Below are 141366 nucleotides of genomic sequence, written 5' to 3'. Positions count from 1 at the left end.
GCACTGGCCTTGGGGTGGTGGGGAGGGGGGATTGAAGGCCCCCAGGGATGCTGGGAGAGGACCACCACAGGACCGGAGGGGTCTGGTCCTTCGCCTCAACCACTCGTTCACAAGTGCCCGCCGCAGCAGGACGCACGGTGCCCAGGACAGGGAAGCCACCCGAGTGTCCTTTGATGGGAGACTGGACAGAGAAGACGCGAGAATATATACACATTCAAAGGAATACAACTCAGCGATCAGATGAGACGCGGCCATTGGCAACGACAGGACGAATCGGGAACCTCAGGCTGAGTGAACTGAGTCAGAAGGGAGCGTCGAGGGCCACGCGACGTCACTCACCTGTGGGGTACGAAACAGACGCAACAGAGGAACACGCAAGACAGACAGACAACCCAAAATCCCCGCAGACACAGACAACAGTGCGGTGGTGAGCAGATGGGAAACGGGGGTGCAGGGAGGCAGCAAAGGGTAAGGGGGTCAAATATTTGGTGGCAGAAAGAGACTTGACTGTGGGGGTGACACACTGTGCAATACACAGATGAGGAATGACAGAATCGTACCCTTGAAACATACATAATCTTGTTAGCCGATGTCGCTCCCATAGTTTAGTGAAACTTTTAAAAAGAAAGGGCGGAGTCGGGAGCCGTGAGCGACACTGCAGGTCTCGCCCGAGGGCTGGATGCTGGCTCTGAGCCCTCTGGGTGGACGAGAGGGGCGCCTTTCTGAGCCAGGGGCCGGGCACCATGGGAGCCTCCTCGTGCTTGGTGGGGAGCATTGCCGGAGGGTGAGCTGGGAGGGGTTGTTACACTCGGGGCCCAGGCAGGTTTTCGTGGGCACCCCTGACTCCGCGTCCTCCTTTGCTTAGGACCCCTCACTCTCTGGACGCAAAGGGCCTGGTCTGTCTGTCCCAGCTGGAGGGGCGCGGGCAGCGAGGGGGCAGCCCAGATGCTGGACTGATTCACGGTGTGTGCAAGCAGCTCGAGGCTTGTTGGGTGACATCGGGCAGAGACACGTCCAGAACTGGGGTCCATTCCAGAAGTGCTGGGAGGGGGAGGTGGGGGGGTCGTGCCTCATTTGCATTCCAGGCTGGTGGGCCTGCAGCAAAGCACAGATTGCGGTGCTGACCCCCGCTCGCCCCCAGCATCGGGACCCCAGGAACATTATCCGCCACAGGACTAAGGAACCAAGTAACTGAGCCACTTCCAGTCCCCTTCTAGAGCAGTTGCTCTGTGCCAGGCACTGGGCTGTGTTCCAGCTGTAAACATGGAACATGTAAAACATGTTTGCTTCTTCCAAAGAGCCACGGACATTCCGGATCGGCCCAGAGAGACCGCATCCAGAACACAGCGGCAGAAAGACGTCTGACGACAGGCTTTGAGAGAGGGACACGGAGGGGGTACCGAGGGGAAGGAGACAGGAAGAGCAACCGAGGCCAAGGGGAGAGCACACCAGAATCCAGCCAGCAAACCTGGAGCGTGGTGGCAGAACTTGATGGCAGTAGGAAGAGGGAGTAGAGGACAGGCACCTAAACCTCAGCTGAGGCTGGGGCCACGTGGCTGGACGGGGCTGGAGGCAAGGCCGAACCCCTGGGGCCCCGGGCATCCTGGTCCCTGTGCCGCCATTGGTGCCCGGTAACTCCCTGCCTTCCCTCCGTGACCCCTCTGGCTCCCGCCACCCCTGAGCAGGGACCCTGCCCCCACGGAAGGAGGGAGTCTGCTTGGTTCAACCTCTTCATCCTGTCTCCCAGGTGTCAGGGCCACCTGCTTCTTGACCCTTCCCGCTCCTTCCCTGGACTCCCCGGAGCAGAGGGCCGGAGCTGGCCAGGGTGGGGGTGGGGAGGAGGCTGCCCTTGGCGGGGAGCCGGGGAGACCTCGTAGCAGCCCCGGCAACGCTGGCGCTGGAGTAAAGACACCCGGGCAGCGTGTCACTCGTGATGTGCAGTCACCCCACAGTGAAACCAGCCGTGAGGGGAAGTTCCTGGCGATGCAAGTTCCCGAGCCACCACGCTGGGAACGAAGGAAAGTGACACTGAGCAGAATGTGAAGTCCTAGTGTGTGCGGCACTGGTCACTGCCACCAGAAGTGCCCTCTGACCATGGTGAGACCCAGGAGGGACAAAACCAAAGGGACCATGCCTCTTTAAAGAAAAAAATGCTCGGTGCCCCAGACTGGACTTCCTGGGGACCCATGATGACCTTTGACATCGTGTCGCCACCAGTCCGTCACCCCAGAGTTCCAGAACCTTCCACAGCACTGGCTCGCCCGACAACCCCGCCGCCCCAGGCCCATTTCATGTCACTCTGACAGAACTCCCACCGGTGAATCCGATTGAGGGGTGTTTGGGGGTAAAGTGATCTCCAGGGTCACAGGGTCACCCGTTTTAGCTTGGTGACCTTGGCAGGTTCTGTGTTCCAAAGATGGCCCCAACAATGTCTGTCATTTAATGTGATCTGTGGTGTGACCTCATCACATTCTGCCGAGAGGAGGGACTGAGTCCCCTGCCCGAGGTCGGGCCGGCCTGAGTGACAGCTTGCATGAGAGGAGGTCGGGAAACAGTGCTGTGGAAGGATCAGGCGGCTCCGAAAGACGTGCCGCTTCCACCTGGGGCTCTCGGGGGGCTCCCTCTTGGCAGGGCCCCATCACCCCTAGCCTGCAGGCTACGAGGGTGGGGCCAGGCACCCCCCAGCCAGCTCCCAGGACACAGCTGCAGTGGGCACCCCTGGGACGGCCAGGGAGTGTGGTGGGCCTGCCGGTGGCCGCAGCCCCAGCTGGTATCTGACCATCGCTCCAGGAGACCCAGTGAGAGCCACCCAGCGGAGCCCTGTCAACCCACGGAGCCATGAGAGGGAGTAATACACCGTTTCAACCACCAGGCCCGGAGAGGGCTTGCTGCGGAGGAACAGACAACGGGAACCATGACCGGGGACAAAGTATCCAGCCACACACTACGAGAAATAGACATTTACTGAAGAAGATACAAGATACAAGAAACATTGTACACAGGATAATGACATCTCAGTCCCCTTCAAAATAGGACCTCACCCAGTTCTCCCAATTGCCATCAGCTGCCCCGTTGTATTCTCCTGAATCTCATCAATGGTCTGAGTCTCTTCCCTTTCAAAGGCGATTTTAGTTTCATGAAAAGCCAGAAGTCACAGGGCGCCAAATCTGGGCTGTAGGGGGGCTGAGTCACCTGGGTGATTTGATGTTTCTCCAAAAATTCTGCATGAGACGTGATGTCTGAGTGGACACATTGTTGCATTGAAGCTGCCAGTCACCAGCTGCCCAGAGCTGCGGCCTTCTGAGTCATCCGAATAGTTTCCGTGGAGGAATATTCCAGCTTAACACAAAGTTGGATGCAGATTCGTTGCTCTACTTGCCCCCACTGACCAGTACAGTGAAGTCGTCATTGTTCACACATGCGCATTCCAGTCCACACTCCTTGGCTGCCAGGTTACATCGATGTGGTACAAACCATTCTCGTTATATTAACAATGGCTGGGCTTGCTCTGGACAGACCTTGCATATGCTTTAAATATTTTATTTTAATTTAAAACCTATAAAAATTAAAGTAGACAGTATTTTGATGTGATCTTTGGCTCTGACTGGAACTTTGAGTCACTTTTCTGCATAAACCACACCGGGGACGGTTTCTCTACATGGGACCACGTGGTCTTCTGTAAAGTCAGGTTGGTCCGTAAGGATACCCAGCAAGATACTGGAGTGCAGAATCCTTCTAGATTTCACTCTTCCTTCCCAGCCTTTACGATACTCTAACAGCTCATCCCTGAATTCCATATACACTTTAAAGCAATTCTCTTGTTTGTCTTTCTAAAGATTCACCCAAGATTGAGTAGAAACACTGTTTTCGTGCTCGTGTTTCATTTGCTTATTGTAACTCAGCACATATAAACTGCTTGATTACTATAATGAGTACGCCAAAGAGAAACAGATTCGGGAACAAATAAACTCCATCGGTCAAATTTAATTAGAAAAACTGAACAACACAGATATTAAGCCCACAACCCGTCCCAACACTAGAGAAAATGTACTGTTCTCCAGTCCCCCTAAAACACCAACAGAACGTGGGTCCTGTCCGAGACCGAAAGCAGCCAGGATAAATCCCTTACAGAATACCGCTGGGAATCAGGAAATTAAACAATATTTTCTTAATAAAGATTGGATTTAACGATAAGCATCCTTAAAATAATGAAATATTTAGAACTGAATAATAATGAAATCCCTGTGGGTTAACATTTTTGAGAAACGGAGACATCGATACCAGCAGGAAAATGTATAAACACATTTATTGGGAAACAGGAAAACTTGCAAACAAACAAGTTAAGCCTTCGACCTGGAAAGTGAAAAAAGACGTCAGACGGAACGCAGATCAGAGAGGGTAGGATAAGTATAAAGTCAGAAATCAGTAAAGAAGACAATGCCAGAAACAGGAGAATAAAAACAGAGAAAGTTGACAACAAGTAGTTGGTTTTATAAAAAGAAACTTCCAGCAAGACTAACTAAAAGACAGAAAATGCAAATAAACAATATATATAAGGAAAAGATGGGAAATCACAGATTTTAAAATAAGAGGATATTATGAACAGCTACATTCTAAAAAATATTTTAAAGCTAGGTACAATAAATACATTTCAGGAGAAATACAGAATATAAAAATAGGCACAAGAAGAAATGAGAAATTTGACTCGAACGACAAAAATGTAAAAACTTGAAATTGAAATGCAGGACCAGCCCCTCTCAGAAGTCAGCCCCAGACGCAGCTTGACAGCTCACACTCTTTCAGGGAACAGGCAACTTCCACCTTATCTACACTATTTTAGAAAACGGACACCTGTTAAACACATGTTACTATGTTCAGTAGCTTTTATTCCAAAATTAGATAAGGCAGGACAAGAAAAGATACTTATAGTCCCAGTCTACTTCTGAACACTCGTGACGAAGTCCCAAATGATACATTGTTAACCTGAACATCCCTCACATTGTAGTCTGGTCGAGTGACATTGGTCGGAACAGTGTAAGGGGGACTCAATATCGGAAAAATCTAAGAAAGTAATTGGCCACATTGTTAATTCAATGAGACAGCCGGGAGGATTATGTCAGTGAAGTCAGAAAACTCTTATAAAATTCAACTTATTTACGGTCAGTCTTAGTAGCCCGGGGAATACGGAGAGCTCCACAGTGCACCGCAGACTTCTTACTTCGTGGGAACGTGTTAGGCATGCGAGCTTTACAGCACAATCCAGAATAAAGGTGCCCGCTGCTGTAGAGAGAGACACTGGTGACACGTGAGACAATTACAAAATAAGATACTTACAAAAGTAAGAGAGGTGAGAGTGGAAGGGATGCTACCCCCCTGCCCTGTCGCGGATGCCACGAGGTGTGGAGAAATTTGCATCTTCCCAAAGATCTGTCTGTTCATTTGCAGAAAACTGTGAAAGAACTTAAAATTGCAAGACCACATACAAAAATCACAAGATAGGTATAAAGATCAAGTTTCAAGCATGGGACTGGTGGAGGTAAAATGATTGGTTTGGGGGTGAAAAGTCCGGAAATAAGCAAACTAAGTTTTTCTTCCAGTCCTTGCTGCAATGGATTCAGGAAAAGCAAGCTCGCAGTTGTAATAGCCTGCTGGTCACCACCAGGGGGCAGTGTGGTACTGCAAATAAAGGAGAGTATGTTACAGAGTAGGGTAGCGGCTGTGAGTCCAAGTGCACTTTTTGCTGGTTTGGCTAAGAATGTAGAGAAGGAATAACTTTAAGACTAAGTGAATGGCCTTTCATGCTTAATTCGCATACCATAAGATAAGAATTATGAGGAGTCAATAAAATCTGTTCTGCTCCTTTAAGAAAAAACACACTGTAATCTGGGGGCAGAAATGTATTGACATGAACTTCACCTGTGTTGCCTCTTCCTGATTTCCAGCTGACATCAGTTACAACTTTGATCAAGGCTGATTGAATGGGCATGCGTCGAACAGCAGTGACTGAGGGTTTTGTAAGTTAATTCACACAATTCAGAACGGGCTAAGCACTGGTCTGTAAGTAAACAAGGGTGAGGCCCCGCAGCCCCAGCCGCTAAAGGCTGAGATGGCTGGTGTTAGAGGAGGTTGTAACACGGCGCAGCCAAGGTGGGGGGGGGGCGGCGAATAGGGATTTGTAATGGGGTCCAGAACTCAGGGTGTCCAGGAAATATTAGAAAAATATATATAGGATGTCCTCACCCCCACAAGCCTGAGCTGGGGGAAGGGACACATGGAGCAGAGCCATTCAGAGCTGTTTTGTACAGCAACAGCCGTGCAGCTAACCTCTGGCATGGTCATTTAACATATCTATAACCTTTAACTGGTTTCATGGATATGTAAAATAGCTGTGGCATGCTTTGAGCCAGGGACATGCAAGTGACTTCCACCCAAGATGTAGCTGGGAAGAAACTCCCCCTGGTTGCAGCGCCTGAGTGAGAGCTTGGAGAAGACTGGCTCCACACCATGGGGCCACACCTGCCCGGACTTACTATGGCAGCCCAGTAAAGCTGGAAGAACACGGGAATGCTGGCAGGTGTAACTGACTGTAGGAGGAGTCGGAAATGGGGCTGCAGAGGAAGATTGGCGCTGGGTTTTAAACCCAGGCACAGCAGTCATACCTGGGAGAGGACCACGTGGTTTTGGGGGAGAAGAGAGAGAGAACCAGGAGGCTTTGGAAGAGTGGGGACCCCGTGGCGGCAACTCAGCTGATGGTGCCAGGAGCCTGAACCACGGACTTCTACTTCTTTTCCTGAGATAGGGTACCCAGACTGGGCAGAGGGAGAAGGAAGGACTGTGTGCATCTGTGGGTATTCTAAAGGACTTTAAGTATTTTAATGAAGACATTAAGTCATTACTCTTGAGTCTGTATAACTCTTTAAATAAATAATCCCTTTCCTTTTCACCAGTCTCTGGCATTGAGAGATGTCTTTCCTCTGGCAGGGGGCAAGGTGAACCTAGTAGGTAGGGGGTCCCCCAGAGAGAGAAAGGGGGGTCCTTTCCATAATAGTATATTGTTCACCACTCGCCCCCCGGGTCTGTTCTGTAACAAGGTCACAGGACGGAGATGGGGAAGGCAAGTGTTTGGGGCAGACTCAGTCTGCAGCCCAGGCTGATGGCCGGGGAAGGCAGAGACCGACCCAGTGTTGAGAGCCACAGACAGGGAGGGAGGCTGAGGCCGAGAGCCCGGGCAGGACCCAGCCCCAGAGGGGCCGCTGCACTGTGTGTAGCAGGCCTGGAGGTGGGTCTGAAGTGTGGATGGCCTTGGGCACAGGCCGGGGATGGAGGCAGTGACCTTGGGCAGGAGTGTGGGTGGGAGACCGCAGGTCCAGGCCCAGTCAGCACTTTCTCGTGCTCACAACTGGTTAAGTCAAGGCAAGCCTCACATAAAGCAAGTTTCAAAACTGGACACGCCGTGATGGGCTATCCAGCAGATTTCCTCTACCTCATGGGACCCAGTGTATCTCAGAGCCCCCAGGGCCCCTCTTCCCACCCGCAGCGACACAGAGGACCTCTGATGTGGCTCTCAGAGAACCGGGCAGGACACAGATGCGTACACCACAGCGATCCTTCACAAATGCCCCCCTTCCTGCCCTCGCCTCCCCGCTGTGAACCTCCAGGTGCCTGTCACAGCCACTCCCCCCACCGTGGGCCTTTTCTGCTTTTCCCGCGCTCCCCTGTCCTTCGGCTCCCAGTGCATTTCCCTGCCGGCTTCTCCGCTCCAGAACCACTGCCAGGTCCTCCCCAGTCCATGAGATCTGGGCTCCGACCCCTGCACAATTTGTTTCGTGTGGTCCTCCCAGGTGATGGGATACCGAGTGCATGAGGCCTTACCCCCTCGACCAGATGCTGCAACCAGACCACGCAGGGCTGACACAGCGGTGCAGCGCCTGGAGCAGGTGCGGCGGCCCTGCTCCCTTCACAGCCGGGCCCCCCACACCCGCCCAGGTTTTTGGCACAGATGCCGCCCCTTCCCGATGGCTCAGGGGACCTTCCCACAGGAGCTTCTAACCTCGTAATGCTACCGGTCCCTGATGGCTCCCAGGGCCCAGGGGTAACATGGGACACATAATTTTTAAAAGGATGAACGGACATTTCTACCGACAGGTGGAGGGTCCCTACCACAGGACGGTGGCGTGGGGACAATTTGGAATTCACTCGGCTCGCCAGCTTTGGAATAACTGTGTGCCCTCCTCAGGGGTGTCTTTGTTCAAGTTTGGGGATGGCCCCTCTCATTTGGAATGCGATTTTATTCATCTTTTCTATTCCATTGTCTGTACTTTACACACCTAGTGTGTAAACACCTAGAACAGCGATTTTCAACCTTTGTCATCTCCCGGCACACGAACTAATCGCTGAAATTCTGTGGCACACAATAAATACATGTTTTTGCAATCTGACAATAAAATAGGTATAACTTTGATCCAGTCACACTGGATGGTTACTGCTGTGTTGGCTGTTGTCACTTTTTAATTTGGCAGTCTCAGGGAAAAGAGGTCAGCGCCCCTGACTACACAGTCAGGTGTCACATGTTTTAAAAATTCTCGTGGTGACTGGTTGAAAATTGCTGACCTGGAAAAATGCTGTGTGGACGGCTTTTCCTGCCGTGTAAACGAGGTGGCGGAAGCAAGGGCTGGACAAAGCCTAAGGTCGCCTGGAACCCGACCCCAGCGAGGACCCCAACAGGCGGGGCTGGGTGGGGTGTTCACTCTGCCCAGGTAGCTCTGAGTGAGGGAGCCAGAGAAGGGCCAGTGGGGACACCGAGCGCCCCAGGAGCCTCCTCACCTCCTGCCACATCTCAACCTGCAGTGGGGCCAGCGGATGGCCCAGGAGGGTGCTGGGCCCACCCCTCCCCCTCCCGATCAGCTCCCTGCCCAGTAAGAGGGACCAGGTTGCTGCCTTGCCAATGGCCAACTCCAGCGGGGATGTCTGCATTTCATATCACCCAGGGCCTGGCCATGCAAACAGAGGGGGTGTGGGAATGAACTGTGCAAAACGAAGAACAAGGGACATCACTCACGTACACGTTCCTCAGTCCCGAGTCCAGAGAGGGGACGCTCCCCCAAGTTCTGATGTCACCTGCAACAGGAGAGCCCACCTTGTTGTGGCATCGGTGCCGCCATGAGAAGGTGCCTTTCGGGTGAGGAGTAGAGGGCAACGAGGAGGGCCCAGCTGGGGGCAGGCTTGGGGGTGGAGGCACAGCAGACTGCTGCTGGGAAGGGGGAGGGGACTGAGACTGTGAGGCAGTTATGTTACGGAAGTGGCTCACACGGTTGTGAGGGCTCCGAGTCGGAACCTCTCAGGACAGGTGGCCGCCTGCATTTCCCAGCAAGAGCTGATGTTGTAGCTGAGTCTGCAGGAGGCTGGAGGCAGAGTTCCTTCCTGCCTGGGCAAGGTCGGTTTTCATGCTTAAGGCCTTCCACTGATTGGACGAGGCCCACCCACGCCACGGGGGGCGATCTGCTTTCCTCAGGGTTTACTGACTGACGAGCACCTTCGTTCCATCTAGCAAACACCTCGCAGCAACACCCAGAATGGCCTTTACCAAACCGCCGGACACCGTAGTTCAGCCCAGCTGACCCATAAAATTGAGCATCGTGCCAAGCAAACCACTTTCAATTTTACATGTAATGGGTCACATAGTCTCTGAATTTTCACACTGTGCAAATTGGGAGGAAGTGAGGGGAACATTTGAGGAAGCCCCGGAAGGGTTGCTGCAGTTGCAGGCGAGCTGGTCCCGGCTGCGGCCTGCTGGCAGGAGCCTCTGATTTCTGCTGCAGGAGCGCCTCAGGGAGCCGTGTGCACCCATAAGAACTCTGCCACCTCCAGGGAATGAAAGCACAGTCTGGGTTTTATTTCGATCACAAACCCCTGCGGGCAGCGAGGCTGAAATGCCCTCATCAGGAAGCTGGGAGAGAGACTCATGGGGGCCACCCTGGAAGCAGCACAAAGCGTTCCAGTCCCTGAGCGCTCACTCCGGGCTCTGTGTCCAAGAAATGCCTGGTCTGCAAGGCCTGGGTACCCTTCCTGCTTGTCCCTCTCCCGCGGGCTCGGGTCCTTCCCCGGGCGTGAGGACCGCCTGTGGAGGGCACTCTGGTGACTGGTGCGACTTTCCCACTCACCGACACAGTGGCCACCAGGTAGGAAGGAGAGCTCCAGGGACCAACGTAAAACCCTACCACTGCACACCTGTGGAATGGCGGAACTCCGACAACCCCAGTGCAGACGAGGGCACGAACCCCTGGGGACGTGCGTTGGTGGCTGCTGGGAGCCCAGCCCGGCGCAGCTGCGTGGGAGGACAGTTCGGCGGCTTCCTGCCCAAACGAACAAACCTGTACCATCTGCCTCGGCGATCATGCTGGTTGGTGCGTACTCCGAGGGGCTGAAAGCTCGTGTGTGCAAACCTGCACGTGGGCGTCCACGGCAGCTTTGTCCGTGATCGCCCTGACTCGGGTGCCACCAGGCTGTCCCGCAGTAGGTCGTGGACAAATGCCCTGTGGCCCGTCCAGACAGGGGCTATTGTTCAGCCCTGAAAAGTAATGAGACACCGAACCATGAGCAGACCCAGAGGAACCTGAGAGGCACCTCTGACTCTGAGTGGAAGAAGCCCGTCTGGAGTCCGGAAGGCTGCACCCTTTGAGGCTCCAATTACGTGACACCCTGGGAAAGGGGGCTGTGGAGACAGTCAAAGCCTCAGTGGGGGGGGGAGGGCCATGGTCCCCTGCCGTCGGCGCTCTGCCCCCAACACCACCGTGGGCCTCACAAAACCGCCTTTCGATGAATGAAAGAGTGGACAGGTGTGTGAAGTAGCAGCGTGTAGTTTCGTTTTAACCGTGGTAAAATAGATACAATGTAAGATTTACCAACTCGACTGCATTCAAGTGTGCAGTTTGGTGGCATTAAGTACATTCAGCGCCACCACCACCCACGTCCAGGACACTTGTCATCTCACCAAACTGAAACTCTGTCCCCAGCAGCCACCATTCTACTTCCTGTCTCCGTGTACTTGACCCCGCTAGGGGCCCACCTCCCAGAAGAGGGGCCAGAGAGTATCTTTCTATCCTGGCTCAGTGCACTTAGCATGATGTCTTCAAGGTCCCCCTGTGGTAGCTTCCTTTAGAATTTTTGTTCTTTTTAAGGCTGAATAATATTCCATCGTACGGCGGTACCGCATTTGTTTATCTGTTTATTCCCTGATGAACACTTGGGTTGCTTCCACCCTTGCCCGTTGCGAGTAAACACCTGTTTGTGACTGCTCTCAATTCTTTCGGGGGGCATACATCCAGAGGCGAAATTGCTGGACCACATGCTAATTCTATTTTTAATTTCTTGAGAAACGGTCGCACGGCTCACTGCAGGGGGCAAGTGACTGGAAACTAAAAGCATCGCAGGAAGGGGGCTCCTCGGCACAGCTAGACCCGGAGAGTCCTTCGGGGTGGGGCCAAGTCCCCGTCTTTGCTACCCGTGGAGTGTGAGGTGCGACTGATGTCAGCGCCAACTATGGTTTCTGATTTCTGCTCAGGGACGAGGAGGAAGCTCCCCGGAAGCTGGCGTGGGACTCGGAATCCAGCAGCAAATCACGCGGCACCTCCTCGTCGCTGCCCAGCCAGGACCCTCTCCCAGGGCACTGCCCTCGCTGAACCGCTCTCCTCCTGAAGCGGTCAGCCCCGGCGAAAGGCTGGCCAGCCTTCCTGCCCTCCTGAGCAAAGTACGCAGAGCTGTGGCTAGAGATGACTGCGAGTGGGTGACATATCCCAGACTCCTGCGTTTGCCGTGCTGAGCGCCTGGGTGGTCTGCGGGTAGGCTATGCTGTCTAAGTAATTAAATAACGTCATACGTACTTTACAAGTTACATATTATCCGTAAATGTTTGTGTTGGTTTCATCAAAAACACCAATGGTGTTGTAATAATCAATATTTCCATACGATGTGCATTTTACTGAGAGTAATGACAAATTAGACAACCTTTCTGGAGTCATTAGGATTCTTAGATCATTTTTTAATGTTTCTTTTTAAAGAAACTTCGATCTGCTAAAGCTGTGGCAACTGGAATTGTGGATAAAAGTCTTAAAATGAAACTGAGATTCAGAAATGTGCCAGGAATTTACATTTCATTCATACATGGTACTAGGGCTGTATAAACTAGGTTATCATTGTAACATAAAATAACACAAAATGTCAGAATTTTATCATACAAATTACCACTTGCGTGATTTCCACCACCCCTTAAAGCAACATGAAGATTCACAGAGAAACAGAAAGAATCGGTTTCAGCTTCACATGTTGTATCAAGAGCTACGTGTACACAGATTAAAAGAGAAACAATGTTTCAATGCTGGGAAATGTTCCTCCATCACCATGTTCCAGTGCTCGGCTCTCCCAGAACTTCGGGAGCCCCTGACAGGAACAGACGGTAAGGCAGTGGACGCAGAGAACCCCTGGGTGAGAGCCCCGCATCCGTGCTGCCCGTGAGAACAACTGGACAAGTGCCTTTTCTCTCTCTTGACCACTCACAGCGCCAGGACCATCTCTCACAGGTGCCACTGACACCCTAGGAACCCTCACAGCTTTAGGATAAAGTCACCTTCGGCCTCAAGGGCCAAGACCTGTGAGAGTGTGCCCCTGTGCCTTGGTCGGCGTTCTTTGGGAAAGCAGGGCTTTAGGGTCACTCTGCGCCAGAGCTGAATGCCAGACAGGGGCCTGGTGCTCATTTATATGTGTATTGGGGAGAGTGTTTCTAATCACCACGGCCCGCTGGCCCCCTTGCCGGGACCAAAGCCAGGATCCCTGAGCAACGTGGCTCAGAACCAGGTGGGGGAGGGGCTTGGTGCAGAGAACAAGGAGAGACGTGGCCACCACTGCCTGCAGGTGGCGCTGTTGCTCCAGCTGGAGATGGGCTCCTGTTCCAGCTGCCTGGGTCCCAGTCCCGGGAGGTCGCTCTCCAGCCCAGAGGTGGACACCACGGATGCAGCGTTGTTAGTGAGGCCAGAGGAGGCCTCACTATTGCACCATCCAAATTTTGAACTAGTTTAAATCCCTGCTGGACTTCCCCGCCAAGAGGCTGCCCTGTGCCAGTGAAACTTCCAGCAGCCTTTTGTAGGAGGCCAAGCCTACCCGGTTCACTTCTGTGCGGGGCCAGATGGGGACCTGCCAGAGCTCACCAGGGTCGTTGCGCTGCCCGTGCAGATCTCTCCTGGGGCCCCTGAAGGATTTGCGAAGACAGGACTCTGTTAGTCAGGGCTGCCTGGGACGCTAGGGCTGGATGGGGGTTCCTGGGCAGATGGTCCAAGGAAGGCCTGCCCCAGATGGGCCCTCAGGTGTGTGAAAGAGCCCAGGCAGGGACCAGGGTCCGCAGGGCCCCCCACGGAGAGAAGGCAGTAGAGAGGACAGGAATGCGGACTCCCCTAGGCCTCAGGGCAGGAGTCTTCGGAGGCCTCCCTCAGCCCTGCCAGTGCACCCCGTTATCACCACAGCCCACTTTCTGCGTGAGCTCACCGAGTGACAAGAATCCTCAGGACTTGGTCAACCAGCCCAGGTGGAATCCTCGCTGTCCTTTTGCCAATGCCCGCAGCTGGAGGCACCACGAGCAGGGCTGCCTGGCCGGGGCTCTCCTCCCCCCTCTGAAGAGCAGCAACGCCTTTGTGTCTCTCCGCAGAGCCTCCTGTCCTTCCCGTGGAGAGCACTCCCCACGGGACAGCGCCCCGGCGCCCAGCCCGACCTCCGTAACCTGCTCAGCAGGACACGGCAGCAGGTGCTGCAGAGTCGCAGGGGCTTCCAGCCCCTGCCGAAACTCCGGCACCCGCACAGGGTGAGTGCTTAGTGCACGTTCGCTGAGTGACTGAGCAACCTGACCGGGCAGACAGGATGCTGTTGTTACCCACCTGTTTCATAGACGGGAAAAGGGTCAGGTAGCTTGTCCAAGGCCGCTCACTCGTTAGGAGCCAAGGCCAGGAGGTGGGTGCACAGGTGTGTAAAGGCACTCATACCTGTGTGAGGACAGGGTTCTCCCAAGGCCGTCGGCCTAGCTGGAGTGCTGGGTGAGACCGGAGGACAGAGGACAAGGCGGGGATGTGGGAAAGGCCACACAGTTTGTTCTTGAAAGTGAACCAGAGGAGCCGACGGCTGGAGGGGCTCCAGCAGGAGGGAATGTTTGCGCCGACCCGTTTTATAATCGAGGAGACAGACTGGGGCTCACTGACTCGTGGTTCAGAACTGGAAGGAAGCTGAGGGAGCTGCTCTTCCTCGCCTGACAGGGTCTGAAGCTGGCCCCTGTGGCGGGGCGGCCCGTCAGCAAAGGGCGGGCCAGAATCAAGCCGCCTGACTCTCAGCTCAGCGCGCTCCCTTCTGCGTGATGCACGGAGGTTTCCCAAGTTTTCAATCCCGCGCCAGCGACCCTCTGCTCTAATGGAGGCATAGCATCCTTCTTACGAACTCTTACGAAGATAAATTACGCTGCCTTGCTGATACAATCTGTAGTAGTTTTCTCTTGTCGTGGGGCAAACTGGCACACGGCGACTGGAAACAACACACTATCTCGTGGCTTCCGTGGAGTTAGATGGGTTCTCGGCGCAGGGTGAACTGAGGGCGTTGCGTAGGGGCTGCGGTTCCCACCAAAGGCTCACGGTTCTGGCTTCAATGCCTGGTTGGCTGGCTCTAGCACCAGGTGGCGGAAGCCCTGAGGCCCTGTTTTCTTATCTTGCTGGCCGTCAGCCAGGGGTTACTGTCAGCTCCCGGAGTCCACCCAGAGTCCTAGCCATGTGGCCCTCTTCCGACACCACCTGGCAGCTCACCTCTCAGCTGTGAGCTTATGTGGGGCCAGTCAGCTGCCACCGAGCTGTGGAGTCTTAGATAAGGTCACACGTCACGGGAGTGATGGTCCGGTGACCTGGTCACACAATGTAACCCCTCCCTAAGGGCAGACATCCATCCATCCCCAGTCACGCGTGCTCTCTGGGAGGGGGTTACGCATGGTGTCTACACTGGGGGCTGGAGCCTTGGGGCCCCGGGGGGCTCTGCTCCCGCACTGCACTGCGGTTCTTTCCAGCTGGATTCTCACATGGCTCCTGAGAGAAACTTGCAGGCCCCCCTCTGTGAAGATCTCCCAGTCACCCTCAGATCCTCCCCACTCGCTAATTTGCAGTTTTTCACGCAGATATGGAGCAGACCCCACTTTGAACCTGGTGAGGCTGAATGTATTTACTCTCGTTGGAAACGGTATGTCTGGAATGTGATTGTGTTATATCACGTCCATCCCCCCGCTGCGGGCAGGCAGAGATGTCCCCCCAGGCTGACCAAGCTCTTGGTCCCGGCCCCGCCCCCGTTGGTCTGAGCCCCTCCCTCTCCTTGCCTGTGGGGCCCCTCCCCCCAGGGTTGATCTCAGCCCCCTCACTGGTAGGGGCCCGCCCGAGCAGGGGGAAGATGGATAGAATCAAAGAGCTTCTGAAAACTTCTTTGTCCACTTTGATGTTTTAGAAACACCGTGATTAAAGAACACAAAGTCCTTTTGTTTCTGGAGCCTTAATTAATGAAGAACCACGAGGCCGACAGGATTAAATCACCAGATTCCCATCCAGGGAGCAGGTGCTCGGGCCACCTATTTATTTATTCAGCACATGTGGCCATTTGTGGCTTGGTTCCATTACCCCCCTTACAAAGAGGGAAATCCGCATTCGAGAGAAGGAAGGACAAGTCTGTCTGTCTGTCCCAGCTCCATCGGGAGTGGCCTTGCTGCTTGCCGCCTGCCCCCCATCCCAGGGTTCTCTCTGCCCCTCGGGGTGCTTCAGCCGCACAGGAAACTTGTCATAGCAACCCCTCCACCCCTGAAAAAAAGCAGGTTACAATGACCGCAATCTACTGGGTCTGTGCGTCCACGGAGAAGCCGTATTTCCCCGTCACAGAAACACGGCCTTGTGCTGAAAGGTCGTTGTACCATAAACCATCTCCAGATTATCGTGTTTGAATAACAAGTGATGATTTTAGAACGTTTAAGGGGTTGTGGGGGAGGAAACTCCTATAAATCCATAAGAGAATGATCTTTACTTGCCTACATCTGGATTTATGGTAAAATAAGACTGAATCTCAGGCTATTTGGGGATTTGGCATTCCGGTTAATTTAATTTTCTGGCTTCATAAAAGCCAGGCTGAATATTGGTTTCAGCTCTTGTTGGACATCTTCTAAAATGCGGTGGTTGGAAGACATAGAGGATCCCCTCTTGAAAGAGAAAATGTGGTTCATTCCATCGGCCCAATGAGTTTGTTGGGCTGAAGAGAAGGTGCTCTGAGGACTTCAGTGATAGAGACGTTTGGGGTGCCTGCCCAGCTCGAGTGCCCCGGTAGACGGTCACTCTCTGGTGAGCTCTGGCTGTGCTGTGTGAAATGACCCTGCCCTTTGGCCATGTGGCGAGGGCGCCAGCCCAGGAGACCCGGTCAGAACCCGGGGAATTCGGGACAAGAACCAATAGTGCGAGGTCCGCTTCTCCCAGGGGCTGGCGCTGTAGCACATGAGCTTGGGAGCTGGGTTCCGTGTGGACTAAGGAAGAGAGAAAGCCTGTCCACTACGGAAAAAGATTGAAATAAAGATGAAAGATGGGGTGTGTCCACCTGGTTTCCCGGCAGCGCTTCCTGAGGCTTACCTGCATTTCTGCCCTTGGCTTCAGTGGTCTCCCTAACAGCCTTGGAGAAAATCGCCCACCTCCACGAAAGCTGGCTGCAGCTGCGTGATGTCACTTGCACTCCGAAGAAATACACGCTTCCAGTTCCTGAAGACATCTCGCTGACTGCAGTCCCCCAGTCTGGCCCTCCAGGAAGACCTCTTTACGCACTTTCCCCGAAAGTGGCACCACGCATAACCGGGGCACAGAGTCACAGCCAGGAAAATGGGACTGATGCTCACAGACAGAGAGACGGCCACGTGAAGACAGGTGGGGAGACTGGCGAGACGGGGCCACAGGCCCACACGGGAGCACCTGAGGCTGGAGGAGGCTGGAGGGGCCCTCCCCTAGAGCCTGCAGAGGGAGCCCAGCCCCCCCACAGCTCAGCTTCAGGTGTGCCCTCCGCAGTGTGAGGGACAAACACCTGCTGCCTCCGTCACCTGGTTTGTGGTGGTCGGTTCCCGAAGTCCTGGCAGACCAACACTAACCCAACTCAGGTTTGGTCGTGGGTGAGGTGCACTCGTCTGCGGCTTTGTGTGATATGGTCCCATGCATAGATTCATGGGGCCACCGTTCCCGTAAACACTCAGGTTCCAGCACGAGGGTCCCCCGTGCCACCCTTTTCCAGCTGCAGCTGCTTACTTCCTCCCCCCGCCCTCATCCCAGGGATGGCTCACCCACGCCAGCTCCACGAACAGAACCTCATGACACACCGCCTTCCAGACGGGCTCCCGCAGTCAGCCCGGCCCCTCTGGCTCCTCCCCGGCTGCCACAGTTGCCTGAGGCTGGCCCCTCTGTATCACTGGGTGGGGCTTCATGATACAAACGGGCCACGGGTCCTTAGCCATTCACCTGTGAGGGGCATTTGGCTCGTCCCCAGGCTGGGACTACTATAAATAATTCTACAGTGACCACTTCTGTAGTATTTTGTGTGGACGTAGCTTCTATTTCCCTGGGATAAACGCCCAGGAGAGCAATTGCTGGGCGTACACACGGTAAGCCTGTTGCTTAGCTTTGTAGGAACTGCCCACACTTTCCCCCAGAGTGGTAGTTGTGCTTACACCCCCTCGGCCGTGTGCGAGGGGCTGGTTCTCCTCACCCCCATCGGCATTTGGTGATGTCATTGTTAGGGGGTTTTAGCCATTCGGACAGGCGGGCAGTTTCCTGTCTTGTGGCTTTAATTCGGCCAATGGTGTTGGACATCTCTTCCTGCGCTTATTTGCCACGAAAGGCGTGTCTAGCGGTCCTCACCTACCCCGACATCCTTCTTGCTCTGACCTGGTGCGTGTGGTTGATCCGGTTTCTGTTGCTTAATTAAAACCCCTTCCCCAATGTCACTTCAAGCTGCCACTTGACATGTTCCCTCGCTCTCCAGCCACCCGTGTTGAGGGGACCCCCCAAGCTTTCTGCCTCCGTGGCTAGTGATGTCCAGGGTGTGGATTTGACCAGCTCGACTCCCCGTGTTTAGGGAATGAGGTGGGAGCCCAAGTTCTGGCTGCAGACTGACCCGCTAGTTCCTATCACCATTTCCCATCAATATAACTGTTCTATCAACGCTGGCCTAGACCTTCTGAAATGAAAACTCGAGCCTTTGGAGGGACAGCTAGCGATTTTCCGTCTTTCCTTACTGCCAGGCGTGGGCCGCCGCCAATCCCTCCTAGCGTCTCACTCGGATGCGGCAGCCCGTGAGCAGGGAGAGCCGTGTGGGCTGAGCGAGGACGGGCACAGAGGCAGAGACGGGGGGGGGGGGGGGGGGGGGGGGCGGGGAGCAGCCGACGTGTTACCTGGCACATGTTATATGCGAGATCGAGGGTTCTCGCTCTAGGAACCGAAAGACTCTGACTCTTAAGAGATTTATAGATGGTTTATTGGCCAAGCAAAGCTTTTACCTGCGCAGGGGCGGACTCCCCCAAAGTGACCGGAGTCACGGTGCTCCGTAGAGCTGCAAATGAGAGCCGCGCCAAACGCTCACAGGCTAGCTCTTTTATACAGTGAGAAGCAAGCAAGCAAGTTACAAAAGCAGGTGTTGCTGTTATCTCTGCATAGCTCTGAGCTCTGGAGGAGTTTTGCTCTGGGTTCAGGAGGAACTATCTGTCTGTCTCCTGTTGATAAGCTTATTTCAGATGACGATTTGTTTCTCTTCCTTATCCATTCTAGTGACCTTCAAGAGGTTTTCTGCTTAGCAATGCTTATAATTGTCTAGCCCTTTTTCCTAGCTCTCAACATTCCCCCATTTCCTTGTCGGCACTTATGAGTCAAATCCTTGAATCATACTAATGACGATGGGGCTACAAGTTAAACAGGAGTATAATTAATAAAGGCCTACTAATAGAGGAAATCAGGGTAGTCAGCTATGGGGACATCTTACAGATTCCTGTGTACTACGTTGGTTTTTCTAGCTTTTCTTGTTCTTTCAGTCTCTTGGTTAAGACCTTAATACTATCTCTAATTATCCCTGAATGATTAGCATAAAAGCAACAAGTTTCTTCTAATGCTGCGCATAATTCTTCTTTCCTTAAGAACAATAAATCTAATGCTCTCCGATTTTGCAGAGCTACCTCTGCCAATGAGTCTACCTATCTTTCTAAATAAGCTACTTGATCTTGCAGCAGGGATATGTCCTTAGAGAAAGTCTGCAAAAGCTGCCTTAACTCTAATTCTCCCTGAATGAGGGCTGCAGCACTGAGTGCGGTGGACCCTAAGATCCTCACAGTGGCTACTATGGGTACAAGGGGAGCTCTCTTCTCCCTAGTCCTGGAGGGGAGAACAAAATCTGGGTTTCCTGCATAGAGATACACTTGGGGAATTATGTACCCAGTTATATAAAACTCTGGATAAGAAATTGGTGGTAAATAATGGTACACCTTGAGTTCTGGACCCCATTACAAATCCCCCCTTGGGGCTCTCCTCTTGGCTGCACCCTGCTTCAATCCTTCCTTTTAGATATATAACCCCTTTATAATTATATAAAGGACAATGGACGAAGGTCTCATCTTCTTGTAACTGCTTCCGGCTGGACATGGACGTTGTCCTACCTAACCTTGGGTCAGGGGTGCCTTGAAAGGGGTGCAGCACGGAGGTAGTCCTTTCCTGTAAGGGGAAGGACCTTATTTAATCCAAGTCAGTTGGTTGTCACTGTGAAGTTGCAGGCTCGGTGTCCAAAGGTTGGCATTACTGGACAATTGGCATCCTCATCGTATTCTGGAGGCAACAGATTTGGCAAGAGAGTTGGAAGGCACAATTAAATCCTGCATTACTTACTGTGCTAATTTTAACCCTCCGCCGGCCATAGTGAGTTCATTGTAGCCCGGCTTCCTTCTAAGCTCATAACAGGAAACCTGGTGATTATTTTGCTGTAACAGCACTAATTTTTCTGCAAGCCTGGCCTCAACATTCCCCCCTTTTTCGTGGACGATGGGTCAAACCCTTGACCAGTCGGTCTGGGGTAACTTAATGTATGGTTGGGACAACACCATAAGCTTTACAGTATCAATTCTGTCCCTAATGAAACTAAGAAGCTTGTTTATAATAACTGGCCCTATGGTGAGAAGCAATATAAGGAGCAGAAGGGGACCAGTTATTGCTGACACCAGGGTGGTTAACCATGGGGAGGATTGGAATAGGGAAGCAAACCAATTAGTGCTGTCAGATACTTGCTCTCTCTCCCTGAGTCTTGTTGTGAGAGTCTTTATACTTTCTCTTATGACTCCTGAATGGTTGGCATATAAACAACAGTCTTCTCCAAGTGCTACGCAGAGTCCTCCCTGCTGGAGGAAGAGCAGGTCAAGCCCTCTTCTATTTTGAAGGGCAACCTCTGCTAAAGAATCTACTTGTTTCTCAAGGTATGCTACCTGATCCTGAAGGAGGGATATATCTTTAGAAAATTCTTGAGAGAGTTTTCTCAGGCTAGAATCCCCATGAATTAGTGCTCCTGCCCCCATAGCCGCCGATCCTACTATTCCTATGGTGGCTATTATGGGGATGAGTAAGGGCGCCCTTTTCACCCGCCTGGGTCCTTTCCCGGTGCTTCTCAGCAGGAAATCAGGATCCCCTCCATACAGGTACACTTGGGGAATGATGAAAGCACTAACACAGAACTCTGGGGTTGTAGGCATTATACACTTGGAGATGCCTGCAGTACAAATAAACCATGTTCCCTCTGCTGCTTGAATGACTGAAGGCGTTTGACCATCTGCAGCTGTGGGCAGAATCTCCTGGGTTAGACAATAATTTCCATAATTGCTAGTGGTCAGATTAAACCCAGCCAGGAGGTAACATGTGCCCTTCCCGTGGAACTGTTCTAGGGTGAGAGTGCTATCTGTAAAACAACTACTGGAGGCTGAGGTTACATGGATTTCTGCTGGGGTATTAGACCCCCCTTTAGTAGTATTGGCGCCTATGCCTACATAATAAGGGGCCCTCGGATTCAAACAGAGCCAACAAGATTCAGTAGTCTCAGGTTGGCTACTGTTGAGGAAAAGAAAAACCTTATCAAGCAGATTTAAAGCAGATTCCCCTTGATGGTGAATCTCATTTAAAAGGGGATTCTGGGTGTGGAAGGGAGCCCGGGTGGCATCTTCCTTGTCTACGGGTGAGCCAGCTGGTGGGATTTTGCTAAAATCTGTGGATTCATTGGGTTGTTTCGTGACCTTAGGCTCGGGTGGACCTGGTGTCTCCCAGATGGGCCTAGAAACTCTAGATGGCAGTCCATTCCCCTTGCCCCGGAGAAGAGGCCTCCCTTTCGTTGGGAGCTTTCTTATAGTGAAGAAGGTCCCCGGGTCTGACCCCGACACATATAACCTAACTCCCCAAGTGCGCCCCTTTGTCCACTCTGAGTCTTGAGCAGTGTGCACGATGATGGTGGTTGGATTACAGTTATTCTCAGCACACTGGTTAGATCTCCCTTTCCTCGGATAAGATCCAGTCCTGCGCACGCTGATGTGCTTGTCTGCACCCCCTCCGGGCGTCCATTCCCCTTTAGTAACTAAGGTTTCACAACCCCAATTTCTGCAGTAATAATCTCCAAAGTTTCCACATCTCTTATTGCTTTTTCCAGGTGGCTCGGGGCATCCATATGCCTCCGTCAGAATCAGTTGCTTGTTGAGGAATTCCTCCTCATTTCTGACTAAAGGTTCAAAAGGGGCTCCTCCACTCACCTTCCCCGCACCACTATAAAGGTTTGTGGACCCTATTACCCGTGATATTGGGGAATCACGTAAGTTCTCCCCAAATAGTTTGGAGAAGTCAGTGGTTAGGGTGATAGATGTTGATCCCTTGGGGTTCCAGCTAGTGTTAGTAGCTAACACAGTTCCATCTGCAGTCCTTATCAGTACCCACTCCTGAAACTCCTGACCCCTGCTCAATCCAGCACAAAACAGAAATAGTCCTACTTTTTGGAGAATTTCAATTGGAGGGGTTTTTCCGGGTCTCGTAGGACATGCCATGTCTTTTGGTCTTCTTCAGGGTCCCGGGCTGGCTTGGTGTGGGAGAGGTGAATCCAGTATGGCTTCTCAGCCACCCGTACCGCCGACGGGGTGCTTAATAGTACCTGGAAAGGTCCTAGCCACCTAGGTTCAAGATTTCCTTGTCGGTGATTCAGGACCCACACCCACTGGCCTGGCTCCAAGGGTTTGGCTGGACTCTTCCCTTCTGGCTGCGGCAGTCTCTGCAACGCGCGAACTTCTTCTCTCACCTGCTGCAGTGCCTGCAAGGACTTGAGGAAATTATGATTAGATACCTCTATCTCTTCCGTGGTCAGTTTTGGAACTAGAGGCACAGGTTGGCCAAACATTATTTCATATGGGGCCCATGATTTAACATAGGGGGTACACCTTGCCCGGAAGAGGGCGTACGGGAGTAGCTCAACCCAGTTCTCGCCGGTCTCTTCCTTTAGTTTAATCAGGGTTTCTTTCAAAGTTCTATTCATCCTCTCTACCTGTCCTGAACTTTGGGGCCTATATATGCAATGGAGTTTCCAATTAATCCCCAGCCTTGACGCTAACTCTTGGGAGATCTTAGACACAAAAGCGGGCCCATTGTCCGATCCTAGTGCTAGTGGGATTCCATATCTGGGTATTATTTCCCTTAGTAGGATCTTGCAAACTGTGGAAGCAGTTTCCCCCCGAGTGGGGAAAGCTTCTGCCCACCCAGAATAGGTATCTACTAATACTAACAGATACTTGTACCCAGACTTTCCTCTTGACATCTCAGTGAAGTCTATCTCCCATAGTTCTCCGGGGAACTTCCCTCTATACCTAATAAACTGGGGTAGTTTCCTGTTCTGGGCATTTACTTTTGCGCAGGCCTGACATCTAGAGACTGTAGATTGGACTATGTCCCTAACCTGGGGCCCTAGGTAATATTTCTTAATGAGCTGTTCTAACTTATTCTGTCCTAGGTGTGAGCTAGCGTGGATCCCCTTCACAATCTCACTCATGACTCCCTGGGGTAAGTAGAGTCTAGCATCAGGTAGCTCTATCCATCCTTGTTTATTCTTTTCTCCTCCTAACTGTCTTCCTTCTTGTTCCTCTTCGGCTGAGTATTTAGGATCCGGGGGAAGGTCTGGTTGAGGAATTAAGGGAAGTATACATTCCCCTTGGCTGGTGGCCGCCTCTCGTGCAGCGACATCTGCGAGGTTATTTCCCCTAATAACAGGGGAACTGCCCTTCTGATGCCCCCTGCAGTGGATTATAGCTACCTTGGCAGGGAGCCATATAGCGTCCAAGAGGGCCAGTATCTCCTCCCGATTCTTTATGTCCTTACCTCCTGCTGTGAGGAGGCCTCTCTCTTTGTATATGGCTCCATGGATGTGTGCAGTAGCAAAAGCATACCGGCTGTCAGTATAAATGTTAACAATCTTATCTTTGGCTATTTCTAGTGCCTTGGTGAGTCCAATCAATTCTGCCTTTTGAGCTGAAGTGCCTGCTGGTAGCGCCTTTTGCCACATTATTGCATCTTCAGTGGTCACGGCTGCCCCTGCATACCGCTGTCCATCCTTGATAAAACTGCTCCCGTCCGTGAAGAGGGTTATCTCTGGCTTTTCAAAGGCCTGGTCTCTCATATCAGGGCGTGAGCCCGTCACTGTGTCTAGTATCTGCTTGCAGTTGTGAGTCACTGTGGTATCAGGCACAGGCAGCAGTGTAGCTGGGTTCAGGGCAGTTGTTTTCAGGAACTGTACTGCTGGGGGGTTTAGCAGCTGCGCTTGGTACTGCACTAGCCGTGCATTAGACAGCCACCTATCGGGGGGGGGCTCGCAGCACTTGTTCTATATAGTGCTCTCCAATAACTTGGATGTCCTGGCCCAGAGTTAGCTTGTTGGCCTCCTTGACTAAGGTGGAGGTGGCTGCAAGTGCTCTTAGGCATGCTGGCCAGCCTGACGCTACGGGGTCTAGTTTCCTGGACAGGTATGCTACTGGCCGCTTCCAGGGCCCCAGCTCCTGGCTGAGGATCCCTAGTGCTACCCCTCCCTTCTCAGCGACAAATAGCTGGAAGGGTTTGGCCACGTCTGGTAATGCCAGCGCTGGGGCAGCTACCAAGGCCTCCTTGAGGGCCTGGAAGGCCCTCCTTTCCTTGTCTGTCCAAATGAACTGCTCTTCTTTACCCCGGGTGAGCTCGTGCAGTGGCCTTGCCATCTCTGCAAATCCTAGTATCCAGAGCCTACAATACCCTACAGCTCCCAGGAATTCTCTCACTTGCCTCTTGTTAGTGGGTTCTGGAATCTGCAGTACGGTCTGGATCCTCTGGCTAGATAATGTCCTTTGTCCCCCTTGTAAATTATACCCCAGATAACTTACAGTTCGGGTGACAATCTGAGCCTTCTTGGCAGATACTCGGTACCCCATCCGCTGAAGGTCCTGGAGCAGGTCCAGGGTGGCCTTCTTGCATTCTTCCTCCTCGGCAGCAGCTATGAGGATGTCGTCCACGTACTGGAGTAACACGATAGAAGGATGGGTCGAGCGGTAAGCCTGCAAATCCTTGCTTAAAGCCTCGTTAAAAATGGTGGGGGAGTTCTTAAACCCTTGAGGCAACCTGGTCCATGTGAACTGCCCCACCAGCCCATTTTCTGGATCATTCCACTCGAATGCGAAAATCTCTTGGCTTCGGGGAGCCAAGGGAATGCAAAAGAAAGCGTCCTTCAAGTCCAGTACTGAATAGTAGGTATGAGTTGGAGGCAACGAACTCAGCAGGGTGTATGGGTTTGGCACCGTGGGGTGAATAGTTTCTACACGAGCATTCACCTCTCGCAAGTCCTGCACTGGGCGATAGTCCTGGGTCCCAGGCTTCTGGACTGGGAGCAAGGGGGTGTTCCAGGCAGACTGGCACTTGCGGAGAATGCCTGCCTCTAGCAGCCGCTTCAAGTGCCGCGCTATGCCCCGCTTGGCCCGTGCAGGTATGGGGTACTGCCTCACTCGCACCGGGCTAGCGGTGCTCAGCAGCTGCACTATGACTGGCGGCTGGTGGGCGGCCAGTCCTGGTTCGTTGGACTCAGCCCACACCCCGGGCACCATTGCCCGCAGTTCCTCTGGCACCCCAGTGAACTCCCCCTTACCTTCCTGGAGGGCCGCTAGAAGGTACTCCTCTGATAGAGGCACAGTTACTTCCAGGCTAACTTTCTCACCTCCCTCGGAAGCACCACTGTCCTCTCGCTTGAAGGTGATGGAGGCTTGGAGTTTCTGCAGCAAGTCCCGACCCAGCAGGGGGTAGGGACAATCTGGAATTACTAGGAACGAGTGGGTTATGGTGCCGTGCCCTAAATTAGTGATCCTGGCAGTCGTCCACGGGTAGGATTCCTCCTTACCCGTTGCCCCTACTATCTTAGTCTTTGCCTTTTGTACTTGTCCTCTGGGTTGCTTTAGAACTGAAAATGTGGCTCCCGTGTCAATCAGGAAATCTATTGGTTTCCCTTCAATATTCAAGGTGACCATGGGCTCCTGGGAGCCTACGGGAATGGAGCCCCGGCCCGGTCAGTCTAAAGTTTGAAGCAAGACCGCTGGTCCTGTACTCCTCCTTCCTCTTTCAGCCTGACGCTTTGGACAGTCCCTCTTCCAGTGTCCTGTCTCCTTGCAGTAGAAGCACTGACCTCTACCTAGCTGTGTCCGCCTCGGGTCCTGCCCGGGTTTCTTCCCTCTTCTTTCTTCCTGCGGAGGTTTCTGCGCTGCAAGTAGAATCTTCGCCACTTCCTTTGCTCTCCCTACCTCCGGATCGTCCCTATTAACATATACCTTTTGAGCTATTTCTAACAGCTTGCTAATGTTTTCCCCTTCAAACCCTTCTATTTTCTGGAGCTTCCTTCGAATGTCTGATGCCGCTTGGGTAACGAATGCAATGTTCAGCAGTCGCCTATTCTCTGGGGCTCCGGGATCAAGTGGGGTGTACACCCGATAAGCCTCTATGAGTCTCTCTAGGTAGGCTGCGGGGGACTCCTCCCTTCCCTGGGTTACCTCACTTACTTTGCTAAAATTGGTAGGTTTCCTAGCGGCTGCCTTCAATCCCCTCAACAGAGCCCGGCGATACTGGAGGAGCGCGTCCCTTCCCCCACTCGTGTTAGGGTCCCAGTCAGGGGGCTGACTGGGCAGGATATCCTCCACCTCCCTCCTTCCCGCGGCAGTCTCTCCCTCCTCCCCCATTACTGCCTTCGCGGCCCCTGAGAGTATTCTATCCCTCTCCTCTGAGGTAAAGAGGGTCTGTAAGATCTGCTGGCAATCATCCCAAGTGGGCTGGTGTGTTCTAAAAATGGTCTCCAGGAGGGAGATTAAACCCTGAGGTTTCTCAGAAAACGGGGGGTTCTGATGTTTCCAATTATATAAATCATTGGTAGAGAAGGGGACATAGATCAGCCGCGGCAGAGCCCGCAGCGGCGCGTCTGGGGGCGGAGGTGCCTCTCTAAGGGGTAAAATGGCGGCGCCTCCGTGGGGAGACGCCCTACCCGCTTCCCCATATTGGGTTCCTCCTCGGGTGTGAGGAGGACTCTGTACTTCCTCTTTCTGCTCGGCGGTGCCGGGCCTCTGCAACGGGTAGGGCGGAGGGGCTACCGCGGGGTCCAGCAGGTCCTCCGGTTTCTCCGGCAGCACCGGGTACAGTCTCGGTCTCTCTTTCGACTCGGTTATCGGCTGTGTGGGTCTGGATCTACACTCTGGGCGTGCTTCCCCGCCTCCCCTTGTAGCCACACACACCGCCCTTCTGGTCCTCCGGTTTCCGGACTCACACTTGCGTATGTACCCGGGGCGATCTGAGGCTATATCTACCCAGACATCTATATACACCATTTGATCGGGGTGTGGCACCCTGTACACTGTTCCCCGTACGGCAAAGAGAATGGGGAGATCAAAGGTCCCCGCTGCGGGCCACCCGACACCGAAGGTGGGCCACTCTAGCTGGCAAAGAGTCCGCAGGAGCTCCGGATCGAGCTGCACGCTCCCGTAGCCGCGTGCACGGCGCTGGAAATCAGAAAAGTTATTCAAGATGCAATCAAGCGGGGAGTTTGGGGTGGACTCCCGCTGGCCCATTTTCATAAGGGTTAGTTTCACGTAACTGAGACAAACACACAAAACAAAACGAACAGAAATGACAATTTACTTTCACTTCGTCCGCCTGGCCTCTCCTCTCGCGAGGACTTAGGTCTGTCTTAGCTAAGGCTGCCCGCGTAGGATCCGGGTTAAACTCCCAGCCGTTATGCCATATGACAGACTAAGGAACCGCAGGTTGGGACCCACGCACGCTCCGTAGGCTGTTGCCCGTGGAGCCACACACTCTGTCCTCACACAATCAAACACAATGTTCACACTCCTATTTAGAAATACCGCGGTTGTCACACTCACACATCGCAGCGCAGCGCAGCGCAAAACGAAACTAGTTCCCGATGCGACGGCGCGCAAAATGAAACTGTTACCAGACGCGACAAAAACCCTTGTCGCGGGGAGCCGAGCTCCCCCTCCCCGGGGAGCCGAGCTCCCCCTCCCGAGGGCGTCCCCTCGTTTCAGACTCCCGAGGGCGTCCCCTCCTTGGGAGCCCCCTGAGTGGAATTCCAGTGGCGTCCCACCTACCACCTCAGGGCCCAGACCCCCTGGCCAGGTTTTCCTTATCCGAGCTCGGTTTTCCCCTTTCGGCTCCTAGATGGAGAGAATCTCGCTGGGGCCTCCAAATGTTATATGCGAGATCGAGGGTTCTCGCTCTAGGAACCGAAAGACTCTGACTCTTAAGAGATTTATAGATGGTTTATTGGCCAAGCAAAGCTTTTACCTGCGCAGGGGCGGACTCCCCCAAAGTGACCGGAGTCACGGTGCTCCGTAGAGCTGCAAATGAGAGCCGCGCCAAACGCTCACAGGCTAGCTCTTTTATACAGTGAGAAGCAAGCAAGCAAGTTACAAAAGCAGGTGTTGCTGTTATCTCTGCATAGCTCTGAGCTCTGGAGGAGTTTTGCTCTGGGTTCAGGAGGAACTATCTGTCTGTCTCCTGTTGATAAGCTTATTTCAGATGACGATTTGTTTCTCTTCCTTATCCATTCTAGTGACCTTCAAGAGGTTTTCTGCTTAGCAATGCTTATAATTGTCTAGCCCTTTTTCCTAGCTCTCAACAGCACACACCTGTGCTTGTTCATGTCCCATCACTCTGCTGCCAGGCAACCGAAGCGTACCTGCCGCTGTCCCAATGGGGTGCTTCCTAGGAAGGCTTCCAACTGTCACTCAGAAAACTACAATGCAAATTCTAACTTCAGTTAAACAAGACATTTCTAAGTGATGTGGGGTGCAGGTGGACTGGGCTTGGAGGAGGTAGCACCTGGCCTTTCCATCGCTGCTTCCGGGGGCAGGAGGAAGACTTCCCCAGCAGCCGCCCCATTACTAAGGGTGAAGGAGAATTTCAGAGGCGGGCCGGGTCCTGAGACGTGACCGTGAACCAGCTAAGACAGGACCGGCACTGTCTGCCGAGGGAATGAAGAACAGCGATCTCGGGGGGCGCCAGAAAAGTGAAAAATCAGTATCCGCTGGAAGGTCAGACCTGCCGGACACTTTTCTGGGTGGCACGTAGGGTGGCCGTGACTGGCAAGACAGCGTCCCAGTGAGGACGGGCTGGCCTGGAGCTTGGAGGGTTCGGGTCATCTTCCACCGGGCTGACTGGCCATCGTGGCGTTTCTCCCGGGCACACGGCTGCCTTTGATTGACAAACTGTTCTGACTGAAGTTGGGCAGCCGAGTCGGCCCTTCACATCTGGACTTCCCCAAAGTGCAGTTCGTAATATCAATTAAAAAGTCAATTCTCATGGGACTCACCTATCCCCTAATTTCTGAACTTGAGTGATGTTTTAAATCGTGGCCCAGGTAAGACTGACAAAGGAGTCACGGTATGGAAGCCTGAACAGGCAGGAAAACGAAAGTGTCAGATGTGAGTGATGTATGTATTTCTGACTCAATAAAGAGATGAATGCTTCCACGTTGTGAGTTCTGATGCCTCCTCAGTGCCTCTTCTTAAAGTTACTTAGCAAGGCTCCCTTCTCAGCCTGGGTTTCCCTGGAAACCAATGATAAGATTTCAAAACATTTCAAAACAATGTAACCGGTCTCCCGAGAGGTTTCCTGGGTTGCCGAGGAAACCCGTCTTTTATTTTCGCTCCGTGGTGAAAACAATGGTATTCCTGTGCCAGGAGGTGACCGGTATCTGAAAATTCTGGGAGGGAGGACAAACCCTGCGTCTGAGGGTCCTCGGAGGCTTCCTTCCCTCCACCCACTGTCTGCGCCCCTCCGGTCCGGGGCCTCGCACCCCAGGGTGGTGGCCCTCAGCCCTCAGCCTCCTCGGGCTCAGCTGGAGGCGTGGCCGTGGAAAGAGCAGTGTGCGGTATTGTGGGTCCTTCTGCCCGCTTCCTGCTGCTTTCCAGAGAGCAACAGAACGCAAATCAAGTCCCGCCCGGTCTATCCAGGCCCCACTGGGTCTTTCTGCCGCAGCTGCCTCCCCAGCCGTGGGAAAGGCTGTGCGTGGGAGGCAGAGAGGTTAACACCACCAGGAGGAAGTGGACTCAGGTGGCCTGTCCCACCCTCCCGGGCAGGTTGCTCCTGCCCCAGCTTCCCTGGCCTGGTCAGATGGTGTGGTGAGGCTGCTGGGGTCAGGCTGGGGCAAGGGTACCAGGGGGACGGGATGGGGATGGGGACCGGGACAAGCACGAGGGACAAGTGGAGGGAATGTGTGGAGACCTGCTCAGCCATGTGCCTCCCGGACCGGGCTCGGCTGGGTGAGACTGGAGGGAGGGAGAGGACCTTGTCCCCACGGGGTGGGGGTGGGGGCGGTCCACTGGGGAGGGAGGGAGGAGGTGCTGAAGAGGGTGTTCCCAGGATTGTTCCAGAAGGAATTGCAGGGGTCAGTGTCCAGCCCCAGGGTGAAGAACCTGCTCACACATGGGGAAGCCGCTCTTTGGAGAAGGCACAATGATTTCCAGGGAAGTGGAAGTGGGCATCACTTGGGCACGAGTTGGACTCCGCCTGAGGTGTGCTCCCTGGTTCCGCCCCCCACCCCACTGGCAGCACCTCCCCCACCCCGACCGTTGCCCAGGAGGGGAGGAGGGGTTTGGAGCCTGGCTGCCTCTGGGCACACAAGATGACTGAGTCCTCCGGAGACAGCGGGTGGAGGGGGGGGGCAGGCAGGGGAGGCGGCACTGGAATTGAGCCTGACCTCCTGCGTGCAGTTCCTTCTGGGTGGGCAGGAGGAAGTCCCCTCTGGGGGCAGCATGGTGGGGGAAGCCCTGTGCCCCGCTGTCTGAGGCCGACGTTTGGGACTGGGGACGAGGCAGGGGCGTCTGAGCAGGGGCAGGGAGCTTCAGGGTCCCTCTGCAGACAGGCGGCCGAGCCCTCGGGGTGTCACCCCGAAGCTCCCTCTCCTGCATCACCAGATTTCCAGCTGCTGGGTCATTCCCGCCGGCAAATACACCAAACACACACACACACACACGCCAACCTGCCTCTCGACCTCGCCTGCTCCTCTGGCGGCCGCCTTCACTCCCCTCGCCCCTGTGGCTCGGCCTCGGGGGTGGGGTGGGGGGCTGTCTCACCCGCCTGCTCCGCCTTCTGTCCCCCACATGCACGTTCTCTCTGTGCTCTGGGGCCTCGCAGCGCCCACAGAGCCGAATGCTTCCTGACAGACACTCACCGTGGACCTGTGAGTGACCCACATTTGTTCGTTGGCTCTTTTGGTTATTTTTAAGCACCTGAGAACTCACCATCTGAAACACAAGCCAGCACTTTGCAATGGCCTACATGCAGCTCTGCCCTTCGCAGCCTCCCGCCTCCTACCCCCCGAGGCTGATCTTCCCGTGCTCGCCTTTCTGCGTAGTGTTATTGGGTGGCGATGTGATAATGGAAGGCTCTTGTCCACTCCTCTCCAAGCGCTTTTCCCAGGTCTTGGCTAAGGCTGCCAGGGTTGCGGTGGGCATTCTTGCGCACGATTCTGGTTGCGCGTGAGCACTCTCAGCCGGGCCTGCTGGCGGGAGCACGTCCTCGTGGCCTCCTGCGTGGCCTCCCGTGTGGCCTCCCGTGTGGCCTCCTGCGTGGCCCCGGCCTCCTGGGAGCACGGTGGCCTTGGAGAGATGGGGCCTCTCACGTGGCGGTGGGATTTCCAGAGCAAATGTTCCTGTGAACGTGGCAGAACTGCGTGGTCTCCTGTGTCCCGGCCTCAGAGGTCACGCAGCATCGCTGTCTGCGCACTCGCTGGTGGAGGCGGTCTCGGCCGTCCCGGCTCAGGGACCTCGCAGAGAATGCGTGTCTGACGGAGCCGGGGCTGGGCGCTGATGTGCAGCTGCAGAGAGCACGGGGAGCGGCCTGACCGCGCGAGAAAGGGAGCCCCAGCCAGGAGGGGTGGGGGCGGGGGTGGCCCCGGGCATCATTCTCCCAGAACACCAGAGCTGGGAGCCTAAGGAGGGGGGCCCTCCGCCCACACACAGACCGCTCAGCGGTCCACAGTCACTCTGCGAACGTCCTCACCCCTGTCATTTCGGCTTGGCAGCGCTTCCTGTTGTCTGACAGAATGGGGTGGAATCACCAGAATGAATCCGTTCTAACGAGAGAGCAAAGAGCGTTCAGCAACCATGGTGAGCCCATGTTCGCGATCCACTGGCTTCTGGCTGGAGAGCGGGAAGGAGCCCGGGGAGCCGGCACGGGGTGGCGGACAGACTGAGGCAGGAGGTGTCCTGGGGCATCGATGCGGCGTGGGGCAGCGGCAGGGCGGCGACCGGAGCTCACTAAATGCAGGAGCGAGAACGAATGCCTCTACAGTTTATCCCAAAGGTAAAATGAACCGTTAGGTGTGTGATTAGCAAGAGAACCGTGTGTTCTTTGCTGGCTCTTAAAGCATTAATATTTTCCCCCCGGGGACCGTTTTGAGAGAGGGATCTGGGACCCAGGGCCAGCGTTGGGGACAATCTCTGCATCAACAACATTTGGGTTTCATCATTACGCCCTCTGTGCTCTGTGAATTTTTACACTGTGACCGTGACATCTGGCTGGGGTCTGCCCCTGCCCCTCAACATTCCAACTGGGCCTTCCTTGGCTTTGGAATCCCTCAAATCAGTGGGTAGCAAACCCCACCAAGCTCCAAAGCACGTCCTCGATCTGGACCCACCGCTCGGGAGTTTCTCGTGGGAGGGAACAGAAACCCCCGCCTTGTAGGCATCCAGCCCAGTCCCCGGGGGCTGGTGGGACAGCAGTCTGTCCTTCCTGAAGAATTCCTAAGGAGATTTTCCACATTTTTCACAAAGATACGTGGATTACAAAAACATTTTTTACATTGTTTTCATTCAGATAAACATCGTTTGGAAAAACATTCTTTTGGGGCCCTGGACAGGTGGCTCAGTTGGTTGGCTCATTGGTCTGTGCACCAAAATGTCATGGGCTCCATTCGCGGTCTGGGCATGCACCTAGGTTGTGGGTTCGGTCCCTGGTCAGGGCACATGTGGCCGAAGGCAACTGATGGATGTTTCTCTCTCACATCGATGTTTCTCTCTCTCCTTCCCTCCCTTCCTCTCTCTCTAAAATCAATAACCCTTGGGTGAAGATTAAAAAAGGAAAAGAAAAACACTCTTTTGGGGCACACTGCACCTCTCCGAGGGTGTGGCCTTACTGCTTCACGTCACTGTGTAGGCGGGGGCAGGGTCCAGCTGTGTTCATCCCAGGCTTGCAACAGAGCTGGGTACATCTCTGCAGACTCGGGGCGACACCCTCCTCTCTAATCCCCGCACAAGGACTATTTGCTGAGAGCCTTCAGGCCTTCCCAGGAGATAACTCACCGTGGAGGAGGGAGAGTGGACAAGCACAGAATGGCCCAAAGCCAATGACCCAACTTGAGACTCGTGTGGCTTAGGAAGAGCATCTGAAAACTGAACAGTGGCTGGGACTGAGCAGACGTTCCCTCCTCACTAAGCGCTCTGCAATGCTGACCGCGGTCGTGAAAGGATGTGCAGTGGGCGGCTGTGCAGCCCCCCAGGGGTCCCTGGTGACCTCAGCAGCCCTCTAGGAGAGCTGGTGGCCTTGGAGACATTGGCAGCCTTGACCTGCATAGCAATTGTCCCCGTGGGGAGCTGGACCAGGGCCCGGGTCTCATATCTTCCCGTGGCCTGGGATGCAGAGACGATTCCTGGGAGCCACACGTGGAATGGTGTCTGTGTCAGTGGTACGCGGAGCTTGGTGAGCCGGGCAGGACACCCGAGATGCGCCAGCCTGGGGAGGGGGCCAGGCCCGGAGGTGGGTAGGTGCCTTGTGGAGGAACCAGTACCCCAACTTGAAAGATAAGTACCAAATCAGCACTGACCAACAAGAGGAGACGGGCCCAACTTCTCAGCCATGCACTTGGCAAAGATATTTTAAATCGACAATTCCACGGGACAGCTAAAACCCTTAAATGAGAGTTGATGGGGACCTTCGTCAGGATGGGCCAGTATGAAATGGCAGAGCCCTCTCATCCTCATGGCGCCGAAGGTGGGACCCCCAGACCCATGCCCCTGACGCCTTACAACTGGAAGCTCACAGCGCTACCTGTGAGGCGTCATTGTCTGCACCTTGGACCTGAACCCGACGAGCCTCTGGCTCTCACAGCGGATTCACAGGAAATAGGGAGTTTGGGCGAAATTTCAATGACGCCCCAGTGATTCCACCAGCCAAATCCATAAGTGAGACATTCTATTGGTCAAATGACCTGGAAACTCACTAGACCACTTCCAACAAACACCTAGCACAGAGAAACCATCGGAGGAGGTGAGACAAGAGAACTAAGGACGGACCAGCTGAAAGCAGCGAGTGGAGGCCAGTTCCGACCTCCAGAGACGATCGGGAAAACCGAACAGAGAGTGGTTGTCAGGTGACCGACCCACGAGATTACGGGTACTCTTTGCGGGGGGTGTGTGCGCGTTCAAGCTTTGGTCACATATGTCAGGGGCCAAAGCTGCAGCATTTCTGAGTGAAGTGATGTGTCCTCTGGGGTTTGTTACAATTGCTCCAGGAAAATAAAGAGTTCTAGACTAGCCTTTATTCTTGGGCAGTTTTGGCTGTGACTGAGGTTGACCTTTCCGAGCTCTGTCCTGAATGCTGTTTATTCAACAAGGTCTCCACTTGACTGGCTGGAACTGTGCGAGCTCTGGAAATTGTGAAGCTTAGAAATTCCAGCAGCGGCTCTTTCCCTGACCTGGGAGAGTTGGCCCTATGCAGGCACCGCGTACTTCTCACCTGAAGACTCCGGAAAACCAGGGCAGAGCTCGCAAACCTGTGGCTCATTCCCCTGCATCACTCTGCTCTGCAAGTTCTGGCCTCCCTGACCCCCTGACCCCCTGACCCCCAGACCCCGATCCCCAACTCAGTGAGACCTCAGCGGTCTGCTGGGACTTCCTCCCCTGGACCGCAGTCCTGGGGCTGGGGCAGGTGGTGCCTCCAGGTGGTGATGTCAGGGGACATCCCCTGACTTGTTGGTCTCCTCACAGAGCCCTGCACTGTGACAGACGTTGGCCCAGTGTCTAAAACCCTCTGTTTCCTATACTTTCTCCAGGTCGCTAGCTGTCTATGGTTGGTGGGCAAGTTCCGTACTGGTTACCCCTCATGGCTAGGAGCAAAAGTCCATCTTCCCCATCTATTAAAAAAAAACCAAACCATTTAACCAGTCGAGATGCTTCTTCTCCCCGACGAATGAAGGCAGCTGTGAAGTTTACACACAAATGCGATCGGCGTCTCATGGCCCCCCACGACCTCTCAGTGTGAGGGACCCCCAGGGAAGACGTGACCACGACACCTTCTCCCATTTCTTCAACTGTTATCTTCGCAGGAAGAAAAGACCAGAAAAATGGTGGGGGGGAGAAACCCGAAATAACAACAACAGTAAACCAGAGTAGAAAAGGGAGCCAGTCCCCCTAGGCCTGAAAGACTTTAAAGGAAATGCAGTCCTTAGAATGAATAATGAACAAGCTAACCAGTAAAACAAACCGTGCATGGCCCTGCCCCCAGCCCTCCCCCAACAGGAAGCCCAGAGAACACGGCCTCCTGCCCACACGGAACGGTGTCTGGACTCAACACGCTCTAAACACGCACCGATGGCCGCCCACAGGGCTTTGAGCTCCCAGTAACAGTACTTGAGTGGACGGGCGTCCGCGTAAAACCACTTTTATAGGGAGCGTGAATTCAAAACAGAGGAGCCTGCTCAGCAGCAGGGCGCAAGTTTGGAGGGAAAGCAGTACAATCCCCATTCATCTGCCCTTTGGGGAGCTGCCCACCCTGTTCTCTCTCTCAAGTGTTCGGGTCTGGGGCGAAGTGGCTTCCTGATGTGCTGGGGCTGGGGTCAGCCTGGTGGAAATCACATCTGATCTTTCAGGAGGAAGGGGGTGCTCTGGAATGCAGGGGGCCAGGGGGAGGGGGGCCTGCTGCAGCCACACTCACGTGTGGACCCGACATTCCCTGGCGACTCCCACTGGCCACACAGAGAAGCCACCATGCCCCTTTACGGGAGGGTCCGGTTGACTTCACAGAGGTTAGGCCGTGTTTTGTCTTTCTCCACCGAGCTCCGGGTAGGGACATGTAACTCCGGAGGGAAAAGCAGCGGTGGGAAACATTTGTTGCAGAGCCAAGGGCGGTAAGTGGGCGGGGGGGGGGGGGGGGGGTCAAGGCTGTACATTTTCCCAGAAGACTAAGAGGGGCTTCCACGGAGCCCCCGTGGGTTGTGGCAGCCCTCTTCTGCCAAGCCGAGCTATGAAGCCACAGGTAGCAAGGGGTGTTAGTGCCAGACCCCTGCAGACCATCCTCAGAAACCTGCCCACCTTCAGCTCTCTGGGTAGGAAGCGGTTTGGGAGAGACGGTGGCAGACTTGTTCCTTTAAGCCCCTCCAAGCACAGTGGAAGGAGCAGCTTCAAAGTGACATTAAGAAAATAAACGAGCAACAAGGAGGAAATTCTCACATTAGGACGGACAATGGCTGGCTGTTTGCATTTTGGAGGCAATAAAAGCGCCAGCAAAATAAATCCGAGCTCAGCTCCAAGTCTGAGCTCTGCAGGGCTGTCAGGGTGGACCATCCATGTCAGAATTTGGGTGACTCAGCAGTGTGACTCTCTTGTCCCCTCCTCCCACGTCTTCCCCTCTCCTCCCCTCCCCTCCCCTTTCCTCCCACTTCTTCCCTTTCCTTTCCCTTCCCTTTTTATCACAGGTGTTTACAGGGCCAGCCCCACCTGGCCACCAGGGACATGAAGGGGGAGCAGAGCCACACGAGGCAGCAGCCCCGAGTCTTTTGGGGGAGCCAGACGTCAAGGAAAGGACCCTGTTGCAGTTGGTGTAACTGCAAAGTGAGAGACGTTCTCAGAAGGAAAGGGACTTGGATCTGGGAGTGTTTCACAAAGCCCCTCCCCTCCCAGAAAGTGCTAGAAAGGAAGTTTCCCAGGGGAGGACCAGCTGGGAGGGAGGGAGCCATCTCCAAAGAAGGGACCTCGCTCCTGACAAGAAGGGTCGGACAATGGAGCACAGCCCCCAGGTGTGATTTTTCAGGTCTGACGTCACCCTCTGTACATCCCGTCCCCACAGAAGGCTCTGCTAAGGCACAGGCTTATCCGGGCCGCCCAGGTGGTACTGCCCGCCTGAGCCCGTGAAGATAAGAGGATTCTGGCTCCCTCTTATCAGCACCAGAGCCTGGGAGGAGGGCTTGTGCCAGACACCCGGGAAGTCAGAGAGGGCTGACTTCAACCGTGCCGTTCTCAGCGCCCTGCATTTTCCACGGGACAGCTCTTTAATTATGTTTTTCTGCGGTTCACGGGGACGACCTACAGCTGTCATAGAAGGCTTCCAAACCCTCTGTGGAAGCCGACGACGTGGCATCTACCTCTTCCAAACGCTGGAGAGCTGTGAAAACGGACATTTATGTTAGGGGAACACAGGTTGAAATTTATCTTCAGAAACTCAGTGGAAGGACTGAGATTCCCCCAAATCACAGCTGTCGGATCACCGGACAGTTACGCCTTTGGGTGTGCAGGCAGGAAACGTAAATGGAAGGCATTTCGGATGATTTTTAAAAAGACCGTCGTGCGTGACCTTGAAAAAGAACCACAATCTGCACACATCCTCTCAAAATCTCTCTAAAAGGCGGAACGACTATCCAGGTATTTTGAATTTTCCTTCCTGGAAACGAAGAAAATTTAACTTTTTTCTCCCAATCTGTGGGCATTTCTGCAAGGACACACTTGCTCGTTTTTCCCTCGCGTATCAAAGACGCTGACCCAGACAAATCCAGCATGTTGGGATAAGCAGGAGGGCAACGTAGAAGAATGTATTTTTCCTCCTCCTCCCCTTAAATTACAAGGTTTTCAAATTAGACCTCTGGAGTGAACGGGAAGGAGGTGGCCAGCGTTTTCACCGGGGAGAGCGCCGTTGAGCTGACACTGGGTTTCTGTGTCAGCGGGTTCTGGGCCTCCGGAGAAACGCCACATGGCAGCCATCTCTTACCCAAGTGTCCCCCAGACATTCGGCAGAGGAAAATGCACCTCGGCCCAGAGGTTCTCTGGCCGGTTGGCGGGTGCAGGTGGGACCGTGGAACACGCTTTCAGGGAGAAGTTGAGACCACCCCACGGCACTCGGGAGTCAGCATTACTTCACTCAGCACCAAGCCTGTATGAATGCGGATCCAGGGCTTCTACGGACATGTTGAAAGACCTGCTTAGACCTGCTTTGTTATTTGGTTCAAGCGTCTACAGCTTGTCACTTCTGGCCCCTCTGTCTTCCCTTGAAGGGCGTCCCTGGTGCCCGGCTTGCCTGCTGCCCCAGCCCGGGCCTTGGCTCCTCTACTGGGAGAGATCCTTCTGAGCAGCTGGGGCGTCTGGTGGCGCCCAGAGAGAGCTTGGAGGAGCTGCTTCTGTTCACAGAGTCTCTATGGGCCGGGCTCCTGGGGCTGCCGTGGGGGACGAGGGGCCCTGAGTCTGCCCAGACGCTGACCTCTGCCCACGTTCCCCAGGCAACCCGCCCTGAGGCTATTTCCTGCATCCTTTTCTCATATGTCTGTTTCATTAAAGGGCATTTTACATCAAACTTATAAGCTTATAGAACTCGTAAACCTGAAATGGATACAGGGCTGTGTGTCAACTATGTCTCAATAACACCAGAAGAGAACGCATTTTGCGTCCACCAGGACGCCTGTTCGAGGACTCGGGATCGCACGTGGGCAGTTAGGAACCACGTCGCTGCGCTCGTCTTCGAGTCCGGCGGTGCCAGTGCCTGTAGACCCGTCAGCTACGACCCTGGCCGAGCCGCCACAGACTGGCCCGCAGGCCCAACTGGCCAGCACATCCATGCCCGCCAGCGCGCTGCGGGGAAACAGGTGCGTTATACACGCACTCCCACGCACCTGGGGGTCCACTTGGGCCACACACTGTCCACTGGCCCTACTCCTCCACCCTACCAGGAACTCTAGTCGGTTAACAGTTACATTGCAACCAGCTAGGGGACATTGCTCTTGGCACCCCAAATCCCCAGGTGACAGACTTAGCCGCCAGACCCTACACCCTCTGCTCTCTCCCCTCCTGGCTGCCTGGAAGATGGTCCCGCCACCCAGCAATGCCGGCCTGACTGTGGGACAAAGCCACAAGCTAAAGATGGCTGTGCTGGAGACAAAGGAGGCATCCCTGGGGCGAGAGCATCAGCCCCAGACCCTCACCCCCCCTCCCCGGACCACTTGTTGGGTGAGAAAAACAGAGCCTGTCCTGGGTACAGACCCAGCGCAGTCCTGGCCGACTGGCACAAGAGTCTGGCGTGCACAGGACACGCACGTGGCACCTGGACAGTCGTGTCCTGGGTGTGTCGGTCCCTCCCGCCCACTCTGGCTAGCTTTGGGCTGCAGGGTCCTCGCTAACACTCATTAAAGCTCTGAATAGTATAGCCCTTACATGAACAATCTTTCTCACAGCTCCAGGCGAGTGGTTGTTAAACTTCCGTGGATCATAAACCTGTATGAGAATCTACGGAAACCCTGGGTATCCTCCTGAGAAGATGCACAGACCACAATAAACAAAAATTAGTGCTCCACTGGAGGGGTTCCTGGACACCCTAGGGCCCGCTGGGGAGCTCTGGTGGGAGTGCCCTGTTCCAGCCTCACAAATCAGCTGTGATTACCTGCCTGTATATGCCCACTGGGCTGATTAACCGTATGCAAATTAGGTACTTGTTTGAGTGTTAATTTTGCAAATGGGGTATTCGTTCTGTTCCTTGGATACTTGCCACTAATTCTAAATGAGTCTCATTTCACAAGTTATTATCTGTAGCAAGAAAGAGAGAGAGAATTAGGAAGACATCACCAGTACAGAGAGAGAAGTTGACAGCACGGAGATGAACGTGGAACCCGGGCCCTCCCCCAAATGCAGGCCCCCAGGCCCGGCAAGCACACAGCCAAGCATCTCGGGGATCGTTTTAGGGGTGTTTTGTGCGTGGCCCTGTCTTTTATACTCACTGTTCCATTTTTTTTTCACTTCCTGTGCCTTGACGATCTTTTCACACCTGTGATTGTGGACCTGCCCGTTCCGTCTGCTGGGCGAACAGTGTTCTGCTGCGTGACCTGACTGCACTCTGTCGAACTGCCTGTTACCGTGGATGTTTACGTTGCAGCAAATGTGGAACCCACTCGTGGCTCAGCAGGCCCTGCGCCGTCTCCGTGCCAGGTGCTGGCGTAGGGGTGGCAAGCGGACTGATTTTACACCTGCTTGACTGATGGGAATCGCCGACGAAAAGCCTATGGCAAACCCGTCTCCTCTTTTCCTCACCCCCACATGAGACATTCTAAAGGGAAAAGCACAGTTTTTTGCTATTCACCACTTTTAATTATGCAAGTCACCATTCCTGTCTCTTGCTGGGGGGTTCTGACCCACAGAGAAATGTCGCCTGGGTGTGGCAGCAATGGGGGCGAGGGGGGACAGCAAGGACTCGCAGCCAGGCTGCCTGGGCTTGCATCTCAGCTCCACACTTCATAGCTGTGTGACCTTAGAAAAGTGACTTAACCTCTCTGGGCCTTACCTTCTCATCTGGAAAATGTGGATAATAATCGTACCTATTTCCATGGACCTCTTGAGGGTCAGATGAACTAAAATTGCTCAAGTTCGTAGGATTATGACAGGCACAGCAAAAGCACTCGGTAAGCATTGGCTGTTTTTGCGTTAGATGGCCTTGAAATAACACTGAGGAGTCCTTTGCTTCTGCGGTGGTGGTGTTGTCCCAGGTCAGGGACACCAGGAGGCCTGTCTCAGAAGCTCCTTGACCTCTGGTGCAGACACACATGCGCACACACCAACACTCCACGCACACCCAGGCACACACGAAGCACATCAAGCCTGCCTGGTGTGTGGGGTGGGGAGGGGGGCTCCTGCAAGGTCCTGCCTGAGGACACCACTAATGAGCGAGGGGGCAGTGCATCTGCCCAGGCGGTGCCCCTGCAGAGACAGGGGCCAGCTGTAAATCCCCACAGCCAAGGACAATAGCCCCTGAAGTCAGAGCACTGGGTGAGGCCCAAGCTGGTGGGGCACGTGTCCAGCTGGAGAAGGGGAGAGAAGTCACCAACTCTGCCCAACAGGGAATCTGAGAGGTGCAGGGCAGGGAGGGGCGGGCCTGTTGCTAAGCATCCACCAGCCCGTTATTCTGTGGCACAGTTTGTGTGGGCGAAGGCTCCCCCCAAACAATTGCCGGGATTTTAATTAAAGTTCAGCAGGAAGCGACCGTGAGTGGGGCAAGGAGTGGGGCCGTGGCGGCTGGAACACTTAGAAGCCACAAAGCAGAAGCCACGCCCACCCCTCCCACCCAGAAACGGAAGTCATGCTTTCCTCGCCAGTGTGTCACCACGAAATTAAACAAGGGGCGGCTGTCACGCCTCAGGGCACCTGCGAATCAGGTGGGAAGCCTGGTGAGGCGCAGATTCACTCGAATCATGGCGATTTCATTTCAAAAATGATCTTAACGAGGGGGATTCTTCCATTTTCTGAACACTACTAGGCTGGCGCCCACTTCAGCTCCTCCAGGCGCTGTGGGTAGAAGGAGGCATGTGGGAATCAAGAGAATAATGATGACTCCAGCCAGAGCCCCGTTGTGATCTGATTGATTGACTAGCAAAATACCCAAATAAGAGTGAATATTGTATACATTCGAATAATGCAAAATAAAGTATCACATTTCAAAGGCATCTTGGAAATAATGAGACTAATAAACCACCTCGTTTGAAGTGAAGCCCTATGCGAAGCCCTTCTGTTGAAAGAGAGGGTTGCCTGGCGACGGCCAAAGTATCTAATAATATTTTAAACAGGATTTTTTAATACGTTGCATGTCGCAAACAGAAAAAGGAGTTAAATGGAGTTGCCTTTACTTGGGTTGGGTGTGCATTTCTGAATGCAAAACACATTTATTCTTGTTTTGACAGCTCCAAATACCGTGTGCATGGGAGCGCATGCATCTGTGTATTTCGCACGAACCTAGTATTTGAAAAACGGTGGCTATCTCCCACGTCCTGGGAAACACATACGTCTCCAGGTCTGTGCGCACTATTTCTAAGTAGGCCAAGTGCCCTGAGGCCCTCGGCAGGCACTCGTCACCTTTTTCGTCTTTAATTTTTCAACGCATCTGTCACAAGCAAAATGTGATAATTAGGAATACAGGAGGGTGTTTTTGCAAAAACGCCTGGAGAACTGGACTCTGATTACTCAGAGAGATTTTGGACACACCATGGTATTCTTACGAAGTCCCTAGCTGCACGAGGAGCACACCTACACGGGGCACTTCTGTTTGCACACGCAGGGCTGCATTTGTACATGTCCGTGTTACAGATGGTCGGTGACTCGTCGGCACGGATTTTGCCAAGAATTCGGCCTTCTGTAGGTGTTGACTCCGACCGGGCTCGGAGTGGAAACTGAAAGAGGCTGAATTCTGCAGATCCGTCTCTTCCACACAAGAAGGACCAGGGCCCGCGACTGCCGGGAGTTGCCAGGCAACAGCCCTGCCTGCCCAGGAGGCCTGCCCACCCTCCTGCTTCCTACTTTGCTCAGGTGCCCAGGTGACTCTCCAGGGAGGCCTGTGACGCCCAGACAGCTCACCTGAGGCTATCGATGCTCACCAAGTCACCAGGTGTCTGCTATTCCCACCCAGGTTCGAGCATCCACACCTGGAGTGTGAACTGATTTCTCACTTGAAGTGTAGAAAAATATGTGACTGTGAAAAACACAGCAAACCCTTGTTATTCCAAAGTGTGTGCCTCAGCTGGGCTAAACATACACAGTATTATCGTGGGAAGACCACTGAACTAAAATGAGTAGACATAGCACTTTCCAGAAAAAAAATCCAGCCTGGAACCCCCACCCCATCACGCTTACATTTGTCTGATAAAAGAAAAATCACTAGTTTCAAACAAAGCTGCTCAGGTACGCAGCCTCCCTTCCCCTAAATGACTCGATCCTTCATGGCCGCCGGGAAGACGTTCATTCCATCAGTCAGCCATCCAAGAACTTCCCGAGTGTGACTTGGAATGTGCTGAATGTCGGTGTGAATTTACTGCGTGTGCGTTGGGCACGGCGGCCTCTCCTTGCCCAGTGTACAGCCTGGGGCACAGGGGAGTGCACAGTTCCCACAGAGAGACTTGGGGTACGTTCATGGGAAGGGCAGAGGGCTGCCCGGGTGGGACGTCCAACAAGATGCCCTCGAGGCGGCTGGTTATCAGCACAGAATCCTGAAGGAATAAAAATAGTCAGAAGGTGCTGATTTGCAAGCTGCAGAAACTGACTACGGTGAATCTTCTGCAAAGGGATTTGTTACAGGCTAAGCAGGGGGTTGGGAGATCTCAGGAACCACGCTCATTAACTTGGAACTTCCAGCCCCCGCACACTCCTTCTTCTCAGCCTTTACTTCCACCTGACCTTGCAAGGTGGAGCACTGATCCAGTTTATCCCGTGTCTCCACCTGTGTGGGCTCCACGGGACAGGATCACACCCCGGGGCCCAGAGCGGGGCACACACGAGGCGCTCAGGCATGTCTGCCTATCAGCAAACCCTCTGCGTCCTCTCAGGATCTCAGGGTGTCCACCTCCCGCACCCCAACCTTCCTGTCTCTTCTCCCATCGGGCACTGGAAGCCCATCGCCCCACGGGCTCCCCCGTTTCTCAGACTCTTTCTGGGGGACTGATGAGAGCGCTCCAGTCCTCCTGAGTTTCAGGAGTTGGCTCCTGAGTCTGGTTGCTCCTTAGCGGCGCACGAACTCCCTAGGGGTCTCCCTTGACGCCAGCCCGCCCCCTCCCTCCGAGGTTCGCACAGGCCCCTCAGTTCTGGTGGCTATTTTGCTGCCCCCCCAAGGGGGAAAATTACATTGAAATGGGAAATTAAGACAATTAAAAAGTACATTTCAAAAGTCATGGACACAAACAATTAGTCAATTAATTTTTTCAAGTGTCGCTTGTCCCCTGTTAAGTAGAATACTAGAGAAGCCAATCTTTAAGAATACCGTTCTTGCCTTGGCTGGTGTGGCTCATTGGGTTGAGTGCCGGCCTGCGTGCTTAGGTTACGTCCCCAGTATGGGGCGCGTGGAGGCAACCACGCATTGATGTTTCTCTCCCTCTCTCCCTCCCTTCCCCTTTCTCTAAAAACAAATAAATAAAATCTTTTTAAAACAGCCAATCACTTAAAAAATAAAATAAAAATACCATTCTAGCCAAGCTGGAGCAGAAAAAAATAATACAAGCATTTCAAAACAAGGGAGATAAGAAAGCTGGGTGACTTAGTTTCCCTAGGAAGAGCTTTTTAAAAAAAAGAATGGGGAGAATCCCATCATTTTCATTGCCCTGGACCCGGACAGCAGCCTTTTCTTCGCTCACTCGTGTCGACAGGGAACCCCCGCAGCATGTCACAGAAACCCCGTGACTTGGACAACTGCTAACCCTCCGGTACCGGTGTTTCCATACAGGGTCACAGCTATTGCCACGCTCGCCCGACGCTCAGCTCGCAGGGGACACGGCCTCTGCTCACGGACTGATTTAATGCACAGAAAGCCTCCCGCCGGGCCACACCGCCATTAAAGCAACCTTCTGGGGACCGCGCATAAGTGCAATTGCTTTCGTGTTCGACCCCAGGTTTATTTTATGCATTTCTGTCTTTCTGAGGAGCCTGCGGGCTTCATCAAGCTGCGAGCGGGTCCGCGGCAGGCGGAGTGTGGAGTCGTGCGTGCTCCCTCCCCGACCCCACTTCCTCTCGGACACGATCACGCATCGGAGGGCCGAGAACCGGGACCAGGCGTTTGTTCGCATTAAGAAAAACTGTGACGAAACGCACCTGGCGGAGCGTGCCTTCCTGCCTCTTTTCCTGCCGGTGCGGTAGTGTTACCCACCTGTGCAAGCAGCCTAGGCTGGGCTCCTGGCCGGGAGTGACTGGGGCTTAGAGAAGGAAAACGGTTTACATGCCAATTACACCTCCATAAGGCCGACATTTTGTTTTAAAAGGGATCGCTCTGATGAAGTGCAGACATTTTAAACACCTAGGGCTTCAGGGAGGCGGCCATACAATAGCAGAAGGCCTGCATGGGCCTCTGTGCCAGCGGGGCCTGTCTGCGCTGCCTGAGTCTGCTTCCTCGCGTTCGAAACCAAGGTCGTTATGAAGGTTAAACGGGACAACCTCCGTAGGCCATAGCGATCACTGGGCACTTGGTGCCACTCCCTTCCCCCCCTCAAAATTCAGGTCATTTGTTACTGTTTAGGATGCGACCATTTCCATCTACTTTATGTAAAAGGAAATTTTATTACAGCATAAATCATGGGCCAAACTGACAATGTTTTCCTCGTGCTGGGAAATGAATCATTAGGAAGCGTAATTGCTTTTGGTGGGCACATCACTGCGTTCCATCCCCGCTGCGGGTTCCTCTTTTAACCCTTCTCAAAATCGACGCTGCTTTTGATGCATTCACTGCTGGACAGATTTTCATTTATTTTTTTATACATTGGCTGTAAACACAGCATGAAGCCCATTCTATCCTCTCCACCAGCCACAGCCATCCTCACTCTGAGATGCATTTCTTTATATATATATATATGTATATATAAAGATTTTATTTATTTATTTTTGGAGAGGGGAAAAGAGAGGGAAAGAAACATCAATGTGTGGTTGCCTCTCACACACCCGCAACTGGGGACCTGGCACTCGACCCAGGCATGTGCCCCGACTGGGAATCGAACCAGCGACCCTTTGGTTCGCAGGCTGGTGCTCAGTCCATGAGCCACGCCAGCCAGGGCTGAGGTGCATTTCTAGAGCAGAGATAGGGTCTGTTCCTGTGCAAGAAGCACTATCGCACCAGGCTCTGGGGATCAGCGGTGGGTCTCCGTGTGCCAGCTGGTGGAGAAGGAAGGCAAGGTGCCCTGAGCTCGGCACAGCTCAGAAAAAGGGAGGTTGAGAATGGAAGGGGGCCAAGGGGGTGCACAGGGCAGTACGGGAGGCTGAGCCCAGAGGACACTACACAGTAGGAAGCAAGCGGCTCTCTGGGTCTCAACTCTTGTACCCCATGGATGTGGAGCAGAGAGAGTGGGAAGGCGGGCCAGGAGGGCAGTGTTAGGGAGGTTTGGACAAAAAGCAAAGGAGAGCCGAGGGAGGAGGCCCTACGCCTGTTCACGGCAGTGGGAATGGCCACCAGGACCTGGGCACAGACATTGTTCAGAGGGGGCGGGGGCTAGGCGATCTCAAAGGAAACGATTTCACCCCTCATTTGAGAGGACAGAGTGATTAGTCACGGACCAAACTGCCCTTTCCTCGGGAAATCGGGTTTTTTCCCAACTAAATCTTTTCCCTCATATTTGATTCTTAAAAACACCTGCCAATATCAAAACTTTATATGCAAATTTTTATCATCATCAATGTCAAAATCAACTTCAGTAAAGGACTGGACATTTTAACTGAGCTCCTTGGAGTGGCCTAGAGGACACTCAGTAAAAATATAAAAGTCGTTCCCATTCATACTGGTCCTGACCGGTTCCGGACTTGCCAGGCCCGGAAAAGGGCCTGAGTTCTTCTGACCTTTACCCGATGCCCTTCAGGTAGGGTAGGGACGCCTCCCTCCGGCTTTTCCATCACTGCCGCGATCCCACTACAGTAACATGAGGCTAAAGTAACAGCCTGTAATTCACAGCCCTCACAGCCTCAGTGCCGTGAGGGTGACGTCTCATCCCAGTTGACAGAGATGTCACTGGACAGAACCTTCAGGGACCAGGGTTTGCTGTCCGACTTTTCCTCGTCCTCAGGTCCTTGGAGATATTTCTGTGTGACTGGGAGAGTGGAGCAGCTTCTCTGGGCCCTGGTGGAGGGTGGCCTGCATCACTTCTGCTCACACCCCATTGGCTACACGGAGTCACGTAGCCACGCCCACCTGAAGGAGGTTGGCAAATGCGGTCTGCAGTGGCCCCGCCCTCAGCCCTCCTCTGCAGGGGAGGGACTCATTCCAAGACCCCCAGCAGTGCCTGAAACCAAACCCTCCGTGTCCTGCGCATTATCCTCTCCGTCCACACCTGTGTAACATTGAACTTGCACGTCAGGTGCAGAAGAGAGCGGCGATGGCTCAGAATAAAACAGAACAATTTTAACACCAAACCACAGCAAGCTCTGAGAGCGCGGCCTCACCAAGTAGGACACGGGCTGCCCGCGCGCGATCGCTGCGTGGCGTGTGCTCGCTGTCCACCTGGCGAGGGCTGCGGAGCGACTAATGGGTGGGCAGCCTGCAGCCCGGAGACGCCGGGCCAGGGGATGCTTCCCGTCCTGGGTGGGGCGATGAACTTTCACCAGGCCGTGCAGAATGGCTGGCAACTCGAACTCTATGAATTACTTATTTCTGGAATTTTCCATTTGATGCTTTCGGACTGGGGGCGACTGCGGCCGACTGCGGATCACTGAAACCGTGGGAAGGGGACCCGTCTGAGGTGTCCCCTAGCTAGTGTAGCGGCCGTTTGCTTAGGAAGAACGTGGGTTTTGGCGAGCACAGCAGTTCTCCTCAGACGGGGCTTCCCTTTTAAGAATGGCCTCCCCGCATCCCTCTGGCTTCCCCCATGAATTGGGCAGGAGACTCATAGACAGATCACACCGGATTCCCCACCGCTTCTCCCGAGGGAGCCTCACCCGCAGGCCCTGGCGCTGGCGACCTGGGAGGGGGACCTCGTGCGGAAACAGGGTCTACAGATGTGACGCAGTGCGGATGACCCCGTCTCAGTGCAGGGCCTCGTGCAGCACCGCTGTTCTCAGGGAGGGAGGTGTGGGGACAGACACAGAGGGAAGACGGCCACGCCTCCGCTCCGTAACGAGGCCGACTGTGACAGAGCAGTTCTGTCAGGACGGCCCTGGGCTGTAGACCCGAGCTCTGCTATCAGCTGCAGCTGCGCTGTAGGATCGAGTTAACCTTTTCCTAAATTGCAAAGTGCCTGCGGGCAGGCTGGAGTCAGGGTGAGTGGGCGGGGAGATGGAAGAGGCCGCCCCAGCGTGGGGGGGGGGGCGGGGGGCGGGGTCAGCCTCCTGCGCCCCCTGTGCCCTCACAATGCTGCACACACACCCTGGTCCCCAGGACTGGCCTGGCCTCGGACTGGCTGGTTCCTACTCAGCCTTCGGACCTTGGGTCACTTCCCAAGGAAGCTTTCCAGAACCCCACTCCCCCACTGCTTCCAGGCTGGGCGGGTCCCCATCAGCGGCGCCCCCACCCGGCCTTCTCCCTGCCGGTACATGTTCCTGGGGCGTGCGGCGGGCCGGGCAGCGGGAGCCATGGGTGCTGCAGCAGCTAGCCCCAAGGGACAGTGCCAGAAACGCAGAAAGCGCTCAGCCCCAAACTGTGTTGTGGGACTGGGGCGGGGGCCAAGAATGGGAGCCACCCACTCCACCCTTCGGGCGCTCTGGGCACCACGGACTCCCAGTGGCCAGTGGTGACGGAGACCCGTGTTCCAAGAGCAGTTAAATTAGTACCAACCAAACGGACACCTGGCAACCCACCGGTCACACTGACTATGGTGGGGGGGGGGCATTGTTCCACGCACAGACGCTAAGTCGAGGTTTCACTGTTTTTATTCAGAGTTTGGTGGGTACGAGAAGAAACACACACACACGCACACTGAACAGGTCAAAATATCCAAATAAAGTTTACTGCAACTTTTGTAGAATTTAATTTGTGCTACAAGACATGTTGCATAGGAAACTATTTTAAGCCCCTGAGGAAAAATATCCATGGTTTAAGGTGCAACTGGTTCTGTGTCTTCTTTGGGGAAAAGGTGAGGGCGGGTCTCTGGAAAGAAGGAAGGCGGACCGTCGGGAAGCAGGATTTAAGGTTGTCTCGTGGGATGACTGGGGAATTGTGTCTTGGTTCTTGCAGCATAAAATACATAGTGGTTTTCTTTTTGTATCGTTTTTCCTGGCCAGTCGATCTTCAGGATTGGACTCAACAGATACCAAAGGGTGTTTCCGCCCAAAATGGGATTGTTCATCGATTACCCCAAGTAGTTCACGGGATTCAAAACTGCTGACTCGGAGAGTGTGGCTCCGGATCCCCGCGTGTCCGGGCACAGCCCCGGGGACCGACTCCGTGGGTTCGCCGGGCCTGGCGGCGTTTCTCCTGTCTCCCTCTGAGACGCCACGACTGCAACACCAGCGTGGGGCTCAGCACAGCCACTCGATCCGCAGCCATAACGGTGTTGGTGCGCCCTGCCGCCAGGTCCCCGATCTGACGTGGGAAGTATTCCCATTGTCCGTCCTGCTCAGACAATCTTTGTGTGTCCATGAAACAGCTTCCCCATACTATTCATTTCCAAGGAGACGTGGGAACACCAGGAAGGGAGAGGGGTTACATCTCGACGAAATGAAGCAGAGTTTGGCACACGGCAGCAGGCACCTTGCACAGGGTGTCCCGGGCAGCCAAGGTTCCTTCAGGACCCCGGGGGAGGGGGCAGTTTCACGGGGACCACCTCACTCGCGCCTGGGACTGCTCGCTGGGATGAGCGGGGCCCTGAGAACGCCTGCACCCCGCTGCTCCCTCAGCTCAAGGGCGCCAGCCCCCCACGTGGGACTTAACTCTGCCCACAAAACGGTCCACGTGCGCCGTGGCTGCTCATTCACTGCACCGCGAGGCAAAGGGGCGGAAGAGGAAAAAAGAGGGACCAGAACGTTCTCGGAAAGGATGGGCTTGAGCTACACTCACTGACGGACACACCACGGCTCCCAGCTGATCTCCTGTTTTTGCACAAGTACAGAGTGAAAAAAGGTCCAACACACGAACAAAAGCGTCTTCCCATGCTAGGTGTTGAGACACGAGTGTGTCTGGGAGTCGGAAATGCCCCCGGTGACGTTTAAATACATATGTACACCTGCCACATAACTTAAAAAGGTCTTCAGAGAACGTACAACCTCAACAGCTTCTGCCCCATTACGTAATTTTTTTTAATCTTTGTGGTCCATTAAAAAATTAATACCACCTCCCTCATACGTCCCCTCTTCCCCAAACTTTAAAAAAGGGATTTTAAATTTAAATGTATACTTAACAAACAGAAAGCTATTTGATTGGCAACGACCTGCTGTCGGAGCTTCCTTCAGGCCCCACCCCCGTGACGGAGGTGGCAGGTGGAGCGTTCGTGTGCTTGGTCCTGGGGCGCGGGGCCAGCCCGGAGCCACCCTCCTGTCGGGGCAGTCAGCCCCCCACTCCCAGCAACGTGACTGCACAGGTCCCCCCGCAGCGGCAGGCCGGCAGGGGCAGCCCGCTCAGATCACGAAGTCGTCCTGGTCCGCGGGACTGAAGGCGGCCGCACGCAGCACATCCAGGGAGTTGACCAGGATGAGCGTCCCCGTGAGGTGCTTCCAGCGCTTGGTGACGGGGTTCCGCATCCTGTCCAGGCCCGTGTGCAGCTCCTGGATGACGTCGCGGTAGCTGTCCCCGATCTGGTGGCTCCAGGTGAGTAAAAAGTCATACGCAGGTTTCCACATGGCCTGTGGGGGGAGCCGTCCAAACAAAAGGAGGGAGAAGAGACAAAGGTGAGGGACAGGAGGACATGCGGCCCTGTCCCCTGCCGTGGCTCCTCTGTGCATTCTTTATGCTACTCTAGCCGCTGAGCCGTCTCTGTCCCGGGCCGGCACACCTCGGAGGGAACAGTGCCTTTTGCGAAAGAGTGGGGATGCAGCACTTCCTAGCGGAGCCATTTATTGAGAAATTCGCCTGTTAACAAAGGACACCCTTATGCTTGGAACTTCCCGCTTCCCAGGCCTCCAGAAGTGAAAAGTGACCCCTGCACACAGGTGAGAAAACAGTGGCTGAGCAGGGCCCAGCCAGCTCCGGCCCACACGACACAACCTGCCAGGTCTCCGTACATCAGGGACCTGGGCAGACACCCGGATCGAACCGCAAAGCGCCCAGGGCACACGCCGTCCCTCTGGCGGAAGGTCATTCAAGGGGGGATTAGCAAGGGACGGGCAGTTCCGCCAGTGCTGTTCCAGCGTCCCACGCCATGGCAGTGGCCTTGCCCGTGTCACAGCGGGAGTCACCACTAAACACCCGAAGGAGGACGAGACCTGTCCCGCTCGGTGAGGACCTACTGTGTGCTGGGCACATGCTTTCACGCTCTCACTCATTTTGCCCTCATAAAAACGCTATGAAACAGGCAAGGCTGCACCTGCACCTCGCAGGTGGAGGGACGCACTGCCCGGCTCACCTCGCTGTCCACGACCCCGTTCCTGTCCCGGTGGGGAGACTCGTACGCGTCCATCTGCTGCTTGGACACCTTGGCGAGCTTCTCCGCCAGCTCCCTCCAGCGCTGCGCCACCTCGACGGCCGTGGTCAGGAGCACGAAGTCCTGGATGAGTCTGACCACCAGGCCCTGGCAGTCCATCTTCAGCAAGGCCTGGGGGGGAGGAGCAGAGCATGAGGGGGGCACCTCTGGAGGTCACACACCTGGCGGACGAGAGAATCGCTGACGTGCAGGGCGGGTGCCCCCCTAGCACCTCCGCCTGTGCCTGTGGTTGGAAGTAAGGTCTCTGCAGGTGTAATGAGGTGAAATGAGGTCACCCTGGATCGGGGTGGGCCCCCCATCCAATGACTGGGGCTTTACAAGGCGAGAAACAGGGGCACAGGGATGGAAGGGAGAAGTGCAGAGACAGCGGCAGAGACGGGGCGATGCAGCCACATCACCGGAGCACCCGAGCCAGGACAGAGGCACGGACGGAGCCGCCCCCAGAGCCACCAGGAGGAACCAGCCCCGTAGACAACTCCAGGAGTGCGAGGGAATAAACTGGCAGCTCTTTGTCCCCACCCGAGGACATTTTCTCACTGCTTTCGCAGAGAGAAGCATCAATTGGTTGCCTCCATATGGGCCTGATGGAGAATTGAACCCACCACCTTTTGGATTCGGGGCAGCACTCCAACCCAGCGAGCCGCCCAGCCAGGGCCACAATGGCAGACTCGAGCCTCCGGTCTGTGGTTCATTGCTGCATTGCTGTGGCAGTCCCAGGACCGTGACCCTCAGGGCAGGTGTTCACCCTGCTCCCGCTCCCATTAGGGCAAGACGGTGACCTCAGCCGAGACTGACAGGGTGGCCTGGGGGTCCGAGGGGGCTGCACGGAGGGCTGGACGGATGAGTGGGACCTGCTGGCAGCACTGGCCAGAGGGAGTGCTCCGTGGGCGGCAGAGGTGTGGGGTTCTAGACTCATGTTTTCCAGACTCAGTAGGACTGGTCCTTGTCCAAGCTGAAGGGACTTTCTGTGTGTCTTTAGGGCAGAGATGACTAACTCTGAGGGGACTCGGGAGGGAAAGGCACACCCACCACTCTGGCAAGGAGGTGACCAGACAGAGCCCTGCCCAAGCCCCTGCTGGGCTCCGACAAACACGAGGCCACCTGGGGGCTTGATTCCCTTCTAGAAACGGCCGGAACCAGGCAGGCTCCCACCCCAGGGCTCAGCTGCCCGATGTGCTCTGTGCGGCCCCAGCATTTCTGGCTTCAAGAAACAAGACCAAACCAGCAGACTCATTGGTCTGCACCCGGCGGGACTTACGTGGCTGGACCCACTCTGAATGCAGTGGACAGATGGACCTGTTTCCTTCCCAACCCCCTGCAAGTCTGCTGTCCAAAACCTCCACCCTGTCTACTCCATTTCAGCAGGATCTCCAAACCGAGGACTCGGTTAGTGAACAGAAAACCTTGGGGGCGGCGAGGGCGGTGGCGCCTAGCAGGGAGAGAGGGAGGAGGCGTGGCCTGGCAGGGACAAAGGGCAGGCCAGATCCTCAGGTGGCGCAGCAGGAACCCTGACTGCTCAGGGTTTCTACGTCCCTGTAAATGAAACGCCTGGTTCCCAGCAGCTCCTCCAACACACCGGGATAAGCCCGTCTGTGGTTTCTGGAAGTCCGGCCAACTGCTCAGCTCTGTGGCTCAGAGATGACGAGATAGTGAGGGCATCCAGAGGAGACGTGGAGAAGCCGGTTTCACTTCAGCACAGGTCCAACCTCCCCCGGCACCTTCCTGCCAAGGCCTGAGTTTCGCTTCCGCCTCCCTGGGACGTGGGAGCCCCGGGGGTGCGGGGCTGGGGGAGGGGCGAGGGTCCCCACACGGAACCCCGTCCTCACACAGACGAACCTAAGGAGGCCCGCTGGAAAAGCTACCCTGGGTTCCCCAAGTTGGAAAAAAAGGAGCGACCACTTCAGTCTTCTAAAAAGAAATGAGGAAATGAGATAAAACCACCTCCTCAGAGATTTTTCCAGAGCAGGGAAGGGGCTGCCCAGACCGGTCCACTGTTCACCTCTGCCCACTCACAGGGAGCGGTTTTGCGCTGGTGTGGAGGCAAAATCAGTCCCGTTTCTGCTCGCACGGAATTCCATCACCGGCGGAGAATGCCAGCCCGGGGCTGGCGGGAGGGAGGCCCAGCCCCTTGCTGTGTGAGGTCCCTCCGAGGAGACAGGCGGCGCGGGTGGGACCTGATTTTACAGGTGGGCCGATGAGCTGTGCCCTGAGGGACAGGAGGCGGCACCGAAGGGGGCCGCACCTGGCTGTGACAATCCCCAGTCCTCCCCACTAAACCTGCCCACGCCGCAGTGACCCCCTGGAGGCCAAGCCCAGTTCCTGGCTCCCTCCTCTGGGTGAGACCAGCTTCCCGCTGTGCCCCACGGGTCCAGCGCTTCATGCGTTAGTGGACCACGGTCAGGGCCTTGCTTCAGGCCCCACCCCCTGCAGCAGAAGACAGGCCACAATGGACCCTGTTCTTTCCGTCCCTGGCTCCAGGGGGCAGCAGAGAGATGGATGTGCACACCCATGCCCACACAGGCCCCTCGGGTGTTCCGAGAGGTGCAGACACAGTGGCAGGTGCTGGGGGGTGGGGGGGGAAGAAGGGGGTACAAGTGGCAGGAGTGCCAGGGGTGCTGAGAGTCACCCCTCACCCAAGTCAGGAGGCGAGAGAGGCTCTCTGGAGTCGGTGGACTGAGGGAGAAAAGCAGACGACCAAGTCACAAAAGCGTTCCTACAGGAACTGCCCCAGGAGGGCAGGGAAGGGAGCTGAGACGGCCTTTGCTGCAGAGTGAAGTCGACAGACTCAATGGGAGAGGCCAAGGGAAGGCCATCACTAAGCTCCACGGCCACCCCAGGGCTTATCCAGCAACTCCGAGTGGGGCTGCTGGCGGGCTTGGCACCGGGGCAGAGCTCGGGCCTGCTGGAGCCGTGAATGGGTCCAGTAAATGCTTCCAGGTGGGCCGGTGGGACGGGTGTATCCCGTTGTGTGCCACCAACTTCCCCCTTTTTACTTCTTTGGATTCCAGTTCCTGGCTGTGCTGGCAAAAACGGTGTCCTCACCCCGATTCAAAAGCACAGGGAAAGGAGGAAGAGGAAACAACAGAGGCCTGGGGGAACTTTCCGGGGAGACGTGGAGAGGAAACCCCGTCAAAACAGAGCCAGACTGGGGGCCCTGTGTGCTCACGTTTGTGAGTCGCAGATGTGGTTGGGAATCTGATGGAACACAGGTCTTCTCCGGGGGGATCTGAAGGGAGGTGGCCGGAACACAGGCCCTCTGGCGGAAGGTCTTTCAAGGCGGGGATTAGCAAGGGACGGGCAGTTCCGCCAGTGCTGTTCCAGCGTCCCACGCCATGGCAGTGGCCTTGCCCGTGTCACAGCGGGAGTCACCACTAAACACCCGAAGGAGGACGAAACCTGTCCCGCTCGGTGAGGACCTACTGTGTGCTGGGCCCCAGAGACGCACCCCGAGACCTCGGAGGGGCCCCAAATTCTGCAGGAAAGGGGCCCTGAATAATCTTCACCACAGCGGCTCCTGAGCTCTTTGGGGCCCCGCAGGTCCCATGTGAACACCGCTCTCCACGCGTAAAACTCTGTCCCTGCCTTTCGGGGAGCAGGGGGGAGCCCTGACCGCTCCGCCAGTGTCAGGGCAAGGACGGTGCCGCCCCGCCCTCCCCCAGTGCCCACCCCGCCGGGACTCACCATCATGAGCTCCTTCTGGAAGGACTTCCGGTCTTTGTTCTCTGCGTTGTTACAGTCCTCCTTCAGCTTCTCCAGGACGGACGCCACCCGTTCGGGCTCGCTGTCCAGCTCCGCGCGGCAGAAGAAGGTGAGCGGCAGGTTCTCGTAGCCCAGGGCGTCGGCGAAGGCGCGCCAGCTGCTGATGTTTTCCATGAGCAGGGTCCTGACGGAGGCGTAGATGTAGGTGAGGAACTTGCAAGGCCGCAGGATCTGCTCCAGCAGCACCGAGGTGCTCAGCTCGGGCCCGGAGAGGAGGCTGGGCCGGGCCCTGCCCACCACGAGCACGTTCTTGGCGTGCACGAGGCCGACCTTGCCCTGGTGGTAGCCGATGTACCACTCCTTGGTCCACAGCTGTCCCTTCAGCCGGATCTTCTCCTCGCTGAGCAGGGCGATGGCCTCCCCCTTCTTGTACTCCAGCAGGTAGTGGTTCTTGCTCTGCCGGACCACGGTCTTGAGCAACTTGCCGAACTTGAGGCTGGACACGGGGCGGTCCTGAAAAGTGGGGTACTTGGTGGTGGCAGCAAACGGGGACAAAATGATTTTGCCGACCTCGTTCTTCTTGAGAAACCGTCTTTGCCCGGACGGCTTGATGGCACTTTTGGGGGGCGGCTGGGGAGTCTGGACGCAGAACTGGGTCAGGATGGCCTGCTGGTCGTCCTTCACCTGGACCCTCAAGGTGAAGTCCGAGAGCTCGCTGGGGCTCTGGCAGGTGATGGGGAAGATGAGGCGGCTCACCTTGCCCAGCTTCACCTGGAACCCCCTCACGACCTTGGCCTGCTCACTGGCTTTGACCTCGTAGTTCGTCATGTTGGAGAACATGCAGACCTGGAGGTCCTGGGGCCGGGACAAGACGAACTGGTGCCTGCCCCAGAGCTGCAGGGCCACCGGGGCGGGGCTGGGGGCCTGGCGGGTGACCTCATTGACCAGGAGGGTCTTTGGGGCACAGTCATGCCCGAAAATGGTCACCACTGTCTTGAAGGACGGGTGAATGTGTTTGGGGCCGTAGAGACCCACTGTGACTTTTTTGTTGATGAAGTCCCACACGGTGGAAGGATAGAGAATGTTCGGTCCATGGGCAACAATGGCCAGGTACATGCAGGGCTCCAGGTTGTCCAGGTGCACCTGGACCGTGTCCCCATAGCTGTAGGTGAGGGGGATGGGGACATAGGGCCCCTCCTTCAGGTCGCTCCTCAGGCACTGGAGGCCCACTGTGCTTTTGCTGAAGATGTCGCTTTTCACCTCGGCCGACGCCTTCATCTCCAGGACGATGACGGTCTTCACCTCCAAGGTGCTCAGCTTCACCTCCAGCACCGGGCTGATGCTGCAGCACCTGTCGCTGTTGAGTTCCAAGGGGGGATCCAGCAGCGCTTTCATGGAGATCTGCTGGGTTTCCCCCGGGGCCACGTGGCCTTCAGGCACATGGATGCTGATGCCGGTGTCGGGGAGCTGCACGGAGCCCCCGGAACTGTCCAGCTTGCACACGATGTTCGTCTCCACCGCCTGGGTCTGGCCCCACCCAGGGCTTTGGCCCAGCAGGTCCAAGTCGTGGCAAGACCGAGCCAGCTTCCGGTGGCTCAGCCAGGCCGCACGGAAGTCCTCCCGGCTCTGGAATTGCTCGGGGACCGGGGACTTCAGGCCTGTGAAAAACCCTGACGAGGCGGGAGCGTCAGACTTGGCTTGGAGGACGGAGAGCTCCGACAGGCTGTAGGAGCGTTTGCTCCTGAAGAATGGGTTGTCCCGCCTGACAGGCCCCTGGGCGTGGAGCTGATTGGTGGCCGGCAGCTCGTCGAAGCCGTGGCCGGTGCCGTTCGCGGTGGCCGAGCTGCCGTCGGAGAAGGAAGACGGGCCTGTGTCGAAGAGCAGCAAGTCCACAGTACTTTTGGGAGCCTGCTCCTCCACGCTGGGCCCCACCGGCACGTGCCCATTCAGAAATGGGTTGGTTTGGACCCCGGTCCAGAAAGGGTTGTTGCTGTAGGATTTGCCCGACCCCTTCCTGTCGTCTGTCCATCCTCCGAGCAAGTCGAATTCCTCGGCTGCTTCGTCGGGGCTGTCGGGGAGGAGGTCGATCACCCCGCTGTCACTCAGGGTGGAGTTGCGGCAGTTCAGGGGCCGCACGTGGGAGGAGGGGATGTAGCCCATCTCCGTGGTGTTGTGGGCGTACCACCACTCCCCGCCGCACGTGTCCAGCACGTAGAGGTGGTCGCCCTTGGAGAACTTCAGGGTGGTGAAGTTGCTGGGGCGGTAGTCCTTGATTGCGATCACTTCCTTCGCGTTGCCGAAAGGCGTGGGATTGTCTCCCAGCAAGGCACTGGGGGAAGGCACTGCAAGAGACACAGGACAGAAAGTGAGGGTGAAGCCAGGGACCACCGGGCGCCACTTAAACTAGGGAGACGGGGCCTGAGAAACACCCACCGCCAGGTTTGGACCGCAAGCCGGGCATGTAACTTGCAGCGACAGACCAGAGCGGAACGTGGCGTGCGATCAACACACGGACGAGTGCACGGCTGTTTTTACCACGCCTGGTCACATCCAGGTAGACACGCACAGTCAGGTGAGGCCCTCACGGAAGCCCCTCCACCACCCACGGAAGTGCAGATCAGCACCAGGGACAGTCACCTGTCCCGCCGTGTCAGACATCTCGTCTGGATCGAACTGTTCCTGACCTCACTGAGGGACCAGAAATGCGGCGAGGAAGTGAAGGGCAGGCTGTCCCGCAACGCGCCACTTCGGCACGTGGATTAGTTCGATCTGAAAACCACCGAGGCCCCAGTGACTCGGGAGGAGCTTTTTTACGTCTTCCTTACTTGCTCACAAGATCTCAGACAGAGGACTTGTTCTGGGGAGAGAGCTATCGCCAGAGACAACTACACCGAGTATGGGCTGGGGGCCTCCACGGGTCCTGGAGATATGGGTTCCTGTCCCGTTGTCTCTGCACGACGGGAAAGCACCGGTTTATCCACCACACTCTTCCCGCCTCCTTGCGAACGGTCTCCCTCCCCTCTGAAGCCCCACCCCTTCTTACTCACCAGGGCACATAAGCCTTTGTTTGCCTGACTGCCTGGTCTCATAGTCTCAGGGGGCCCCCAAACGCATGCGATTAAATTTCCCTTCTGTTAGTGTCTAATGTCCACCTAATTACGAGACCAGCCAGAGAACCTGGAAGGGCAGAGGGAAAACTATCCTCACCAAAGTGAGAAGAGGCACCGAGTGGGGTCTCCTTAGAAGCTGCAGAGACCCCAGGCCGGTGGCCGGGCCCTGGAAAAGCCTCGGAAGGGCCCCTCGTGGGCAGGAGCCGAGTCCACGCTCTGCCGGCCACACGGAAGGCACTCCCAAGTTCCCCCCCTTGGCCTGTTTCCCTCCCTTCCAAGCTGAACCCGTCCTTCATCTAACTCTTCGTGTGACGTGAGATTTTTCAGGCCACTCTCTTTCTTTCAACCTCCTTTAACTGACCATTCAAAATGACAGCACGACACGGTCTCTCCCACACACTGTAAAGAGGAATCAAAGGTTTGTGTCTTGGCCCGGTTCACGTGATTTCTGAACGAGGGTTGAAGCAGTCGGAAAGACCCCGACACTGGAAACGGTGACTCAGCTAATTCACGGCTCCAGGCTTTTGACTGTGAGTGTTACCACAGTGGACGGCCACCGGAAGGGCAAACGAAGCCACCGACACAAGTGGCTTTGAAAAATAACAGGTAATTCCATATCTGCGTGTTTTATTTGCCTCCCCTACATGGTGGAGTGTGTTCAGGGCACAAAGGGCCTTCTGATGGAAGTAAGCCTCCGCCCACCGGAACGGGCCTTGTTTGACAGTTTGCTCACATTCCGCCTCCCTGAAACAAACAACGGAGAGAAAGGAAACCTTTTTTTTTTTTTTTTTTTTTACACTGCCTTCCTAAACAAGCAAAGGACCTCTACACTTCTAGCTGAACCACAGTAATGTGTGATTAAGCCAACAGGCAGTCTCTTCTACCAAGCCTATCTCCCACGGTTTCCCTTCCCTCGCCTCTGAAAGGAAGTAATGAGCCTCTAATTGCCTTTCCTGGGCGGAGTCTACAGCAGGAAGTGTCGGTGTATAGGTGACAGAGGTGTGTTTGTCAGAAAGCCCAGCCCGCCTCCAAGACTACCCCCTCCTGCCCTCGGCCTGGGGGCTGGGGAGATTCTGACTCTGGGACCACTCAACCTGGGCTTCCTGTCCAGGCCCTCAAAAGCTGTCTGAGCTCCAGAGCCTGAGATTCTTCATGAGGCAGACAAGTATCTTTCTCCAATGGGCCCTGGCGGGAAGTATGATGCTCAGCCCCAGGTAAGGGCTCATGGAACATTTCAGGATAGTCGACATCGGCATTCCCTGCTAGCTGCATTTTTCTCCACGGCCCTCATCACTAAGCAACATACCAGACACCTTAGACACTTGTTTTGGTTGTTTTTGGCGGGGAAGAGGGCTCCGTTGCCCCATCTGGGTATAAGCCCCGACACACAGCAGGTGCTCAGTAAATAAATACGCACGGAATTATGGATCATCTTTTTCTGTCTGCTTACAACAGAAGCCTTATCTATGCTACTGGGTCAAGGTCATGACCAAAGGCAGAGTCAGAATTCGGTCTGGGTGTGCCCTGGACTATGAAATGACACTTAACTCTGAAGGAAGGAGACTGAATGAAACAGCAGCACAAAAGGAAAGGGCTTCAAAGAGGGGGTGGGCAGGAGAAGGGTCAGTCCTGGGCCAGAGATAATATAAAACCTTCTCGCCCACTTTGTCGTCTGGCCACGGGCTCGAGTAATATAAACCACTTTTGTTTTCTTGACACATCTAATGAAAATGTCACATGAAAATTAAAACCAAATGAAAATTAAAGAAAGCCTGCAAGCTATTAAAATCTTGTTAGAATCTCTCAAAGGTTACATCCCTATAATGTTCCCCCAGAATAATTCCCTCACAGTCATATTTTTTAAATTAAAAACCAAAGCTATTAGGTTGGCTTTGTACGTAGCCTAAGCAAATGCCTCAGTGCAAATTACCGCTTCAGTCTCACCAGACTGAAGGATGAAAATGGCTTTACTTAAAATTCCAAGCACTCTCCTCAGAAGGTTATGGTGATAGATTCCGCCCAAGGATTAGGCTCCTTCCCACGGGGCGCCTCGAGGAAGCGGACAGTGGTGGGAGCCCCCTTCTGGAAGGGGCCCCCTATCCGTCGCCTGCTGCAGAGCGCCCCGGGACACGGGGCTGGGGCCTCCGCCCCATCGAATGCAGGGAACTAACTCCCCACCGAATTCCAGCTCAATGAATTTGGGGAAGTGCCGCCCAGATTCTCAGCTACCTCGATTTTAATACTGAAAAGCTCCCCGGGCGTTGGGAGGTCCAGCGCACTGGATAACTAATGCATTTCCCACCCTCCTGCCTCAGGTCTTCTGCCGGCAGGGCCTCCACCAGTCAGATGCTGCAGACTTCACAGCAGAGGTTTTTGCCACATGGACGTGTGTGAAGCAGCTGGACTGGGACGCAGCCTGGGCCCCATGCTGCCCTGGGGAGTAGAGTCTGGGGGTCTCTGCCCCTACATGGCCCCAAACACACACACACACACTCCCCAGCCCCTGCTCACATCCCAGCTGCCTTGCCTGTCGTCCTCCCCCACATGCTATTCTTTTACGAATAATAGCTCCTCCCAGATTCTCATTATGTTTGGTTAAAAATCAGCTTCCTGCCCCTCGACCCTGACTGAAACCTCACACTTCCCAGCTTTTCCCGAGACAAGCTGGGCTAAAGTGAGAAAAGAATGCCCACTCCCAGTCCATGAAAAAGAAATGGCTCGATGAATTCCACCACCAGCCTGTAACACTGCCGCTCTCGTTAATGACCCTCGCGATTCCCTCGGCCAGTCTCCGCTCAGAGAGCACTTAAAGGCAAGCCCAGGGCCGCGGCAGGGAGCACAGAGAGGAAGAGGAAGAACTGGACAATAAAGGGGCAGAGAGAAGAGAGCAGGAGAAGCGTGTCGGTGTGGCTCTCAGCACGTCAGGGGAGGGGAACGCGGCTTTTTCTGGGAGAGCAGTTGGGTTGAGGATGATTTATTTGGCTCTGAGTCTGTGCCACGGGCCACAGACATAAGGGCGAAGACGCAGCTCCTTGCACGCCGAGTGATTTCAACAGAATGCGGCAACTGCTGTGGGAAAGTCAATTCACGGTGGTGATGCGGAGGGGGCGCCGGGCGCCCGGAGAGCTCGCCGTGACACTGACCTGGCCTAGTGAGGTCGGGGCGGGCTTCTAGGGAGAAGACCACCCACCAGTATCAACCTCGGTGTCCAAAAAATGGGTGTTCTCACCAGCCCAGTTTCTCGGGGGATGCTAGAGAAACCCACTGGTGCAGGGTTCTTGGACCCTGGGCCACCGCTAAACCAGAGGCCGGCCGACTACGGCCCCTAGATCACGTCCGCCGGCTGTTTTTGTAAATAAAGTCTCATTCAAACAGCCATTTCCATTTGTTTGGTCTCTTCTATGGCTGCTGTCAGCTACAACGGCAGAGTTGAACAGCTGTGACGGACGTCATACGTCCTGCAAGACTTAAAACATCTCCTGGATGACTCTGTGGAAGGAGACCGCTCCCCCCGCCCTTCTCTAGAGTTTGCAGTAACCCAGCCTCCCCCCAGCCCTCTGTGCTACCTGGCTTCCTGACCCGTGTCACCAAAACGCACGGAAAGAAAACGAAGATATTCTGTACGAAGTCTCATTACTAACGGGAGCATTCAAAACAACCTCCCCACACGCCAAAGAAACAACAGGGACACGTGGTTACTGTCCCCGGGCTGCACAGATAACACGGTGACGTTCAGAGGGCAACAGCGTGCTGACCGGAAGGTGGCCTTCAGGACCTCGGACCCAGGCCTGTCCCCAGGAGCTCACCTTTGACATCGTTAAAGCTCGCTTCCGAAAACCCTTCACTCAGGTCGACCAGCGTCCCCTCGGACTTGCAGCGCGGGAGGCCGCTAGCGTTGGCGGCACGGATCCGCTGAGCTGCCATCCTGAAGCTCTCCTCCGGGTGACCCACTACGGCGCCATCGTCCTCCGCCGGTTATGCCAGCAGCGGCTGAGGCCTCTGTCTCAGACGGCCATGCTGCCCGGAGGGGGTGCCAACAGCGTGACACGCTTCTTCCTGAAAGCAGAGGAGGGAGAACGATGTCCCTGAGCAGGTGAAACGTGGGTGAAGTGGCAACTTTGTGGGAGGTGGGGCCCTCTTCCTACCAGAGGTCATCCCAATAAAGACGGACCCGTGTCGTCTCCCGTGGCCCCTGGGGTCGAGCAGGCTCCCGCCACACATAGCCCAGTGGTGTGGCCCGCCTGCCCACAGTGGGCACCCTCTCCTCCTGCACACGGGGGGTTTGCACAGCTGGCCCAGCACCTGCCTCACCCCTTCACTCCAGTCGGAGAGGAGGACAACCCAGGATCTGCGCAGGCCACGCTGCTGGTGCCCCCGCCGGCCCAGGCAGTGGCTGGCTCGGCTGTGGGAACAGCCAGGGCTATGACTCCAGCCCCGGGGCCGTGCTTGCTCCCTGCCCACACTCTCCTTAAATCCTCCCTGGGCCCAGAACACACAAACACTCATAAATAAAAGGTTGTGCGGGGCCATTCGCACACTTAAGGTGTTTAAGTGATACCCTCCCTTTACTGAGCCATGGTGCCGTCGCTAAGGGAGCAGGGCAAGTTTCTGTGGGAAGGGACAGTAGATTCCCTCCCAGGGCCTCAGCTTGTTGTCTCTGAGAAGGGACGCACGGACGTTTGGGGGTTCTGGAGACGAACGCGATGCCTGGCTGTGAGCGACCTTCAGCAGGGCTCAGGAAAAGCAACAGCTACGACCCCCTCTCACAGCTGTGAATGTCACCAGGCCACGACAGGCCAGGCAGATGCCCCACAGCTGGCCCAGCTGGCCCCATCTGAGCACAGCTGGCCCGCAGCACGCACAACAGAGGGCGACTACATGCAGGCGGGTCTCATCCCAACAGAACCAGGTTCCTGCAGCCCAGCCCGAGGCCCCTTGTGTCTCCACCCAAAGACACCTGAAAATGAATGCATCACCATCACTAATCAGGGGGACCTGGAGGCGTGTCCACCACCCCCTTCCCCCAGGCTGTGTACAGCACGTGGCTGAGGGCCCAGGGGGCAGCAGACTGGCACCCACGCTGAGGATGACCTTGTGTGAACATTTTGCTCCTCTAAGCCTCGGTTTTCCCATCTGTGACATGGGTGATGAGCACCCTGTCCCAACTAGATTTGTGTGAAGAATTCATGACCCATGAGGCATGCTGGGAACAAGGAGTGGGCTCAATGGCTGTTGTCCCTGAAGCAGGGGCATCCACAGCCCCGGTCCTGGCGTAGGGTTTAGCCTTTGCCCTGGAGACCCCGGGAAGGCTCCTCACTGAGAAAGAGAGCTCCGGTTGCAGATGAGAAAAACGGAAGCAGCAATGGCGTTATCTTCGAAAGTTACTGAGGCAGCTGAGGGGGCAGAATGTGGGTGGACGGCGAGGAGAGACATTAGGGACGGCGAGGAGAGACATTAGGAAGAGCCCCACCGTCCTCAGAGTCCCGCACGGACGGCCACGTTCTCAGCAGACGACATGGGCAGAGTCCAGGTTCGGCCAGGCCATCTGGGGCTCGGAGGGTGCTGGCCAATAGCCTGCTGGGACACCGACAGGACACTGAGGTGGCTCTCCAGGGAGCATCTAGAGAGACCGGGAGTCAGCAAGGTGAAGGGAGGGAACACTTCAGAGCGGTAAGATCCTTGGCCTCGAATCCTGTGGGTTCGGGCAGAACGGATCACAGACCCCGGAGTTTCTGGAGACTGATCACCGTTTCTGTTTGTTGATGGGAGAACATGGTTACGGATCAGAGCCCGTGGGGAGGCAGGAAGTGTTAGCGGTTATGGGAGATCTGCTTGCTGCCCTCGTAAAAACACAAAGGTCCCCTCACCAAGGCTGCCAACCGAGGACCAGACAAGCCACTAACTGCGCGGCCCTCGCCACTCATCCGCCAGAGTGGGGCCAAGGCAGCGAGTCCGATCCCCGGTGACCAGGAGCGGCACCACCAAGCTGGGCTGAGCGACCATGCAGCCGTCACCCTGCCCTCCGAGAGGGGCTTGTTTTGTCCCCTGTGCTCAATGCCCTGTGGGAAGTCTGGAATGGTGACTCTGTCTCCGGTGGCCATGGGAGTTAGGCCTTAAACGAAGTGCTGGCGCCCACCTGCCCCTTCGAGGAGAATGCAGGGCGCCGTTGCCATTTGGAGATGTTATTTTACGGCAAGGAGGGCAGCTGGCCCCGCTGGACCAAGCCTGGCGGGTCCCTTCCACCTGGCACCTCCTGGAGCAGATGCCGTCAGGTGAGCGTTTGAGGGGAGCCCCACACCTCCACCAACGCCGGAGCCAGGTGTGGAGGGTGCCCGGAGTCACCTGTCCCGCCAAGAGGGCAGGAGGCGCTGCTATGTTCTCACAGGGCCTTTCCAAACGTGCAGGATTCAGCAGGCCTTTGTGTGAAGCTCTCGTTTGCACTCAGGCTGCCCACCCCCCGCCCCACTTGCTGCTCTCAGACCAGACACAGGCAACCTTTCAGGATCGCCAGGGAGCTCCACCCACAGTGAATCAAGGATCTCGCTCAGGCTCTGCCTCTCCAGCGAGCCCCACTCCAGCTTCTGCTACCAGAACAAGCTTCCGTCACCTGTGCCCCTGGAAAACCTCTCTCCACCTCCTTCTACTCTGCCCTGAGCAACTCGCCTGGGGGCCTCACACCTGCACGCAGTCAACACCCGAGCCTCAAATTCAAGTCTCAGGAGCTCATGTGCCGCAACCTTGAATTAGTCCTCGCTTTATTCCAAAAGTGACGTCGGGAGAAACGACAGGATACTGTATTTTACAAAACACTACACTATTGCTAAAAATGTATTTACAAATAGATACATATATTTATACGTATTTATAAGTATATATATCATTCTACTTACTATACATTGTTATTTCCCCTATTTATGGTTTTCCTATTTCATTTATTATCTTATTTTTACCACTTCCCTATTTCTGTACACGGTTTACATATGTGCAGCAAAATGTTAAAAAAACTAAGTACGATCAGGAAACGTTCGTCCTCTGCCTTCCCAGACTCGCATCAGGAACGTGAGGGTGTGTCTCTGCTCGGACGGAAAGCCCTACCGAGCCTGAACCTCAGACGCCCAGGCGATCTGACCCCACCCAGCACACAAGGGCACCGCCGGGCTCCTGCCCAGTTGACAAGTGACCACTGAACCCAGAACTCAGACCACTGAGGGCTCCCCTTCAGGACTGATGGGTGTCGAGCCTCCGGGATCCAAACCCAACTCTGGGGTTTGCCCCACCCCCTCCCTCCACACCCCACCTTTGCCACCTCAGTCAATGCTGATTGGCCCATTCCACTGCCCAAATGTCCGAGATTCCCCCGCCCCCTTCTGCCCCAGGTACCTCCACGCCACTGCCCTTCCCCCAGGGTGGTCATCAGCTCCTTTCTGCCAGGCCTGCTTCCCACTCTGCCCGCCCCACCTCCCTGCCCCGGAGGCCACCCCGCAGTGACAGGATGCTCCAGGCTCCCCAAAGCCTTCTCAGCGCTCAGCGCGCTCACGGCCTCTCCCCGCTGACCCGGGGCCGTCGCACATGCCTCCCCGCAGCCTGGAGGCCGCCACTGAGTCCCTAGGATGGGTCCCTCCTGCATCGTCACCGAATCAGCAGGGGACAGGCGCCCGCATCAGCGGCACCCCTCCCCGACCCCAGCCACGACACGCACTCGCTGCTTCTCTCCTGAGTTCTCCGGGAGCCCGAGCTGTGCAGGGCTGCAGCACCCAGCCTGCACCTGCGCCCTGTGCTGCGACGGAGCCGTGCAGAGCAGGCTCTGAAACGCAAACGAATAATCGAACTCTGTTCACTTATTTGTACTGTGACCGGAGTCCTTCCATTTTTATGGCCCATTATGATTTCCCGCAGCCACTCATCCAAAGTGTGTGTGTGTGTGCCCGTGCGGACGGGCACGACAGAAAGAAGCGTAACGGCCCAGCGAGCTGTGTGCTGCTTAGAAACAGTTCTGGTCTGGTGGAGTCGGGGTGGCCGCCCGTGCGGAGGAGGGTGGGAGGGAAGTCTGATGGATGCTGAGTAAACACCTGACCAGCGAGCTGGATTTCCAGCATTCTCGTCTTTCCTCTCGGGTCACACGCGGGACCCGAGCATCCGGGGAGGCTCGACACTGGAAATCTTCTCTTCACACCCTCTGTGGTGGAGAGATCTGCGTGGCGGAGGGCACATCTCTGGTGCCACATCTACGCTTGCCCCGCTCAGGACACGGAGCCACCCCGGAAGCTGGTAGGGATGCACCTGTCTGGTGGGCCGATCCCCCAACAGCTCACGGCGGGCGGCCGGCCCCAGGCTGACGTGTGCGCTTTTGCGGGCAACACGCCTGACACCTGAGTTGGCGGAGGAGAGTGCTGGTGTGCTGGGAAGGGCGAGCCCCTTCGGCCAGGGAGCAGGATGCAGGCACTGAGGTCACCGGGCGGTTCCCAGGGAGATGCCCGAGGAGGGCGAGCTGACCCTTCCAGGCCCGGCGCTCACGGTACACCTGCAGAGGCCGAGGGGAAAGGCGCCGGGCTGGCTGTGGAATACGTCCATGTTCACTGCCTGGCTCCATACACCCTGCTGGCCGTTGAGGAAATTAGCTTTGAGCTTTTGTAAGGTTCTGGGTGATCTTACTGTAGAGAAAATCTGTTTTGTTGAGCTATTTAGGATCAGGCAAGATCTCTTTAAACTTTATAGTTATTATGTGCAATTATTTTTTACCTTTACCCATGGAAAAGTCAAATCAGACAGAAAGGAAGTTGACGTGTTTGAGACCTTTTGGGGTGCCTGTGTCCTCAGGGGAGGGTGGCGGCGTCCCTCTGCCGATCCAGGAGCCCCTCCCCCGCAAGGCCACGGACACGGCCAAGCTCTCAGATGTCTTCAAGAGTTTTCAGAACGCCCCTGCGGAGACTAACTTCCAAAAAGCAAGCAGATCTGGAGATCCAGCTATGGGGACTCATAGTTCAGCCTTCAAACGATGCCCCAGCCACCCCGGCCAATTGTGACAAAGTGACAGAGGAGCTTCTGCAGTTAGTGAGCGAGCAACAGGCACAGTGTCAGGGTGAACCACCTCATGGAGGGGGCGACTCAGATTGGCAGATGGGCTTCGGGTCGAGGGGCTCAAACGCAACTTAGGGGTCCCCTAACAAAGATGACAGTAATTACCCGAGTCATCACCGTCCGGTTAATCGGGCCCAAACATCTGGATGTTTCTCTGAGTCCAAATACTTGCCACATGGACCTGAATCTTGCCGGCGCCTTTGCATTTTGTGGAGGTGTTTTCCACAGGGTCGATTTGGTCACACACCACGCAGCACAGAGTGGGCAGATGCGGGCTACCTGTGTGCCCCGGACAGTGTCCAGGCGTGTCTTCCACCAGCCCCGGGCCCCGACGACGGCCACATCAGGCGCACATTCCCACTTCCACCGGGAGAAGCACATTCCCACTTCCACCGGGAGAAGGCTGTGCCCAGGGCAGAGGGTTGATGGGCTGTGCATTTAAATTTCCCCAAGCGTCAAGTGCCCCCCCACGCCCCCCCAGATGGCTGATGTGACGTGATCACAGGCAGCAGGCCAGATTCCGGAACCCACCCTATGCTGGGATTCTGAGTTACAGACATGGGTGGGTTTACCTGGTGGCCCGGCCTCCGAGTCTGGGCACCGTCCACGAGAAACTGGACTTCCCTGCGGGCCCCGGGGGTCGGCCACCTGTCCGGGACAGCTTGCGGCGCAGGCCCCCTTGGTCAGGGCGCCGGCCAGCACTGGCCCTCAGGACAGGCCAGAAGGGCGGGAAGTTGCAGCCATTCCATTGCCTGTCCCCGTCCCCGCAGCCCTGGACTTGCGGAAGTGCCTCTGCTCCCTGGGTGGACATCAGATCTAGAAGACAGGAAGGGGCAGTAAAGCTCACCTGTGTCTGACTCATCACTAAGGAGTTTCCCTCTTCTAACAGAAAGGCCGCTTCACTGAGAGAGAGAAGAGCTTGCCTGCAGCTCTGCCCCCGAAACCGGAGACTGGCCTCTGAACAGTGACATCGCTGGGCACACAGAGGGCTACGAACAGATCCCGGTGGCACGTGTGGGAACCGCACACTGTCCCTCTGCTCTACTTGCCCCTCCTCTCATTCCAGAAGCACAGAATAGTCTTGTGGGGGCCTGTCTGCCAACGTTTCGTCCCAGGCACAGTAAGAACACAGTAGACCACGGGCATCTCTGGCGGGGAGAAGGCCCACCCCAGGCCCCAGCGGGTGCCGCGCAACGGGCCGCTTCTGCGGCAGCCCCGCCCCGCGCCGGAGCAGACGAGTGGGGCGCGCAGCCGGCTCTGCCTGGCAAGCTCTGTCTTTGCCTTGCTGCAGTGACTCACTCCACGTTGGACTCCAGTTTCTGGAGCAGGAGGGTCATGTTGACTCATCACATGTCCCCTGGGGTTAAAAAAGAAAGTCTGAGCTTCAGCCCATTCTCGGTGATTTAAGTCACCAGGCCCTGTTGGCAGGAACTCCAGCCAGTCTCTCCTGGCTCGCTCCCCAAACCTGTGTCCCAGGGGACCAAAATCACCCGAAGACGCCTCTCCCCGGCTGACCTGTCCTCCAGAGGGCAGCCGCCTGAGCCCCCACGACCTGGGCTCGTGACCGGCCATGCAGCAGCTGTGGGGCCCGCCTGCTTCGGGGGTTCCCACCGAGACCAGGAGGAAGGAGGGTTGGGGGTTTCTAGATGCCAGCACCTCTTCCTCCACCCCCATCCGTACACCCTACAGGGGTACAGATCCTGCAGCCTCCTCAGCGCCCCAGCTCCCTCCGCCTCTTGACCCGTGACCTGACTGGCCTGGGCAATGACCCAAGTGGAAAAGCCAGCACGTGACTGGTGTCCCCTTTCCAGGCTGTCCCTCCCTTGGCAGGGAAAGCATAGGTTCCGGTTACGAGAGAGGACCAGTGTGCACAGAGAAACTCAGCCCTCCCCGTCCCCGGGGGGCTTTTCCTCCCAGTCACAGGAGCGTCTCCTCTGGAACCTTCCTGAGCCCACCTGGAGCACGAGACGAACGCGCCCCGCTGTGGCCCGTGGGAGGGCTCAGAGCGCACTGGCCTCGGTCACCAGTGCGTCTGGAGTGCACTTCACTCCGGTGCAACAACTGAGTTCTGTTTGGGGGGGCAGCAGCGGCTGTGCGGGGCCCCCAGCAGGCCGTCTGGGTACAGCCCTGAGGTCCGAGTGCAGAGCCATGAGCCCCGGTCCCTGAGTCTGAGAAAGGTGGCTGTCTCCCAGGCAGGCGCCACCTCAGCTCAGCCAACAGCCGCTGAGCATCGGTTTCTAGGAACAAGGCCCTGTCCAGACAGGGGACAGCACACAGGTAAGAGCACCTGTGTTCAAAGAACGGCGTCTGAGAGAGACCCGAACACTTGGACAGCGAAGGTTCCGTGTGCCACACACACACTGTCCAGTCCTTATCCGTTTGCCCCACGCTGGCAGCTCAAAGCCCCCCGCAAGCTCTGTGAGGTCAGCCGGAGGGGCCCTGGAGCCGTGGCATGCCCACACACGTGGCACTCCTCACTCGCTGGTGTAACTGTGGGGAGTGTGGTGCCTGGCAGTTGGCACAGTGACGTGGGTGCCAAAGTCAGACACTCTGGGTCTGGAGAATCAGAGGCTGTGGGTGGGGGTAGGGGGCACGGGGAGAGTCTCTGGGGTCCTGCTTCCTGCTCCCAGCCTTCTCCCTGAGGGTGACGGGACATCCAGCTGTGGGGGTGTTCCCGGCACCCGGCCCATGCTGTTGTCACCTTGCGGGAGGTCAGCAACCTCAGGGGGCGCCCCTCAGTCTGCAGAAGACAACCCGGCCTCCCGGCTTGTCTTCCCAGCCCCCCGCGCCCACCCCCGCTGCAGGTCTGCCTCACACTTTCTCCTGCGTGCCCCACATGCTAGCCAGACACAGCTCCCGAGGCTTCAACTTGGCTCCAGGGCGCCCCCCAGCCACCTCCCAAACTTTTGTCTTCCTTCCCACCGTACCTTCTTGAACAGCCAGCACGCTTCCCCATCTCTGCTGCATTAAAACCCACTCGTTCCAGAGGGACCCCGCCAAGTGGTGCCTTTGCACCCAGGTCCCCATCGCCTGCCTGAGCTCTCCTGGAAGATCCCGGTTAGCTGTCCTGGACGGTCACTGGTATGATCCCGAGCATCACCGCAGTGGCTCTGCAGCTGCCATCTCAGCCCCCTCATTACACTTGTCTCCTTGGAATCGGGACATGGGGTGTCCCCACCTTGACCACTCCCCAGTGGTGCACACAGGGCCTGGCCCGAGCTGCTGTTTGGTGTCGCCTGGCGAGTGCGCTGATGTGTTGTTCAAACAGAACACTCAGAACCAGCGCACTGGGGCCACCAAAGACACAGGGGAATGCAGGTCCTGGTCCCTTCCCTCCACTGCTTGTCACTTGACTGGGACAATAACATACACGAAGCTGACACCAAGAAGAGAGAAAGGGGCAGGGTTTCCACCCTGTCTGCGGGGCTCATGGGAGTCAGGCACCGGCACACCTCAGAGGTTTGTCCCACCATGTGTGATGGGGGGGCACCCCTCCCCTGTCCAGCGCCCTGCTGCTGAAGATGGCAAGACGTTCAAATGCCAACCCACCCGATGGGTGGCACATCACCTGCTCTGGGACCATGGGTTTGGTGGGGATGTTTGTCGAGCTGGCGGCTTATGGTCTGCTCCCCCTGAGTTACATGGGAGGGTCAGCCCACCCGTGAGAGAGAGCTGGCCGCAGACAGGCGGGGAAGCCAGGCCTCGTGATCAGCCCCAACCACAACTACTCCTGGCCCCCGGCCAGTGATGAGAAGCAAGAAGCAGACTGTGTCCGAAGGAGTTCTGACAGCAATGAGAAGAGAAGGCCATTCACTCAACCGGGGCCGGGCAGGGGCAACCCCTGAGGGCTGACCGGCGGGTCACCTCGGACACGGTCACCAAGACTGCAAAACATCAGCCCTCGAAGGGTCTGTGATTGCCAAACATTAGTCACTGATTTCCTGTGGTTCTTAAGAAAAAAATAAATCAACTATGATTTAGTTTCCTTTTAAGCCCAGTTCAGTTCATTCAAGGCAGCTGGCTGTTTGGAAGGCAGCTCTCCATCACTTTAAAGAGGAAGCCAGTCCATCAGCCAGACAGACGGACACATGCTTCTAGTACACATGCTTCAACTAAAAATTCTTTTCAAAGTTCCGCTTAGATGCCACTCGGAGAGACATGGGTCTGGCTGGTGCCACCCGTTGTACCGATGAAGAAACTGGGGCCCGTTCGGTTTTTATTAAAAGGGGTTTTCCCTGAGGTTCGCTCGTGAGATTCAGATTAAAACACAGGCCCGAGGGGGCGGGGCAGCTTCTAAGGTCCAGGGTCGCCCGATCCCACTGACAGTTCTCGATAATGATACACACGGGCCGTGTCTGAGGTCCAAGTTCGAGCCAGGAATTTAATACCATGAAGGCACAGCAGGAGCCGCTGAAACAAAAGGGGACGAGAGGCTGAGCAACGGCCCTTGCAAGGCCCCCAGCTGAACCGAGCCAACAAACGGGACAGCCAAAAACGGCCAACGAGTTCGAGGGGACCCCTGACGTTTGCTGCCATCTACGCAAGGCAGGGCAGTGGCCATCTTCCCACCGATCGCCCTCAGGCATCGGGGTCGCTGTCTTAGGACGACCTTCTCGCAGGGCGGGAGGCAGGGCCGGATGGCCTCCTGGGAAGTGTAGCAAGTCCTGCCCGCCCCAGCAGTGGGCGTCTGCTCCCCACCTTTCCTTAGTGGTTCGCCCGAAGCTCTGCTGCCCTCGTGGCGGGAAGCGGACCCCCAAAGTCCAAATTCACATTCCTCTGACCTGGGCCAGCAACTGTTTCACATACCTACCACTTCTCATTCCCTGCTTTCCGCTGTCCCTCTGGGATCCTTTGCTCAAAGACCACCTTAGATCCGACCTCATCAGCTGCCAACATCTCCCGACTCCGTTGTCCCCAAAAGCACTAGTCCATTTGCCAGGTGGATAAAGTCTCCATGACGCAACCGCATCAACCTTTCCGTTGTGACTTCGCCTGGAAGCATGGGGGGGGGGGCGCCCCTAGTGAGAAATCCAACGAGCCGCCACATCGGCTTCCCTTTATTTAAACAGCGGCGTGGGTGCCGACTGCAAGGCGCAGAGGGTCTGCATTGCTGCTCAGGGAGGAACTACATAGAATTAGCTGGCGCAGAGCAGAGCAATTCCTCCTGCTTCGTTCCAGAACAGTCTGTCCCCTCCTGACTGAGGTCATGCCCCTAAACATGTCTGTGTGGCCACGGGGTGTGACTCTGGCCTCTTCTGTGCCACCTGTTGACTATTTTTAGACGGAGAATAGCCCTTGTTTAACGGTGGTCTTTGCATGTCTGGCTCTGTGGAAGGTCCAGTTTCCGTGAACCATCCTCTGTCTAAGTTTCCTACTAGTTATTCTTACCTATTTTTTTCTTCCAAGTAAACTTCAGAATAATTTAATAAAATGTCCTTCCACCTTGTCCTCCCTTTAAAAAATAACCTCACTAGAACTTTGGTGACGCGGCACTGGTAAGAACTGACTTCTTCAAACTCTTCTTTTTTCTTCCAGAAAAACTGTGGGTCTCTGTCTATTTAAGAGTGGGTCCCAGGGCAGGGGGGTGCAGGGTCTGGCCAACCCTTTCTGTGAAGGGACAGAGAGGGAGTTAGGCTTTGGCAGCCTGAGCTCTCTGCCCAAAGGCCTCACCGCTGCCCTCCCGTCAGGCAGGTGCAGAAGGCACATCAATTCCACCTCCATGGTACGTCCATACCTTGACCTCGGACTTCTGGCCTGTAGACCGTGAGAATGAATTTCTGTTGTTTCAAGCCACCCAGTCTGTGGGACTTGGTTATGGCTGCCCCAGAGACGCCGATTTGTCTTCTCAGAAGCCCCCCTCCTCGCTGCTTCCTGTCACATCTGTCCCCAGCTCTCTTGTCGGTCACATCTAATACAAGCAGGACACCAAGAAGCAAATGAAAGTGAGGCTCCCAACACAGACAGTCACAGCCTCTAATGTAAAATGCGGTCTTGCCTCCATGCTTCCGGAACAATCTTTCCTAAGATCCCCAACCAGCAGGGAACCGCCCATTGCTGCTCGCCACGTTCCTGCAGGGTGAGTCAGGTGTTGGCGGGCAACAGGTAACCGCACCCCCCGCTCCCCGCCCCGTACATCCAGAGCATCAGTGTGGAGCTCTCGCCAGCTCGCCCTGCAAAGGTGTTCCTTAGCCGTAACCACGTAATTGGGGCTTTGAAACAGCCACTTTCACTAATGTGCTGGTGCTGCCTGAACACTGCGGCCGTCTGAGGACCTGCCGGAACTGTCAGGAAACCAGAGGGAGGGGCAGCGGCCCCCTCCGTGGTGGGCAATCCCAGGCAGGCTCTGGGCCCCCTCAGGCTGCAGTGGCATCGGCACCAAGCAAAGAAATACTTGGTGATTCAAATAGAAAAACGCGGAGGCAAAACCCCAGGCAGAAACCCCAGCAGCTGGAGGAAGCTGAGGGCGAGAGACGTGCTGGGGAGGCGCTCGGGCTCTGCACAGGCTCAGAGCTCCAGACCCGAGGGTCCTGCTAGACGGCAGCAGGGATGCGACGCGGTGGGACCTTCTGCCGGGGAAGAGAGAGGGCTGGCCTCAGGGTGGACACGAGGGACAGCCCAAGGCCCGAGGCCACACAGTGGAGGCCAGACAGCCCGTGACTGGCATGTAACATTTTGATGTGTCTTCTCGCAGAAACAGAATGTCACATGCATGGATTCATCAAGAGCCAGTAATGCTGGAAATGGACCAGGAAAGAAAAGGTCGTTTCTTCCCCAGTGGGCCGAGCCCCTCTGCAGCCTGGGGGATACGTGGGTGTCCACGCTCACCAACGTGTAGTCCACCCGCTCAGCCTTCTGCCTCCAGCCCCACCGCCCGGGCCTGGGGAGGGCCCGGCTCTGGTCCCCAAGGCCCCACTTGGTCTCCTAGCATGGTCCTCCGTTTCCGCACCTGATCCTTAGTAAGTTGTTATTAACGTATCACCGATGTTCTCTTCCTCCCCCTCAGTCTGCTCAGTGGGGACGACACTGGGGACATGTCATGGCACAAAGAAGGAGACGTGGCGTTCTGGAGTTGGGTCGGAGGGCCACGGCCAGCTGTGTGCTCTTGGACGTGTTTCTTAACCTGTCTGGGCCTCTGCTTCCAGCGCCCGAGCCAGGAGGACGGCCCGACCTGCCAGACCCGGCGAGCGCGCAGCACGCATTGCACGGCCATCATCCCCTTGGCCGTCCCCCTCGCAGGAGGAGGACCTGGGGGCCCCCCCGCATTGGGCCCCCACAGCCGTGCGCAGGGCTCAGACGGGCGCGGCTCTGACAAGCCGCAGATTCCCTGCGCTTCTACTCGGAGGAGCCCACACCAATCCGACCAAAGTCACCCCTGCCCACCCGGATGGCCCCCCTTTAATCAACGGTGTCGCTTGTTCCCAAGTTTGGAAAGCCTCAACGTGCAAGTCACTCCACTTCTTGGCGCCTCCATGTCCTCGTCTGTAAAACGGGGATGATACCGCCCTCCACCTCTTCAAAGTGCGGCTAACACCAGCTCCACGTGTCCCGTGCTCGGCGAAGTGCCAGCATCAGCCCCCAGACAGGGTCCCCGGTCCCGGCACCACCAACACCCTGGATGGGATCGTTTCGGGGTGGGGGCCGCCCCGCACACTGCAGGGTGCTGGGCAGCCTCCCTGCCTCTGCCCATTAGAAGCCAGCGGCACCCCTGTTCCCAAACAACCCGGGATGCCCCCAGCCATGGCCAAGGGTCCCCCGAGGGGCAGCACCAGTGTTGTTATTTGCCCTCTAAATCCGAGCCCCTGGCTGGCACACTGCTGTCTCTCCAGTTCCTTCCCTCCCGTTTCCGGGTCAAGGTCAGGTCTGTCTCCACCTCCTAGAGCCCGCACCCCAGAGGGCCTCCAATGAGCAGTTCCTCAGCCCTGGTTCTGTTGGAACCGCCTGGGGAAGCTTCTAAGCAGCACCTCCCCTTTTAAAAAGCTCTCAGGACGTTCTCCTTCGAAGACAGGACAGACAATCACCGCACAGGCTGGACCCACTTGCCCCCCCACCCCGAGAATCTACAGAGGTCCCTCCATTGAGAACCCAGGTCCCACTCTCTTAGGCTCAACGCAGATGGTGGCCCTAGACATTCCCCCGCCCGGCCTCCGCTGGGCCCAACCACACTCTCCCTACCCGTGAGGGCGCGGCCCTTCCCCAAGGCTCACTATTCGCTCACTAAATGCTCACTCTTCGCAGGTGTTCAGTCCTTGCTAAAAACAAAAATCCACTTAGCAGCCAATCTACCACCTGCTCCATCACCCCACTGTCTCCCCCCACACAACTGCACAGTCCGTATGTTTGGTCCCATCAAAGGACGGGACCCCAGCTTCAACCCCCCAGGTGACAGCAGCACCCCTGACCCCATTGCGATGAGCAAAGATGCTCTCCAGACATTGCCCCGTGTCCCCTGCTGACACCACAGGGCCAGCCAGTGACTATTTTAGGCTTTGTGGGCCATTTGGCCTCTTCTGGAACCAGTCCGCTCTGCCTGTGAAAGGCAGATGCAGCCACAGCCGGCGTGGGGCCCGGCTGGGCTCCAATAAAACCTTACCTACAAACAGGCAGCGCAGACCAGCCCTCCCCCCCCCTCCGCCCCCGTCCTTGAGGGCGGGCGCTCAGGCCTGCCTGCATGCTGGACCGCAGGCCCCCAGGCCAACAGCCAGGTGGCAAAGTGGAGTGAGGTGGACCCGGAGTCCAGAGACGGCGGCTCCGGCCCCTGACGTCCTGGCCGCCCTCCCTGCTGCTTCCTCTGGGATGTCTTTGTAACAGTTAAAATCTGGTACAATTGCACGGGAATATGTTTCCCATAAACATGTGACTCCACAGATTTCTGACCGATCCATTTTTACCGAAACCCATGAATTTAGGTACAATACCCTGAAGGAAGGGAGCAAGTGGAGCTTCTGAGATTTTCTGAACGCGAACATGCCCAATCCCTAGGAAGGCGGCAGGCAGGCAAGCAGGAGGGAGGGAGGGGAGGAGGGGAGACCCTATTGGAACAAGGCAGGAAGAGACAAGGGACACCAGGCGGGGCTCCCACCTGCCACCTGCTGTCCCCTTCCCAGGGCGTGCTGAGTCCAGAGGGGCAGCTTTCTCAGGTTTCCCCCTCGCCTGCCCGCAGCCCAGGGCAGGATTAGAGTCTGGAGCCAGAGGGCTGGGTGTGAGCAGCTGCAGGGACCAGCCAGCACTGAGCACCTCACCCCACCCCCTGGGACACAGACCAAAGGGTGGAGAGGACACAGACGTGGGATTCCATGCCCTGGAAGGAAGCCAAGAGGCTGGGTGCAAGGGGCCCCCAGGGTGGGTCACCCTCCCAAAGCCAACAGGCCCGTCTGTCCTCTCCCCTTCCTGCCCGGGGAAGGCGTGTTTCACCGGCGGACTTTGGAGGCCGGGAGGTTCAGGAAACCTTGCTTCCTCTGAGGGATGCTCCACAGGGCAGAGGCGGGGCAAGAGGGTCAGTCCAGGCTGTGGACACAAAGGAGCAGGGAATGTCAGGGACCGGCTGGGCTGGTGGCCTCCGACTCAGAGGAGCTGGGGGTCCATGGGGTGAAGGCTCCTGGCCCCACAGTGGCATTGTCACCGGTAGGGACAGGCTGCGCCATCACTGAAGAGGCATGACAGGAAAGGGCCCATGCGCTCAGATTAGCAGAAGTGTGATAAAGGGACAATTTACAGGTGTGGGGGGCGGGGTGCAAGATAGCAGGGGTGAGGGGAAGGAGCAGCAGCTACTGGGCCCTGGAGACACAGGGTCCCTCAGTCAGGGGAAGCAGAGAGAGCACCAGGCTACGCTGCAGGGAGGGGCCACCCTGTTCTCTCGCTGCCCCATCCTCTCCGCTGGCCAGTCCTAACTGGAGGGCCTTGCCCCCGATCTACCCGCAGCAGGGGAGGACAGGCTGGGAGGGACAGAGGGACAGACCAACAGCAGCCAGCACAGAGGAGGCCCAGAAGGCTGTTTTCTCAAAACAAGCCTCCCGCAAGGACCTGACGCAGGTGACCAGGGGACCCCACCTGCAGAAACACCTGGCAGGTCTGCTGTCAACACCCCCTCAGTGAGCAGCACCTTCCTCGGTCACTCGCTGTTCCTGGCATTGCTGTGTCAACACACAGCTGAGTGACCCCACAGGGACAACAGCAGACTGGCCTCTGTGTGACGGCAGCCCACGCTGGCCCACGCCGCAGGGGACTCCAACAGCGGGCCAACACCGGCTCTTGGAGAGTCAGAAAATACTGGGGACAGACATGGGGGCGTAGGGCAGGAGTCAAAACCTAGGGGTCTCTCAAGAGCTCTTAGAATGACACAGGACACCCAAATCTAACGTGCCCCAGCCACACTGCTCGCGTGAGCCAGAGGCCGGACAGCACAGCCCGCCGCCCAGAGGGGGCCCCCACAAAAAGGAAGGCGATTCTGAGCCGCCCCACGGCTGGGGGGAGCCCTGGCAGTGTGGCTGGATGGTGCCACTTGTGAGAGGCAACCAGAACAGGCAAACCCACGCAGACAGGAGCCAGTTGGCGTTTGCAGGTGGCTGCGCACGGGGCTCCCTTCAGTGGTAAAGTGTTTCGGAACCTCAAGTGCCACCGAGAGCCCCGAACGCCGTGCAGCCTGCACTGTCCCGAAGGGCCCCCATTTCCCGTCACCACCCACTGGCGGCCCGGGGTCGCCTGGGCCCTGGGTTTCCACAGACTGCCTGCTGGGCCCCTTGGATTTCCAGCTTCCGCTCAGAGTAGGCCCAAGTGCAACCCCAAACCCTAAGGCCGTCCCCACCCTGGAAACGAGGGACAGCGTCTGGACGGAACGAGGAAACAAAAGTATTAAGAAGACGAAGGAAATAAAGAGTTTTCACTGGTGGCTGTCGAGTTTGATCGTGGTGCGAGCTGAGCACTCCAGCCACGGGGAGACGCTTGGTTACTCCGTCCGGGTGCCCCGATTAGCTCGCCTCCAAGTCACCCCGTCTCCCGGCAGGCCCGAGGCCTTGCTCCAAGTCAGGGGCTGCGGACGTTGCCGACGGCACAGACCCGCGGAGGAATCGGGTCAGGGCGAGGGGCTCTGTCTTTAGAAAACCACCCGTACCTGTAAAGCTTGCTGCAGACCCTCTCAAAGGGCCCCGCTAGGAGCCCATGAAGGCAAACATACTTCTTCTGTTGTTGATACACGTTTGCCCTGGCCGGGTAGCTCAGCGGGTTAGAGCATCATCCCGATACCGATAGGATGCGGGTTCAATCCCTGGTCAGGGCACATATAAAAAAAATCAACCAGTGAATGCACAGATAAGTAACAAATCGATGCTTCTCCCCGCCCTTTTCTTTCTCTCTCTAAAAAATCAATTTATTACATTCGACAAACCAGGCTCCAGACCGCTATTCTCACCACAGGACGCCCCAGGCCAACCCAGAGCCTTGATGAACCCTGTTTAAATTTCAGCAGAACCTGCAGGCCGAGGGGAAGGTATACGCACATCCCAGCCCATCTGCAGGCACGGGAAGTGTAGACAGGATTCATGGGCCACGACAGGGAAGGGAGAAGAATTGAGCCGTGTTTGTTGAGCTCAAAGTCCGGGGCTGCTGGAGCTGGGTGGGGAGGCAGGAGAGGGAAAGGTGCCCCGTGCACAAGGAGCCAGGGCGAAAGCCCCACCACACAGGCACAGCCAGGCAGCCCCTCCCGGGGCTGCTGGCAGAGGGGGCCGACCTGGGTCTGGCGGACAGCGGACAGCGGTCGCAATAGGAAGACACTCTGTGACCTCGGACTGCCACGAGCTAGCTAAGTCTGCTTCTTCTGCCAAGTGCAAAGCCTGGCTCAGCGGCCTTTCAAGCCCCTCCCTACCCCTGAGGAGAGTGGAGGGGGGTACTGGGTGCACCTCACGTATGACTCCAGGCCCTGTGTTCCCCAATAGGGACAGCAGCATCTCAGCTGGCTGCCCGCCCCACAGACCGCAGAGCACGCACACCGCAAGACCCGAGTCAGTCCAGCTCAGCTCTCCTGGGGCCCCAAGTAACTCACTCTGGCCACCGGTCAGGTTAATCCCTCTTTGGACCTTTGGGGCCCCTGGGACGACCTGGGGTCAGGAGGGCAACGTGCCTGAGAAATGGCAGGGCAGAGCCACCCCAACTACAGGTTCACAGAGAAGCCTCTGGACTAATGTTGGGGACCCTCGAGAAGGGGGTCTCAGAGAAGCTACATGGCTGGTCCAAAGGGGTGGGGCTGTGGCAAAACCAGAGACCAGGAGGGAGGGAGAGAGGGAGGGAGGTGGGAGGGAGGAGGGATAGGAAGCTTTCACATAAGCCCAGGTGAGGACAGGCACACCACCTGTTCCCTTTCCTGCAAGAACCTATGGTCACGGCTCCCTGGTCCAGACACACCTGGTCTGGACACCCCCATGGCCCTGCCCTCGCCCCCCAGCGGGCCAGCAATGGACACAGATCCGCAGCCTGCCGCGGCACGCACTCCAGGACTGCCGTGCTCGGCTGCAGGCCGCTCCCCGGCCCGGCGTGCGCTGGGCAAGCCTCGGGGCCAGGTGACCGGGGGAAGCGCGACTCTCGAAGAGCAGCTTCACTTCTCAAATTCCAGCGCCCAGGCCGTCTGCGACCTGCCGCGCTCCATCTCTGGATCTCTCCAGTCACCCTCCCATGTTTCTCCTGGAGCAGGTCTGAGTGCCTATCCATTTCTTTTTATCTCAGAACCTTCTGAGGCTCCGTTTCTGCAGAAGAGGAAACGGAGGGCCAAGGAAATGAATTTGTGCCACGTGGGCTCAGGCGGGCATCACTGAAATTCGTTTAAAAACAGGACTGAAGCTGTGAGCTGTGCTCAGAGTCACTGGCCAGACCCAGGACCGAAAGGCCTTGCCGCGGCCCTCGTGGCCCTGCCTGCAGAGCGGCCTGCCCAGTGGACTTCGCAAAATGAGCTGACAAAGGGGGGAAACGCCAGCCCCAGGGACAGGAAACCCGGGCTTTCAGATTAGACTGGAAATTTCTTTGTGAGTCTGAGCCGGTTTCAGTCAGAGACTGGAAGGCTCCTAAAATAAACAATGGCAGACTCTTTCTCCATTCGCACCTTTTATCTCCAAAGCCGCAAGAATGTTAAAAATTTCCCCTGGTCTTCACGACACAGGCTGCTGGCAGCCTGCTTTAAGAAGCGTGAAAAGGCAAGGCTAGTAGCTCTGAGGCCCAAACACGAGGCTCTGAGGAACACAAATGCCACTTTTAGTGTGGCGTGTGGCTGGGGGGCTGGGGGCCCCTGCTCAGGTTTCTAGTCTGTCCACCTGCCCCAGGCCTCGCTTCGAGGCGGTGACCTCCTGCATTGGGTGGGGGCCCTTCATTATTGGAGCAGCAACGGTTGTGAAAGGGGCTGAGTAACGTGTCAGGTCCACCAGGCAGGGCTGCGGGGCTCCCCTGCCCCGGTCTCGGGGAGGTCGGACCTGTGGACCACACAGGGCTCTACAGTGTGATCCACCATAACTTCCTGACCTGACGGGGTCCTCGCGGGCAGTCACTCCCCAGCCCATGACTTCTGAAAGGTTTATCTTTGCCTGAAGCCAGCGCTGTCCATTGTTTCTATGCAGCTAGGTGAATGGCCTTTGAAATAAGCCGCGACCACCCTGGAGAGGGAGCTCGGAATCCTTCAGAATCCCAATGTTCCTGTAATTCAGTCTCGCCTGGCTTTCTTCCACCTCCCGCCTCCCTGTAACCTTCCTTAGGGTTCTTCTTTAACTCCAAATGTATAAAAGAAGCTGCAAACCGTCCTCCTAAAGAAGCACTTCGCTCAGTCTGTTGAGATCTTGCTTCCAGGTGTGTCCTTGTTTGGCTCCGTAAGTTTTTATCCAAGTTCGGGACAGGTGTGGATGTCCCAAAGGGGCCCACGCAGGCCTCGGCTGGTGCGGAACCAGTGCCTCTGGGTCACCTGGCCAGGGACAGTCCACGCAGGCCTGGCTGTCTTGACGTCAAGGACGCTGGCCGACAGCGCTCTGTCCCAGGGACGTCTGAAAGGCGGGATCGCCCCAACATACAGACTGGAGCCCTAGTCAAACCTCAAAAGTGATGCCAAGGAAGGAGGGGAGAGGGCACTGGAAGGGCTATTTGTGAATGGATACGGGCGTTCCCACGGGGTGATGAGAACGGGGAACCCCGAGATGGTGGTGGCTATACAGCACTGTGAACACACTGAAGGCCAACGGTGTGCACCCCAGAACAGTTCATTGGATATTACATGAAATTCACATAGTCAGGGGCGTTTAGAGACCCCTGTCTGAAAAACAACCCCAGGAGAACTAAAATTTGTCAGTGTTTCTCCATGAGGCCCAGACAGAGAGTCTCCGCCCGGCCACCCCCTCCGAGAGCGGACGAGTCCAGGAAGCTGAAGGGCTCCATCCTCTGAGACCACCCAACTCACTTCTTAATTATGTCCTTGGCGTTCAAGTCAGTGTACAGTTCTAAGAGAAAAGAAATTAATTTCACCTGTTTAGAAATTAGCTGAGTGGCTCACGTTTGGGGTTCAAATGCCATCTGCGCTGGCCGGTGCTGGCCTTGGGCTCACTGCCCACGGAGTGCCCTCCCAGGCTCCGGGAAAGGGAGGCAGCAAGGAAGGAGTAGCTTGGGGCTCACAAACGTGGGCCACAGGCCTGGTCTTTGCCTGTCCTTAGCAACCGTCCTCTGATCCTGAACTCTGTGAGCCGCCTTTCTTATCTGTAAAGAGGGCGGGACGCACAGTGCCCCGGGCCGCAGCAGGCAGAGCCTGCAGAGGGTGCTCAGCTGAAGCATCTGGAGCTGGACAGCTGTGGGGACGAGCTGGGCAACCCCCCCCCCCCCCCGCCCCGCCGCAAGCTCCGGCCTTGGCTGGCATCACGGGGGAGCATGCTGTGGGGCCAAGTTCTGTCACTTCCAGTTACATCAGCCATTCACACTGGTCTTAGCAGGAAGGGCGCTGGGGTCTGCTCCTTCCTGCTCCCTCACTCGGCCCATCACCTTCAGCAGCAGTGTCCACGGGCACCTGATAACTCCTTCTGACCATGATTAACAGCGGATCACGAACAGGTTAAGATCCTGACCCCAAGCTGCAGGGATTACACGCAAATCACCAAACTAGGCACCAGCAAAGCTCGGGACACAGAAACTGAAACCCTGGAAAGCCCCATCTCCCAAAGAACTTGAGACAAATCAGATTGTGAATATTAAGAAGCACAGAGAAAGGATGTAGATATGTTTCTGGGGGGAAAAGCCACAAAAGGTCCAGTATGTTAAGTCGCCACAGCCAGCGATGGTCGCTTTAGATGCTGGGACACAGGTCCACTCCGCCATCCCCAGGCAGGTAAAGGTGCACCTCCCTCGCTCTCCGGGCTCCCAGGAGTCCTTTATGCCAGGACAGGGATGGAGGCAGCTTTGGCTCATCTCCAGACGGCCAGGCCCACCCCCTCTCTCCTGTTTTCTCTTCCCAGAAGTCTTGCTGCTCTCCTAAGCCTGGCTCAGTGCCAGGAAAAGCAAACCACGTAAATGACACCCAGGGAACTGCTGGAGCCAGGGAGGGGCCCCAGGCAGGGCCCCCGAGAATCTCCCTCTGTCCAGCCCAGGAGGGGCCTGCTCTGGGTGCACCTGGGGTTGGACAGGAAGTCCTGCGGCACAGCCCACCGGTATCTCTAAGGTTTATCTATGGAGAAGCTGCATACTTGTGTTTGATTTCAACCCCCCCAGCATTCTGGCCAGTGCCAGGCCCGAAGAATGCTAGGAATGTGGATGCCTTTCTTCTGGTTTCACCGCTACCCAAACAGACCGCAGCCTCTGGCCAGGGGGCTGCACTTATAAGGGCAAGACCTGCTGCAGGCTGCGTCCAGGGCAGAAGTATTTTAAGTCTTCGGGACCTCCGTGCGCTGGGGACTGGCCCTGGGACCAGAACACGTCACCCCCGCCCCCCCCCTCGAATTCTTCACTTCCCTCCTCAAAGCCCCAGGTCCCACCCTGAAGACATCCCGAACATTCTTTCCGTCCTAAAGCACAGGCAGATCCTGGCGAACAAAGATGTGGAGAAAGTCTGGACAAAATCCAATCTTCTCCCCCCGCCCCCACCCCCGAACAGAGGGCTGTGTGATGAAAGAAGAACCTGAAATAACTCCAGCGGCTCCCACTCGCTTTGGAGTGGCTTTCTTTGCTCAAACGTGAGCCTCCAGGAAGCAGCCCGGAGCTGCTCTCTCTCACGTCTCCCCACTACCCAGCCTCATGCAAATGTCCGTTTTACTTCTGCCGCCCTGCTTTCGCTGGGAGGAAGGGCTCTTCGTTGCAGTGTTGAAACACAGGAAGGCTGCGACCCACGATGGAGATGATCTGGCGTAACTGACTTCACAAAAGGCAGTCAGTTTCCTTCCATTGCCAGAGCACAGCAAGAGCAGCCAAGAAAACAGCCGAGAACATTCTACCAGGATATCGTTTACTCTTCCCTTTCTGCTGCGGGTGCCAGCCGCCTCCAGGTGTTCCTCAGGAGCACGCTGGTGCTTCCGTTTAACATTTTCTGCTATTGTACTCCAAGGACAGACGCTGTCCCAGGGCCCAGTGGGGGTGACCCGGAACAGCAGGGCCACCCGCAGCTCCCTCGGGTCCCATGTGCTTCGTCACTGTTTGGGAGCTCATGACCTCTTACGCTGTAAGAACAGGCCTTTGTGCAAACACAACAGGACAGCCAACCGGGGCTCCGTCAGGTTCTGGGTAGAGTGCGCACATTCCAGGGGCGGCCACACAGGGGGAAGCCACAGAAAGGAAATGCAAACGAGGGACTGTTTTGGGGACACCGCGGTGCCAGGCACACTGGTGACATCTGACCTTCTCGCAAAGACAGGCCGTGAGGGAGATGGTCAGGAGCGACCGGAAGCTTCCGAAAGCTGCTTCTCCCCCCTGCGCTGCTCTGCAGGTGCACCGGGCTCGCCTCCCCACACACACCTGTGCACCTTGGTCAGGACGCAGCGGCCGCCACCACGCAGCAGGCCCAGGTGCGGCGACTCACTCAAACACCCCGTGCGCATCGCTCACCTGCCACAGGCCCCCAGCTCCGGATGTCAGAGGCGGCGTCCCGGGACCCGGCTTTCCATCCCGAAAAGAGGGGGGACGCTGCAAGACAACAAGGGAACCATGACTAAGATACACGCTTGCTCAGCTCCACACCCCGCATCTCTGCTTTCCCTCCAAGGCTTGTCCACACCTAGGGCAGCTGCACTCACGTGGGCAGGGCAGGACAGGATGGACACGGCCAGGTGGCACCCACGTGCCTGTTCCACCCCACCTGTAGGACCTTGTCCTAGAACTGCCCCCCTGGGGCCCCACACAGGGTGAAAAGGCAGACGGACCCTCATCTGCTCCCAGCTACTGAGAACACTCAAGAAACAGCCGCCAGGGTGGGAGCTCCTGGGTCTCCAAGGGCTCCGCCGAGACCGCAGGGCAGCCCCTCTCCCGGGGCGTGTCCCCTGGGGTCCCTGCAGACCTCCGGCACCACAACTGTCTACTACCCAGGGAGCCAAGTCAGAGACGAGGGCCTTTTCTGTCATTTCTCCCCCAGGGGTGCGCCGTCCCCCCCTGCTGTTCCTTCCGCTGCAAACACTGGGGGTGTCAGCTCAGCAGAGTCTCATCGGCTGAACCCTAAACACACATCCCAGCCACCTGGCAGCAGCGGGGCCTCCTCCCCACAGGCTGTGGTCGCGAGGAGGCGGTTCAGGTCACAGGGCACTCACGTGGTAATACAGAGTCCACGCCTGTGACAGATTCCCTAAACAAGTTTGATAATGACAAGAGAGGAGCGGCACTGAAGGCCACCCACCCCGCGCATCCCCTCGGAGCTCCCTACATCAGGGCTGACATTCTGCACAGGGTCACAGAGGGCTCTGGGCTGGCGAGGAGCCCCAGACCTGGTCAGGCTGGGAAACGGGAGGCGGGAATTCCGCTCTGGGCACCTTCCCTACATCAAGGCCACCGGGCCTGCAACAGGGGTGTCCCCTCCGCCAGCACAGCCCGTGACAGCCCCTCCTACGTATAAATATTTCACATGCAATTAAAACGAGCATTGCGAGAAGGCCAGGATGCTCCCCGGCGATGCTGGGACGGCTGGCTGTTTTCCAGGCCTCCGTTTCCCCGGGGGCTTCAACAAGAAAATGAATCCCAGATGCACGCAAAGGCGGGGGGCGGGAGGGAAGGAAATGTCTAGCAGGCAGGACCATCTCGCGTGGATACAGTTCATCCCCGCGGTCCACACAGACCTCCCACGGGTACAGCGATGCGCGACATCCCTCGCAGAGGGGAAGGGCTGCGTCCCAGCCAGGGAACCCCACGGACAAGGCAGTAACTCGAGGAAACACACCCTGGCACGAGAAAAGAGAAGATTGGGTCCCGAAGGAGGTGGGAAGATGGGGGCCGTGGACGCCGAAGTCTCAGGACACAGAGGCCGCTGCCACCCATCGTGCGGTTACTTTGGACGCGGCCGCCGGGTGGCTCACGGGTCCGCAGAGGACTCAGAAGATCCTGCCAACTTCAGCACATGCATCGCAGTGCCCGCGGGGTCCGAGGGTTTCTGTCAGGACAGAACCATTGAGAACCTCGCCACGTCGTTACAAGCGGAAAAAAGGAACTGGAAACGCACCAGAGGAAGTGAAGCTGAACAGAAGGGGCCTCTCGGGAGTGGGTTTATGGGTGCTTTCTGCGTGCCCAGTCTTCGGTTTTTCCCATTGGTTTGACAGTGAATGTGTGCGGCTTCTTTTTCCTTAGGACTTTTCAGAGTGACCCCTCCAAAGTCAGTACGCCAGCCTGAGAATCGGGTGCCTCCTTTCCTGTCTACTCCACCCCCACCCCCACATCAAGGCTGGGGTGACGGTGCCCATCCCGCTGGGCCCCTCACAGAGGCCGAGAGGCAGGCAGGGGCTGGTGAGGCCACCGAGTCCCCGCAAAGAGCACCTCCCAGTGCTCGGCGCATCCTCTGGGGCGCTCACCCCACCCCAGGCGGCGGCCACCCGGCTGCGGACTGACTGTTACCCCCGTCTGCACTCCCAGGGCTGCCAGGCTTCCTCTCCCTTCACCAAGGGCACTTCCTCTCCGAGTCCCTGAGCGCCGGGGTCAGGGCCTGCAAGCGCTCTGGGGCTCATCACTGGTTCCTTCCAGCTCTCCTACAGCTCAGGCCTGGAGCTGCGCTGTGCTTCCTCACGGGACCCCTGGCAGGGGCCCGGGCTGGGGGGGGGGGGGGGCGGGGTCAGGCGAACTCACACCCATACCCCCCACATGATGGACAGACCCAGAGCTGCCTGGCCAGGCCGACCCCATGGCAGCAAGACGTCAGGCCAGACTCTGGGTAGGGACAGGGGGACCCATGGAGCCTTCTTGGGCAACTTGGTGTTGGTGTGGGGGCAGGGAGGCCCATCCATGGTCTTGCAGGTGAGGCCCCAGGTGGGTGGGTCCAGTGGACAGGGCCGCTGCCCGTCTCTGCCTCCCCCGCTCCGTGCTCTATTGCTCCGAAAACCCCAGGTTTCAGCACAAACGCCAGCTTTTCCGAGAGGAGACCCTGATCTCCCGGCGAACTCTTCTCCTGAGGGAGCTGCCATTCACCGTGTGGGTTCCCCAAGTGAGCCTGAAGCCCCGAGGTCTATGAGATGCCTAACTTCCTCATTGGGGGGGGGGGGGCGTCGAGAAACATCAGTGCCATCATTAGACCAAATCTGGGGGAGATCTCCGAGAACGCAGCACTGCTGAGAAGCAGCGCACAAAGATACGGCTCCATCACCCGCCGAGTCTCTACAATGAGTGTCCTCTACATCCAATGAGAGCGGCGTTGGCTGCCACATCCGTGCCACGATGGCAGTCGATCCTGCCCCGGAGGCTGCAAGGCCCGGGGCCTAAACCAGCAAGGAGAGGCTCCCGGACCTTAGAAACCTGTAGTCACACAAAGACAAATGACAACTCTGTCCTAAATCCTCACCCCCAGACAGCCACCAACAAGAAACTCAGACACTCCTTCCCCTTCTCCTACGGTATAGGTGGCACTCTGCCCCCCAATTCATATGAGGACCCCCAGGACCTCAAAATGCAACCGTATTTGGAGAAGGAGTCTTTAGAGGTAGTGGAGTTAAAATGAGGTCACTAGGGTGGGCCTTAATCCAATCTGACCGGCACCTTTACAAGGGGGACATCTGGAGGCCCCCTCACACAGGGAGGCGCCAAGGGAGCTTGAAGGCAGGGATCTAAGCCAAGGGCCACCAACAGGGCCTGGAAGAGCCCCCTCCCAGCCCCAGACGGAACCAGCCCCACCGACCCGCAATCTCAGACTTCCAGCTTCCACACCCGTGAGACCGTACACCTCTGTCATTTAAGCCACCCAATCCGTGGTTCTTTGTTAGGGCAGCCCCAGCGAACTGACACACTCTAGCTGCAGAACGGGGAAAGGAGTTCATTCGCATGCCTGGGCGGTCCCGGGGGGCTGTGGCACCAGTGGCAGCTGTGAGAATGCTTGCTCTCTGTACACCCCTCACTTGTCAGGGGCCCCGAATCAGCCTCCCCCCCAACCGGAGCTGGTCCTTGCCACAGGGCCACGCCTCCCAAGGCAGGACCCACACGGTTTCCGGACGTCACCAGACACCCCGAGCTCCATTTTTGGTCCCAACAACCTCAGCACAAGCTCAGGGGCCCAACCCACCCATCCGCCCAACACAGCTCTTCAGGGGTGGAGGCAGAGTGACAGTAGGGTGGCTCTGGACGACTGGGAACGACGAGGCCTATTCTTATGTTTCCAAGCTGCCACAGAGGACGTGCATAGATTCCCTGGCCGAAGAACCCTCACATCCTGTGTCTGCTCACTTCAGGGCTGGGGTCTCTCCGGGGCAGAAAGAGGCTCTCCCCGCCTCCTGCCCGTGTCTAAAAGCGCCACAGTAGAATGAGAGGGAAAGTGGGACCCCACAAATCCTCGCCCTCTTCTAGAGGCGAACTCCGGCCCGTGTGCCCAATCCAGTGCGTCACTGTGTCTCCCTATGGCCCATGAACAAAGACTGTGTTAATTTTTCTAAATAGTTGGGGAGAAACTCAAAATAAGATTATTTTGTGACGTGAAAATCACAGGAAATTCAAAGCACAGTATCCCGAAGTAAAGTTATCATGCGAATTGAACACAGCCACACCTCTGAGTTCCCATTCTGTCCAGTCCTTTTGTGCGTCTGAGGGCACGGGGACCGCGTGGCCCACGAAGCTGAAAATGTTTACTCTCCGGCCTTTTCCAGAAAAAGCACGCTGACCCCGCTTATGTGGTGGGTGGAGAAGCCAGGCCATAGTGGGGCACAGCACAGGGCCGTGGACGCGCACCCACGGGCATGTGGCTGGGCGCCCACTCCTGGCAGAGGGAGCAGGTGCATGAGAGGCGGCAACAGGGCAGGAAAGGAAACGCCAGGAAGGTGTGAGGTGTGGCTGGACGCGGAGACAGACGTGGCCCCAAAGATAAACTTCATCCAGTCAAGCTTGGTCTCTAGAGCTGGCTCCAAGGTCAAGAGGGAAGGCACTCCTGGCATCGGCACACAGGGGTCCCCCAGCCCCCACACTTGATAAGGATCGGGTCCTGTACAAAGTGACGCTCAGGACGAACCCGGATTTCTCAGCTCGGCCACTGGCCCTGCGTGGGTCGTGGCTCACGTAGAAACCCGAGACAACCCACCTACAAAATCGGGAACGTAACCCTTGGGTAGACGGGCAACGGCCTTTGTGTTTAACGCTCCCAAGGTCAACACCGTGGGAACGGTTCATGGAAACAGTATTTCGGGGCGTGGTGGATGATATGGCCAAGTGAGGGTGTCTGACATTGCCCCTGGTTCAGGTGGTGAAATTTTCTCATGCAGAACACAGAACCGGTTTGTTTATCTCTCCTCTGGTGACACAACATCTCAAATTCGACTGCAGGTGCGATAAGGCAGAGGCTCTCGCCTCTCGGGCACTGAGCAGGAAGCACAGAGGGGAGGGGCCTCCTGAGACAAGCAACCAGATGCCCACAGCGGCTTCACTGTGAGTGTGTCCATTCCCTCCCACACCTGGGGCTCCTACCTGGGACCTGCCATGCCTCAAGTCAGTGGTCTGGGTCCCCATGCGGCCCCCTGCATTTCTGACCACACTTCCTCCCTGGGCGAGGCTTCTGTCTGTCTGGGTGGGAGGCAGAAGGCACTGGGTATGAGCTGTGCCTTCTCAGGTACGTGGATGCCCACACCTGTGGCCCGAAGACTGCTTCCTCCTCCTCCTCCTCCTCCTCCTCCTCCTGTGGGCTGTGCCTTGTCATAGAAATTGTTATGTATTTAATTTTGCACGAATGAATGGCCACAAGCCACAAGCTGAGACCAGAGCAGCTTCTACGACAACCCAAGTGGAACATCTCAGAAAGATGGACAACGGTGAACCACGAGCATGGCCTGGCGCACGGGGCCACATTAAACCCCGCAGGAGGGAGGAGTGGCCCTGGTGGAACTCCGAGCTCAGCGTTTGCCCAGGGTCCTCGTGGGGCTGCCCGATTCCAACCAGGAATCAGAGGACGCAGCGCTTGGTGGCTCATGCAAGACACCACTGCCAAACGACACCCAGAAATGGCCTCCCCCAACGTTAGGGAGACGGGAGGTAAACATCCATTGGGCTGTTTTCCTTTAAAAAACAACAGAACAAAATAAAACACTGTTGTTCGTCCAGGCTTTGACGAGCCGTCCCAGCGCACCGGCTAGCTGCTCCAGGACGTCCCCGGTCGGACCCCGCTCCAGTTCTGGGCTCCAGCAGCAGCGGGGAGCCTCAAGGCCAGGGTCCTGCCAATCAGGCAGGGGAAGTCCTCAGACTTCTGGTTCTGACCCGGAACCCTCTCCTGTGACTAAACAGGGGACAGCAGTAGTCAGGAGCTGCGCCAGGTGGTCCAGGTGTGGGGAGGTGGCCTGGGAAGGCGGGACTTCTGAGATGACTCCCGGTCACCCTATCGGTTTCATGTCAGCTCTGACCTTTACCAGCTCCGTGACCAGTGCTGAGTCCCTTACCTGGGCCCTGGGCCTCCGTTTCCTCAAGTGGAAAGCAGGGCTCCCCATAGCATGCGAGACTATCTCCACTTAACGTGGCTTTTTCCTCTTCTCTCTTTCCCACCAGCCTGAGGGTCCGGACAAGGGCAGGGACTCTCTGCCTTTTTCTTCTTCGACAGATGAAAGACCAGACACGGAGCGCCAACACGTAGCAGAAGCCTCACAGGACTCCCTACATTCGAGTACGGCAGTGAGTCTCAACACCGCGCGAGCAGACTCCTCGCCTGCAGGGCTCACTGAAACAGAGCGCCCGTCTCCACCCCCAGAGGCCCGGGGCCTGAGAACGTGCATTTCTCACTCACTCCCAGGTGATGGTGATGATGCTGTTGGTCCCTGGACCACATCCTGGAAACCACTGGTACGGGCATGTTAGCAAATGAGAGAACTACGGCTCGACGGTTTCAGTGACGGACCAAGAAGTGGGGAGATGGGATCACCCCCCTTGTGGTGGGCAAAGCCCGCACCAGTGACTCTGATACACAGAATCATGGCCAAGTGCAAGGCAAACAAAGGATGACTAAGCAGGTTGCGGTGAGACAGGAAGTCTCCGTGGGAGGGAGTAAGATGCTGGACAGGGTCGCAACGCCGCACTTCCTTCCTTCTTTCCTTCTTCCATGACCGAAGTTACAAAACCTCCCAAGTCTGTTGGAGTAGGAAGAAGGTCAGGATCCTGCCTAGACCAGACGCAGGGAGTTTCTGGGTGAGTCTTGGGAGAAGGCACAGAGCCAACAGCCCCCCCAACAATCCCGTCTGAACACGGACTCGAATGCTGGCCCTGCGGCTGAATGCCGTGACTGCCCGCATCTTCAGCGATGGGTGGGGTGGGCAGCGGTAAATCGATGCTGTCACCGGGGTCCCCACATGTGTGGCCTTCAAGGGCTGGTGCCTCTCTTCCCAAGTCCCCTTTCCCTTTCTCGGAGTGTCCTCACAGGGAGAGCTGTCCCCAAGCAGGACCACCAGCCATCTGACCTTCATGGGGGTCAACTCTTCACCCCCGCAGCCTCTCACCCCAGCAGCAGTGAAAGGGGCAAGAGAAGGAAAAACGCAACCCGCCACGGCTCACCTCGGCCCTCCCAGCAGATCCGAATTCCCTCCCACGCCCGACTCACACCCGGCTGAGGCCCTCAGGAGCCCCCCACCACCCCTGAGCTGTGCAAAGCGAGGACACAGCCTCCGTCTGCCGGGCTCTCAGGGCGGTGGAAACCACCACCATTCAGAAACCCTAGCCGGTGCGGTGCGGTGCGGTGCGATGCAGGGCAGAACACCGATTTTGTAAGGGCATCTAATAGGTCCTGGTCCGTTCCTGCGAGTGCATCGCACAGGGTGGCTGCCCCGTCTTCAGACAGCCGGCCACGCCCTCAGCACACTCAGACACGGGTCAGAAACAGAGCCTCGGGAAGCAACATTTTCCGAGTCCCAAGACCTGAATACAGTTATAAGAGGAGCATTCCATATTCTTAACTATTTCCCCCCAATGCACCCTCCGTTTCTAATCTCTTCATCGAGACGAGTACCACGTTATAGCCAGAAATGCAAGGCCGTCCCCAGCCTCAGGGCACATCCTACTTTTTAAACAAGATATTTTAAAAGATGCAATCTTAAAAAAACCTGTTGTTCTTTATTAAATTAGAGAATGCAGACTTGAACAAGGCCACCCAAAGGCCAGGTGTGCACTGGTGCGGTGTGAGTTCTGGGAGGCGCTGCCATTGGCTGTCACAGGGGTGGGTGACCAGCAGCCCCACCACCAGCAAACCTGGGCTAAGGACACTGCTACATGGAAAGGCAGCTCCCCCTGGGTCCCCCACGCTCCTAGCACCGGTTGGAAAGGGAGTGGAACCGGGCCCTGGTCAGAACACAGAAGACCCGGTAGTTATTAAGGGACAGGAGAGGCGGGCTCTGTCCACGGTCCCTCCTTCCCCCCTGGGCCATCTCCCTGCCATGGACTGCTCCAGGTCCTGACTGGGTCCTACCTGCGTCATAAGCCACCGTCCCCTGACTACAAACGCGGAGCCAACTGTCTGGGCTGGTGCCCCCCTAGCTCTGAGGGACTCAAGGCTGGTGCGGCTTATCCCCCCACCATCTCATGCATCCTCCCTGGGCTCAGTTCTCCGTGACCGACAGAGCGACGGGCGAGCTAGCCAAACCTGCGTGCCCTGCTCTCTGGAGTGGAAGGGAAAGCAGGCACCTAGATGGCAGATGGAGCTGCACACGCAGACACCGAGACACAAAGCTGCTCGTGGACAGAACAAGAGGGAGAGGGACTCCTGGGACCCGGGGAAGGAGCTGCTGGGCGGACAGGGCTCCCAACAGGGGTCAGGAGAGAACCCCACACATAGGAGCTAAACCCCCTTTTGTCTGTCTGTGTGTTCCCCTCGTCCCCCCGCACACGGGAACTTCCTCTTGACCTTCTGAGTGCCTTCCGCCTCGCTAATGGCTGACACTCACGAAGACAGACCGAGATGGGGCTGAAACGCGTGCCTCCCTCTGGACCCCCAGGGCCCCGTCAAGTCTGGACTTGGTGAAGGCCACATGGTGTAGACACCAAGGGGAGTGTGGGGTCTACGGCAACCCCCCACCCCGACCCAGCACCCAGGCCTCGGTGCCCCGGCCTCCGTCCTGCAGAGGGATGATTCTGACAGGGTCCTCAGCAGTCACCCACCCAGCCTATGCTTCCCCCCCTCCCCCACCTCACTCGCCCAGTTCCCCACTTCCGGTTCAGGAGGCCACCTCTCCTCAAAATATCAGCCCCCAAGTCCTCCCCTCCGGTCCGGCATTTGGGAAAGTCCCAGATCGGAACAGATGACCATGTGAGACTAGCACTGGACGCTGGGCCCTTGGCCACGACACAAACGTGGCTGCGTGATGTGAGTGAGCATTCCTAGTCAGCTCCGCTGAAGGCCCGTGGGCTCTTTGGCCATGTAAGAAACTCCCGATTTAGAAAGCAAAGGAAGTATTCTGTTCCATCAATAAGATGCCCTTACACTCAACTAAATCTGGAGAAAAGCAAAGGGTATTTATACCGCCACTGACATTTTTACGTTAAAAATACACAAATTCCCTGTGGCTCTCGGCCAGGCTGGAGGCCTCAGAGCCCCTGGCTCCCGTGGGGTTCCCGGTCCTCAGCTGGGCCTGCAGCCCACGCAGGAGGAGCCCCACCGGCCTCCTGAGGGCACCGCGAGTCGCTGACACGGAGGGGCTCTGCTCGAATGTCACCTCCTCAACCCTGACCTCTGTGTCCCTTCCTGAGGGCTGCCCTAACAAACTGCCACCCACTCAGTGACTTGAAAGACAAATGTATTCTCTCCAGCCTGGAGGTCAGAAATCTGAAGCCAGTTTCCCGGGCCAAAGCCAAGGCACAGGCTCTAACGAGAGAATTCATTTACCTGCCGTTTCCGGTGGCACTTGGAGCCCTGGCTCCTGGTCCCTCCCCTCCGCCTTCAAAGCACATCTCGGTCTCCATCACCAGGTGGGCTTCTCCTCTGTAGTAAGGTCTTCTTTTGAAATGACATTTGTCACTGTATTACAGTTAGGGGCCGCCCGGGTGATCTCTCTCTATCTCAAGGTCCTCAAAGGAAACACATCTGCAAAGTCCTTTTCGCCGTATAGAGAAACAGCCACAGGTCGCGGGGCCCAGGATGTGGGTGTCTTTGGGGGCCGTCTTTGGGGTCCGTCAGTTGGTCTGCCACGCTCCCTACCAAAACCAGCACTCCTCACGCCCCGCCCCCTCACCTCGGCCTCACGCGTCACTCTCGACATTTCCTTGTCTAGCGTCTGTTCATTTCCCTTCTTTTCTACCAGGAAGAGTGTTCCGTGAAGGCAGGCGGCTCACCCGCACTACCTGGAACACAGCAGCACTCAGGAAATTGCTACAGAACCCCCTCAAGCAATCGGCGTGGTGGCTCTGCCAGGTGACCCTGCAGGGTCTGGGGACAGGAGCCCACCTGTCTCGTTCACTGCCGTAGCCCAGCTCCAGGCCCACACCCGGCGCACAGCACGATGCTCCATGAGCAGGGCCTGGCTCCTGATGTCGGTCTGCCCGCCACGAGGTCCCAGGTGCCTCTCTTCCCCAGGTGCTCCCAGGTGCACCGCCTCTCTCGCTCCCCTTTGGTGCAGCCCTCTCTGCTCAGCAACGCAACGTGCCTGCTTCCTCTTGCCACCTGCCCGTTTCAGGGCTCTCCCCACTCTGGCTGTATCCATCCTCCAGCCTCCTCAGCACCCCCTGCCAAATTCCTTCACCCTACACTCCCCCGCCACTCCCTCCTGCAGGGAACGCCTCCTCAGACCCTCCTTCCAGCCCCAGCCCCCAACACCAGGACTCCAGGTGACACCTCTCCCATGCCCACTGGAGGACAGCACTTCTGGGCAGGCCAGTGTCGGTGACCTCAAGGCCCGCAGGTGAGCTCCGCCCCCGGCTCCTTAGGGGTGAGTCTCTGATGAGCACTTCCATTTCCTCAGGGCCTCCCGGCCCCTGGGCCTCGCCTCAGGCCGAGCAAGAGGTCAGGGCCCGCCTGGGGCACAGCATGTTCTTGAGCCAGGCGCCGCCGCAGGGAGAGCAGCCAGCCCAGTGCCTGAGCCAGGATGTGTTCAAACACAGAAGCCGACAGACCCAGCGAAGCCACAGGTCTGCCCACAAGGGCCACCGGCCCACAGGGACAGGCGAAGGCCCTCCTCACCTGAGAGGGGCCCAGGCACCCAAACCAAGGACCACACAGTACGGCTGGGGTGGGGGTCTCCAGATAAAATCCGGGACAGCCAGTGAAATGTGAATTTCAGATACATAACACTTTTTATGAGCGTATGTGCGTCCCCTGTCGTCAAAGGTACCTGGTGTCTTGCAGTTTTATTTGCTAACCCCGGTGCCCCGAGGTGCCTGCCAGACTGTGCCACTCAGGGGGTTCCCAAGACTGGCAGTCTCAAGTGCGGAGGTGGGAGATGGCCTCGGGGGGTGGGGCAGGGATCAGGAGCCGAGCCCACCACAGGGCTAGCGTCCACCCTTCCCCGAGTTCACTGACAAAGGGGTGCTCGCCACGAGGTTCCCTTCTCATTAAAGAGCTTTTTTAAAAAGAAAACCTTTCTTGCTGGCTGTAAAAGTGGGTTGTTTCAATAATACGCTTTTTCCTTTCCAGCATAATTCTGCAGGAATTCACAAACAAAGCCTCCGGGCCTCCGACAACAAAGATCGCCATGGAAACAGATCACCTCCATCCCGAACCCGGGACTGCACCTCCCGTTCTGGCAGCCCCAACTACTCAGTGTTACCAGAAGAATCCTTCTGAAAACAAACACAGACCCGAGGACCGGCAGGAAGTGGAGCAGCTCTTTCTAATTTTAACTTTCTCCAAGAACCCATTCGCTCACAGTGGCTGGGCACATTCTCCCCAGACCCCAAATTCCTTCCTGCAGCAGAGCCGGCACCCCCCAGGGTCCACCACAAAATGCAGACTTGGAGCGGCTGGCGAGAGGGAGGGGACCAAGGTGCGATGCTGACTCACAGGCCCTCCAAAGTGACTAAGAGACCAAACCTCGGCATTTGAACAGGAAAGCACTCCCGGACCAGAGGGCGGATGGAGGGAGCTGGCTCTGCCTCAGGAAGGCAGCGTCCAATCATTACGATAAGCGGGAGCCCATTTCCCAGGCCCGACGCCAAGGGCGAGGGGGCCACGGGCCAGGACCGAGAACACCTCAAAAACAAGCCCGCAGAGTATCCCCCCAGGACAGGGTTCAGAACGTGCCTCATTGGGTCTCCAAAGCCCGCGTGGCTGGGAGACAAACTGGGAGGCAGCGTTTGCGATGCCCGTAGCCAAGAAAGGCTCCTTTTCCAGAAAATTCAAAGAATTACAATTCCATGAGAAAAATGGGCCAAAACCATGAGAAAGATCTTTGCATCAGAAGAAACCAGAAGAGCCAGCAAGCACTAGTTTACGGCCAACAATACAGAAAGCAGAAATTAGAAGCCAGTCAGGTGCCTACTCACACCCCTCAGACCAGATGTCCCCCCCAGAACTCAGCAGCTGGGGGCCTCGGCTCCTGCTGCCCGCCGGGGCTCTCTGCATAGCCATCTGCTCCATCGAAAGCAGCAAGGCCGAAAATCGGGTGTCAAGAAGAAAGTCATCCTCTTGATTGAGCCTGGAAGTGGCCTCCCTCCCGCCTGGTGGCTTCTGCCCGTTAGAAGCAGGTTACTGGGCCAGCCACTTCAGGGCAGGAACCCCACGGGGTGTGACTACGGCAAGGGGAGAGTTAGGGGCCACAGGAGGGCTGGCCAGCCACGAATGGGACACAGTCCCACTTACACAGATGTGATAAACGTAAGAAACAAGTGACTTCGCATAGTGTCACAGGTCTATTGCTAGGGGCGGAACTGTAAGTAAATACAAGGAAATGACAGCCACACCATGCAAGACAGGGATTACCTGCAGACCAGAGTACACACGTTTTGGGGAGGCAGGTGAGAAAGACATGGGGTTGGGCAGGGGCACCAGGAACTTCCAAGTCAAGGGTAAAGTTCCACTTCTTGGCTGGGGCAGTGGCTGTACAAGTCTCTAGGGGTGTTCACGTGATTTTTGTTTTTGTGATTTTTCTATTCATTCTGAATATTTTTAAGTGTTATTCACAGTTCAAGGCTCAGGCACCCCAGAAAGCGCCCCCGCCTCCTGTGCACTTGCCTGGCCCCGCAGAGAACATGAAGCATGTATGACCCAGAAGCACAGCCCCACCTGGAAACCCCCCTCTCGCTCCAGGCCAAACCACAGCCACAGGCCTCCAGCTTTCACCTGGCAGCCCTCACTCCGGAGTCACACTCCAGCTCCTCCCAGGCTGGATACTGCTCCCAGAAATGGCCCCACCCCCAGCCTGCTCCCTTCCCGGTAATTAGGGTGTAGGCGGAGGGCTGGGCAGGCCTCAGCCTCTCCCTATCAGTCCTGTGCTGCCCGCCAGGGCCTCAAAGCACCCGTGGTGGGCGATTTGTCCCTCTCAAGGCATCTGAAAACAAGAGCCATCGGCAGCTGGAAGTTGGGAGCCACCCAGGCCACATCCTGTTTGGCTGTGGCATCGATTCAGTCACGCCAATATTGCGGAACAAAAGAACTTTCTGCACGGGCTTAAGGGAGAGACGTCTGCCACTGGGAAGAAGCCCGACGGGAGCTCACCACACCGGTCAGGGGCACAAACTGCCCAGGCACATGCCTGGGCAGCCTTGGGGGCTACGGGGCCCACGGTGGGTGGCAAGTCAGTGCCCGGGACCCTGCATTTTGCCCACCCTCTGACACCCCAATGTCTCAGGCTCTCAAACGCTTGATGAATGAGTGGGTGAGTGACAGCCAGAGAGTGACGTGGACAAGCTCGAACCCCTGTGCAGCCCCGGGCCACGGCGGCCACCCCGCTCTCTGCACCACAGTCTTAGATGGAATGAAGACCCCCTGGAAGTCTAGCACCTGCCTTTTCTAGAAAAACCCTGCACACGCCGCAGAGCCGGCTCCCCCAGAAGAGCGGAGGGAGGGACCAGAGGTGTGTTTTCTTGCACATACCTGGAGCGCTCCACGGGGAGCGACGTGGGTTTAACAGAAAGGTACCATGAGTTCCCGTCGGGGGCCAGGTAAGAAGGCCTGGGCTTCAGAAGCAGAGTGGTGGGCGAAGAACCTTCTGGAAAGCCCAGACTGCAGGGAAGGGGCTTGTGAGTGACTCCAGAGGTAGTCTGGACACCAAAGTGGCCGTCTGGCCCTTTGCCACATCATGGGAGAAGGGCGACACTGGACAGTCATGGCCTCTGGTGCTCACCCGGCATGGGGAGCGCAGCAGACTCTGGTCTGAAGGGCGAGCACCTCACCTGGGAAATGCCACCTGTCCCGCCCACAGGTGCGGAGCTTACGTGCAGTCTTGGGACGGCCCGGGGTCAGAGGCCTGTCCCCCACCCTGACCTACCTGCTCCTCTCCAAAAGGGGGCAGCTGTGGGGAGTGAATAATTCTCGTGAAGCACACGCAGCAGCTCCAGGTCCAGTCCCGACGTACAGGGGCAGACACAGACCACAGAGGACCTCTCCTGTCCCTTTCCAGCCGAATCTCGTCCCTCTACTCACAGTCAGGCTTATCTCCCAATGTATCCGCTTGACGAAACCTCAGACCCAAGGCACAGAGCACGAGCCCCGTCTCCCAGAGGCCACCCCACCACCAGCCCAGGCCGCACCTCTGCTGACCATGGGCCCCTTGGCTACTCAGAGTGCGGTCCCTGGACCAGTAGCCCCGTCCCCCAAACTCACTGGGTCCGAACCGATCTTCTAACAGGATCCTGGGCGATGCCTTGGGCACAGATCTGAGACGGGCTGGGTGGGCCAAAGGCGGGTCTGTCTGCTCCCTGGAGCTGGGTCCTGTGAGAACCCTTCTCTCTGAGGACCACTAAATGGAGCGTGGAGCCTGGGGCTGTGTGCGTGGGTGCACTCTGTGACTCGACCAGGGCCGCCTGAACGCCGTGCCAGTGCCTGGCAGAAGCAGGAGACAGCTAAAAGGGCAGACAGCTCCGTGTGGCCATGCCCACTCTGCACCTGCTTTATTCAGCCATCCTCAGAGGAGACGGTCTCGCCCGTTTCCCACGCACCAACTCCTGACCCTGAGTGGGTGACAGGACGGGCAGGGCCCCGGGCCACCACCATGAACACCTCTCCCCGCCCCCAACCCCAACCTAACTCCTGGCCTCCGCGTTGCAGAGCAGTTTATGAACGGGCCCATTGTCCCCACCGCTCTGCTCCCGTTCTCAAGTTCACCTGGCAAAGAGACGATCGTGTTTGCGTTGGGAAACCAGCTCCCTTGCTGGCCAGGAGAGCCGCTCACCTCTGAGCGTTTGGTCCAGGGGAGAACAAAGAACGGGCTGTGGGCAGGAGACAGGCCCCGGCATGACCCGGAGGGGGCCGGGCCCCCGGCACTGGGCTTTGAGGAACTGGGCGGCTACAGGCCGGGGTGAGGAGGACTCAGGCTTCTCCCGAGCAGGGGGCACCCGAATCCAGACACCAGCCGGGGTCGCCGCGTGAGCAGGTGTGGGTGCACAGGGCAGGGGCCGTGCACCCCCTGCCACCCACCCACCCACCGGCCGTCCCAGTGCGCTTTGTAAACACACTCTTCCTTTCAAAGCAGACTCAGATCCACAGAAAAGCTGCGTGGAAAAGGCCCATTGTACGTATGAGACATTTTACACAAAGCTAATGGCAAGCACAGAACAAAAATCCAGAGCTGAGACTTAGAACAAAGGGAGGAAACTGAGAAAAACGGCACGGAAGTTGTGGAGAGAGCACAGTGGGTCCCCAGCCCCGCTCCCCCCACTGTCAATATCGCACAGTAGGAGAGCACGCCCGTCCGGTGAACAAGGCGGACACGTTATCATTGTCACTAACTAACGTCCCTTCTTTACCCACATGGCCACCATCTTCCCCAACGTCCTTTTCCCGTCCCAGGGTCCCTCCCGGGACGCCATGCAACATGCAGCCCCGTCTCCTGAGGCTCCTCTCGGCCGTGACGGTTTCTCAGACACTCCTGGACAGGGACGACCTTGGCAGTCTTGGGCAGGACCAGCCAGGGATTTTGTGAGTGCCCCTCCATTGGGGAGTGCCTGACGTTTCGCACACAGCCACTACAGGGTCACGGATTCTGGGGAGGAAGGCCACAGAGGGGAAGGGCCCTTCTCCTCGCTTTCTACCAAGGGCACGCACTATCAACACAGCCCGGCTGCTGATGCTGACCTTGGCCCCCCATCCCCCTCCAGCATCTATGAAGCCCCTTCTGCAGGCCCCACCCTCCCTCCCTGCTGAAAGATTTCCCCGAGTCCACTGCCAGCCAGTGGTGTGAACACAAGCTCTTCTATTTTTAACAAAACAAGCAAAGCAAAGCACCCAGCACACGTCCAGGGAACAGAGCCCGGCTTAGCTGCGGAGGCTCTGAGTGAACGGAAGGGCTGCCTCTTAGCCATAGACCCCACTGCTGGCCGGCTCCCCCACAGGACCGGAGCCAGGGGCACCGGACCACAGCTGACTGGTTGACAATGGGGCGGGGCGGGGGTGGTGGAGGAGCGGGTCTACGTGAGGCAGACAGGTGACGCCCCAGCCTGGGCTTCTACAAAGGCAGCTTCTAGGGGAGCCCGGACGCCAGCGGCCCTGCTCAGGCTCTTGGCAGGCACCTGGCCAGGTGGGCTGGCGCTGGGTGAAGGTGGCCACCCTGCAGGGATGGATGGGTTGCCTGGTGAAGTCCCTCAAGTCTGTGGTGTCCTTCTCAGGGGTCGTCAGATGACGGCCCTTGACCTGAGGGGGTTCAGGCACACAGAGAGGACCCACAGGTACCAGGTGCCGCCCTCAGCCGAGCGTCCCGTGCTCCGGAGCCGCCACCCTTTGGAGAGCTCTGCTTCTGTGTGGGGCCTGAACACACTGGGTGGTGGGCACGTGAGGATGTGGGGCGGGGGGAAGAAGAAACACATCATCTTTCAAGTTCATTTTGGGGACAGAAGCCGGGAAGGGGGGGTTTAGGATGGCATGCTCCAGGTCAGACCACTTTTGTTCAATTTTTGACCTTCAAAGCTTGGGTGAAGTGCTCAGTGCCTCGGTTTCCCCAGATGCTAAATGAAGAGGCTCACAGTGCCCGCCTCACTGGTAGGATTCTAGAAAGAGGCCTGAGCTCCTCGGGCAGCAGCGGAGGAACGCTCTTGTCACCCCACGGAATGGAGGCCCAGTGGCCTTGACAGTGCCCGAGCTTCCCTGGGGAAGCTGTCCCACCTGCGCTGGGGTGGGGGGGGGGGAGTCAGCTCGGCACAGCCTCACAGGCAGCACACACCTGCTGACCCCCTGCTGCCTGGGAGCTGTTGTCACCGCCCCCATCACTCGGAGGCCTGAGGCTTCCATCTTGAGACAACGAACTACTCAGCCCCAACCAAAGACCTTGTCAGCCGCGGGGCCCCCGGCACAGAGCTGCCACCGCCACCAGGACCAAGGGCTCAGTTCCCCAGTTCATACCAGCTATCCCTCTTCAAGTCCCCAAGCCCTGAGAAGTCCCAGGCAGCTGCTTGCTGGGCCGGGCTTGGAGGCCCCCAGGGACAGTGCTGAGCAGTGTGCTGGGCACATGTCACACCGTCATCAGGGTAAGTTCTATGAGTGGCCTCATTACAAATTGCCACGTGTCACGGTGGGCCCGCACCCCCTGCGTGGGCGCACTGACTGGCTCAGAGCCCCCTAACTGCTCCCTGTCCTCCCTCTTGTGGGCCAAAAAGCACCCAACACCAGCTGTGAGTGACCAGGAGCTGTGGGGAGGCAGGAGAGGGGAGCAGGGGGGCTGTGCCTGGCGATGAACCCCTTGCTGTCTCTCCACACAGGGCCAGACCATCACTAACGCAGAAGCCTCAGGGCCGAGTGGAGCTGAAGGTTCCAGAAGCTGCTGGGCTCCAAGGGGGCCCAGTGCACCCCAAGTTGTAACTCAGGGCACCACCATGAACTGCAAGCTGAGTGTCCACGGGACAACCCACCCCACCCGCTCAACCCAACGCAGCATTTTCAGGGCGGCAAAGTGGGGTCAAGTTCAAGACCATCACGACGAATCCTGACGTGACCATTTTCCCACAGCTGGTAAGGCTGACCCGCTGAGACAGGTGAAAACGTTCCTTCTCCAAGGTTCGGGCAAACCTGCCAACCAGACCCAGAGAAACACCTGGCAGTGGGCTCTGGACTTGTGTGAGCAGTGCTGCCGCAGCCCCCAGACCAGGCTTCCGGAAGGGGGGCGGGGCCCCAGGGCAGCCCTCCCCCGAGGGAGGCAGGGGAAAGCACTGGCTGGCTGCCCCCGAGGGTCTGCACCGAGGGTCTGCATGTGCACGCCTTCCCCAGATGCTGGACGGCTTTCACCCTGGTGCCGCCCGCTCACGCTCTTCAGCCAAACTCGGGGCTGCAGGGAAGCTGTTTTCCTTGCGGGGTGCCCGCTGAAATCCCCTCTCAGATGGCAGGACTGGGCGGGGAGTGTAGAAACCGGGAATGCACAGGAGTGATGAAGGACACTGACCTCCGACCTCCATCACTGTCAGTGCAGGGGTCACAATGCAGTGATGCAAACGACTCCCGGGCGACGGCGCTGGCCCTGGCAGGGAGACCGGTGACGTCCGCGCTGCAGGAGCAGGTGTGAAGGACCCCATTTCTGAAACGACGTCCACGTGCCTCATCTCCCAGAGGCCGTCGGGGGAGGGGGGTTAATTCCTTCCACAGGGTCTGTTTTCTAAATCTATGATAAGCACGGAGCACTCGTAAACCGACAGAAACCGCGTTCGCTGGGCCATCTGTAGTCACCGGGTGGGTGGCTCTCCCAAGATTTCCCGTCTGGGGGGCGGTGAGCGCGTGTTATCCGTGGTTTTCATGACAACGGACTTTAACTACAGGGGCCCTTTGAACAGTTTGCGGGGGGTGGGGGGAAGGCGGCTTTCTGGGAGCAACGCCAGGGGAGGCTTGCTCCCAATTTCACGGAAGGAAATCCTTCTAAACGATCTGCTCAGAAATAAGCTCCCCACGTTCAAGTGAAACGGGAGGAACCCGTGCTACGGAAAACAATCTGACTGAGCTCTCGTTTTTACCACAAGCAGCTTCGGTACCAATAAAGTCAAGAAAAAGGACCGTCAAAAACACTTTACAGAAAATCTAAGTAAATACACACTCTGGACAGAGGGCAGGCCAGCCAACAAGCGGGTGAAAAGGTGCCCAGCCTCACTCACTACTAGGCAATGCAAGTCAAAACCACAACGCAGCCTCCCCGCTCAGCCCCAGGGACGAGGATGGTCAAAGCCAGAGAAGAATGCCTGTGGCCGAGACTGGGGGACCCAGACCCCTGCGCGCTGCTCGTATCAAATGATACGGCCACTGTGGAAAACCGTATGGAGGTTCCAAAAATAAAAGTGAAAACAGAATTATCATACGGTACAGCAATCCCACCTCCAGGTAAGGGTCTCGAAGAGACAGTTGCCCACCTGTGTTCACAGCTGCTCTATTCACAGTAGCCAAGAGGTCCCTCTTACATGTTTTTTTTTTTAACCACAATTAAAAATAAATAAAACTTCTTGAAAAGAGGGAGGCCCTAAACACTAACCTATTCCGTGTTCTTCGTGTAGTTTCCGAAGACGATGGTGACCGGCAACGCGCTACAGCAACACACACCCGACTTCCTTCCGGCTGGGCCTCGGGCCCCACCAGACAGCTGTAACGCAGCTGAAAAACAAATGGCCCTGACCCGCGTGTCTCAGTGGGTTGGGCGTCGTTCTGCAAAGGGAAAGGTGGCAGGTTCAATTCCCGGTCAGCGCACATGCCTGCATTTCGGGTTCAGTCCCCACCCCGACTCCCTTGCTCCTGGTACCCACAATTCTGCTTCCTGTTTCTATGAATTCGACTATTCTAGGTAGCTTGTAAAATAGGGTCGTACAGGATTTGTCTTCTTGTGACTGGTTTATTTCACCTAGCATAACGTCCTCAGCGTTCGTCCCTTTGCAGCCCGCCGGATTCCCTTCCTCTCGAGCCTGCGTACCCTTCCCCTTCCCTTGTCTGCAGAGGCTGCTCTTTGCCCATCTGTCATCCGTCCAGGGCGTTTGGCCTGTGCCTCTTCCTCTCCTTCCCTCTCTCCAAAAATAATTCATGAAATTTATAAAGTGATTAAAAAAACCAAGCAATCTCCTCTGCAGTCGCCTGGAGAGGCAAAAGGGGATCCCGTCCCGAAAGCCAGTGATTTCCAACCGTTCTCATCTCCGGGCACATAAACTAATCACTAAAATTCTGCAACACACCAAAAGATATATATTTTGCCTATCTGAAAAAAAATAGGTATAATTTTGATTGACTTATAAAAAAATAAATCCTAGTAATTACCTACCCTTTTTGTTCCAAAGTGACTTTTGGAAAAATCTGGTGTGTATACTTGTATATGAGGGTTTCTGGTACCAAGAATTAACCAATCAGACGCAACCTCATTATGCGCGTGACAGAAGATGCAGCCCTATTATGTAACCTGTACATTTATGGTTCAAGGCCAGGCACTCACACCTGACGGCTGTTGCTGTGCTGGCCGTTGTCATTTTTGTATTTGACAATCTAAGGGCAAAGAGGTCAGTGCCCCGAACAGTCAGGCAGCACATGTTTTAAACGTCCCTGCGGCACACGGGCGGAACATCGCTGCCCAGAGCTGAGCGAGAGAGAAGGAAACGCAGAAGAGCCCCACTGGCCGACGGGCTCAGCTCGACGATAGTCGAGGCCGAGAAGTCACGTCCAGGCCCGTTTCCGCTGAGAGCAGTGATGAGCCCGGAGACACCGCTAGCTCCAGCTGGGCAGAGCGACTTGCTTTTCACCTTCCAGTTGTCTGTCTGTCTGTCTGTCTGGAATGGCCACAAGGGCACTCGTTACCCGTATCACTAGCAGATGTAAGCGCACCAAACATTTAGAAAAGCCACCCTCTCAGCAATGACACCATTCGAGACACGATGCCAACGCCGTCCCTCTAAGCTGGTGTTTTCACTCAGGCTGGGCAGAGCCACCTGGGGTGCTTTGAAAATCAGGGGTGCTGGGGCCCCAGCCCCAGGCCTCCCGACTCTCTCGGGGTGCAACCTGAGCAATGCCTGTAAGTAACCCTCACTGTGACTCCGATGCAGGAGGACGCGGATAAGCCCCACAGAGACGACCCTTAAGCTCAGGAGTAACGAACCATAAGGAGGGACACCGTCTGGCCCATCTTCAGCACTGCTACTTACACCTGGGCTCTCACCTATGCAGCTGGAGCTGGAACAGGCAGGCAGGAGGCCCCGGGGGAAGGCCCAGGAACACACGTCACTGGGGGGACACTGTGGCCTCTTAGGGTCAGGCCTGGAGGACGCAGGGAGGGGCAGGCCAGAGAGAAAACGCTCATGGCCGGCCTGCCAGGCCGGAAGGTGGGGCTCCCTCTGGGAAACCAGGGGGGTGCGCGGGGGTGGGAGAATACAGGAGGGGAAGAAACACGATCAGACGGTGCTCTGAGTTCTCGGGAAAGGGCGAAGGCTGTGACTGAACTGTGCCCAGCGCACTGAAGGCACCAGTGGGTGTCTGCAAGGGAACAAGGAATGAATGAGGGGGAACAAGGCGGGTCGGCTTCCCAGGAGGAGGCTGGGGTCACAGGGCCACACCACTCACTGCCGATGCTGGTACCCACGGTACATCATAGGGCTACGGAGTCCTGAGACACCCGTTTGTACCTGTAATACCACGCAGCCTCCCAAATGCAGAGACAGGAGGCCCTGAGCACTGGGTGGGGAGATGGGATCTAAACTCTCCCCTGAGTCACCCCCGATCAAGGCATTAAATGCACAAAACCCAAACCACCCAATAATGCAAAGAGCAACAACAAAAAAAACCCCACAGCTGGATTAGCAGATTCGACAGCACACAAGGCAACTTTCTCAGAGAGAACTGTGCTCTCAGCTCTGGGAGGAGACACAGGGGGCGCGTCACCACGAGACAGCCGCTTCGTCTGCGGGCAGCCCCCACGTGCTAACACTGCACTCCTCCTCCACCCCACCAGGTCCTCTCGGCGGAAACGTTTCCTTTTCTTAGAGGTAACGGCTGGGCAGACGGGAGCCCCAGGACGTGGTCCAACCTCCAAACCACAGAGAACGAAAGCTCACAAGGCCCGAGAAGCAAACCCGTGTAGGAAGAGGCCGTGGTCAAACCAGCCGTAGGTGTTACCGCCGCAAATATGAAACACCTCGGCGGGGCGCTTTCCCCCAGCGAGAAGGGCCTCACGCTTACCCGCCGCATGAGGTAAACCCACAGCAAACCGACCCAGATGGGGTGACCTCGCAGGAGATCGGAGAAGGTAACACTCAGGACCGGGGCTGTTGAATACACAGAAAACGGAGGACTTTGAGATGGGCAAAACTGTCAAGGGACCGAAAGACCCAGACATCACACGGAAGGAACACAGATAAAGAAAGCTGCTAGCGCCGCTCCAGAGAAAACGACAAAACCAGGCGTGTCGGAAACCACGCGCCCAGCTCCCAAAATATGACCACGCGGCAGACAGACCATATGGCGCACAGCAAAGAACAGAACTTAATCAATGAGCTTTCTCTCGTTGGTCCGAACCAAACCCCACGCCCCGGAGGAGATGCTGTGCGGGGATCCAAGGGTCCTCACCAACCAGCACGAGCAGATTCTGGAAGCCTCAGTAAAGTCAGAAGTAGGAATCCGGACGGAGGCCCGCCAGGCCCGATGCAATGGCACCAGAAGTGAAGTAGAAAATGAGAGGGAAGAAAGAGGGAAAGACAGAAAGGGAAAAATTGAATACTTTTGAGTAATTAAAACAACAACTGGAGTCTCCTGAGAAAGAACAAGCATGCGGGGGTCCACCTGGCTGCGGGCGCTCACCAGGTGGCTCTCGGGAGCTCCCCGTCAGGGAAACACAGCTGTAATCCCCCCCCACCCGTGGCTCCAGTCGTGTTGCTACTTCCAAACAGTCCCTCTGGGCTCAAACATCCAAAGAGGCAATTCTGGAACTTTCCATCGGCTATCACGAAGCTGGCCTGAGTGCAGGGCACAGAAGGCCCCGCCCACCATTCATTCCATCAGCTGCACCAGGCAGGCCAGAGTGGACCCCGTGGCCCACTCCGTGGGTGGCGGGAAAGCCGTGGAGGTACCTTGACCCGTCCGAGTGGGGAGCTTCCCATAGTTCACTAATTCTCCGTTTAACGGACATAAAATGGCCAGTCTGGAAAGCATCTGAGGGCAGGCTTCCTAGGAATACGGATTTCTCTCTACAACATCCATCCCCCGGGGGGTGAGGATGAGGTTTAGATCATCCCGACCGAGTGTCCCGCCGGGCGCCTGGCATGGCAGAGACCTTGACAGCTGACGGTTCCATAGAGACGAGGGGAGGTCACGGACACAGCACCTCCCACCGCACAGCGGGCTCCCAGGTGCACGGCACGTGGGGAGGGGCAGTGGGAAGACAATGGAGTCCCTTCTGCCCAGCTCCCCACAGTCCCAACACCAGTCCATCCCCCATCCTCAAGCCCTGGCTTCCGCTGGTGGACAGGGATCAGCCCCTCAGACCACCCACTCACTGGCTACTGCCTGAGCCTCTGCGTCTCACCTGGGACTTCGCCCTGCCTGCCTCCCCCACCCCTGGCACCAGCCCGCACTGCTCCCCAGTCTGGTGGGAGGCACCTCGTCCACCCCAGGGGGTGCCTCTGCCCTGGGGGAGAACCCAGTGTCACAGTGACAGCCTGGACTCAAATCCAGTGCTGCACTCCCAACTGGGACAAGTCCCTTACCCTCTCCTCCGAAGAGTCTCCCCGTCGGTGACACCGGCGTCGCAAAAGCCGCTCACCTCACAGGACCTGTGCAGATGAGTTCACAGGTAAAGTGCAAAGGCAGGACCTGGCCCAGAGCAAAGGCTACTGGCGTCCTGGCTCTTTTCGTCATTCCCACGATGCACCCACAAGGAGAAACCCCACCGCTGGCACAGAGGGACTCCGAGTCTGTTACCGGGTACCACGTCGGCCTGATTAAGTGGTTACACTTCCCGGCCAGGATGCTCACGTCAGGGTGACACCAGGACTCTGCCAGCAATGAAGCCAACTTCCGTTTCGAAGATCCTGAGTGTCCTTATCATTCAAAGGAAGCCAAGGGAGGCACAGGCACAGACCCCTCCAGAGCAGGGCGTGCAATCAGCCTAGAAGCCAGCAGAGACACCAGCGTCCGATGCCGTGTTGCTGGGACGGAGCGGGAGCTTCGCCGCCGCGGGGCTGATCCCAGAAACACTCACGAGCGCCGCCGCCAGTGCAACATCTGGTGTCGTGTCCCTTTTGGGGACCTCAACAGCCCCATGCGTGCAGCCCGAGCACCCACCGCGGCGCCAGCGCACCAAGGTGTGAGGTGGACGCCCCTCCCTTAGCGACCCGGCATTAGCACCACGTAAGCTCACTCCCTGGTGCCCTCCTTATCACCATGTCCCTGGACCGACCACACCATCCTCTCGGCTTCAGCCTCGCCGCCGGTGAGACGCAGACAGCGACACTGACCTCCTGGGTTTCCACGGCGTCCGATAAGTCAGGGACCTGGGGGAGTGCCCGCCTGCCGGTGCTTTACAAACACTGGTCGCCATTTCTCCCCAAACATTTAAAATTTGGTTTGTTTTGTTACAGACAACAGAGGGGGCTGGGCTGAGGGGCCTGGAGACCACCCCCTCAAACCTCGCCTGCCAACCTTCACATCCAAACAACAGTGTTATTTCTGTAGACTCCCTATCTGCAATCCCGGCAGTAAAAGCTTGAGGCAAAGGACAGCCACTAACAGCCTGACATATTCAAAGTCACGCGCTCCTGTTTTCCTGTGGAGCCTAATTTACAACCATCTACCGTGCATCAGCAGTGTGTCCCGCCCGCCTTACTCACCTGCTCCCTGCAGCCTGCCACCCACCCATCCCCAAGGAGCCCCTGCTCTTCTCTCCGGTTTCCTGCTCGTCAAACAGCCCGCTCCTTCCCAGAACCCTCATCAGATTCCCAAGTTAGCGAGCAGCCGGGTTCTTGACAGTGTCACGAACGATAAAACAGCGGCGTTCGTGACATCCTTTTCCAGCTCTTGGTCGCGTCCTTTCCACCTTGAAGCAGTGGTTTACTCTGAGCGCGTTGAGGACAGCTGGGTGTCCCACTGGAGCAGAAGGCCATACTGAAGTGTCCTCAGAGGCAGACCCCAAGAGTCGCCAGGCCCACGTGGGTTAACACGGCCGTCCGCCGGCCAGCCCCCCAGCGCCGCGGCAGCCTCTCAGCAGCTCGCATGGGGCCACAAGGGGGCTGTCCAGAGGTAGCCACCAGCCAGCCTGGGGAGTTTCGGCACCCAACAAGGGATGCCGGGACTCGCCCAGCCTGGCGCCTCGCCCCGGCTGCTGTGGCCTGGGGGGCAGCCTCAAAGACAGTCAGGGACCCATCTCCCGGTCCCGCCGGCGCTGTTTCACTGGGGATCTCTGCATCATCTTCACACACCTCTCCCTTCCTGGAGTACAAATATGCTCCCTTGGTGACCGACAGGGAGCTTCGTTTCTGAAGTTTCGTTTTTTAAATAAAGGTTACTCTTCACACTGTACAGAGGGGTCATTTAATCAGATGGTCTCCCAACAGCCCATGAGGGAGAGGCACCGCCATGGGTCACCGAATGGGGTCCCAGGGAGCCTGTGAGGAGGGGGCCCCGCATGAGGTATGGTGTGCCCGGTCCCCTCCCTGGACCCTTTCCAATCCTGCGGGCGCATTTCATCGAGGCCCCTCAGTGCCCCGAGACAGAGCTCAGAGCTGACTGCGGCCCCCATGGCCTGTCCACCCAGTCACCAGCACCCCCGTCGCCCTCAGGTACTCCCAGAGAGTGGTCACCCCTTGCAGCTCCCTGCATTTCCCCAATCACTCGCCATCCCCAAGACCCCTGCCTGCACCCACACAGCTCCTTCACGTCCCCCTGCTTAGTGGGGCTTCTTGGGGGAGACCGTCCTGCCACCCCCAAGTGTGCTTCATCAAACCTCTGCAGTGAGGGCCAAGCCATCTCTGGTGGTTTCTCCATCCCCCCACCCAGCACACCGCGGCCCAGCGAGGGTGACAAAATCAGAAGCTCAGGTCACACGAGAGCTGATCAGAAGGAGCGGAAGAGGGCCAGGACAGTGTCCCTGAGCGTTATCCAAGGGCCCAGCATCAGGCTCCAGCCCCCCACACTCCGTGCCCCCTGGAATAAATCAGGGTGAGCTTAACCAGAGTGAGCAAGCAGATCTCCTGGTTCCCGGCAGCCCCCAGCGCTCAGCCTCGGGTTCCGGTCGGTGGATGATGACTCAGGACACAGCGTGTGCCAAGACCAGAGGCGGCGGCCAGGTCCCCCACAGAGCCATGCTTAGGAGACAGGCCAGATGTCTTCTGCCACAGGTCAGCTTTCCTCTCCTGCCAGAAGGAGGGGGCCCTGGCACACCAGCCCACGGTGAGAATCAGCAAGCACAGCCTTGTCGTCGGGGGATGGCACAGGCGCTTCCTCTCAACAGAACTGGAGCTTCGGAAAAGCAGGTGTGTACCTGCACCAGATCGGCCTGCCGTCCGTGCTGTCACAGCCGATCGTAACGATGGGACCCTGGGGGGTCTGCAGTGGCCGTCTTTGAAGCCAGACACGTGGAAATCACTCCTGCCTTCCCAGGAGGCCGTGGGCCCTGCAGCCCTCCCCGGAGAACTGTTTCTCGTGTTCTAAAACACACAGGTTCCCCCATATTTTACTGTTCCTGAAACGGGAGTGTCTACGCGCATCGTAAAATTGAGGGGTACACTTCCAAGCCCACCCAAAAACTCAACAGTGCAAGGCATGTTAGGGTTTGGACAATCAGAAATAAGTCCCCCGGAAGGGGTGCCGGCAACTCTAAGGCTAATAGAGACATGGTCACCAAATTTTATTCAAGAGATAAAGAAGCTGTCCCCCATATCTCCCTTTGGGGGTGCTTTACTGAGTAGCGAGTATACATTCACCCAGCAATTCACAGAATTAGTTCTGTGTAGATTTTCAGCACAATAAAATCAAAACAAAAAATCGATCCAAGGATGTACTTCCAAACACATTGAGATAATCTCAAGCCGGTCACTGCAGTCCCGTGTCTCACACCCCAGTAACAGGAAACTGCCAAGGAAGGAGGACTTGTTATGCTAGATAAGGAGGGCCCCCCCACACCCCCCCGCCCCCGCCCACACCTGACCGGGAGTCTGAGGACCTAAATCTGTGCCTATTCCTCTGGAAAGATGTCCACAGCAATCTCAGATAGAAAGCCCAGCATTCGCCAGGCAAACGCTGACTGGAGAACGCCTGCCGGCCAGGGCAGGTCAGAGGTTCGCTGCCATCCCCGCTGTCGTTGGAAAGCCTACATGTACACGTCCAACGGCCAGAGGGGTTGTCCTGGGTGGCGGAGTTTCACTGGTGGGAACGTTTTCTCCTTTTGCATTTTCTAATGTTGCTAAAATGAACATTATTTGAATAATTAAAAAAAAAAAAAACAACACCTTAAGTGGACAGGGTTTAAAGAAAAGAAGAAGAGTCCTAAGAAACTAGTCCCCAAACACTTCCTAGATCTAGAAAGTACTTGGATTGCATGCAAGATGCTTCTCAGTCCCCTCGCATCCCCCAAGGAGTCAGGGCCGGTCGGGCCCTTCTGCAAACGGAGCGTCCAGCAAGGGGCTGCCGGCCCCCCACACTACCAGGCTGAGCCACACCCCAGCCCAGGTCCGGGGCTGGGGTGCACCTGGCTGCTCCCACACCTCTCTGGCTCCCACGGTCTGGGGTCCTGACCCCTGTGTAGTGCATCACCGGCTAGTGTGTGCCGCCGCTTTCTAAAGGTCGGTGGACACCGAAAACTGTCCAAGAGCTGCACTCCTACGTGATTCAGACGGTGCGACGTAAGAAGAGAAACCTCTGTGCGCTCAGCACTGAAGGGTAGCTTGCAGTGCGCACTTGGGGCAGAGAGGCCAGGGTGGCGACGGGCTCCCGGACTGGCAGGGGGCGGTGTGGCGGGCCCCTGTCTCCACAGGTCCGTCCCCCGTCCGCCCCCGGGGGTACGCGGCACCATCACCACGGACAGATCAGACAGCTGAGGCTGGACAAAGTCCAAAAACTTGCCCAAGGTCAAAACCGGAAGGTAGAAGCCAAAGATTCGAACGCAGACAGGTGTTGAGAAGCCCCCATGTCACCAGAAGTAAAACAAGGCCCTAAGGTGGAGACTCTGCTAAGAAAAGGAACTTCCCAGAACTCAGCCGTGAAAACTTGGTTCCAGCCACCTCCGCTCCCTGACCATGGCCTGGATACAAAACACAGTGTTGGAATATCATGAGAAATGATGAGTCACTTAATTCTTAATATTTTCCTTGAATCAAATATGATGACTTGCAGTTATGCACCCAGGGTGGTTTCATCATCTGATTGACCGAAAGGAGACAGTCACTTACAGGAAACTTGGGCACAACGACACAGATGGAAAGCCCAGTGACCAGGCGACCCCAAGAAAACCCCCATTCAAAGGGGGGTTCAAGTTTTCAAGTGCGTATGGGCCCCCAAATAGCAGCCGTAGTGAGAGATTAGCGCCTACCTAAATGTCAAATTACCTGAAACACGAATTTCTCAGGCTCTTAAAATACTTCAGAATAAAACGTGTGAGCGAGGAGACAGTCCCCGGTCCCACCTGGAGAACATGAGCTCGTGGCAGCTGCAGCCCTGACCTTGGAGCCCAGAAGCTTCTACACTAAGTAGATCCCCGGTCTGTCTCTGTGAACACATACTAACTGAACAGTCCCGAAATCATGGGGGGGTTCTAATAAAATATAAGGAAAAAAAACACTTAGTAGACTCCAGGGAATTCACTTTTGATGCCCAGCAAGTGACGGATCTGCTGTCACCTCACCCAGAGTCCAGAAATGTGACCAAAATTGGAAACACCAGCACTGTAAAAAAGGTGAGCTTTCAATGGCTGCGACCACGACCCGGCTGGAGAGCAGAACAGGGCTTCCCTCCTGTGCACCCCTGAAACGCTGATTTCTGAAACCACAAGGGAAAGGAAAGGAAACGAAAACACAGCTTTGCAGGGGGTGTTTGGGGCGGGGCTGACAGGGAGGGAGAGTGAGAGAGACCAGACCACAGCAGACTACCCGCCCGGTCCACACCGTCTCCAGAGTTGCTCTGGTCCCAGGCCCCGGGCCCAACACTGGACAGAAATGACCTTCTGGGGCCACGTCATCTCCAGGGATTGGATCCAGCTCCATCTGAACACAGCCCCTTCCTTCTGCGTTTGCCCACGGGACACAGGCCACTATCTGACGCCACGGCAGTTTAAAAGGTTTCAATGTATCTGCGCTGTTAGGTACTCCATCTAAAAGGTTTCAGTGTATGTGCGCTGTTAGGTATTCCATCCACTTCTTTGTATCCTGAAGCTGTTAAGAACTCAGACCCTCTCAGAAAGGGCAACCGTGTAAAACGGGAGCAAAGCTAGGGAAGCCCAGCTGCATGAAACGCTAAACCGCACAGAACAGGGCCGGCCCCCATGGCGGCTCCGAGTTCACAGCTGACCGCGACCCCCACGCTGGAAATTACGTCCGCCACACATTGTAAGTCTTAACCTGTTAGAGGTCTAGGAAGAGAACGTTGGCCTCGTCGCTGGGTGGTCCTGGGGGAACCGCCACCCTCTGTGCCACCTTGGCGGGCCCCCCTCACCTGGCAACGCCTTCGTTGGTGAGACCTGCTGTCGGTGTGCACTGAGCAAGGGACAGCCTTGATGAATGAAATGCGACCCTGTGCCCAGTGGCGCCCCCAGGGGACGGCAGGCAGGTAAGGAAGGAAGCAGTGGTCAGCTCTGACCTGGGGCTCAGGAAAGGTCTCCCAGAAAGGGGAGAGTAGGGAACTGGGTCTGAGAGACACACGAGGCCACCCCGCAGCCAGCCTCCCACCAAGGCCGCATTTGGGGAAGCCTTCGCACCAGTCCCTCCCGATGACAGCCATTCACACCCCTCTCTGGGGTCACCCACCACTTGCGGGACCCTCCCTCAGTCCCTGCTATCCACTCCCTGTCACTCCCACCAGACCTCCCCAGCCCCAACATCCCAACCTGGGGTCCCTCCTGTCTTGACACCCTCAAATGACAATCTTACTTATTTCATCACTAATATTCTTCTCCATGGCCTATGCTCTGCGTTCCCTATTTTGTTCTAGAAACTTCCCACGACTAAAATCACAAACTGTGGTCCCCAGTCTCTGATCATCTGCTACCCCGGTCTGTCTGTGGGGGGCTCCCACCCCCAACCTTCTCCTGCTGGGCCTCAGGGACACACCTCCAGCAGCTTCCTTCCCCCGCCCCTGGGCCTCCCTGCCCCGTCTGCAGGGGCTGACCCAGACTGGGTTGCCAGGCCCCGCTGTCCACACTCAAATCTCCACTCAGCTCTCCCACACTCATTGGTCACCTCTAAGGGAAGGAGCCCTGGCCACACACCCTCTCCATCGGCCCTTTGCTGCCCAGCCAGGCAGCCCTGGTGTGCACAAGGCCTTTGTAAAGCCTGCACCCCAGGGGCCTGGTTTGCCTCTTCCCAGCCCCAGACCTGCTAACGAGACTGGCTCCACAGTTCAATGACACTGGCTAAGTGCTCTCCCGTTTTAAAGTAACGTTACTGCTTATTATGCTACAGAAAAGAGTAACCAGCTTACGCGTGCCACCAAGCTCAAGGACTCTTACACAAAGTCCTTAGCTGTCCAGTTCCTCCTTTCCTTGCTTGGGGGTCTCGAGAAGCTCCTCTAGACACCAGCTCTCTGCTTTAGCACCCAAGATCAGCCCAGCCCACCCAAGGCCATCCCCTCACTTCATCCAGGCCCCTTCTTTGGGCCAGACCGGCAGATGCAACCCAGGCGGAACAGGTATGTGCCCACCAGTGTGGAGGGGAAGGGCCGCTGGAGTGAGACTGACAGCTGGCACCTGGGAAGATGGGGGCTCTGCCCGCCTAGTCCTTGCTCAGAGCCTTCTGCTGGAAACCCTGCTGGGACCCACAGGGAAAGCTCCAACTTCTTGTTGTCAAATACAGGGTCCACCGGTCACCCATAAACTCCTAACTGGGCAGGCACTGGGGGGGAGTCACTCTCGGGCCCGCTCATGGCAGGGAGTTACACGCCAGGCCCATAGAAAGGCTGGCCTTTGTCTTAGGCGAGCCCTGGCCCTGGTTTCTGGGTATCTAGGTTAACACGCTGTCGACTGATGGTGGTTGGCACCAATTCACCGCCAACAGGAATCTCCAATTTGGGGTGCGATGAAGAAGGAAACGTACAAAGCCTCAGTCCCACTGGTGGAGAGCGGACTCCAGCAAACCTCTACGAGGGCGGCTCAGAGGGCGGGACGGCAAGGCACGGGCTGCGGCTACTCCCCGAAGGGCGGTTGCTGTGAGCGCCCCTGTGCAGAAACGGCTGCTTTTTCCAATGTGAGCCCAGTGAGCCACCAGAAGCCCGCCTTAGTAGGGGTCTCCCCCGCCCCCCGCCCCACTTTCACGGTTCACAACACCTCTGAAAAGCCGCTCCTTCAGACCCCTGGAAGAATGACCCCCTCCAGAGAGCACATACTCCTGTGACCGTCCCCACCTTGCTGCCCCCACGGGCACTTCCTGACATTCCCTCCCAAATTCCAAGTGTGTAAAAAACTACCAACTTCTCCTGCAGAGCACTGAGGTCTCGGTCCCTGGCAATGTCATTGGTTTGGCTCCAATAAACCCTTATGAAAATGTTCCACGGTTTGGCCAGTTCTTACACTGGCACTTTCCACATTTCCTCTTCCACACACTTCCCTACACTGGTGACTGTTCAACCAGGGCGCTTTTAACTGCTACAGCTGAGCCCCTCCCTCAGAATTCTGATTCAACGGGAGACGGGGGTGGCAAAGATCTTTACAAAAAACTTTTGAAGCTCCCAGGTAATTTTAATGTGCGGTCGGTCTGAGTTTTGAAGCACTCTGTGCTTTCTGGCCAGTGCAGGCCAACAAATGACACCCAAGTCCTCTTTCCTCCCCCTCAGCTAGGCAGCCGGGTCGGAGCAGAAGCCAGCCACGCATTCCAGTCATTCAGGAGGAAGCTGGGCAGGTGGGCTCTGTCCAAGAAAGGTAAGCCCGAGTGGCTCTTACTGGCTCCCACAGGTTGTTACATAGTAATGCGCAGCTCCGACAGTGGAGGCCTGCGGTCAGCCACAGTGGAAGGTGTTTACACCTGGTAATTGGCAGACACTACAATCAAGGCTCTTGGCTTTTTTTCCCCAGAGAGCAGGTTTCTCTGCAGTGGCTCACTGCAGGCTTGGGACCTGCTACCTTGGAGAAGGTAGAAATGAAAAACTTTGTCTTCCATTAGGGTCTGCAGATTTGAGGAGGCTTCCAAGTTCCGAAACGAGGGGGCAGGCTTTTCCCAAACTGCACAGACTAGGGGAAGGGGGAAGAGGGAGAGAGAGGAAAAGACGATTTACAAGAATCCAGAACCACAAAATCGGTTTCGCAGAAAGTATCCTTTTGGATCTGTTCAGAAGAGCTGGGCTAACCGGCTTTAGCAGAGTTCCAGGACACTGGTTTTTATCAAGGAGATAAGAATAATCTCCCATTCCTCATTTCTGAGATTGCGGAGCGGAAGGTGGAAACCTTATCTTACATTTACTTAACCACCTTCCCATAACTTTAATCTTATTCCAGTGACCTCATCTGCCAGAATACCTTCCCGCGTGCTCGGTGCTGGGTTATCTCCACTTCAAAACTGCAGTCTTCCCAATAAATCCACTTTCACCCCAACAGCCAGGGCGAGGGCACCAGCCCCGGGAACAAAGGTGCATACCAGCTGTCTTACATGCAGGCTGAAATGATTTCGTGGATTTTAAAGATTTCTGAAGCTTTTTTATCATGGTGTAAGGGAGGCAGGCATGCTTCCAGCTTCCTGCCTGGATGCTACCAAAATTTGAGCCAGCCAGCCATTTGTTAATTTCTGCGCCCAGGGAGACATCAGCATGGAGATCGAGGTGGGCACAGGCAGCCCCAGGTTCCATTCCCAGCTCGAGCACTTAGTGCCTGAGCTGTCACCTTGGAGAAGCGACTTAAATTCTCACTGTTTCGGTGAGGATTTTAAAGTGTGCACGCAGGGCCTAGTACATCGTAAGCCCTTACCAAGTTCCTATTTCTTCCCCCTGGAAACACCCCAAATCTTCATTTAAATTAGGCTAACTCAGTCCACCATTCTCTCCCTTGAATCTGCAGGTGCCTACTGCTGGTTCCGGAAGGAAGGTCTTTGTTTGCCTAACGGCCCCCACGCTGTACCCACTGGATGGGACCCCACCGTTCCCTCCCTGAAACACACCACACACCCCCTCACTTTCTCAAACAGCGCCTGCATCCTCTTGTCTTCTTCTAAAGGCTGAAGATCATCGTCTTCCCGTGGGCCTCTGGTCCAGCCGTATCAGCTGCTGCTGTGCCCGTAACAGGGACGCCCTCAGGCCCAGGGAAGATCCTGAGTAGCTGGATTGTTCCCTGGGTGTGTGGGGGCTTGAATTACTGTTCTGTCACTCCTCCAGAGGGTAGTGGCAGAACATGGGGCTTCTACTGTGTGAAGAGCCGAGGAGCCAGGAGACCTGGCTTCAGTGGCAGCGGAGAGTAACCCCGGACGGCGGGAGCCAAGCGGGCCTGAGCACTGCGCGCAAGGCGATTTCCCAGCTCCGCGACCTCTCCCAATCCCTGGTTGTCAGGCAGTGCCCTGTGGACAAAGAAACCCTAGTGCCCATCTCCAGGGCCTTAGGAAATAAAATATCCCAGGGGCCTGACTCCAGTTCTCAGAAGAAAAATGGCAATGTGGCCCAATTCAGGTGTCAAATTTGAAAACAACAAAGCGAAGGGAAACCCACATGGCTGGCCCAAGGCCCACGGGCTAAACAGCCGCTTCTACTCCGTCAAAACAAGGCTAGCACCTCAAACAGGGAGACAGGGAGGCCTGCCCTGAGCGGGAGTGGGGTCACCAGGGGTGAACTGGAGGCTCTTCCGCTTGTTTTGAGTCAAGGGCTCCCTAAGAAGCTGGTGGGAGGCGGGGCCTCCTCCCCAGGAGGCTCCCACACCTAACTGGCCAGGATCCAAGGCTTAAAACCCTACTCGCCATTAGCATATCTTATTATCAGGCTAGAAACAGACATTAGAATAAGAAAGAAGTCTGTTCAAGCAGCCTGCAGGAGAACAGTTCCAGGCGGCCGGGAACCCGAAAGCAAGTTCACAAACAACAGCGAGGGAGAGAATCCAGTCGGCGGCCCCTTCCTCCCTACACGCAGCTTAGGAAGAGCTCGTTACCAGACACTGAGCCGCCGGGGCCCCTAATCAGCAACTCGTCCAGCCCCCTCTCTGGGTCCTTCTGGAAACCCCCCGGGTCTGGGCTGGGATCAGCTACTGGACCTTGGGCAGATCAAAGTGTTGGTGGGAGCGACAATAAAAAAAAAGGAACTATCAGATGACAAACCGGAGCAGTGAGAGGGAGTGGCGAGAGGTTCGCAGAAAGAGGATCTTCCCCCTCGGTTTCGGTTCTGGGGGAACAAAAGGCAACCTGTGCGGCCTGGCCCCCCAGAAAACTCAGAGAGGAATTAACGAATGGGCTGAGTGTCTTCTAATTGTTTTCGAAGGTCCCCGAGGTGTGGTGCCTCAGACTTGGGACAATAGGAAAAGCACCACCGCTCACAGAAGCTTCTCCTGCAAGGCCCATCTGAGCGGGTCATTGTTCACTTAGTAAACAACTGAGCCAGAAAGCAGACCCCAGGAAGCCAGGTTTGTGCGCTGCGTCCTTCTCCCAGAACTCACTGTTCCCTCTCGGGTCAGTGTGGCCTCGGCAGTCCACGCCGGACACGCATCAGGCCTGTGCAACTTGGGCCTGTGTTAACATCGATGCTCCCTGACCCCCTCCCCCTTTGCCCAGATGCGGAAGGCAGAGAGGAGGACGGTTTGGGCACACTGTCCATGTCCACAGGCCCCAGTTTCTGGGGGACTTGGCCTGGACAGGCTGTCCTGAGCAGGGGACCAGGACGGTCCTCCAGGCTCCACCAGACATTCCTGGAGTCTGTCTCCCGGTCAGGGTGGCCAGGTGGGAGGCAGCCTCTTTTATTTGGTGACGACAGAAACACAGAACAACAAGCACAGTGCTCCCTAGTCCCTTAAAGTCCAGCTGCTGTCCACCCGAGGATGGCAATACGCTTTGCAAACCACCCATTAATTTTTATGGTGGCCTGAGAAGCAGTTTGAGAACCATTACCTTCATTTTTACAAGGCAAGGAGCCAAAACCACAGCGGAGGGTGCAGAGGCACGGGGCCAACCCCGCCTGGGCCAGCGTCGAAGCTGACCACTCCTCTCTCCACCTCGAGCCTACAGAAGGCATGGAAAACACCACCCACTGGCAAGGGGGCTGGCACCCACGGAGAGGGAAACCAGGCCCATAAACCCAAACTATGGTGCTCAGAGACAATCCCATTTTGATGGGTGGGGACGGGACAGTGGCATTAAGAGATTACTTCTGCTTTAGGCTAGAGGCTCCAGTAGCCACTTAATGAAATCAGTAAGTGTGGGACCCCAAGAAAGATGAATAAATATTAAAGGCCATAGGGATTGCAGGATCAGTGGCGGTTTCTGTTTGATATGTCTCTACTTCCATATTTTCCACCCAAAGCTAGATTATTGTTTCGGTGATCAGAACAAAAGTTACACTAACTTATCACTACTGATAAACAGACAACACCAGGCTGCTGCACTAACTTGGAAAGAATCACCCCAATAAAAGCCTGCCCCTGTGCAGTTGAGAGCCGGCTGCTCCTTGCCCAACCCACACCCGGGGGAAGGGCCAGGACGGTCAGGACCCCAGGCTGCAGGGCCAGCCCCTGGGTGGGAGCCACAGGACCCAAAGGCTGAGATCCAACTGACCACTGATCGCGCCACGGAGCGGGCTTGCCGGGAAACATCCCATAGAGAACAACGTGCCTCTCACCGCTGTCCCCACCCGCCGACCGCCGGCGCTGTCACCTCGCGGCTGCTCGGTCACCGCAAGACTAAGCCAGAAACCCGGGTTTTCATTTCCATCCAAAAACGAGGGATCTCCTAAACTGAAATATGCATTGTCACCAACAAGTTTAACCCGGGACCATGCGCCCTTCCCTCCACCCGGGGGCCGCGCGAGGGGGCGCCCCGGACCCTCCAGCTCTCCCCGCGCCCCGCGGCCGCGCGAGGCGAGTGATCTCCCCCCATATTCGTGCCCCGTTGTGGATGTGGGCCACCCAACACGGCCGCCCCGGAAAGCGCCAGGGCCAGGAGAGCGGGGATCTGCCGGGCTCAGGCAAGGGCTCACAGCGCGGCTCGGCACCGGAACCCCTACCCGCCGGCCTGCGTGGGTGACCGGGGAGCCCGGCGAAGTCGCAAGGGGCGCGCGAGGCTTCCAGAAGTCGCCAGCCGCGCCGAGGCACCCAGGACCCCGAACTCAGGCGGCGGGGAAACGATCGGCGCTCGAGAGGTGCCAAACCCCACGAGCCCGAGCAGGCGCCGCGGGAGCGAGGCCGGGCACGGGGCTGGAGCGCCTGCAGGGGACCGGCCGGCGCGCCGACTACCCACCTGGCTCGCATCGCGTCCCACCGGCTCCTGCGACTCTCCTCTCGGTCTGGGAACTCTCCTGGGCGGCGGCGCGCGCGGCTCCGCGGGAATCACCGCGCGGCGGCGGCGAGGGGCCGGGACGCCGAGAGTGCCCAGAGCGCTCGGCCCCCGCCGGGGCGGGTGGAAGGAGGTCCCCTGGTCGGGGCGGGGTTCGGGGGCGGGAGCAGAGCTCGCAGGGCGGCGACTCGGGCGGGAATCGCGGAGCCAGCGGCAGGGGTGGTCTCCGCGCCCGGGCGGGGTCTAAGGGGCGGGACAGAGCGGTGGCCTTGCTGGAGCAGGGTGTGGACGAAGCTGAGCGGGGGGCGGGGCGATCGCAGAGGGGCGGGCCGAGCGGAGGCTGCCCGGAGGCCGGGGGCGGGGTCGAGCCGCCGTTGCCGGGAGGCCGGAGGCGGGGCGTGTTACCAGGAGCGCGGCTGTGGCACTTTGCCGCGGCTGGGGGGCGGGGGGGGGCGGTTGGCGCCGGGTCTCCAGAGTCCCGCGGGATCCCTCCTCGGCGCCTCATTCTTTTCCCTTCCCGGCCCTGGCCAGGGTGTGGGCTCCCGAACGCAGGACGTCCCCGGGATCGTGATCCCTGGTACCGGGCGCGTCTAGATGCGGCTGTTTCATGGAGACCTTTTGGCCGAGCTCCTGTGCCTATGGCATCCCCATCCCCTCACCTCTTCTCCAGGGTCACCTAGGTGAGGTTCCGATGCCCGAGCGGGCGTCAGCCAAGCCCGGGAGGCTAGAATCTAATTAAAAGAACATAACACTCTTGTCGAGAACCCTGAAAGGCAAACGCAAAGTTAAAAAGGCAGACACTGAAAATTACAAAGGAGAACTTCCTGCTGAGCAAGCTGCAAATGGCATACCTAGCCTCACGACCTTTTACACTTGGTATGGCCTGTGTCCCTCTGGGTCCCCGCCAAGAACTTGCCTAGCGCGTAGTAGGCTCTCAATAAATGCTCAGTAAATGAATTCACTTACTGTGCAGTAAGCACTTTCCATGGACTGGCCCACTTCATCCTCAGCAAATCCCACACTTGGCTGGTCCCATTAGTCCATTTCACACACGAGTGGACTGAAGCTTGGAGGGTTGGTTTTGACCCAGCAAAGTGGTGGGCAGAATTTGACCCCAGGCCACCGCAGAGGCTGGGCTCTAACCACTGCACACTGAATAACACCCCCCCCCCCCACTGCCCCCGGCCCAAGACTTCGGCCCAGAGAGGCAGAAACCTGGGGGAAGCACAGGTCTTCCTCCAGGAAGAAAAGATAACAGTTATTTCCAGTCCAGAGCTAGACACCCTTTGAGCCATTCCTCACCTTACCTCGCGAGGCAGGTACTATTGTTCACATTTGACGCGTGATTTCAGACCTTAGGCACTGTATCAGCATCACAGAGGACGCGTGAATCTAATTCAAACCCATATTTCGGGCTCGCTCTGCCTGGGAGACGGACTCCCTTCGCCCAGGGAATCCGGCTCCTGCCTCTGGAACTGAAGTCCGAGTGATTCTCAGGAGACGCCGGGACCAGAGGGTGGAGATGGGTGTTCTGGTTTCAGTGTTATCACCATGTGGACCTTTGAATTCCTGAAAATGGATATAATTAGCCCTGCTGCCCTAAAAATAAAAGAGCCTTTCAAAGTGAGAGGCAACGAGCACATCTTTGAGATCAATAAGAACAGCTATTCGGGGCTGAACTGCTTCAGACAGCGCTTTGCTCAGGAGACAAAGACAAGCGGTATTCGGGGAAAAAGGAGGGGGAATGGTTCCATCGGTAGAGGGAGGGCATTTCCAGGGGTGCACAGAACATAACGTGGCGATGTTAATTCTCAACAATTTTTAAAAAAATTGTCAGTCCAGCAGCCATCAGTCCCCGAGTAGTAACAACTACTCCCTTCGCATCTTTGCCCACATTCATTGGGACGTGGTGTTGCTTCAGGCCCCGTGCAAAGGTTGCGTTGCCCTGTTTTAACATCCAAAGACTTGAGACACAAGACAGACAAGGCCGTTCCCCTGTCCTGGCAGCTCCGCTCCATTTTACCGTGGCTCTGGTTTCGCTACCTGGACAGCCCTAGAGCGTATGCGGCAGATTTTTAAAGCAGGGGCAGGAAGAGAAGCATCAGCGAGAGGAGGGTGTCTAGGGACAGGTGGAGGCCCGGGGGTCCTCGGTGGCACGGGGACACAGGAGGAACACGGAGTGGGGAGCCAGCTGGCTGGCTGGCCTCTCTGTGACTCAGTTTCCTACGGGAGGATGAAAAATGAATGCACCACGCGAGGCGCTTAGCAGAAGGCCAGGCACCGACTGGCGTCCAACACGTTTGAGCTGCTAACATCGCTGCTGTTTCAAATGACAAACATCCTCACTGTGTAATTTTTTTTTTAAATGCCGATAAAGCATTGCAGAAGATGAGCTGGTAGAAAATGGCCAAAGGGATGAAAAAGCAATCCCCAGGGGCACCGCGCTCGGCCCAGCGCACCGGCAGCGCCGCAGCACCTGCTGCAGAGAGCAAGGGCAAAGCACAAAACAGTCCAGTCAAGACAGAGCCCCGTGCGGCGAAAGCTGCGTCCGCAGAGAGAGGGAGGAAGAGACACTAAAATCACAAAGAGCCAAGTGTGTGGAAGTGCAGGACCCAATGAGTGAACAGAGCTGCTGCTGGGCTTGCAGGAGCTGGGGGGGCGCCGAGAGCGTGCCTTGTGATGTCCACAGTCCCACAGTCATGCGGACAATACCAGGTATCGGGGTGTCCTGAGCCCTCCTCCCAGGACAGGGAGTTATGGAGGTCAGAATGTTTAAAGAGAGCAGCAGCAAAAAAGGGCACAAACCTCTACCTTATTCTCTTGCTGGGACAGCTCGGTGACACCGGGGGCTGGTGAGACTGGGAGACACCTGGCCTATTGAGGTGCCAGTTGTTCACAGTTGTCCACGGACTGTTCTGTGTTTTGTGCCCTGGAAGGCAAGGAAGCTTCAAGACGTTGCCCCTGCTGAATTTACCTTTCTCGTTATCCCACCAGTTTTTATCACTTCCCCTTCCAAAGACAGGAGAGAAGAAAAAACATGTGCTACTCAGGACATTCAGTGACTCAGGAAGCAGGTCTGCTGGCAGCATGTACAGCAAACCCGGTAACTTGGGTTTTTAGGCACAAAAGTGATGCAAGTTTGTTTCAAATGATTCAAGCAAGAGAAATGTGTAGAGGAGTAGGTGAGCATTGACCCCCATTTCATACCCTCTCGCAAGATTCTGTGCTTAACAGTGTGTTATATGTCTACCTAAAACCTTTTTCTTAGTGTTTATGTTTAGTGTATGTGAGCATGTGTATAGGACACATGTGTGACATGAGTGTGTATGCATGCACACCAACATGCATACACATGCAGAGATAAGTAGAGAAAGAGTGTGATGGGGTCTGCAAGCAGGCTGCCTGGGTGCAAGCCCAGCTCCACCATTAAAGGCTGGGTGTTTTCTCACCCGGAGACGGGCGCAGTGTCTGAGAGGATGGGGTGAGACAGCGCACGCGGACTGTTCCGTGTAGTGCTGAGCACGCAATGCGTGCATCGTTTACAGACGTGAACTCTTGTCATCATTATTTACATACACACACCCCGATAAGTTACTCTTTGGTTCACATAAAACCCAAGAGAACGGTCCTCGTTTTATACGAGCTATATGCAAACACGCCTTTCGCAAGCCACCGTAGCTGGCAAGAGGCTGAGCGCGTGCCCTGCTGGACAGGGTTGGCGAGGCCATTGAAGAGCACGGACTGCAAACGTCACGGATTTCCTGTGCCGCATCTCGCCATCGGCACGGGCTCCTGTCCAGTGGCTCCACTCCGTGCATAGAAAAAAGTGACATTTTCGGAAGTCCCCTGTGCTCAGGAAGTGAAACGACGGGGAAGTCAGAGGAAGGGAGGGGCCGGTTTGGACTGTCACTGTTACCTCTGTTATAAAAATCAGCAGTCGTTGAAGTTTAATCCTCACCACTCATGATTCATTCTAGAGGCTCCTCAAAATAGACACGACACTCCCAGAAATAGTAGCTCAAACAGGAATAACTCTCCCTGGACCCTCTGCCACCCAAAGCTGCTAACGCGTCCCAGCACTTTGGACACCTACAAGGCACATTCCGCATCAGGAAGTCACTCTCAGAAACCTCACGTGGGCTTCTCAAAAAGGGATCTCGCGGCGTACAAGGGCATTCTCAACAAGAAAATAAAAAGAAAAGTGTTCCTTCGGTGAAGGGAAATCAGTAACGGCCAAAATGCCACGTCAGGGGGAGAAGAGAAGAAGATACAAAACACAGCTAAGAGAGAAGGGAGAGCTAAGTGTAGGCCCCGTGCGCAGACTGGCCGGACCACCTGTGAAGCCCGCCCCAGCCCCCGGATGCCACATCCACTGATCCGTGTAACACGTCCTGTGTAAGAGCCGGTAGGGATTGCGCTGCGTCCCTGCAATTCCTGTGTTGAAGCCCTAACCCCCAGGGGGTCTGCATTTGGAGACCTGACCTTTACAGCGGTGCTTAAGGTTAAATGAGGTCATAAGGAGGGAGCCCTCATCCAGTGGGATTGGCACCCTTATAATGCCAGAGAGCTCTCTCTGCACCAACAGGGGGTGGGCCATGTGGGGACACCATGGGAGGATGCTGTCTGCAAGCCAGGAAGAGCGCTCTCTCCAGAAACCAAGCGTTCTGGTCCCTTGGTCTTGGACTTGCAACCTCTGGAACTGTGAGCAAACCCACGTGTGTTGGTTAAGCCCCCCGGTCTGTGCCACTTGGCTCCGGCAGCCCTAGAACATGTCTACGTGTCTGGCAGTGTTGCAGCCCCAAGAAACAGAGGCATGCTCCCACAGAATTTAAACCCGGGCAGAAGACACAGACGTCAACTGAGCCTGTAAAAAAGTCCAGATCGGTCATTTTCCTTTTGACTTCCCGCAAACTTGAAGACCGTCCTGGGCTCCGAGGGAGGCGGAGCCGTGCAGGAGGGGGTCTTGGCCATAAACAGAGACGCCCCGGGCTGCAGGTTCGCTCCAGCAAGAAGCGGACACGTCTGGAAAGGTGTGTGCGAAAGAAGGGAGACCTCCGTCCAGGCTTGTTTTTCATGCCCAAGTGGTTCTAAAAGGGTTTAGACAGTTACTGGCCATGAAGCCATTGTAGGGAAAACAAATGTTTAAGAGCCTCATGATATGAATTAAGGATGGAAGGAGTTTTTTGTTTTTTTTTTTATCCTGGCCAAACTGGACCGATAAGAGTGCCACAGACTTGAACTCCGAGCTCCCTGGCAGGGGGAAGGGAAAACAAAATAAGTTATGAGCAAGTGCATCATCTACTAGCAGGGACTTTATCACTCCAGCCATAGAAAACTTCCTTGGTTCCCAGGGTCCTGCAGTTTCTGGAGAAATCTCTTGATATGGTTCTATTTTCATTTATTATAATTCATCATGGACAATTCAACCACCCCTGCAATCTGGAAGCACCTATCTTGAAATTGTGGGACATTTTCCCAACATTTTAAAAAATAAATTGAGAAATACCTTGTCCCTCCCTTTTCTCTTTCTGAAACTTCTGTTATTTGCAGATTTGACCTCCTGGACTGATGCCTCGTTTTCCTCACCCATTTGCTCTTTGTCCTTTTGCTCTGTCTTATGAAGTACCAGAATTTTCTACTGCGTTTTCAGTCTCTGCATTGTATTCGATGTTTATCAACACGAATGGGAGCGAACTCCTCCCCCAGCCCACAAACAGCTCTGCTGCTCGGGGCTCTGCTTCTGCATCACCAGGCTGCCCGGGGGGCCACTTTGCAGAGCCCTGCCCCCTTCTCGGTGGACAGAGTGTCTCGCTGGCCCTGGGGGTGTGCCAGAACTGACCAACCAGTGGGGGTTGTATTTTGAAGGACGACAGGCATACACTGATTGAGGTTCCGGGCATTCCAAGCAGAGGGACAGGCAGGTGGGAAAGGTACGGGGACTTGGAACAGCAAGAGACGTCAAAGGCCACCCGCGGTGAGTCCGGGTGGATGGAAGGGTGTGTGTGAGCACGTGTGTGCATGTGCGTGTGTGTGCAATGGGGAGGAAGGCATTGTACAGTAAAATGACGGACAGATCCCTTTGCCGCAGGGTCTGGAGTGAAGACTGGATCTCAAGCAGAGCGGGAACGTAATGAAGTCTGTTCTTCGAAAGTCCCCTTGTCAGGTGTATGGAGGGTGGGCCCGGAGGGGACGTGACTCAGGCCAGGGAGGACAGTGAACTGGTTGTTGCAGACATTGGGACAAGGGGCTCGGAGGGCTAGGACCAGGGCTGGGACGGTGGGAAGGAAGGGGGGACACAGGCGGACAGAGCAGATGTTCAGGAGGCAGTGGCAGAAATTCGGGGGCTATGAGGAGGGAGCCGGTGGGCAGTAGCTTAGATGGTACCTCGACTCCAGCCAGCGGCCACGGTGGACCTGTCTGTGGAGTTTGTCACGCAGCCTGAGCCGACCGAGACTAGCAGGGGGGACCACCTGTGCAGATCCTCTCTCTCAGGGTCGTGCACGGCAGCACCTCAGAAAGAGGGCTTGACATGGAGAAGGAGCAAAACTGGGGATTGCAGCAACAGTGTGATAAAATGCAAATCGTCCCCAAACTGGAACTCAAAATTGAGGAAAATTTATCTGCTGGAAAAAGCAGATAAAATATACTGAGGTAATGCTGTACAATTTTAAGGCACTATTTTAATTTTTTTTTTTGTATTGAAAGAAATGGTTTACAGGGAGAAATAGAAATGATGGTGTTTAAAGTTCCAGGTTGACTTGACCTGGGCCGTGGAGGTGGGGCCGGGGAGGCAGGAGGAAAAGGCGGGAATGGACGTCCCCAGGCAAACTCGCCTGTCTTCCTCAGAGCAGATTCCCCGCCCACTTTCCCGATGGCTTGGTTGGCTGCTTTGCCACAAGTTCAAAAGTGCTCTTTAAAGTGAATTTAAAAAACCTTTGATGTAATAACAGAATTCACAGGCGTTTTGCGTGGACAGCAGTGTGGTGATTGCAGGGGGGAGTTGGGCATGAGGGACTAAGTAAGTGTTAATGGAAAAAATACAATAAAAAAGAAAAGAATTTTAATAAAGGAAAAAAATAATAAAAGCTGTTTTGTTCTGCAAATCACTACAAAACCCTATACAGCGAAAGCAGAGGTGGGTGGGGTCATCGAAACAAATTAGGACAGAAAGGAAACAAAAGAACAATAAAGAAGATGCCGCAATCGGGACTGAATACAAACGGTGGTGAGGAGTGTGAGCAGGTGAATTCTCTAAGTGAACGGAACAAGAATTGAGTTAAAGAAACAAAAGCTGACCACACGCTGCCTGTAGAAGTCAGACCTGGGACCTGAGGACCTCGATGAGATCAGGAGGGGCAGGACGCGTTTCAGGGAAGGAGGGAGAACTGAGAGGCAGTGAGGAGGGGACTGTGTTGTGTTGGAGTCCGGAGTCCAGGCCGAAGCAGCCCCAGCGGCATGGAGCTCAGCTCGCTCCCTAGGGGCTCGCCTCCCTGCTCCCCCCATTAGTGAGCATTCGTTATCATGGACCCTCTAACAATCCCAGTATCTCGGTCCTGTCTCATCCGTCTGTCCATCCGTCCTTCTGTTGTAATCTCCCACACCCCACTGTGGGTGTCTGCGGACCTCCCTGCCTGGTATCAGCCACTCCCGTGTGCCCAGGACGGCCGGTGTCCAGGGACTTTTGGAAGTAACGTGGGACAGTCCCAGTCACACAGGATGGTTGGCCAGCTTGAGCCCCTCTGTCACCCAGGGGCCCAGTTGCTTCCCCCGGATGCTCATCCCAGACTGTAATTCCAGGTTCATTTCTGCTTTCTTTCTCACTGAGGACAGGAGGGCAAAGCCTGTGCTGGGGACAAGAAGTGCGGAGGGCTGGGATGAGGGCTGTGCCCCTGGGGGCAGAGGGGAGAACACAGGTGCAGTGTGGGGCCCTGCCCACAGTGTCGGACACTCAGTCTGTGTGGTTGAATGGACGCATGAATGAACGATGGCTCGAGCCTGCACCTGTGTGTGCTGCAGGGACAGCATTGGGACATGCAAGGCAGCTGATGAACAATTGGCTCATTCAAATGCATTATTTTAGCCCTGGCTGGTGTGGCTCAGTAGACTGAGCACCGGACTGAGAACCAAAGGATCGCCAGTTCGATTCCCTGTCAGGGCACGTGCCTGGGTTTCGGACCAGGTCCCCAGTAGGGGGCACGCGAGAGGCACATTGATGTTTCTCTCCCTCTCTTGCTCCTTCCTTTCCCCTCTCTCTAAAAATAAATAAATAAAATCATTTGAAAATTAAAAAAATAAATACATGTCTGAAAAAGTGCGAAATTAAACACATCTCTGTGTTGGGTTTGCGTGTGTCCTGTTCAGCCATCCTCTCCTACAGAAACGCTCCAAGAACGCCTTCGAAGCCTCGCACGCTTCGACTACCTTCCCGTTTTCCATGTACCTGCGTTTGCTTCCAAAAGACTGAACTTTTGCATGTATTTCCGTTTCCAAAGATTTTGAAATTTTTTCAACTTTGTGGAATAAGTTTGGATTCTGCAAATAAAGAATTAAAATAGATTCACCGTTTATTAGTCACTGAAGATGTTTCTCTCTGTGGTGTCAGAATGGTTCATCTTGGTACCATTTACAGAAGCACTTTGGTTCCCTAAATATTTATTAACCCAATATTTTTATCGGCAGGCAGGCCTCCTAAATATTTATTTCTAAGGAATCTGCTGGCCAAGTTCTGTTTACGAGACTGCTGGAGGAAGCGAGAGCAGCTCTTACTTCACAGGACTGGTGTGATTTTGGCAACAGCCGCGGAGGGTGCTTGGCTATCGGCTTTGCCGCTGTTTTGTGAACAGATTTGGTGACGTTGTTTTGAAATGCTTACCCCAAAATAGACGCATGCAAACTCTCTGAGGGAGGAGCTGCTCCTGAGTCCCTAGGAGAAGAGCAGAAGCGGAGGGTCCAGAGTGGCGGTCCCAGGTCTGGTCCCCGGCACTGCGAGCTGAAGGACGCGGCCCAAAGCCGCCTGGCTTGGCATCGGGACACCTACAACGCACAGCTCATGCTAGCCAGGGGAGGGCGGCTGCTCCGTTTCCCTCTGCCTTTCCAGAACGTCTCCCATTCCCGTGGTCCGCCTTCGTCCCCCGACGTCTGGGCCGAGCAGGACAGTCTCCCCTTGTCAGACTCCATGTCGTCTCTTAGATCATACAGGGCCATGTTGAATTTCAAGTTCAGTCCGTTTCCTGGCTGCCTGTAGCAGATGTGTTCCAATTTGGGGCTGGGCAAGTGTGGTCCTCACAATGGGGGGCCTTTCTGCACTTGGCCTGGTGAGAGAGGATGGGTGTTCTTAAGCCTGTCCACACCCAGCTCCCCAAGGAGACTCTGGGCTTGCGTTTGTTGTATGGAGCTGCTGGCAAAACAAATGCCACTTTTCTCCCCTCTGCAGTGTGTCATTTAAAATGATAGGGCCGGTTTTGTTCTCTTCTCTATTTCAGCTCTTTTTTCGGGTGCTGGGACATGTGGGGCCTCCTGCATACTTGGGGCACTCAGACGAACTTGGGACCGGCCACAGGTCAAAGACGATGTCAGCGACTGGCTTACTTTAAAGTGAACCGGGAGGGCCTCCCCACTCACTGGCATCCGTCTTGCTTTACTGGAGAAGGGTGGAATGACACCAGAGAACAGGCGCCAGCCCCCGAGGCTCGGGACGGTGTCACGCCTGTTGGCATCAACGGGTCCAGTGGAGCTCAGGGGAGTCAAACCTGAGAACGTCCACATTATGTCACTTGTTTTCCAGAAATGCTCCCGGCTCTTTTCTTTCTCTCAAAGGTGAAGGAGGCAGTTCTGGGAAAGACACTTGACATCTGATTGGAAATGAGAACCTGGAAGCAGAGTCAAGGAAAGAGTTTATTACAAGATCCATACTTGCATACAGCTTTGGTGCACTTTATGAAACTAAATTATTTGTGCTAATGGAGGCCGTAACGAGAAGATGATACAAAATGGACATAAAAGCTAATGGTCTTTATTCCTAGCTTAAGAGTGTGTCTGTGTGCCTCCCATCAATTGTCCAGGCCATTGTTTTCTTAGGCCGGCACCGTCCCCCCCCCCCCCCCCCCCCCCCGCAGCGCTCCCCACTCCCCTGAGTGCACGTTGTCCTTGGCGGAGGGCAAGCCCCAGCTCCTCACAGGAAATGCTTCCAAGACAACTGTAGAAGAAAACCTGCAATTTACTATTTATTCTGAAAACGCACAAATTGGATTATCTGCATTCCCGTAGCTGGGTGCTGATGAAAAACAAGCAGAAACCAGCATGGTGCACAGGTAAACAGAAATGTAATAATTGATTGATGACAGTGAGTGAGGTCACCGAGATTTGGAGACACGGACCACTTTAGGAACTGGTCCTTCTTGCTACTCATCCTGCTGCAAAGAATGTTTTCAAGATGTCTGTGGGAGTTTGTCTACAACTCGATATTCTACAAACAGCAATTTCATCTCTAAACTTCACCTAGCAGCTATTCTCGAGCTGCCATATGGTACCCTCCAACTGTTATCGTTAGCTGTTATTTAGAATTTTAATCACCCACGTGTTTGCAGGCTTATTTTTCATCTTTTTAATTGCAGGGCCTCTGTCCTTTACTAGCTGGGACGCTCCGACAAGCGGCAACGGTGTCTGTGCAGAGCAGAGTCCCAGGAGTGGTGATGTGATTGGCTTCTCTCCTGTCAGAACACATGAGTAGATTTTAAGACCATGCGTTCGTAGACCTTGCAGGGGTCATCCTTCCATCCTGAGGTCGGGGATTGGGACCTCAGCCCACGAATTTGGAGCGGACACAATTCTGGAATGCCGCCCGGCACGCTGAAAGCTCAGTTGATGTTAACACCATCCCTGCGGTTACACAGACAAGGCTCCCGCTGGGCCTGGGTTTTTCTGAAAACACCTCCTCACGACCGGATGGCCAAGCCCCGGGCGGTGCTGGGTGGACGGAGATGTATAGTTGCTGCCGTTGTTTTTAGCTCCAGCAGCTTGGACGGTGCTGTGGAGGAGCCTGGACGCGTCCAGGGCCTGGTGGACCAGCGGGAGGCTGAGCACCACCACGCGGCCCCCTGCCTTGGCTTAGCTCTCCTTGTTCGCTGGTTTGTCTCTGAACAAGGGTGAGCCGCGTGGGGTCACTGTAAAATGCACAGTGGCTGTGCCAATCTCTTTGCTCAGCTGTGGGTTTAGGTTGGCTATGAACAGGCCCAGCAGGACAGGGCAGCTTTTGGCCGAATCTGCCCGCGAAAGGGTTGGTTTTTCCAGAGTGGGCCCTTCTGTGGCCTCACGCTTTCCTGGGCTTTAGAGGGGTTTCTGCAGAGAAGGGCAAATAATGTCGAGCACTTTTTTTCCACCCCCAGCATGCTCTCGCAGATCTGGCATGAGTCTCTCACACCCGCTCCTCAGTGCCCAGCTCAGGCCTGGGGCGGGAGAACTCAGGATGCCGCCAGTAGACGTCTGAGATCTTCACGGCCCGCTGTGTCTTGTCTTCTTTTCAGTTCCCCAGTGACGAAGGTCGTACAGGTGAGCACATTTCCCGGAGGACATGCAAAGCAGGCACAAACTACAAAGGGCCCGCGATTCCTTCTGTTCCGTGTCCTCAAACAGGCCGAGCGTAAAGCTGTACACGCTGGCATCGTGCTGTCGTAGCGACAGACTTTACGATGGGGATTATGCTCAGAAGCAAGTTTTAAATATTGCTGCATAGCTGATTTAAAATATGCTTCCAGGAATCTGCCTCTGAAAAGGATGTGGGCATGGAGGGCTGCGTGTCCCCACCCTGCTCCCCGCGGGTGGCTCTGAGTGAGCTCGGAGGAGCCCTAACACCGCATTCCCGTTTCTGAACATTTAACATCCCACAAAGGTGTTTGCCGTGCTATCTGAGAGCGCGGCCACTTGTACGTCACTAAAATGCATTTGTGCTATTCACTCAGCTGTGCATTCAGGGTCAGAAGTCAGATGTCATAGTTCAAGTATAAGGGATCTCAGAAAAGGCAGGTACGGCTGGAGGCACGACACTGCCATAGAAACTGGAAGCTTCTGGCTAACAGAGTAAAATGACCAGAACCACGTTAGCCTGCAAACCTGAAAGTGGTGTACTGTTAAGGAATATCTATCTATCTGTCATAGTTTTATTCACTTAATGGCTAGAACTAGGGTTATTCTTAGAAAGGGAGCTATTTAAGAAAATACTGGGATAGGCTACTCGATTAAAATCTAAACCCTGAGGGTCTAAGGAAATGAAAAAAGAGCTAATCTGCTCCATTTTAAAGAAATGACACGGGAAAGTCAGTGCGAGTCAGGAGGGGAGGTGGAGGCTGCAGAGCGATCTGCTGGACTCCGAGGTGTGCAAACAGGGGAAGGACTTCCAAGGACTGGAGCACTGGCTGGAGGCTCGGTCCCTCTGAGCCGTTCTCGGCCTGCAGACCCCCTAGGTGTGACCCCAGACACCCCGCACTTGACGTTCTTTACTGCTGGACGGAGTGGAGCTCCGTGGTAAGGAGCCAAGTGTCTGTATATGCCACGGCTTATGCAAGAGGGCTCCTGGCTCCGGCAATATCTCTCAGCCAAACCTCGTTCCAGAGTTAGCAACCTGGGAGCCAAGGCCAGGTGGGCGGGGGGGGCTCCCGAGAAGCACCACGAAGGTGGCCAGCTTACCAGTCCACCCCTTCTAAGCAGCAAAGGGTCCAGGGCAAGGCGACAAACATTCGCAAAGATGACAACATTTGGCTTGGGAGCAAGAAACGTGTGGATCCTCTGTTCGAATCTGAGCTCCATTGGCCCACAGCTGGCCACTCAGCTACAGATCCTCAGAGAACCAGCATCTCTGCCTGTGGTCTCGTGACATTTCCCAGGGGGTTCCCAGGCCTGACTGGGGCTGACGTGGGTGGGAGAAAGGGCTGGTAGCTGGTGAGGCAGAGGGTGGCAGAAACAAAACTAAAAAATTCTGCGAGTGATCATTAGTGTGGCTGTGAACTTGTCTGCAGGGTGGTGCCCCTTGGACCATGTGCTGTGTGTATGCCGCTGTTTCCATTGAAAAGGCATTTTCATCTGTCATGCTGCGTCATCGGCCAAGTCATCGTGCGTGTGTGGCAGGAAGCTGGTGTTGGCTCGTCAAGACATTTTGGCATCAACGAAGAGTGCTGTGAGTGTGATACACAAGGCAGAGACCGAAAACGACTTCAAAAGAAGTTCAGAAGTGTTGCTGAAGGGGAACAACTTGGAAGTCAAGGCCAGGCTTCCCGCGGATGTGGCCGTCAATTTATTTCAAACGGGACTTGGAAGAGAGCTCCCGAGTTGGGGGGACCGCCATGAATCCAAGCAGAAGTATGCACGCCACCCGACACTAGAAAAATGAGACGCATCAGCTCATTCCTCTACTGAACGACTCCTTCCTTATGGAAGATTTAGGGTCTGTTAACAGGAAGTGGGCTGTAAAATATTCGCAGGTCCTGGGACCGGGATATTTTTTTGGCTCTGGGGACAGTTAAACTTATGACAGTGACCGTCCCATATAAGAGGCGATCTCCCTGAGGTTAGGGAACACGCTGAGAACGTGAGCCCCTCCAAGAGCTGAGCGAACTGTGCATCGTGTTGATCCGTGAAGCCGAGTGAGAGGAAGGCGCACGCGGGCTTCTCGTTGGCACCACGCTCGCGGGAGCCGTAGGACATTGTTTCTCATGAAAAAGGCAGCGAAAGGAGCCAAGATAGAATCATGGGTAAAGACCACGGGGACGTTAGCGTGGTTTGGGGACTTTTTTGTGCTCCTCCCCGTAGCTGTGTGCTCGCCTCAGTCTCTCACCAGAGAGGCCCTGGCAGTGATGGGGACCCAAGCCGCTGTCCCCTTCGGGACACAACGAGGTGGCTGTGGTAGTTCTCGGTGTGGCTCGAGGGCGGGGCTGCACGGAGCCCTTCCTCACACTCACACCACATGTCTCTCGTGTCTTGTCTCAGAACATCACCATTGTCATCAAGCACTGACCAGGTCGGACCCGCCAGGTCCGCGCACACCCTACCCAAAGGCTTGGAACCCTGATGCCCTGCCCACCTTTGACCAACAGGAGTGGAAGCCGGAGGGCCCATCCTTCTCTGCTCATCCCTCTGGGTGGACAGCTGGGATCTGCAGTCTCTCCTGAGGGTCTCTCTGAAGCTGTCCTGCAAGACAAGGGTCAGCTTGTCCCCAACTGGTGGCCAGCCAGTAACACACCCTGTACACCCCTTCTTCCCTGCTGAGTTGAACCTGGGCTTACAAAATACTCAACGCGATTTACACATGACCAACTTTTAAAAATTTCATAGGTATTGGGAACGTTTCACTGTTAGCACTTCCGACTACTTATACGTAGCTATAACAAACCCATTCCGAATATATGCGCATGTGTGCATAAGCAAATACTCAAAATGAATGGGCTTCGGTTTGTCAATTCAGTCAGTTATACCTTCTCCTTTATTGCAAATCGAAATTTGCAAGGGCTGGCAGAGCAGTTGCTCATTTGTAATTACTGACTAATAACGACTTGTGGGGCAGGATGGCTGCTCCTTCTGCTTGAGGACAATGACATCAAAACCTCTCTCCTGGACATTGTCACTGCTGACCATTGAAACTGGGCCCGCCAGCCGCACCCCTCCTTCCCGTGTGCCCCTTTTAGGTAACCAAAGTCCCATTGCTCATCTGCATTTTTATGCACAAGAATAATTTGCAGCAGTCTCACTTTTATAATTCTGTGTACACCTCACGGGATTATAAAATAGTTCGAAGACAGTGGTCAGGGACCCCAGACAGGGGTGTTAGACAGAACACAGCAATGTCTTTATTTTATTTTTTTCCCACTTCAAAGTCTTCCACAACATTTCCTCCACGTGGTAGGCACTGAGGGTGTGATTTGAGAATCGAGAGTCTACAGTAACAGTTTTTAAACAGAAGCTTCTTTGTGACCGTCTCCTCGTGGTGTGTGTGCTATTCATCCTCTACCAGAAATCTGATGTGAAAGGCAGTTAAGCGTGGGAACAAATCCCGATTAATACCCCCCTTCTCCCTGTATTTTTATAACAGGAGTTTTTTACAGTCACATTGGGTCAAATCAAATGATTCTGTAGCCTCAGGGGAACGACTTCAGCCCAACCGTATTTCCTACGTCGGCTCCCGCCTCTTCTGCCACCCAGGCTCATGGGCTCTCTTCTTCCCCCAGCTGGGGTCTCAGGGACAGTCCTTCCTCCCCTTGCCTTCTTGGACAAATATTTAAACTCAGCCAGACCAGCCCTGAGGGGCTGGGCCAGGCTCCCCCTTTGCAACTAACCCAGCTCAGCTGAGGTAGGCCCTCCTTCATTTCTGAGCCCCAAGGCTCTGTGTCCACCACAGGTCCGAGTGATTCTGCCTGGCCCTTGGCTTTTTGGTCCTTATTTTCATCCCTGGAAGGAATCTGGTGTGTGTCCCACCTCCCTCCTGGCCCTGTCCTGCCGGGGCTGGGCGTGTCACTCCCAGGGACTGCAACCTAACACATCCCGTGCTTAGTTCCCTCCAACCTGACCAGTGACAACTTCCCGCCTGATGACTGAGCTCTCCCATCCTACACCGGCAAACCTGCCTCTGTGATCTGGCTGTAGACTTCCTGAGTCGTGTCTGGGCAGCTCTGTGTCCCTTCGACATGGCAGTTTCCCCTGGACGGAACATCTTGGTCCAGGATCTGGACGTTCGCCCAGCAGCTGCCCCAGCACAGGGTCTAGCGCCAAAGCCAAGGGCTTCCCGCCTGCAGAAGCGGCCACGAGGCGTTAGCAGTTCAAGATTTCACAGACAGATTGTATTGTCTGTCAGAAACAGGCAGGAGCACAGAGAGGTCTCGTGAACATGTTTCTTTAGCATTCATTAAACAGACTGTTCACAAAGCACCTACTGTGCGCCTGCACTCTTAGGCTTGTTATCCTTAACCCTCAGAACACAGACGTGAGGAGTGTGGTGCGAATTTAGACCAAGTGCGGAAGTCCAGCCACACATGAACGCCAGCGGTGTGACCCACAGTGACACAGCATCTCAGGATTGTTCCTTTGAATTTTAGCAAAAGTTATACAATTAAAATTATTCACTTGTCTAGAGTATTCGTAGTCTGGCTATTTCTGTACAGCGTCAGCTCTTTTTACAAAAATTCTTCAGTCCTTCTATCTAAGCGATTTTCAACCAGCGTGTCACAAGAATATCTGCAAAATGTAACACCTGACTGTTTAGTCAGGGGCACTGACCTCTTTTCCCTCAGATTGTCAGATAAAAAAATGACAACAGCCAACACAGTGAGAGCCGTCTGGTGTGCATGAATCACAATTACATCTATTGTTTATTTTTTGTCAGGTCGGCAAAAAATACGTATTTTGGCGTGCCGCGGAACTTTAGTGATTAGTTTATGTGTGCCGTGAGACGACAGGTGGGAACCTCGGCTCTGTCTCAATGGCAGAACCGCACAGGGCAGACCGTGACTATAGAAACATAACAGCAATGGCAGCAGTAATAACACCTTGAGGTGGGTTGTTTGAGAAGAACCAGGGAGGGCGAAAGTCGGTCTTTTAGTGCCTTGGAAGCCGTGTGGCTTGGAAGGGGACGCTGACCCTCCTTCATGGCGATTTCGGGAGGCAGAAGAAAATGTCCTTGGCCAGAGTTAGTTGCTCTGAGGGGTTTTAGAGTAAACGCCCTGCTCTCCCTGACTCGACAAGGGCGCACATTTGCAGTCTTGCTGGTCCTCCCAGACGGTGCTACCCAGCAGAGGGAGACCCATTTCCGACGGGATCCAAAAGTTCTGCTTTCGAGGTCACCATTGGCGGTGTGTGTGGGTCTGTGGTCGTCCGCAGTCTTCTTTTGTGAATCGTTTGGTGCCATTGTCTCTACGCATTTTACTTTGGGGGCACTCGTAAACATATTCGTAAAGGTTTTCGTGTGTTTTTCCGTAGTAAGGCTGCTATTAGCCCTTGGTTGGTCACGGATGTTGCACAGGTATATTCTATTTGATTTTTATTGTATTCACAGATTTTTGTTTTGTTCTGCTTGTTTTACGAGAAGGTGATGTTGGAATGTCACAGCCAATGCCCCGTGGACCGGTGTGCAGTGCTGGTACCACGGGGGGTGGGGGTGGGGGTGGTCCACACCCTAAAGAGGAGCCGCCTCCCGTGAGTGAGGTTCCCAGAAAGGATGCCTTGCCTCTCATGCATGTCCTCCCAACAGAAGGTGACGGGGTCCCCACAGGAGGAGGGTGTGTCTGTCGCCCTGACGAGGATGTGGGAAGAGCTGCTACTAAGCGCTCTCTGGGGAAAAGGGCAGATCGGTCGCACCCACCCCGTGGAAACAGTGTGACCTGCCTACACTCTAGCATGGTAAGGTACGGCTTCTCGGCTGGGTCGAGGGTCCGTTTTCTTGTTTCGTGGTGGACACATCCCTGAATCTGGAGGTCTGTCAGATTCGTGTGACATTCACAGTCGTACCTGGTGGCCCAGGAGATGTTCCGTCACCACGTATATGCACACACACGCACGCTACTCTCTGTAGGGCTCCTGTCACACTCACACACATGTGCACACACACGTGTAAATAGGACGGGCGTGAAGCATGCTTCCTGGTCTTCACATTAGCAACACGGCCAGTGCACGTTGCATTTGCACAGAGTTATTTTTGCTGAAATATTTTGGGAGATTTAATAGAAATAAATGAGAAATTTCAGCTCTGCCTAAGTATTGGATTTAAAATTATGATGCCGTTAATTAAAACCTTATTTTTTTTCATTTTAGTAGCTAATCTTGGATATTTTTTCAAGAAAAGTATGATTTAAAAACTTATGAAAACAATTTTAGATTTCTTATCTTCATTCAGTTTATATTTTTGAGGAAAATAATTCAAATTTTATACATTTGGAGTACAATTAAATTTACTTTTCAATCCTTTACATCATTAGTGTCTATGGGATACAAATTACATGGAAAATTAAAAAAATAATACAGTGATTTTTGCTGAAATGAAAGGAAGAAAGCAATTTTCGTAGAGTAAATGTAACATATTTTGTCAGCTATGTACCCACTTGTTGTGTGACTTGCCGCCAAGTATGGGGCCGACTCAGCAACAGAGCGCCCGACACGACTAATAACACCAGTATTATTAAGTTTAGTCTGTGACATTTTGCCAACTTCCAATCATGTAAAAGCCATAGCTTCAGGCAAACTTTCTGTTTATGTTGCTTGTCACAACAGAATATTTGTCCAGTTAGAAGGATAGGACAGAGTCACTTTAACAACGTGTTAACTTGATGTAACTTTTGGGTGTTTACGCGTGTGACGGGGAGGCCCCCACCCCCTGTTTCTGGCCTTCTCAGCATCTGGCAGTCCCTGGCCAAACCATCGCGGTGACAGGTCTGTCTTTGCTGTGGAGCTGGTAAGTCCCGATTTCACCTTGACGTAATATGAGTTTTTCACCAGTATTTTTCTATTATACAAACATGTGTTTGTTTTATTTAATATCCTTAATCTGTGTGGAATTCCTTTTGGTTTAAAATGAAAAGTAAGGATTTAATTCTGTCTCCCAAATCTTTAGCCAATTATATAGACGTGATTTGCTGGAAAAAATCTCCCATTCCCTCACAATTTGTCATTTTACCCTAACAATACGCTGCACTCACTTACCGCACGGGCGTGTGCCACTTCCGCCTGGGCGGATGCTCTGGGCCGTCGCTGCACTATTTTAATTTTTTGTCTTTGTTTCTTGTTTTTTGTTTGTTTTTGTTCTACTTTGTAATAGTTTTTATTCTCACTTGATTATCTTTATTTTTCAAAAATGCATTTGGTATTCTTAAGAATTTATTTTCCAGATAACTTAAAATATTTGACAAGTAAAACACAGTTTTCTTCTTTGTTAAAACAAACAAAATATTTATAACATTTTGGGGATAAAGGAGAAAGTCAAGCCATCTGCTTATTATAGTATAGTTTAAAAATGCGTTTTCTTTCAGGCTCTGGAGACAATGAAAACACATTTTGCAAACTGAGGAGTTTTGCTCTGCTTAGCTTTGCAGAAGGACCTGCTGGGTATGGTGAGCATGCGTGTCAGGGTACCGGCCCTGTGCAGGGTCCAGGGACCCTCGTCAGCGGGGAGAAGTGCAAGTGAGGAGCTAGTGAGGGCCAGCTCGACAGCCCTCGCAGAGCGAGGGGAGATCCTCCCAGAAACCACCAACCAAAGTGGGCGACGCTGCGTCTCAGGGGTCTGTCCTGCTACAGGGGCAGCGCAGAGAGAAGGCGTGTGCAATGAGGGAGCAGGGAGGGAGCTATCTAACCAGGGGGTGAAGATTGGCCCCGATCCTGGGAGGCTCTTAGGGCAGGAGATGAGCCAAGGTGGACTCCAGACTGTGTCTCTGGGCAGAAATGTGGGGAGATGTGCTGCCTTGTGGGGTACGGAGGAAGCCGAGGTGGCCATGGGAACTGGGCCCTGAGTTCACCCTGCAGACCAAGTGAATCTCTCTGGGTCCCCAGTAAGAGCTCAAGTGACACCCAGCAACCCCCTAGAGAGCTGCCTTTTGTTAGGTCTTCTCTTTCCGGCGTCGGAAATTAAAACCATATATTGTTGCATATTGATGCGTTCCGGGCCTCCTGGAAACACCCCTTCTGAGGCAGGCTGCCTAGAAACGCTTTCACGGAGACTGACAACAGAGGCTCTCCCAGGCTTCCTTCCCCGAAAACCAGGAGGGAAATTCAGCGTCCCTTGCTGGAGCCTCACATGGGCTCCTCTTCTTGGTGGGCCCGCCACCCCATAGCACAAAATGCGTGTCCACACCCAGCGGTCAAAGGCATGAGAGTATGTGTTTTAGAAAATGCTCCTCTCCAGACGGAACTAGCTACGTAACTTGCAAGGCCTGGAGCAGAGCATTAAGCCCAGCCTGGCGTCGGCAGGCTGGACCCCCTGCGGCCGCGAGGTACAGCGTACGGAAACACCACAGTCTAATGATTGCATGTCTAGTCGGTGCACAGGAAATCGCAACTGTCTTAGGGGAAATGTTTTTGGCTTGAAAGGTGCAAGATAAACAAGTCGAAAATAGAGAATCAACACTGGAGGAGGCGAGCAATCTGTCAAGGGGAATTGCGGAGCTGAGGGAAGGGGACAGACGTACCTGGCACCCGGGCTCTGTGGGTGCGTACCACAACGGCCACAAACTGCCACAGGAGGAGAAACCACGTGGACGACGGTGACAAAGTCAGGAAAACCCACCTGGCAAATTAGTGACGGGGCCAGAGGCACAAGACGACATACAACCCAAAGAATAAAATAAACAGTTAAAGGAGCAAGAGAGCCACAGTTTGAAGTAATAAAAGATTCCTTTTATTTAGATAAAAATCTACCTTAGGAAATATAAGTGATGTAATAATGACAAGACTAAAGGTAACAGTAAAATCAAGTACAAATCAAAAGGAAAACAACACAAATTATTTTTCGATGATTATATCAGCCTGCTAGGCCTACCATAACAAAGAACCACTCACTAGGGGTTAAGAAACAGAAAGTTGCTGTCCTCGGTGCTGGAGGCTGGAAGTCGGAGGAAAGGTATCGGCAGGGCCGGTTCCTTCAGAGGCCGTGAGGGAGAGTCTGTGCTGGCCCCACCCAGCTCCTGCTGGTTTGCTGGCCATCTGTGGGGCTCCCTGGCTTGTAGAAACATCGCCCAGACATCAGTGGTCGTCGTCAAAGTGTGTCCTCCCTCTGTGTGCCCCCTTTTCATGAGGTTATCTGTCATGTTGATTTAGGGCCCACCTTACTCCAGCATGACGTCATTCTAATCAATTATGTCTGCAGTGACCCTGCTTCCAAACAAGACCTTATTCTAACACACGTGGGGCTAGGACTTCAGCACCTGAAGTTTTCTGAGGGGTGGGGGGTTCAGCCTGTACAAATGATAAACAAGACGAAGATAACACCGGGACCGTAAAGAGATCATTTAACAGATACGCATTGAGAGCTTTGTCTCATAAACATGGACTACACCGCAACAGGCAAACATAAGGCTTTCAAATTAGGGTGTTACACAGAAACCTTTTATGTGAACAAAACAACAAATGAAAAGAAAGCTCACTGGAAGACGAAACAAACAGCTAAATCAAACGCTGGGCGTATCTAACGCCCTAAAACACCTTCTGCCGGCCGAGACCCTCTGATGTTGTTGCTGGGCGTGGAGAGCCAAGAGTGGGTGGGTTGTCCTGGGACAAAATAATGTCATCGTGTCAGGGTACACCATCTGACCCCGCCACTCTGTATGGGAAAGGTATTGCTGTGCCCACCGCTTCCTTCTTTCCAACTTGACTAGTG

The 141366-nt window shown here is 55.9% G+C and overlaps 1 protein-coding gene and 1 long non-coding RNA gene across 7 annotated transcripts; one reads left to right on the top strand and one right to left on the bottom strand.

Moving 5' to 3' along the window:
- Positions 1-30018: 30018 nt before the first annotated feature.
- LOC123480167 (uncharacterized) lies at positions 30019-35190 on the top strand. Its single transcript, XR_006656067.2, has 3 exons — positions 30019-30157; positions 31669-31949; positions 32716-35190. It is a non-coding gene; the product is annotated as an uncharacterized lncRNA (long non-coding RNA).
- A 13070-nt stretch (positions 35191-48260) lies between these two features.
- Positions 48261-120265, bottom strand: SH3BP4 (SH3 domain binding protein 4). Of its 6 annotated transcripts, XM_053919237.2 has the most exons (8): positions 119994-120265; positions 85156-85365; positions 83838-83915; positions 67370-67613; positions 61526-61775; positions 54592-56951; positions 50833-51021; positions 48261-50113 (listed from the first exon to the last, which is right to left on the bottom strand). In XM_053919237.2, exons 5-8 carry the CDS (start codon positions 61641-61643, stop codon positions 49889-49891), a joined length of 2892 nt encoding a protein of 963 aa, XP_053775212.1. In that variant the 5' UTR covers positions 61644-61775; positions 67370-67613; positions 83838-83915; positions 85156-85365; positions 119994-120265; the 3' UTR covers positions 48261-49888. The 6 variants fall into 6 exon arrangements, with proteins under 6 accessions (XP_053775212.1, XP_053775209.1, XP_053775208.1 ...); XM_053919234.2 differs by lacking the exon at positions 67370-67613; XM_053919233.2 differs by lacking the exon at positions 85156-85365.
- Between the last annotated feature and the right edge of the window lie 21101 nt (positions 120266-141366).

The sequence above is a fragment of the Desmodus rotundus genome, chromosome 2 (assembly GCF_022682495.2).
Source record: "Desmodus rotundus isolate HL8 chromosome 2, HLdesRot8A.1, whole genome shotgun sequence".
NCBI lineage: Eukaryota > Metazoa > Chordata > Mammalia > Chiroptera > Phyllostomidae > Desmodus > Desmodus rotundus.
Note: the sequence above shows the minus strand (reverse complement) of the source record. Positions and strands in the feature narration are given on the sequence as shown.

Bases quoted from the DNA above. Each gene is read 5' to 3' on its own strand.
- SH3BP4 (XM_053919237.2), bottom strand. From the start codon at position 61,643: ATGGCAGCTCAGCGGATCCGTGCCGCCAACGCTAGCGGCCTCCCGCGC. The intron at 56,952-61,525 runs GTGAGCTCCTGG...TGTCTCTTGCAG, and splicing joins GAGCTTTAACGATGTCAAAG to TGCCTTCCCCCAGTGCCTTG. The intron at 50,114-50,832 runs GTGAGCCGGGCA...CTCCCCCCACAG, and splicing joins ACGGGGTCGTGGACAGCGAG to GCCATGTGGAAACCTGCGTA.